This window comes from Protomyctophum parallelum (assembly GCF_964188405.1).
Source record: "Protomyctophum parallelum genome assembly, chromosome: 12".
Lineage (NCBI taxonomy): Eukaryota > Metazoa > Chordata > Actinopteri > Myctophiformes > Myctophidae > Protomyctophum > Protomyctophum parallelum.
Genome location: NC_139712.1, coordinates 31,275,475 through 31,393,140, shown reverse-complemented (window position 1 = coordinate 31,393,140; position 117,666 = coordinate 31,275,475). Strand labels below are relative to the sequence as shown.

Below are 117,666 nucleotides of genomic sequence, written 5' to 3'. Positions count from 1 at the left end.
TATAGGAGGGGCTAGCGCCCCTCAAAAATTATTTGTTAGTGTTCCAGATAACCCACGTTGTTTATTATTCGTATTGCTCTTTTTTGTAGGGTTATTAATGAGCTTAAAGATGTCTTATAATTGTTTCCCCAAACCTCTACTACTACACAATACTGCAAATAGGGCAGGACTAAGGAACAGTATAAAGTGTGGAGTGATTTCAGGTCCAATACCTTCTTAGCTTTACTGCAATACTTCTTGAAACCTTATTCTGTACATGTTTAATATGTGATTTCCAGTTTATTTCTTATAAAGTTGTAATCCAAGGCGTGTAAAGTGGAATAATATTGACAATTTGAGCAGCCTCTTTCTTTACTTTGCATGTACTACTAATACAGCCAGCCACCAGATGGTGTAAAAGCATTATAAAATATTCTTCAGGTGGCCAATTGTTAGCCAAGTAGAATTATGTGCTTTACTGTCCCTAATTAAGCAGCATTAACCGCAGAAATTAAATTTTTAATGAAAGTAGTTGTGGTAAGGTCACCTGATACTACACCAGGCCTGGGCTGGAATTTCACTTTTTTAGGGGCAAGGCCACATGGCAATTGTCACAATAGATAGATTAAATGACCAAATATTTGTACAAACTCCAGAGTCAAAAGTGCATATAGGCTCAGCCCTGCACCAATCAGAGTCAGTGGACTGGGTTGAAGATGCGAATGGGAGTTATAAGAATTCCCAAGAAAAAGGTTTTTTGGTGTCTAAAAAACTATAGGCAGGAAAAAGGCAGAATTTAAAATGGTGAAATCAGCTGGGGAAGTACATGTGGGCCATCAAGGCCACAGTTGCCTCCAGGCATATAATTGTTTGAAGATCAGAACTTAAGACCAAAATGATGGACAACAATGGCCATGGCCTCCATGAAATTCCTGGCCTGTCGTACAGTACACTTGAACATCTAATGAGCATTTTAAGATCTTTGTTTGATTGATTGAATACTTTTTTAGTTAGAAACAAAAACTGTATAGGCAGTGAATGCCTCATAGACATGCCGTAGACGCCTCCTCTGGCTCTGGGGCATGTATCGGCTGCCATTTTTGTTTCCAATATGGCGGAGGCACAGCACGCTGCCACTCAGCGGGCCTGTTTTGAAGGAATCCAGTGATCCACATGTTTAAGGGATGGTGTCATGGAATTCCACACATTGATGGCAGTGCAGTAGAAAGAGAATTCAATCCAGTTTAGCGATAAGGTAGCATGGAAGGTGTCCACTGTTAGTCAGTCTGTCTCTCCACGTTCAACCTCGCTTCATTCTCATTCGCTACGTGCTAACTCACACACGTGCCTTCATTCACACAGACAGTCTTTTTAAGCAGACCAACATCTCTGTTTATTCTACATGCAAATTGCAGTCAAACTCCCTCCACCTCAATTGTCTCTTCCCTGTGGCATCTAGTTTTCCATGTTATTAATTTCAGATTTCAAATTGTTATTATAGCCCCTTGAGATGCAGCATCTCATTTTCAAGGTGGACCTAAGAGGATTCTTTGGATTGTACTGTGATATGTGGCATTTTAACTATTGTGCATTGAAAGGTTCAATGTTAATTACCGTATGTTTGTGTAATAACTGTATTTTAGGCTCTGCTTCGGTGGGTTTGTCATCTTAGATTCTGTCATGCTCGCGCGGGTAATCCGTGGTATCACAGGAACAAAGTCACACCGCCAAACTGAATGCAATAGCATTGCAATAAATGGTAAATGGTTAATCCTGAGCTGAAGTGTCTAACTGAACCCATGTTTGTTCTATAGGTGGGTGCATGGCAGCAGATCGTTGTTGTCGCTCCCTCTAGTACCCTAAAGACTAATCATTGTGTATATTCCTGCACTATACCAGCATCGAGTGATCTTGGGTTGGTACATAGAATTTGATCTATTGAAGATTCTGACCTTCAAATGTACATCATTCTTGTTTTGATTGTATTGCTGTATTGTTGTATTGTTCTTTCTGCTTTGGCAATGTAAACGTATGTTTTCTCATGCCAATAAAGCCCTTTGAATTGAATTGGTTGTTGTGTGTGTTCCTCACTTTGGTGAGGTAGTTAGTCAGGGACGAGGGCATTGGCGGCAGAACCCCTTTTGACCCATTTTTTATTGCTTAACCCTGTCTTCTACCCTGAGCCATCCTAGACTAGCAAAATGTGTTGGAAATAGCTGGGTTAAGAAGAGCGAGAAGTAGTCAAATCAGTTTGTAAAAGTACTCTTAACACAGAATGTCCCATTTCACAAGTTTTCTCAAATGTATACAAATGTTTTTTAAATGACAGATCTACTCACAATGCGTCGCCATGCTATTTTCAAATGGCCAAATGTATACAGGGCTGAAGTGGTTGATATATGTTTTGATTCTTGAATAATCAAAATCTACAAAGTAACTTAAGCTTTCAAATAATTGTAGTGGAGTAGAAAGTATATGTTTGCATCTGAGAGTAGTGGAGTAGTAGTATAAAGTATTACAATTGGACATACTAAAGTAAAACAGCAAAAATTGGAGAGTTCAAATTCCAGGGTTAAACAGTTGATTTCAACTCCCAACGTGTCATTTTAACACTTTCAGATTTAAATTGGGTTCAGTGTTGGAGTCATTTGAAAGAGTTGATCACGTCAGTGTTACCAAACTCAGCCCAGAGTTAATTCCACCCCAAAAGTGTAATTTTAACACTATCTGGTGTAATGGTTAAGCTAGTGTTTGGAGTTGTTTTAAATAGTTGATTAAATCCAGAGTTGATTTCCACTCCCAAAGTGTAATTTCAACATTTTCTGATTTAAATGGTGTTCACACAAGTGTTAACCCAACTCATCAGAGATGTAATTAAGCTCCTCCTGCCCACACCAGCATTTCAGTTTGAATTGATTGATGAAGAGAACAGTTAGTTACACAGAACACTGAGAGCAACAGACATGCACGGTGGACAAGTCACATTTTCTTCAATGTGTGTTCTTCTAACATGATTTCATGGTAAGTGCAGACTTATTGAAATAATTATAAATGTGTGCTGCAGACTGCATTATTGTAGCTACAAGGAAACATCCAGGGAGATGTAGGAGACTGTAGGCCTATAGGCCTGTAGGTTTTACAAAATGTTTGTCTTGACTTAATGGTGAATATGTTACACAAACCATGGAGTATGGTCTGGCCCGACTTGCCGTTTGGTGCCAAAAATACAAGTTTATGCTGTAAACTGTAAAGGCTACAAACGCTGAACATTACATTATTCTTATTGTCTCCACCAGGCCGAAGGCATGGGGGAGAGTATGTTTTGCATTCCGTCCGTCCGTGTGTCCGTCCGTCCGTCCGTGTGTGTGTCCGTCCGTGTGTCCGTGAACAGCTAATCTCGGCCACCGTTAACCCGGTCCATGCCAAATTTTGCACACACACTCCCTGGATGCCAACGATGAACCTCTGCCCCAAACTTTCCAGAACGGCCTGTTATAGCGCCACCAGGAGGCCGCTTTGTGCAAAACAAGTTTTTGCACAGTACACCTACAGATTTTGTCCAAACATCACGCAAATTGGTACACAGTCTCTCTAGAGCCATTCAACGAAACCGGTCTTTCAGATTTCTCAGACTCCATCCTGATTGGTTAAGATTGGCTTCCAAAGTTCACAGGAGTGCTCAGTTTCAAACAAAATGCTGCAAATCATTAACACATCGCGTCATTTCCGTGAAATTGTGCACCCACATTCTCACTAGGCCGAGGACAAAATGCCACATGAACAATTACTGGCCGAAAAGTGTTTTTACCTCTAACTGCACGGATCTGTGGATAACTTTGTATGCCAACTCCCTAGAGGCCAAGGAAAAACCTTTGCCTGGAATTTTTCACATCTGCTCTTTATAGCGCCACCAGGAGGCCGACATATGTAAAACACATTTTCTATTATTACTCCTTCAGATTTTATCCAAATTTCACGCAAATCGGTACACATGATCTCCATAGTCATGTGATCAAGACAGGTTTGTTTGATTTATCATATTCCATCCTGATTTGACACGATTGGCTCCTACAGTTTTCAGGAGTAGCCCGCTTTGTACAAATCGCCACAACTCCTCAACGCAGCGCCCGATTGCGATGAAACTGTGCACGCATATTCACACTAGGTTGAGGAAGAAATCCTGGTGGAGACCTGTGCCCAGAAGGGCACTTTTTCTAGTTCACCCTGATATAATTCTAATTGTGTTTCCTTCTGTGTAGAAGAATCACTGAACATTAAAATTAGACCCTGACTGATCTTCTGGTGGTAGTGTAAGGTAGGATGTTGTTGCTACTTTAAGATAAGATACTGTTTGGTACTTTTCTAATGTAGTCTCCAACTTTATCATGATGATTTACCATCATGACGGTTTTGCAATTCACAAGGAAGAAAACAAAAGCAGTTTTTGGTAGCCTACTGTAACTGCAGAAAATCAAGCAGTCCTTCAACTTCATCCAATTTCACATTTCACATGCATTTGTCGATCTGTACCTGGACCAGCATTTCTAATCAGACCTGCAATAAAATAAATAGTAAATGAACACAACTACAAATGAAGCTTAGAACTATATGCAGTATAGTACCATGCCAAAGTTTGTCCTATTGCCATAGAGAATGCATTGGGCGTTTAAGTTAAATAACTCAGAAACTATAAAACATTTCAAAGTAAAAAAGTTCCTGCATGTGTCTCCACAGTAAGCTGAATAATAAAAAGTGTGAATGGAGTTTCTAGGTGAAAGTGATTTTTGACGTGCCAATGTCTGCCATTGAGCCCCATTGTAAATTTGAAAGCACTATATTTCTAAAACTATGAAACATTTCAAATATTCCTTTTCAGGCAAACATGTCCACCGTAAGATGAACCTAAGTAGGCTAGAATGGGGTTGGTAGGTGTAAGAATGTAGGCTTCTATGTTGTTAGCAAAACATCATCATGGGTGTTGCACAGTTTCTCATCCTCCGCAACACCCATTCTCATACACCGCTATACTTTTAAGTATGTTGCGGTAGAGAACGTCATCATTTTGGACCATGGGCTATATAGCCCATATCGTACGGCATACTATAGCACGCCGTTTTTCATCATTTTTGAGGATTTGAAAAAAATTAAAAAAAACGATGGGTTATAGCCCATCGTTTTTTGAATTTTTGAAAAAAGAAATTGTCCTCGTTTTTCATCATTTTGGATCATGGGCTATAGCCCATATCGTACGGCATACTATAGCACTCCGTTTTTCATCATTTTTGAGGATTTGAAAAAAATGAAAAAAACGATGGGTTATAGCCCATCGTTTTTTGAATTTTTGAAAAAAAAGATTGTCCTCGTTTTTCATCATTTTGGATCATGGGCTATAGCCCATATCGTACGGCATACTATAGCACGCCGTTTTTCATCATTTCTGAGGATTTGAAAAAAATGAAAAAAACCATGGGTTATAGCCCATTGTTTTTTGAATTTTAGATTTTTTTTTATCCTCGTTTTTCATCATTTTGGACCATGGGCTATATAGCCCATATCGTACGGCATAATATAGCACGCCGTTTTTCATCATTTTTGAGGATTTGAAAAAAATGAAAAAATGAAAGAAAAGAAAACGATGGGTTATATAGCCCATCGTTTTTTGAATTTTATTTATCCTCGTTTTTCATCATTTTGTATGTAGGACTAGTAGCATGCCAAAATTTGTGCTATTGCCATAGAGAATGCATTGGGTGTTTAAGTTAAATAACTCAGAAACTATAAAACATTTCAAAGTAAAAAAGTTCCAGCATGTGTCTCCATAGTAAGCTGAATAATAAAAAGTGTGAATGGAGTTTCTAGGTGAAAGTGATTTTTGACATGCCAATGTCTGCCATTGAGACCCATTGTAAATTTGAAAGCACTATATTTCTAAAACTATGAAACATTTCAAATATTCCTTTTCAGGCAAACATGTCCACCGTAAGATGAACCTAAGTAGGCTAGAATGGGGTTGCTAGGTGTAAGAATGTAGGCTTCTATGTTGTTAGCAAAACATCATCATGGGTGTTGCGGAGGATGAGAAACAGTTTCTCATCCTCCGCAACACCCATTCTCATACACCGCTATACTTTTAAGTATGTTGCGGTAGAGAACGTCATCATTTTGGACCATGGGCTATAGCCCATATCGTACGGCATACTATAGCACGCCGTTTTTCATCATTTTTGAGGATTTGAAAAAAAAGAAAAAAAAGAAAGAAAAACTAGAAAAAGTGCCCTTCTGGGCACAGGTCTCCACCAGGTTATCCACAGATCCATGCAGTTAGAGGTAAAAACACTTTTGGGCCAGTTATAGCGCCACCTTGAGGCTGAGTTGAAATTGTTCATGTGGCATTTCGTCCTCGGCCTAGTGGGAATGTGCGTGCACAATTTCACGGAAATCACGCGATGTGTTCATGATTTGCAGCATTTTGTTTGAAACTGAGCACTCCTGTGAACTTTGGAAGCCAATCTTAACCAATCAGGATGGAGTCTGAGAAATCTGAAAGACCCGTTTCGTTGAATGGCTCTAGAGAGACTGTGTACTAATTTGCGTGATGTTTGGACAAAATCTGTAGGTGTACTGTGAAAAAACTTGTTTTGCACAAAGCGGCCTCCTGGTGGCGCTATAACAGGCCGTTCTGGAAAGTTTGGGGCAGAGGTTCATGGTTGGCATCCAGGGAGTGTGTGTGCAAAATTTGGCATCGACCGGGTTAACGGTGGCTGAGATTAGCTGGTCACGGACGGACGGACGGACGGACACACGGACACACGGACACACGGACGGACGGACGGAGTGCAAAACATACTCTCCCCATGCCTTCGGCTGGTGGAGACAAAAAGACGATGGGTTATAGCCCATCGTTTTTGAAAAAAAAAATGTCCTCGTTTTTCATCATTTTTGAGGATTTGAAAAAAAATCTAATTTTAAAAAAACGATGGGCTATAACCCATGTTTTTTTTTTTTTTTTTTTTTTTTTTCAAATCCTCAAAAATGATGAAAAACGGCGTGCTATAGTATGCCGTACAGTATGGGCTATTAGACGAGCGTCTAAAAATGGGATAAAACGTCTAAAAATAGACGTCTAAAACACGTCTAAAAATAGACGTGTTTTAGACGTCTATTTTTTGACGTTTTTTATCCCATTTCTGACCATGGGCAATAGCCCATACTGTACGGCATACTATAGCAAGCCGTTTTTCATCATTTTTGAGGATTTGAAAAAAAAATCAAAATTTTAAAAAACGATGGGCTATAACCCATGTTTTGTTTTTTTGTTTTTTTTCAAATCCTCAAAAATGATGAAAAACGGCGTGCTATAGTATGCCGTACAGTATGGGCTATTAGACGAGCGTCTAAAAATGGGATAAAAACATCAAAAAATAGACGTCTAAAACACGTCTAAAAATAGACGTGTTTTAGACATCTATTTTTAGACGTTTTTTATCCCATTTTTGACCATGGGCTATAGCCCATACTGTACGGCATACTATAGCAAGCCGTTTTTCATCATTTTTGTGGATTTGAAAAAATCTAAAAATGATGGGCTATAACCCATCGTTTTTTTTTTTTTCCGTTTTGTTCAAATCCTCAAAAATGATGAAAAACGGCGTGCTATAGTATGCCGTACAGTATGGGCTATTAGACGAGCGTCTAAAAATGGGATAAAACGTCTAAAAATAGACGTCTAAAACACGTCTAAAAATAGACGTGTTTTAGACGTCTATTTTTAGACGTTTTTTATCCCATTTTTGACCATGGGCTATAGCCCATACTGTACGGCATACTATAGCAAGCCGTTTTTCATCATTTTTGAGGATTTGAAAAAATCTAAAAAATCTAAAAACGATGGGCTATAACCCATCGTTTTTTATTTTCCGTTTTGTTCAAATCCTCAAAAATTATGAAAAACGGCGTGCTATAGTATGCCGTACAGTATGGGCTATTAGACGAGCGTCTAAAAATGGGATAAAACGTCTAAAAATAGACGTCTCAAACACGTCTAAAAATAGACGTGTTTTAGACGTCTATTTTTAGACGTTTTTTATCCCATTTTTGACCATGGGCTATAGCCCATACTGTACGGCATACTATAGCAAGCCGTTTTTCATCATTTTTGAGGATTTGAAAAAAATCTAAAAAATTCAAAAAACGATGGGCTATAACCCATCGTTTTTTTTTTTTCATTTTTTTCAAATCCTCAAAAATGATGAAAAACGGCGTGCTATAGTATGCCGTACAGTATGGGCTATTAGACGAGCGTCTAAAAATGGGATAAAATGTCAAACATTAGACGTCTAAAAATAGACGTGTTTTAGACGTTTTTTTATCCCATTTTTGACCATGGGCAATAGCCCATACCGTACGGCATAATATAGCACGCCGTTTTTCATAATTTTTGAGGATTTGAAAAAAAATCTAAAATTTAAAAAACGATGGGCTATAACCCATCGTTTCAAAAATGATGAAAAACGGCATGCTATAGTATGCCGTACAGTATGGGCTATTAGACGAGCGTCTAAAAATGAGATAAAAACGTCAAAAAATACACGTCTAAAAATAGACGTGTTTTAGACGTCTATTTTTAGACATTTTTTATCCCATTTTTGACCCCATACTGTACGGCATACTATAGCAAGCCGTTTTTCATCATTTTTGAGTATTTGAAAAAAATTCAAAATTTCAAAAAACATGGGTTATAGCCCATCGTTTTTTGAAATTTTGAAAAAAAAAATTAACCTCGTTTTTCATCATTTTTGAACATGGGCTATAGCCCCTACCGTAGGGCATACTATAGCACGCCGGTGTTCATCATTTTTGAGGATTTGAAAAAAATTCAAATTTTCAAAAACATGGGTTATAGCCCATCGTTTTTTGAAAATTTGAAAAAAAACATTTACCTTGTTTTTCATCATTTTTGAACATGGGCTATAGCCCCTACCGTAGGGCATACTATAGCACGCCGTTTTTCATCATTTTTGAGGATTTGAAAAAAAATCAAAATTTCAAAAACATGGGTTATAGCCCATCGTTTTTTTAAATTTTGAAAAAAAAATTAACCTCGTTTTTCATCATTTTTGAACATGGGCTATAGCCCCTACCGTAGGGCATACTATAGCACGCCGTTTTTCATCATTTTTGAGGATTTGAAAAAAAATTAAAATTTCAAAAAACATGGGTTATAGCCCATCGTTTTTTGAAATTTTGAAAAAAAAAAATTACCTCGATTTTCATCATTTTTGAACATGGGCTATAGCGCCTACCGTAGGGCATACTATAGCACGCCGGTTTTCATCATTTTTGAGGATTTGAAAAAAATTCAAAATTTCAAAAAACATGGGTTATAGCCCATCGTTTTTTGAATTAAAAAAAAAAAAATTACCTCGTTTTTCATCATTTTTGAACATGGGCTATAGCCCCTACCGTAGGGCATACTATAGCACGCCGGTTTTCATCATTTTTGAGGATTTGAAAAAATTTCAAAATTTCAAAAAACATGGGTTATAGCCCATCGTTTTTTGAAATTTTGAAAAAAAAATTAACCTCGTTTTTCATCATTTTTGAACATGGGCTATAGCCCCTACCGTAGGGCATACTATAGCACGCCGTTTTTCATCATTTTTGAGGATTTGAAAAAAAATTAAAATTTCAAAAAACATGGGTTATAGCCCATCGTTTTTTGAAATTTTGAAAAAAAAAATTTACCTCGATTTTCATCATTTTTGAACATGGGCTATAGCGCCTACCGTAGGGCATACTATAGCACGCCGGTTTTCATCATTTTTGAGGATTTGAAAAAAATTCAAAATTTCAAAAAACATGGGTTATAGCCCATCGTTTTTTGAATTCAAAAAAAAAAAATTTACCTCGTTTTTCATCATTTTTGAACATGGGCTATAGCCCCTACCGTAGGGCATACTATAGCACGCCGGTTTTCATCATTTTTGAGGATTTGAAAAAATTTCAAAATTTCAAAAAACATGGGTTATAGCCCATCGTTTTTTGAAATTTTGATTTTTTTTTTAACCTCGTTTTTCATCATTTTTGAACATGGGCTATAGCCCCTACCGTAGGGCATACTATAGCACGCCGTTTTTCATCATTTTTGAGGATTTGAAAAACATTCAAAATTAAAAAAAAACATGGGTTATAGCCCATCGTTTTTTGAAATTTTGAAAAAAAAAATTAACCTCGATTTTCATCATTTTTGAACATGGGTGTTACATAATCGGGGATTATATATAGTTATGAGATGATAACCTGATGATTGTATTTATATATATATATATTATATGATAACGTGGTTATGCTTATATATATATATATATAATTATATATCATCAATAGGTTACATTGTACAGAGTGCTGATCAACACTTTCAGTCACAGGTCTGATCTGCTGTGGTGCGTGGAGGCGGAGACCCATCAGCCTGTCTGCCCACCCCCTCGTCACCAGGAGCCAATCCGTGCTCGGAGGACGGACCTGGGAAGACTACTTAGCAGCACCTGTGACACGCAATCATTGGCAGTGTCTCTCAGTTTCCCCATACTGAGAGCACGCTGTCCAGAGGAGCTAGGGAAAGCTCAACATCATGAAGCTGTGTGATTCCGTAGGCCAGGGGCAATATCTGTGTGGAGCCCCTGAGCTGACTAGGTTTCTGTGACATTGTGACATTGTGCTAAAGATTCAACTGATTGTAATTATATATCTATATGTAGAGATATAGATTATATAATATAATATATGGCGTATGGGAGCGTACTTGTTGTAACTCTTTGTTAGGCAGTAGTTAGTGTAGGCAGCTTAGATAGTTTTGAACTTGTGTAACCCCTCTTTTCCTTTTTATTGGTTAGAGTTAGGTCAGAGTGTTGTGTGACTTTAGCATAGGGCTAGATAGTTTTGATTGTTTTATTAGTTGCCCCATACAGCCTGTCTTTGTTTTGGAGTGAATTTGTAATCACTATTGTTTATATCTATACCTTTATCATTCCAACGTTGAATAAACAACAACTCTTATGCCAGCTGTGTTGCATCCTCTTCTTATACCCCTAGACATACAAAGGGGAATGTAACAATGGGCTATAGCCCCTACCGTAGGGCATACTATAGCACGCCGGTTTTCATCATTTTTGAGGATTTGAAAAAACATTCAAAATTTCAAAAAACATGGGTTATAGCCCATCGTTTTTTGAAATTTTGAATTTTTTTTAACCTCGTTTTTCATCATTTTTGAACATGGGCTATAGCCCCTACCGTAGGGCATACTATAGCACGCCGTTTTTCATCATTTTTGAGGATTTGAAAAAATTTCAAAATTTCAAAAAACATGGGTTATAGCCCATCGTTTTTTGAAAATTTGATTTTTTTTTTAACCTCGTTTTTCATCATTTTTGAACATGGGCTATAGCCCCTACCGTAGGGCATTCTATAGCACGCCGTTTTTCATCATTTTTGAGGATTTGAAAAAAAATAAAAATTTCAAAAAACATGGGTTATAGCCCATCGTTTTTTGAAATTTTGAAAAAAAAATTACCTCGATTTTCATCATTTTTGAACATGGGCTATAGCGCCTACCGTAGAGCATACTATAGCACGCCGGTTTTCATCATTTTTGAGGATTTGAAAAAAATTCAAAATTTCAAAAAACATGGGTTATAGCCCATCGTTTTTTGAATTAAAAAAAAAAAAAATTAACCTCGTTTTTCATCATTTTTGAACATGGGCTATAGCCCCATACCGTAGGGCATACTATAGCACGCCGTTTTTCATCATTTTTGAGGATTTGAAAAAAATTCAAAATTTCAAAAAACATGGGTTATAGCCCATCGTTTTTTGAAATTTTGATTTCTTTTTTTAACCTCGTTTTTCATCATTTTTGAACATGGGCTATAGCCCCTACCGTAGGGCATACTATAGCACGCCGTTTTTCATCATTTTTGAGGATTTGAAAAACATTCAAAATTTAAAAAAACATGGGTTATAGCCCATCGTTTTTTGAAATTTGATTTTTTTTTTTAACCTAGTTTTTCATCATTTTTGAACATGGGCTATAGCCCCTACCGTAGGGCATACTATAGCACGCCGTTTTTCATCATTTTTGAGGATTTGAAAAAAAAATCAAAATTTCAAAAAACATGGGTTATAGCCCATCGTTTTTTGAAATTTTGAAAAAAAAATTAACCTCGTTTTTCATCATTTTTGAACATGGGCTATAGCCCCTACCGTAGGGCATACTATAGCACGCCGTTTTTCATCATTTTTGAGGATTTGAAAAAAAAGTCAAAATTTCAAAAAACATGGGTTATAGCCCATCGTTTTTTAAAATTTTGAAAAAAAAATTAACCTCGTTTTTCATCATTTTTGAACATGGGCTATAGCCCCTACCGTAGGGCATACTATAGCACGCCGTTTTTCATCATTTTTGAGGATTTGAAAAAAAAGTCAAAATTTCAAAAAACATGGGTTATAGCCCATCGTTTTTTGAAATTTTGAAAAAAGAATTAACCTCGTTTTTCATCATTTTTGAACATGGGCTATAGCCCCTACCGTAGGGCATACTATAGCACGCCGTTTTTCATCATTTTTGAGGATTTGAAAAAAATTCAAAATTTCAAAAAACATGGGTTATAGCCCATCGTTTTTTGAAATTTTGATTTCTTTTTTTAACCTAGTTTTTCATCATTTTTGAACATGGGCTATAGCCCCTACCGTAGGGCATACTATAGCACGCCGGTTTTCATCATTTTTGAGGATTTGAAAAATAATTCAAAATTTCAAAAAACATGGGTTATAGCCCATCGTTTTTTGAAATTTTGAAAAAAAAAATAACCTCGTTTTTCATCATTTTTGAACATGGGCTATAGCCCCTACCGTAGGGCATACTATAGCACGCAGTTTTTCATCATTTTTGAGGATTTGAAAAAAAAGTCAAAATTTCAAAAAACATGGGTTATAGCCCATCGTTTTTTGAAATTTTGAAAAAAAAATTAACCTCGTTTTTCATCATTTTTGAACATGGGCTATAGCCCCTACCGTAGGGCATACTATAGCACGCCGTTTTTCATCATTTTTGAGGATTTGAAAAAATATATAAATTTAAAAAAACATGGGTTATAGCCCATCGTTTTTTGAAATTTTGAAAAAAAAATTAACCTCGATTTTCATCATTTTTGAACATGGGCTATAGCCCCTACCGTAGGGCATACTATAGCACGCCGGTTTTCATCATTTTTGAGGATTTGAAAAAAATTCAAAAATTCAAAAAACATGGGTTATAGCCCATCGTTTTTTGAAATTTTGACTTTTTTTTTTAACCTCGTTTTTCATCATTTTTGAACATGGGCTATAGCCCCTACCGTAGAGCATACTATAGCATTCCGTTTTTCATCATTTTTGAGGATTTGAAAAACATTCAAAATTTCAAAAAACATGGGTTATAGCCCATGGTTTTTTGAAATTTTGAAAAAAAAAATTTACCTCGATTTTCATCATTTTTGAACATGGGCTATAGCCCCTACCGTAGGGCATACTATAGCACGCCGGTTTTCATCATTTTTGAGGATTTGAAAAAACATTCAAAATTTCAAAAAACATGGGTTATAGCCCATCGTTTTTTGAAATTTTGAAAAAAAAATTAACCTCGTTTTTCATCATTTTTGAACATGGGCTATAGCCCCTACCGTAGGGCATACTATAGCACGCCGGTTTTCATCATTTTTGAGGATTTGAAAAAAATTCAAAATTTCAAAAAACATGGGTTATAGCCCATCGTTTTTTGAAATTTTGATTTTTTTTTTAACCTAGTTTTTCATCATTTTTGAACATGGGCTATAGCCCCTACCGTAGGGCATACTATAGCACGCCGTTTTTCATCATTTTTGAGGATTTGAAAAAAAAATCAAAATTTCAAAAAACATGGGTTATAGCCCATCGTTTTTTGAAATTTTGGAAAAAAAAATTAACCTCGTTTTTCATCATTTTTGAACATGGGCTATAGCCCCTACCGTAGGGCATACTATAGCACGCCGTTTTTCATCATTTTTGAGGATTTGAAAAAAAATAAAAAATTCAAAAAACATGGGTTATAGCCCATCGTTTTTTGAAATTTTGAAAAAAAAAATTAACCTCGATTTTCATCATTTTTGAACATGGGCTATAGCCCCTACCGTAGGGCATACTATAGCACGCCAGTTTTCATCATTTTTGAGGATTTGAAAAAAATTCAAAATTTCAAAAAACATGGGTTATAGCCCATCGTTTTTTGAAATTTTGAAAAAAAAGATTAACCTCATTTTTCATAATTTTTGAACATGGGCTATAGCCCCTACCGTAGGGCATACTATAGCACGCCGGTTTTCATCATTTTTGAGGATTTGAAAAATAATTCAAAATTTCAAAAAACATGGGTTATAGCCCATCGTTTTTTGAAATTTTGAAAAAAAAAATAACCTCGTTTTTCATCATTTTTGAACATGGGCTATAGCCCCTACCGTAGGGCATACTATAGCACGCAGTTTTTCATCATTTTTGAGGATTTGAAAAAAAAGTCAAAATTTCAAAAAACATGGGTTATAGCCCATCGTTTTTTGAAATTTTGAAAAAAAAATTAACCTCGTTTTTCATCATTTTTGAACATGGGCTATAGCCCCTACCGTAGGGCATACTATAGCACGCCGTTTTTCATCATTTTTGAGGATTTGAAAAAATATATAAATTTAAAAAAACATGGGTTATAGCCCATCGTTTTTTGAAATTTTGAAAAAAAAATTAACCTCGATTTTCATCATTTTTGAACATGGGCTATAGCCCCTACCGTAGGGCATACTATAGCACGCCGGTTTTCATCATTTTTGAGGATTTGAAAAAAATTCAAAAATTCAAAAAACATGGGTTATAGCCCATCGTTTTTTGAAATTTTGACTTTTTTTTTTAACCTCGTTTTTCATCATTTTTGAACATGGGCTATAGCCCCTACCGTAGAGCATACTATAGCATGCCGTTTTTCATCATTTTTGAGGATTTGAAAAACATTCAAAATTTCAAAAAACATGGGTTATAGCCCATGGTTTTTTGAAATTTTGAAAAAAAAAATTTACCTCGATTTTCATCATTTTTGAACATGGGCTATAGCCCCTACCGTAGGGCATACTATAGCACGCCGGTTTTCATCATTTTTGAGGATTTGAAAAAACATTCAAAATTTCAAAAAAACATGGGTTATAGCCCATCGTTTTTTGAAATTTTGAAAAAAAAATTAACCTCGTTTTTCATCATTTTTGAACATGGGCTATAGCCCCTACCGTAGGGCATACTATAGCACGCCGGTTTTCATCATTTTTGAGGATTTGAAAAAAAAATCAAAATTTCAAAAAACATGGGTTATAGCCCATCGTTTTTTGAAATTTTGATTTTTTTTTTAACCTAGTTTTTCATCATTTTTGAACATGGGCTATAGCCCCTACCGTAGGGCATACTATAGCACGCCGTTTTTCATCATTTTTGAGGATTTGAAAAAAAAATCAAAATTTCAAAAAACATGGGTTATAGCCCATCGTTTTTTGAAATTTTGGAAAAAAAAATTAACCTCGTTTTTCATCATTTTTGAACATGGGCTATAGCCCCTACCGTAGGGCATACTATAGCACGCCGTTTTTCATCATTTTTGAGGATTTGAAAAAAAATAAAAAATTCAAAAAACATGGGTTATAGCCCATTGTTTTTTGAAATTTTGAAAAAAAAAATTAACCTCGATTTTCATCATTTTTGAACATGGGCTATAGCCCCTACCGTAGGGCATACTATAGCACGCCAGTTTTCATCATTTTTGAGGATTTGAAAAAAATTCAAAATTTCAAAAAACATGGGTTATAGCCCATCGTTTTTTGAAATTTTGAAAAAAAAGATTAACCTCATTTTTCATAATTTTTGAACATGGGCTATAGCCCCTACCGTAGGGCATACTATAGCACGCCGGTTTTCATCATTTTTGAGGATTTGAAAAAAATTCAAAATTTCAAAAAACATGGGTTATAGCCCATCGTTTTTTGAATTAAAAAATAAATAAATTTTAACCTCGTTTTTCATCATTTTTGAACATGGGCTATAGCCCCTACCGTAGGGCATACTATAGCACGCCGGTTTTCATCATTTTTGAGGATTTGAAAAAAATTCAAAATTTCAAAAAACATGGGTTATAGCCCATCGTTTTTTGAAATTTTGATTTTTTTTTTTACCTCGTTTTTCATCATTTTTGAACATGGGCTATAGCCCCTACCGTAGGGCATTCTATAGCACGCCGTTTTTCATCATTTTTGAGGATTAAAAAAAAAAAAAAAAATCAAAAAACATGGGTTATAGCCCATCGTTTTTTGAAATTTTGAAAAAAAAAATTAACCTCGATTTTCATCATTTTTGAACATGGGCTATAGCGCCTACCGTAGAGCATACTATAGCACGCCGGTTTTCATCATTTTTGAGGATTTGAAAAAAATTCAAAATTTAAAAAAACATGGGTTATAGCCCATCGTTTTTTGAAATTTAGATTATTTTTTTAACCTCGTTTTTCATCATTTTTGAACATGGGCTATAGCCCCTACCGTAGGGCATACTATAGCACGCCGGTTTTCATCATTTTTGAGGATTTAAAAAAAAATCAAAATTTAAAAAAACATGGGTTATAGCCCATCGTTTTTTGAAATTTAGATATTTTTTTTAACCTCGTTTTTCATCATTTTTGAACATGGGCTATAGCCCCTACCGTAGGGCATACTATAGCACGCCGTTTTTCATAATTTTTGAGGATTTGAAAAACATTCAAAATTTCAAAAAACATGGGTTATAGCCCATCGTTTTTTGAAATTTTGAAAAAAAAAATTACCTCGTTTTTCATCATTTTTGAACATGGGCTATAGCCCCTACCGTAGGGCATACTACAGCACGCCGTTTTTCATCATTTTTGAGGATTTGAAAAAAAATCAAAATTTCAAAAAACATGGGTTATAGCCCATAGTTTTTTGAAATTTTGAAGAAAAAAAAACCTCTCGTTTTTCATCATTTTTGAACATGGGATATAGCCCCTACCGTATAGGGCATACTATAGCACGCCGTTTTTCATCATTTTTGAGGATTTGAAAAAAAATCAAAATTTCAAAAAACATGGGTTATAGCCCATCTTTTTTTGAAATTTTGAAAAAAAAAATGTACCTAGTTTTTCATCATTTTTGAACATGGGCTATAGCCCCTACCGTAGGGCATACTATAGCACGCCGGTTTTCATCATTTTTGAGGATTTGAAAAAAATTCAAAATTTCAAAAAACATGGGTTATAGCCCATCGTTTTTTGAAATTTTGACTTTTTTTTTTAACCTCGTTTTTCATCATTTTTGAACATGGGCTATAGCCCCTACCGTAGAGCATACTATAGCATGCCGTTTTTCATCATTTTTGAGGATTTGAAAAACATTCAAAATTTCAAAAAACATGGGTTATAGCCCATGGTTTTTTGAAATTTTGAAAAAAAAAATTAACCTCGATTTTCATCATTTTTGAACATGGGCTATAGCCCCTACCGTAGGGCATACTACAGCACGCCGTTTTTCATCATTTTTGAGGATTTGAAAAAAATTCAAAATTTCAAAAAACATGGGTTATAGCCCATCGTTTTTTGAAATTTTGAAAAAAAAGATTAACCTCATTTTTCATAATTTTTGAACATGGGCTATAGCCCCTACCGTAGGGCATACTATAGCACGCCGGTTTTCATCATTTTTGAGGATTTGAAAAATAATTCAAAATTTCAAAAAACATGGGTTATAGCCCATCGTTTTTTGAAATTTTGAAAAAAAAAATAACCTCGTTTTTCATCATTTTTGAACATGGGCTATAGCCCCTACCGTAGGGCATACTATAGCACGCAGTTTTTCATCATTTTTGAGGATTTGAAAAAAAAGTCAAAATTTCAAAAAACATGGGTTATAGCCCATCGTTTTTTGAAATTTTGAAAAAAAAATTTACCTCGTTTTTCATCATTTTTGAACATGGGCTATAGCCCCTACCGTAGGGCATACTATAGCACGCCGTTTTTCATCATTTTTGAGGATTTGAAAAAATATATAAATTTAAAAAAACATGGGTTATAGCCCATCGTTTTTTGAAATTTTGAAAAAAAAATTAACCTCGATTTTCATCATTTTTGAACATGGGCTATAGCCCCTACCGTAGGGCATACTATAGCACGCCGGTTTTCATCATTTTTGAGGATTTGAAAAAAATTCAAAAATTCAAAAAACATGGGTTATAGCCCATCGTTTTTTGAAATTTTGACTTTTTTTTTTAACCTCGTTTTTCATCATTTTTGAACATGGGCTATAGCCCCTACCGTAGAGCATACTATAGCATGCCGTTTTTCATCATTTTTGAGGATTTGAAAAACATTCAAAATTTCAAAAAACATGGGTTATAGCCCATGGTTTTTTGAAATTTTGAAAAAAAAAATTTACCTCGATTTTCATCATTTTTGAACATGGGCTATAGCCCCTACCGTAGGGCATACTATAGCACGCCGGTTTTCATCATTTTTGAGGATTTGAAAAAACATTCAAAATTTCAAAAAACATGGGTTATAGCCCATCGTTTTTTGAAATTTTGAAAAAAAAATTAACCTCGTTTTTCATCATTTTTGAACATGGGCTATAGCCCCTACCGTAGGGCATACTATAGCACGCCGGTTTTCATCATTTTTGAGGATTTGAAAAAAATTCAAAATTTCAAAAAAACATGGGTTATAGCCCATCGTTTTTTGAAATTTTGATTTTTTTTTTAACCTAGTTTTTCATCATTTTTGAACATGGGCTATAGCCCCTACCGTAGGGCATACTATAGCACGCCGTTTTTCATCATTTTTGAGGATTTGAAAAAAAAATCAAAATTTCAAAAAACATGGGTTATAGCCCATCGTTTTTTGAAATTTTGGAAAAAAAAATTAACCTCGTTTTTCATCATTTTTGAACATGGGCTATAGCCCCTACCGTAGGGCATACTATAGCACGCCGTTTTTCATCATTTTTGAGGATTTGAAAAAAAATAAAAAATTCAAAAAACATGGGTTATAGCCCATCGTTTTTTGAAATTTTGAAAAAAAAAATTAACCTCGATTTTCATCATTTTTGAACATGGGCTATAGCCCCTACCGTAGGGCATACTATAGCACGCCAGTTTTCATCATTTTTGAGGATTTGAAAAAAATTAAAAATTTCAAAAAACATGGGTTATAGCCCATCGTTTTTTGAAATTTTGAAAAAAAAGATTAACCTCATTTTTCATAATTTTTGAACATGGGCTATAGCCCCTACCGTAGGGCATACTATAGCACGCCGGTTTTCATCATTTTTGAGGATTTGAAAAAAATTCAAAATTTCAAAAAACATGGGTTATAGCCCATCGTTTTTTGAATTAAAAAATAAATAAATTTTAACCTCGTTTTTCATCATTTTTGAACATGGGCTATAGCCCCTACCGTAGGGCATACTATAGCACGCCGGTTTTCATCATTTTTGAGGATTTGAAAAAAATTCAAAATTTCAAAAAACATGGGTTATAGCCCATCGTTTTTTGAAATTTTGATTTTTTTTTTTACCTCGTTTTTCATCATTTTTGAACATGGGCTATAGCCCCTACCGTAGGGCATTCTATAGCACGCCGTTTTTCATCATTTTTGAGGATTTAAAAAAAAATAAAAAATTCAAAAAACATGGGTTATAGCCCATCGTTTTTTGAAATTTTGAAAAAAAAAAATTAACCTCGATTTTCATCATTTTTGAACATGGGCTATAGCGCCTACCGTAGAGCATACTATAGCACGCCGGTTTTCATCATTTTTGAGGATTTGAAAAAAATTCAAAATTTCAAAAAACATGGGTTATAGCCCATCGTTTTTTGAAATTTAGATTTTTTTTTTAACCTCGTTTTTCATCATTTTTGAACATGGGCTATAGCCCCTACCGTAGGGCATACTATAGCACGCCGGTTTTCATCATTTTTGAGGATTTAAAAAAAATTCAAAATTTAAAAAAACATGGGTTATAGCCCATCGTTTTTTGAAATTTAGATATTTTTTTTAACCTCGTTTTTCATCATTTTTGAACATGGGCTATAGCCCCTACCGTAGGGCATACTATAGCACGCCGTTTTTCATAATTTTTGAGGATTTGAAAAACATTCAAAATTTCAAAAAACATGGGTTATAGCCCATCGTTTTTTGAAATTTTGAAAAAAAAAATTACCTCGTTTTTCATCATTTTTGAACATGGGCTATAGCCCCTACCGTAGGGCATACTATAGCACGCCGGTTTTCATCATTTTTGAGGATTTGAAAAAAAAATCAAAATTTCAAAAAACATGGGTTATAGCCCATCGTTTTTTGAAATTTTGATTTTTTTTTTAACCTAGTTTTTCATCATTTTTGAACATGGGCTATAGCCCCTACCGTAGGGCATACTATAGCACGCCGTTTTTCATCATTTTTGAGGATTTGAAAAAAAAATCAAAATTTCAAAAAACATGGGTTATAGCCCATCGTTTTTTGAAATTTTGGAAAAAAAAATTAACCTCGTTTTTCATCATTTTTGAACATGGGCTATAGCCCCTACCGTAGGGCATACTATAGCACGCCGTTTTTCATCATTTTTGAGGATTTGAAAAAAAATAAAAAATTCAAAAAACATGGGTTATAGCCCATTGTTTTTTGAAATTTTGAAAAAAAAAATTAACCTCGATTTTCATCATTTTTGAACATGGGCTATAGCCCCTACCGTAGGGCATACTATAGCACGCCAGTTTTCATCATTTTTGAGGATTTGAAAAAAATTCAAAATTTCAAAAAACATGGGTTATAGCCCATCGTTTTTTGAAATTTTGAAAAAAAAGATTAACCTCATTTTTCATAATTTTTGAACATGGGCTATAGCCCCTACCGTAGGGCATACTATAGCACGCCGGTTTTCATCATTTTTGAGGATTTGAAAAAAATTCAAAATTTCAAAAAACATGGGTTATAGCCCATCGTTTTTTGAATTAAAAAATAAATAAATTTTAACCTCGTTTTTCATCATTTTTGAACATGGGCTATAGCCCCTACCGTAGGGCATACTATAGCACGCCGGTTTTCATCATTTTTGAGGATTTGAAAAAAATTCAAAATTTCAAAAAACATGGGTTATAGCCCATCGTTTTTTGAAATTTTGATTTTTTTTTTTACCTCGTTTTTCATCATTTTTGAACATGGGCTATAGCCCCTACCGTAGGGCATTCTATAGCACGCCGTTTTTCATCATTTTTGAGGATTAAAAAAAATAAAAAAAAATCAAAAAACATGGGTTATAGCCCATCGTTTTTTGAAATTTTGAAAAAAAAAATTAACCTCGATTTTCATCATTTTTGAACATGGGCTATAGCGCCTACCGTAGAGCATACTATAGCACGCCGGTTTTCATCATTTTTGAGGATTTGAAAAAAATTCAAAATTTAAAAAAACATGGGTTATAGCCCATCGTTTTTTGAAATTTAGATTATTTTTTTAACCTCGTTTTTCATCATTTTTGAACATGGGCTATAGCCCCTACCGTAGGGCATACTATAGCACGCCGGTTTTCATCATTTTTGAGGATTTAAAAAAAAATCAAAATTTAAAAAAACATGGGTTATAGCCCATCGTTTTTTGAAATTTAGATATTTTTTTTAACCTCGTTTTTCATCATTTTTGAACATGGGCTATAGCCCCTACCGTAGGGCATACTATAGCACGCCGTTTTTCATAATTTTTGAGGATTTGAAAAACATTCAAAATTTCAAAAAACATGGGTTATAGCCCATCGTTTTTTGAAATTTTGAAAAAAAAAATTACCTCGTTTTTCATCATTTTTGAACATGGGCTATAGCCCCTACCGTAGGGCATACTACAGCACGCCGTTTTTCATCATTTTTGAGGATTTGAAAAAAAATCAAAATTTCAAAAAACATGGGTTATAGCCCATAGTTTTTTGAAATTTTGAAGAAAAAAAAACCTCTCGTTTTTCATCATTTTTGAACATGGGATATAGCCCCTACCGTATAGGGCATACTATAGCACGCCGTTTTTCATCATTTTTGAGGATTTGAAAAAAAATCAAAATTTCAAAAAACATGGGTTATAGCCCATCTTTTTTTGAAATTTTGAAAAAAAAAATGTACCTAGTTTTTCATCATTTTTGAACATGGGCTATAGCCCCTACCGTAGGGCATACTATAGCACGCCGGTTTTCATCATTTTTGAGGATTTAAAAAAAAATCAAAATTTAAAAAAACATGGGTTATAGCCCATCGTTTTTTGAAATTTAGATATTTTTTTTAACCTCGTTTTTCATCATTTTTGAACATGGGCTATAGCCCCTACCGTAGGGCATACTATAGCACGCCGTTTTTCATAATTTTTGAGGATTTGAAAAACATTCAAAATTTCAAAAAACATGGGTTATAGCCCATCGTTTTTTGAAATTTTGAAAAAAAAAATTAACCTCGATTTTCATCATTTTTGAACATGGGCTATAGCCCCTACCGTAGGGCATACTACAGCACGCCGTTTTTCATCATTTTTGAGGATTTGAAAAAAAATCTAAATTTCAAAAAACATGGGTTATAGCCCATAGTTTTTTGAAATTTTGAAGAAAAAAAAACCCCTCGTTTTTCATCATTTTTGAACATGGGATATAGCCCCTACCGTATAGGGCATACTATAGCACGCCGTTTTTCATCATTTTTGAGGATTTGAAAAAAAATCAAAATTTCAAAAAACATGGGTTATAGCCCATCTTTTTTTGAAATTTTGAAAAAAAAAATGTACCTAGTTTTTCATCATTTTTGAACATGGGCTATAGCCCCTACCGTAGGGCATACTATAGCACGCCGTTTTTCATAATTTTTGAGGATTTGAAAAACATTCAAAATTTCAAAAAACATGGGTTATAGCCCATCGTTTTTTGAAATTTTGAAAAAAAAAATTACCTCGTTTTTCATCATTTTTGAACATGGGCTATAGCCCCTACCGTAGGGCATACTACAGCACGCCGTTTTTCATCATTTTTGAGGATTTGAAAAAAAATCAAAATTTCAAAAAACATGGGTTATAGCCCATAGTTTTTTGAAATTTTGAAGAAAAAAAAACCTCTCGTTTTTCATCATTTTTGAACATGGGATATAGCCCCTACCGTATAGGGCATACTATAGCACGCCGTTTTTCATCATTTTTGAGGATTTGAAAAAAAATCAAAATTTCAAAAAACATGGGTTATAGCCCATCTTTTTTTGAAATTTTGAAAAAAAAAATGTACCTAGTTTTTCATCATTTTTGAACATGGGCTATAGCCCCTACCGTAGGGCATACTATAGCACGCCAGTTTTCATCATTTTTGAGGATTTGAAAAAAATTCAAAATTTCAAAAAACATGGGTTATAGCCCATCGTTTTTTGAAATTTTGAAAAAAAAGATTAACCTCATTTTTCATAATTTTTGAACATGGGCTATAGCCCCTACCGTAGGGCATACTATAGCACGCCGGTTTTCATCATTTTTGAGGATTTGAAAAAAATTCAAAATTTCAAAAAACATGGGTTATAGCCCATCGTTTTTTGAATTAAAAAATAAATAAATTTTAACCTCGTTTTTCATCATTTTTGAACATGGGCTATAGCCCCTACCGTAGGGCATACTATAGCACGCCGGTTTTCATCATTTTTGAGGATTTGAAAAAAATTCAAAATTTCAAAAAACATGGGTTATAGCCCATCGTTTTTTGAAATTTTGATTTTTTTTTTACCTCGTTTTTCATCATTTTTGAACATGGGCTATAGCCCCTACCGTAGGGCATTCTATAGCACGCCGTTTTTCATCATTTTTGAGGATTAAAAAAAATAAAAAAAAATCAAAAAACATGGGTTATAGCCCATCGTTTTTTGAAATTTTGAAAAAAAAAATTAACCTCGATTTTCATCATTTTTGAACATGGGCTATAGCGCCTACCGTAGAGCATACTATAGCACGCCGGTTTTCATCATTTTTGAGGATTTGAAAAAAATTCAAAATTTAAAAAAACATGGGTTATAGCCCATCGTTTTTTGAAATTTAGATTATTTTTTTAACCTCGTTTTTCATCATTTTTGAACATGGGATATAGCCCCTACCGTATAGGGCATACTATAGCACGCCGTTTTTCATCATTTTTGAGGATTTGAAAAAAAATCAAAATTTCAAAAAACATGGGTTATAGCCCATCTTTTTTTGAAATTTAGATATTTTTTTTAACCTCGTTTTTCATCATTTTTGAACATGGGCTATAGCCCCTACCGTAGGGCATACTATAGCACGCCGTTTTTCATAATTTTTGAGGATTTGAAAAACATTCAAAATTTCAAAAAACATGGGTTATAGCCCATCGTTTTTTGAAATTTTGAAAAAAAAAATTACCTCGTTTTTCATCATTTTTGAACATGGGCTATAGCCCCTACCGTAGGGCATACTACAGCACGCCGTTTTTCATCATTTTTGAGGATTTGAAAAAAAATCAAAATTTCAAAAAACATGGGTTATAGCCCATAGTTTTTTGAAATTTTGAAGAAAAAAAAACCTCTCGTTTTTCATCATTTTTGAACATGGGATATAGCCCCTACCGTATAGGGCATACTATAGCACGCCGTTTTTCATCATTTTTGAGGATTTGAAAAAAAATCAAAATTTCAAAAAACATGGGTTATAGCCCATCTTTTTTTGAAATTTTGAAAAAAAAAATGTACCTAGTTTTTCATCATTTTTGAACATGGGCTATAGCCCCTACCGTAGGGCATACTATAGCACGCCGGTTTTCATCATTTTTGAGGATTTAAAAAAAAATCAAAATTTAAAAAAACATGGGTTATAGCCCATCGTTTTTTGAAATTTAGATATTTTTTTTAACCTCGTTTTTCATCATTTTTGAACATGGGCTATAGCCCCTACCGTAGGGCATACTATAGCACGCCGTTTTTCATAATTTTTGAGGATTTGAAAAACATTCAAAATTTCAAAAAACATGGGTTATAGCCCATCGTTTTTTGAAATTTTGAAAAAAAAAATTAACCTCGATTTTCATCATTTTTGAACATGGGCTATAGCCCCTACCGTAGGGCATACTACAGCACGCCGTTTTTCATCATTTTTGAGGATTTGAAAAAAAATCTAAATTTCAAAAAACATGGGTTATAGCCCATAGTTTTTTGAAATTTTGAAGAAAAAAAAACCCCTCGTTTTTCATCATTTTTGAACATGGGATATAGCCCCTACCGTATAGGGCATACTATAGCACGCCGTTTTTCATCATTTTTGAGGATTTGAAAAAAAATCAAAATTTCAAAAAACATGGGTTATAGCCCATCTTTTTTTGAAATTTTGAAAAAAAAAATGTACCTAGTTTTTCATCATTTTTGAACATGGGCTATAGCCCCTACCGTAGGGCATACTATAGCACGCCGTTTTTCATAATTTTTGAGGATTTGAAAAACATTCAAAATTTCAAAAAACATGGGTTATAGCCCATCGTTTTTTGAAATTTTGAAAAAAAAAATTACCTCGTTTTTCATCATTTTTGAACATGGGCTATAGCCCCTACCGTAGGGCATACTACAGCACGCCGTTTTTCATCATTTTTGAGGATTTGAAAAAAAATCAAAATTTCAAAAAACATGGGTTATAGCCCATAGTTTTTTGAAATTTTGAAGAAAAAAAAACCTCTCGTTTTTCATCATTTTTGAACATGGGATATAGCCCCTACCGTATAGGGCATACTATAGCACGCCGTTTTTCATCATTTTTGAGGATTTGAAAAAAAATCAAAATTTCAAAAAACATGGGTTATAGCCCATCTTTTTTTGAAATTTTGAAAAAAAAAATGTACCTAGTTTTTCATCATTTTTGAACATGGGCTATAGCCCCTACCGTAGGGCATACTATAGCACGCCGGTTTTCATCATTTTTGAGGATTTGAAAAAAATTCAAAATTTCAAAAAACATGGGTTATAGCCCATCGTTTTTTGAAATTTTGACTTTTTTTTTTAACCTCGTTTTTCATCATTTTTGAACATGGGCTATAGCCCCTACCGTAGAGCATACTATAGCATGCCGTTTTTCATCATTTTTGAGGATTTGAAAAACATTCAAAATTTCAAAAAACATGGGTTATAGCCCATGGTTTTTTGAAATTTTGAAAAAAAAAATTAACCTCGATTTTCATCATTTTTGAACATGGGCTATAGCCCCTACCGTAGGGCATACTACAGCACGCCGTTTTTCATCATTTTTGAGGATTTGAAAAAAAATCTAAATTTCAAAAAACATGGGTTATAGCCCATAGTTTTTTGAAATTTTGAAGAAAAAAAAACCCCTCGTTTTTCATCATTTTTGAACATGGGATATAGCCCCTACCGTATAGGGCATACTATAGCACGCCGTTTTTCATCATTTTTGAGGATTTGAAAAAAAATCAAAATTTCAAAAAACATGGGTTATAGCCCATCTTTTTTTGAAATTTTGAAAAAAAAAATGTACCTAGTTTTTCATCATTTTTGAACATGGGCTATAGCCCCTACCGTAGGGCATACTATAGCACGCCGGTTTTCATCATTTTTGAGGATTTGAAAAAAATTCAAAATTTCAAAAAACATGGGTTATAGCCCATCGTTTTTTGAAATTTTGACTTTTTTTTTTAACCTCGTTTTTCATCATTTTTGAACATGGGCTATAGCCCCTACCGTAGAGCATACTATAGCATGCCGTTTTTCATCATTTTTGAGGATTTGAAAAACATTCAAAATTTCAAAAAACATGGGTTATAGCCCATGGTTTTTTGAAATTTTGAAAAAAAAAATTAACCTCGATTTTCATCATTTTTGAACATGGGCTATAGCCCCTACCGTAGGGCATACTATAGCACGCCGGTTTTCATCATTTTTGAGGATTTGAAAAAACATTCAAAATTTCAAAAAACATGGGTTATAGCCCATCGTTTTTTGAAATTTTGAAAAAAAAATTAACCTCGTTTTTCATCATTTTTGAACATGGGCTATAGCCCCTACCGTAGGGCATACTATAGCACGCCGGTTTTCATCATTTTTGAGGATTTGAAAAAAATTCAAAATTTCAAAAAACATGGGTTATAGCCCATCGTTTTTTGAAATTTTGATTTTTTTTTTAACCTAGTTTTTCATCATTTTTGAACATGGGCTATAGCCCCTACCGTAGGGCATACTATAGCACGCCGTTTTTCATCATTTTTGAGGATTTGAAAAAAAAATCAAAATTTCAAAAAACATGGGTTATAGCCCATCGTTTTTTGAAATTTTGGAAAAAAAAATTAACCTCGTTTTTCATCATTTTTGAACATGGGCTATAGCCCCTACCGTAGGGCATACTATAGCACGCCGTTTTTCATCATTTTTGAGGATTTGAAAAAAATTAAAAAATTAAAAAAACATGGGTTATAGCCCATCGTTTTTTGAAATTTTGAAAAAAAAAATTAACCTCGATTTTCATCATTTTTGAACATGGGCTATAGCCCCTACCGTAGGGCATACTATAGCACGCCAGTTTTCATCATTTTTGAGGATTTGAAAAAAATTCAAAATTTCAAAAAACATGGGTTATAGCCCATCGTTTTTTGAAATTTTGAAAAAAAAGATTAACCTCATTTTTCATAATTTTTGAACATGGGCTATAGCCCCTACCGTAGGGCATACTATAGCACGCCGGTTTTCATCATTTTTGAGGATTTGAAAAATAATTCAAAATTTCAAAAAACATGGGTTATAGCCCATCGTTTTTTGAAATTTTGAAAAAAAAAATAACCTCGTTTTTCATCATTTTTGAACATGGGCTATAGCCCCTACCGTAGGGCATACTATAGCACGCAGTTTTTCATCATTTTTGAGGATTTGAAAAAAAAGTCAAAATTTCAAAAAACATGGGTTATAGCCCATCGTTTTTTGAAATTTTGAAAAAAAAATTTACCTCGTTTTTCATCATTTTTGAACATGGGCTATAGCCCCTACCGTAGGGCATACTATAGCACGCCGTTTTTCATCATTTTTGAGGATTTGAAAAAATATATAAATTTAAAAAAACATGGGTTATAGCCCATCGTTTTTTGAAATTTTGAAAAAAAAATTAACCTCGATTTTCATCATTTTTGAACATGGGCTATAGCCCCTACCGTAGGGCATACTATAGCACGCCGGTTTTCATCATTTTTGAGGATTTGAAAAAAATTCAAAAATTCAAAAAACATGGGTTATAGCCCATCGTTTTTTGAAATTTTGACTTTTTTTTTTAACCTCGTTTTTCATCATTTTTGAACATGGGCTATAGCCCCTACCGTAGAGCATACTATAGCATGCCGTTTTTCATCATTTTTGAGGATTTGAAAAACATTCAAAATTTCAAAAAACATGGGTTATAGCCCATGGTTTTTTGAAATTTTGAAAAAAAAAATTTACCTCGATTTTCATCATTTTTGAACATGGGCTATAGCCCCTACCGTAGGGCATACTATAGCACGCCGGTTTTCATCATTTTTGAGGATTTGAAAAAACATTCAAAATTTCAAAAAACATGGGTTATAGCCCATCGTTTTTTGAAATTTTGAAAAAAAAATTAACCTCGTTTTTCATCATTTTTGAACATGGGCTATAGCCCCTACCGTAGGGCATACTATAGCACGCCGGTTTTCATCATTTTTGAGGATTTGAAAAAAATTCAAAATTTCAAAAAACATGGGTTATAGCCCATCGTTTTTTGAAATTTTGATTTTTTTTTTAACCTAGTTTTTCATCATTTTTGAACATGGGCTATAGCCCCTACCGTAGGGCATACTATAGCACGCCGTTTTTCATCATTTTTGAGGATTTGAAAAAAAAATCAAAATTTCAAAAAACATGGGTTATAGCCCATCGTTTTTTGAAATTTTGGAAAAAAAAATTAACCTCGTTTTTCATCATTTTTGAACATGGGCTATAGCCCCTACCGTAGGGCATACTATAGCACGCCGTTTTTCATCATTTTTGAGGATTTGAAAAAAAATAAAAAATTCAAAAAACATGGGTTATAGCCCATCGTTTTTTGAAATTTTGAAAAAAAAAATTAACCTCGATTTTCATCATTTTTGAACATGGGCTATAGCCCCTACCGTAGGGCATACTATAGCACGCCAGTTTTCATCATTTTTGAGGATTTGAAAAAAATTAAAAATTTCAAAAAACATGGGTTATAGCCCATCGTTTTTTGAAATTTTGAAAAAAAAGATTAACCTCATTTTTCATAATTTTTGAACATGGGCTATAGCCCCTACCGTAGGGCATACTATAGCACGCCGGTTTTCATCATTTTTGAGGATTTGAAAAAAATTCAAAATTTCAAAAAACATGGGTTATAGCCCATCGTTTTTTGAATTAAAAAATAAATAAATTTTAACCTCGTTTTTCATCATTTTTGAACATGGGCTATAGCCCCTACCGTAGGGCATACTATAGCACGCCGGTTTTCATCATTTTTGAGGATTTGAAAAAAATTCAAAATTTCAAAAAACATGGGTTATAGCCCATCGTTTTTTGAAATTTTGATTTTTTTTTTTACCTCGTTTTTCATCATTTTTGAACATGGGCTATAGCCCCTACCGTAGGGCATTCTATAGCACGCCGTTTTTCATCATTTTTGAGGATTTAAAAAAAAATAAAAATTTCAAAAAACATGGGTTATAGCCCATCGTTTTTTGAAATTTTGAAAAAAAAAAATTAACCTCGATTTTCATCATTTTTGAACATGGGCTATAGCGCCTACCGTAGAGCATACTATAGCACGCCGGTTTTCATCATTTTTGAGGATTTGAAAAAAATTCAAAATTTCAAAAAACATGGGTTATAGCCCATCGTTTTTTGAAATTTAGATTTTTTTTTTAACCTCGTTTTTCATCATTTTTGAACATGGGCTATAGCCCCTACCGTAGGGCATACTATAGCACGCCGGTTTTCATCATTTTTGAGGATTTAAAAAAAATTCAAAATTTAAAAAAACATGGGTTATAGCCCATCGTTTTTTGAAATTTAGATATTTTTTTTAACCTCGTTTTTCATCATTTTTGAACATGGGCTATAGCCCCTACCGTAGGGCATACTATAGCACGCCGTTTTTCATAATTTTTGAGGATTTGAAAAACATTCAAAATTTCAAAAAACATGGGTTATAGCCCATCGTTTTTTGAAATTTTGAAAAAAAAAATTACCTCGTTTTTCATCATTTTTGAACATGGGCTATAGCCCCTACCGTAGGGCATACTACAGCACGCCGTTTTTCATCATTTTTGAGGATTTGAAAAAAAATCAAAATTTCAAAAAACATGGGTTATAGCCCATAGTTTTTTGAAATTTTGAAGAAAAAAAAAACCCTCGTTTTTCATCATTTTTGAACATGGGATATAGCCCCTACCGTATAGGGCATACTATAGCACGCCGTTTTTCATCATTTTTGAGGATTTGAAAAAAAATCAAAATTTCAAAAAACATGGGTTATAGCCCATCTTTTTTTGAAATTTTGAAAAAAAAAATGTACCTAGTTTTTCATCATTTTTGAACATGGGCTATAGCCCCTACCGTAGGGCATACTATAGCACGCCGGTTTTCATCATTTTTGAGGATTTGAAAAAAATTCAAAATTTCAAAAAACATGGGTTATAGCCCATCGTTTTTTGAATTAAAAAATAAATAAATTTTAACCTAGTTTTTCATCATTTTTGAACATGGGCTATAGCCCCTACCGTAGGGCATACTATAGCACGCCGGTTTTCATCATTTTTGAGGATTTGAAAAAAATTCAAAATTTCAAAAAACATGGGTTATAACCCATCGTTTTTTGAAATTTTGATTTTTTTTTTAACCTCGTTTTTCATCATTTTTGAACATGGGCTATAGCCCCTACCGTAGGGCATACTATAGCACGCCGTTTTTCATCATTTTTGAGGATTTGAAAAACATTCAAAATTTCAAAAAACATGGGTTATAGCCCATCGTTTTTTGAAATTTTGAAAAAAAAAAATAACCTCGATTTTCATCATTTTTGAACATGGGCTATAGCCCCTACCGTAGGGCATACTATAGCACGCCGGTTTTCATCATTTTTGAGGATTTGAAAAAACATTCAAAATTTCAAAAAACATGGGTTATAGCCCATAGTTTTTTGAAAATTTGAAAAAAAAATTAATCTTGTTTTTCATCATTTTTGAACATGGGCTATAGCCCCTACCGTAGGGCATACTATAGCACGCCGTTTTTCATCATTTTTGAGGATTTGAAAAAAATTCAAAATTAAAAAAAACATGGGTTATAGCCCATCGTTTTTTGAAATTTTGAAAAAAAAAATTACCTCGTTTTTCATCATTTTTGAACATGGGCTATAGCCCCTACCGTAGGGCATACTATAGCACGCCGGTTTTCATCATTTTTGAGGATTTGAAAAAAATTCAAAATTTCAAAAAACATGGGTTATAGCCCATCGTTTTTTGAAATTTTGAAAAAAAAAATTAACCTCGATTTTCATCATTTTTGAACATGGGCTATAGCCCCTACCGTAGGGCATACTATAGCACGCCGGTTTTCATCATTTTTGAGGATTTGAAAAAAAATCAAAATTAAAAAAAACATGGGTTATAGCCCATCGTTTTTTGAAATTTTGAAAAAAAATGTAACCTCGTTTTTCATCATTTTTGAACATGGGCTATAGCCCCTACCGTAGGGCATACTACAGCACGCCGTTTTTCATCATTTTTGAGGATTTGAAAAAAAATCTAAATTTCAAAAAACATGGGTTATAGCCCATAGTTTTTTGAAATTTTGAAAAAAAAAAAACCCTCGTTTTTCATCATTTTTGAACATGGGATATAGCCCCTACCGTATAGGGCATACTATAGCACGCCGTTTTTCATCATTTTTGAGGATTTGAAAAAAAATCAAAATTTCAAAAAACATGGGTTATAGCCCATCTTTTTTTGAAATTTTGAAAAAAAAAAATTACCTAGTTTTTCATCATTTTTGAACATGGGCTATAGCCCCTACCGTAGGGCATACTATAGCACGCCGGTTTTCATCATTTTTGAGGATTTGAAAAAAATTCAAAATTTCAAAAAACATGGGTTATAACCCATCGTTTTTTGAAATTTTGATTTTTTTTTTAACCTCGTTTTTCATCATTTTTGAACATGGGCTATAGCCCCTACCGTAGGGCATACTATAGCACGCCGTTTTTCATCATTTTTGAGGATTTGAAAAACATTCAAAATTTCAAAAAACATGGGTTATAGCCCATAGTTTTTTGAAAATTTGAAAACAAAATTAACCTTGTTTTTCATCATTTTTGAACATGGGCTATAGCCCCTACCGTAGGGCATACTATAGCACGCCGTTTTTCATCATTTTTGAGGATTTGAAAAAAATTCAAAATTAAAAAAAACATGGGTTATAGCCCATCGTTTTTTGAAATTTTGAAAAAAAAAAATTACCTCGTTTTTCATCATTTTTGAACATGGGCTATAGCCCCTACCGTAGGGCATACTATAGCACGCCGTTTTTCATCATTTTTGAGGATTTGAAAAAAAATCAAAATTTCAAAAAACATGGGTTATAGCCCATCTTTTTTTGAAATTTTGAAAAAAAAAAATTACCTAGTTTTTCATCATTTTTGAACATGGGCTATAGCCCCTACCGTAGGGCATACTATAGCACGCCGGTTTTCATCATTTTTGAGGATTTGAAAAAAATTCAAAATTTCAAAAAACATGGGTTATAACCCATCGTTTTTTGAAATTTTGATTTTTTTTTTAACCTCGTTTTTCATCATTTTTGAACATGGGCTATAGCCCCTACCGTAGGGCATACTATAGCACGCCGTTTTTCATCATTTTTGAGGATTTGAAAAACATTCAAAATTTCAAAAAACATGGGTTATAGCCCATAGTTTTTTGAAAATTTGAAAACAAAATTAACCTTGTTTTTCATCATTTTTGAACATGGGCTATAGCCCCTACCGTAGGGCATACTATAGCACGCCGTTTTTCATCATTTTTGAGGATTTGAAAAAAATTCAAAATTAAAAAAAACATGGGTTATAGCCCATCGTTTTTTGAAATTTTGAAAAAAAAAAATTACCTCGTTTTTCATCATTTTTGAACATGGGCTATAGCCCCTACCGTAGGGCATACTATAGCACGCCGTTTTTCATCATTTTTGAGGATTTGAAAAAAAATCAAAATTTCAAAAAACATGGGTTATAGCCCATCTTTTTTTGAAATTTTGAAAAAAAAAAATTACCTAGTTTTTCATCATTTTTGAACATGGGCTATAGCCCCTACCGTAGGGCATACTATAGCACGCCGGTTTTCATCATTTTTGAGGATTTGAAAAAAATTCAAAATTTCAAAAAACATGGGTTATAACCCATCGTTTTTTGAAATTTTGATTTTTTTTTTAACCTCGTTTTTCATCATTTTTGAACATGGGCTATAGCCCCTACCGTAGGGCATACTATAGCACGCCGTTTTTCATCATTTTTGAGGATTTGAAAAACATTCAAAATTTCAAAAAACATGGGTTATAGCCCATAGTTTTTTGAAAATTTGAAAAAAAAATTAACCTTGTTTTTCATCATTTTTGAACATGGGCTATAGCCCCTACCGTAGGGCATACTATAGCACGCCGTTTTTCATCATTTTTGAGGATTTGAAAAAAATTCAAAATTAAAAAAAACATGGGTTATAGCCCATGGTTTTTTGAAATTTTGAAAAAAAAAATTACCTCGTTTTTCATCATTTTTGAACATGGGCTATAGCCCCTACCGTAGGGCATACTATAGCACGCCGTTTTTCATCATTTTTGAGGATTTGAAAAAAAATCAAAATTTCAAAAAACATGGGTTATAGCCCATCGTTTTTTGAAATTTTGAAAAAAAAAATTAACCTCGATTTTCATCATTTTTGAACATGGGCTATAGCCCCTACCGTAGGGCATACTATAGCACGCCGGTTTTCATCATTTTTGAGGATTTGAAAAAAAATCAAAATTTAAAAAAACATGGGTTATAGCCCATCGTTTTTTGAAATTTTGATTTTTTTTTTAACCTCGTTTTTCATCATTTTTGAACATGGGCTATAGCCTCTACCGTAGGGCATACTATAGCACGCCGTTTTTCATCATTTTTGAGGATTTAAAAAAAAATCAAAATTTCAAAAAACATGGGTTATAGCCCATCGTTTTTTGAAATTTTGAAAAAGAAAATTAACAACGATTTTCATCATTTTTGAACATGGGCTATAGCCCCTACCATAGGGCATACTATAGCACGCCGGTTTTCATCATTTTTGAGGATTAGAAAAAAATTCAAAATTTCAAAAAACATGGGTTATAGCCCATCGTTTTTTGAAATTTTGAAAAAAGAAATTACCTCGTTTTTCATCATTTTTGAACATGGGCTATAGCCCCTACCGTAGGGCATACTATAGCACGCCGGTTTTCATCATTTTTGAGGATTTGAAAAATTTTCAAATTTTCAAAAAACATGGGTTATAGCCCATCGTTTTTTGAAATTTTGAAAAAAAAAATAACCTCATTTTTCATCATTTTTGAACATGGGCTATAGCCCCTACCGTAGGGCATACTATAGCACGCCGGTTTTCATCATTTTTGAGGATTTGAAAAAAATTCAAAATTTAAAAAAACATGGGTTATAGCCCATCGTTTTTTGAATTAAAAAATAAATAAATTTTAACCTAGTTTTTCATCATTTTTGAACATGGGCTATAGCCCCTACCGTAGGGCATACTATAGCACGCCGGTTTTCATCATTTTTGAGGATTTGAAAAAAATTCAAAATTTCAAAAAACATGGGTTATAACCCATCGTTTTTTGAAATTTTGATTTTTTTTTTAACCTCGTTTTTCATCATTTTTGAACATGGGCTATAGCCCCTACCGTAGGGCATACTATAGCACGCCGTTTTTCATCATTTTTGAGGATTTGAAAAACATTCAAAATTTCAAAAAACATGGGTTATAGCCCATCGTTTTTTGAAATTTTGAAAAAAAAAATAACCTCGATTTTCATCATTTTTGAACATGGGCTATAGCCCCTACCGTAGGGCATACTATAGCACGCCGTTTTTCATCATTTTTGAGGATTTGAAAAACATTCAAAATTTCAAAAAACATGGGTTATAGCCCTTCGTTTTTTGAAATTTTGAAAAAAAAAATTAACCTCGATTTTCATCATTTTTGAACATGGGCTATAGCCCCTACCGTAGGGCATACTATAGCACGCCGGTTTTCATCATTTTTGAGGATTTGAAAAAAAATCAAAATTTCAAAAAACATGGGTTATAGCCCATCGTTTTTTGAAATTTAAAAAAAAAAATTAACCTCGTTTTTCATCATTTTTGAACATGGGCTATAGCCCCTACCGTAGGGCATACTATAGCACGCCATTTTTCATCATTTTTGAGGATTTGAAAAAAATTCAAAAATTCAAAAAACATGGGTTATAGCCCATCGTTTTTTGAAATTTTGATTTTTTTTTTAACCTCGTTTTTTATCATTTTTGAACATGGGCTATAGCCCCTACCGTAGGGCATACTATAGCATGCCGTTTTTCATCATTTTTGAGGATTTGAAAGAAAAATTCAAAATTTCAAAAACATGGGTTATAGCCCATCGTTTTTTGAAATTTTGAAAAAAAAATTAACCTCGATTTTCATAATTTTTGAACATGGGCTATAGCCCCTACCGTAGGGCATACTATAGCACGCCGGTTTTCATCATTTTTGAGGATTTGAAAAAAATTCAAAATTTCAAAAAACATGGGTTATAGCCCATCGTTTTTTGAAATTTTGAAAAAAAAAATTACCTCGTTTTTCATCATTTTTGAACATGGGCTATAGCCCCTACCGTAGGGCATACTATAGCACGCCGGTTTTCATCATTTTTGAGGATTTGAAAAAATTTCAAAATTTCAAAAAACATGGGTTATAGCCCATCGTTTTTTGAAATTTTGAAAAAAAAAATTACCTCATTTTTCATCATTTTTGAACATGGGCTATAGCCCCTACCGTAGGGCATACTATAACACGCCGGTTTTCATCATTTTTGAGGATTTGAAAAAAATTCAAAATTTCAAAAAACATGGGTTATAGCCCATCGTTTTTTTAATTAAAAAAAAAAGATTAACCTCGTTTTTCATCATTTTTGAACATGGGCTATAGCCCCTACCGTAGGGCATACTATAGCACGCCGGTTTTCATCATTTTTGAGGATTTGAAAAAAATTCAAAAATTCAAAAAACATGGGTTATAGCCCATCGTTTTTTGAAATTTTGATTTTTTTTTTAACCTCGTTTTTCATCATTTTTGAACATGGGCTATAGCCCCTACCGTAGGGCATACTATAGCACGCCGTTTTTCATCATTTTTGAGGATTTGAAAAACATTCAAAAGTTCAAAAAACATGGGTTATAGCCCATCGTTTTTTGAAAATTTGAAAAAAAAAAATTAACCTCGATTTTCTACATTTTTGAACATGGGCTATAGCCCCTACCGTAGGGCATACTATAGCACGCCGGTTTTCATCATTTTTGAGGATTTGAAAAAACATTCAAAATTTCAAAAAACATGGGTTATAGCCCATCGTTTTTTTAAAATTTGAAAAAAATATTAACCTCGTTTTTCATCATTTTTGAACATGAGCTATAGCCCCTACCGTAGGGCATACTATAGCACGCCGTTTTTCATCATTTTTGAGGATTTGAAAAAAATTCAAATTTTCAAAAAACATGGGTTATAGCCCATCGTTTTTTGAAATTTTGAAAAAAAAAGAACCCTCGTTTTTCATCATTTTTGAACATGGGCTATAGCCCCTACCGTAGGGCATACTATAGGACGCTGTTTTTCATCATTTTTGAGGATTTGGAAAAAAAAATCAAAATTTCAAAAAACATGGGTTATAGCCCATCGATTTTTGAAATTTTGGAAAAAAAAAATTACCTCGATTTTCATCATTTTTGAACATGGGCTATAGCCCCTACCGTAGGGCATACTATAGCACGCCGGTTTTCATCATTTTTGAGGATTTGAAAAAACATTCAAAATTTCAAAAAACATGGGTTATAGCCCATCGTTTTTTGAAATTTTGAAAAAAAAATTAACCTCGTTTTTCATCATTTTTGAACATGGGCTATAGCCCCTACCGTAGGGCATACTATAGCACGCCGTTTTTCATCATTTTTGAGGATTTGAAAAAAAATCTAATTTTCAAAAAACATGGGTTATAGCCCATCGTTTTTTGAAATTTTGAAAAAAAAGAACCCTCGTTTTTCATAATTTTTGAACATGGGCTATAGCCCCTACCGTAGGGCATACTATAGGACGCCGTTTTTCATCATTTTTGAGGATTTGAAAAGAAAAAATCAAAATTTCAAAAAACATGGGTTATAGCCCATCGTTTTTTGAAATTTTGAAAAAAAAAATTAACCTCGATTTTCATCATTTTTGAACATGGGCTATAGCCCCTACCGTAGGGCATACTATAGCACGCCGGTTTTCATCATTTTTGAGGATTTGAAAAAAATTCAAAATTTCAAAAAACATGGGTTATAGCCCATCGTTTTTTGAAATTTTGAAAAAAAATTTACCTCATTTTTCATCATTTTTGAACATGGGCTATAGCCCCTACCGTAGGGCATACTATAGCACGCCGGTTTTCATCATTTTTGAGGATTTGAAAAAAATTCAAAATTTCAAAAAACATGGGTTATAGCCCATCGTTTTTTGAAATTTTGATTTTTTTTTTAACCTCGTTTTTCATCATTTTTGAACATGGGCTATAGCCCCTACCGTAGGGCATACTATAGCACGCCATTTTTCATCATTTTTGAGGATTTGAAAAAAATTCAAAATTTCAAAAAACATGGGTTATAGCCCATCGTTTAAAAAAAAAAAAAAAAAAATAGATTAACCTCGTTTTTCATCATTTTTGAACATGGGCTATAGCCCCTACCGTAGGGCATACTATAGCACGCCGTTTTTCATCATTTTTGAGGATTTGAAAAACATTCAAAATTTCAAAAAACATGGGTTATAGCCCATCGTTTTTTGAAATTTTGAAAAAAAAATTAACCTCGTTTTTCATCATTTTTGAACATGGGCTATAGCCCCTACCGTAGGGCATACTATAGCATGCCATTTTTCATCATATTTGAGGATTTTAAAAAAATTCAAAATTTAAAAAAACATGGGTTATAGCCCATCGTTTTTTGAAGTTTTGAAAAAAAAAATTACCTCGTTTTTCATCATTTTTGAACATGGGCTATAGCCCCTACCGTAGGGCATACTATAGCACGCCGGTTTTCATCATTTTTGAGGATTTGAAAAAAATTCAAAATTTCAAAAAACATGGGTTATAGCCCATCGTTTTTTGAAATTTTGAAAAAAAAATTAACCTCATTTTTCATCATTTTTGAACATGGGCTATAGCCCCTACCGTAGGGCATACTATAGCACGCCGGTTTTCATCATTTTTGAGGATTTGAAAAAATTCAAAAAATTCAAAAAACATGGGTTATAGCCCATCGTTTTTTGAAATTTTGAAAAAAAAAAATAACCTCGATTTTCATCATTTTTGAACATGGGCTATAGCCCCTACCGTAGGGCATACTATAGCACGCCGGTTTTCATCATTTTTGAGGATTTGAAAAAAATTCAAAATTTCAAAAAACATGGGTTATAGCCCATCGTTTTTTGAAATTTTGAAAAAAAAATTAACCTCATTTTTCATCATTTTTGAACATGGGCTATAGCCCCTACCGTAGGGCATACTATAGCACGCCGGTTTTCATCATTTTTGAGGATTTGAAAAAAATTCAAAATTTCAAAAAACATGGGTTATAGCCCATCGTTTTTTGAAATTTTGATTTTTTTTTTAACCTCGTTTTTCATCATTTTTGAACATGGGCTATAGCCCCTACCGTAGGGCATACTATAGCACGCCATTTTTCATCATTTTTGAGGATTTGAAAAAAATTCAAAATTTCAAAAAACATGGGTTATAGCCCATCGTTTTTTGAAAAAAAAAAAAAAAAAGATTAACCTCGTTTTTCATCATTTTTGAACATGGGCTATAGCCCCTACCGTAGGGCATACTATAGCACGCCGGTTTTCATCATTTTTGAGGATTTGAAAAAAATTCAAAATTTCAAAAAACATGGGTTATAGCCCATCGTTTTGTGAAATTTTGAAAAAAAAATTAACCTCATTTTTCATCATTTTTGAACATGGGCTATAGCCCCTACCGTAGGGCATACTATAGCACGCCGGTTTTCATCATTTTTGAGGATTTGAAAAACATTCAAAATTTCAAAAAACATGGGTTATAGCCCATCGTTTTTTGAAATTTTGAAAAAAATAATTACCTCGTTTTTCATCATTTTTGAACATGGGCTATAGCCCCTACCGTAGGGCATACTATAGCATGCCATTTTTCATCATATTTGAGGATTTTAAAAAAATTCAAAATTTAAAAAAACATGGGTTATAGCCCATCGTTTTTTGAAGTTTTGAAAAAAAAAATTACCTCGTTTTTCATCATTTTTGAACATGGGCTATAGCCCCTACCGTAGGGCATACTATAGCACGCCGGTTTTCATCATTTTTGAGGATTTGAAAAAATTTCAAAATTTCAAAAAACATGGGTTATAGCCCATCGTTTTTTGAAATTTTGAAAAAAAAATTAACCTCATTTTTCATCATTTTTGAACATGGGCTATAGCCCCTACCGTAGGGCATACTATAGCACGCCGGTTTTCATCATTTTTGAGGATTTGAAAAAATTCAAAAAATTCAAAAAACATGGGTTATAGCCCATCGTTTTTTGAAAATTTGAAAAAAAAATTAACCTCATTTTTCATCATTTTTGAACATGGGCTATAGCCCCTACCGTAGGGCATACTATAGCACGCCGTTTTTCATCATTTTTGAGGATTTGTAAAAAAATAAAAATTTCAAAAAACATGGGTTATAGCCCATCGTTTTTTGAAATTTTGAAAAAAAAAATTAACCTCGATTTTCATCATTTTTGAACATGGGCTATAGCCCCTACCGTAGGGCATACTATAGCACGCCGGTTTTCATCATTTTTGAGGATTTGAAAAAACATTCAAAATTTCAAAAAACATGGGTTATAGCCCATCGTTTTTTGAAATTTTGAAAATAAAATTAACCTCGTTTTTCATCATTTTTGAACATGGGCTATAGCCCCTACCGTAGGGCATACTATAGCACGCCGGTTTTCATCGTTTTTGAGGATTTGAAAAAAAATCAAAATTTCAAAAAACATGGGTTATAGCCAATCGTTTTTTGAAATTTAGATTTTTTTTTTTACCTCGTTTTTCATCATTTTTGAACATGGGCTATAGCCCCTACCGTAGGGCATACTATAGCACGCCATTTTTCATCATTTTTGAGGATTTGAAAAAAAATCAAAAATTCAAAAAACATGGGTTATAGCCCATCGTTTTTTGAAATTTTGAAAAAAAAAAACCTCGTTTTTCATCATTTTTGAACATGGGCTATAGCCCCTACCGTAGGGCATACTATAGCACGCCGTTTTTCATCATTTTTGAGGATTTTAAAAACATTAAAAATTTCAAAAAACATGGGTTATAGCCCTTCGTTTTTTTAAATTTTGAAAAAAAGAATTAACCTCGATTTTCATCATTTTTTAACATGGGCTATAGCCCCTACCGTAGGGCATACTATAGCATGCCATTTTTCATCATATTTGAGGATTTTAAAAAAATTCAAAATTTAAAAAAACATGGGTTATAGCCCATCGTTTTTTGAAGTTTTGAAAAAAAAAATTACCTCGTTTTTCATCATTTTTGAACATGGGCTATAGCCCCTACCGTAGGGCATACTATAGCACGCCGGTTTTCATCATTTTTGAGGATTTGAAAAAAATTCAAAATTTCAAAAAACATGGGTTATAGCCCATCGTTTTTTGAAATTTTGAAAAAAAAATTAACCTCATTTTTCATAATTTTTGAACATGGGCTATAGCCCCTACCGTAGGGCATACTATAGCACGCCGGTTTTCATCATTTTTGAGGATTTGAAAAAATTCAAAAAATTCAAAAAACATGGGTTATAGCCCATCGTTTTTTGAAATTTTGAAAAAAAAAAATAACCTCGATTTTCATCATTTTTGAACATGGGCTATAGCCCCTACCGTAGGGCATACTATAGCACGCCGGTTTTCATCATTTTTGAGGATTTGAAAAAAATTCAAAATTTCAAAAAACATGGGTTATAGCCCATCGTTTTTTGAAATTTTGAAAAAAAAATTAACCTCATTTTTCATCATTTTTGAACATGGGCTATAGCCCCTACCGTAGGGCATACTATAGCACGCCGGTTTTCATCATTTTTGAGGATTTGAAAAAAATTCAAAATTTCAAAAAACATGGGTTATAGCCCATCGTTTTTTGAAATTTTGATTTTTTTTTTAACCTCGTTTTTCATCATTTTTGAACATGGGCTATAGCCCCTACCGTAGGGCATACTATAGCACGCCATTTTTCATCATTTTTGAGGATTTGAAAAAAATTCAAAATTTCAAAAAACATGGGTTATAGCCCATCGTTTTTTGAAAAAAAAAAAAAAAAAGATTAACCTCGTTTTTCATCATTTTTGAACATGGGCTATAGCCCCTACCGTAGGGCATACTATAGCACGCCGGTTTTCATCATTTTTGAGGATTTGAAAAAAATTCAAAATTTCAAAAAACATGGGTTATAGCCCATCGTTTTTTGAAATTTTGAAAAAAAAATTAACCTCATTTTTCATCATTTTTGAACATGGGCTATAGCCCCTACCGTAGGGCATACTATAGCACGCCGGTTTTCATCATTTTTGAGGATTTGAAAAACATTCAAAATTTCAAAAAACATGGGTTATAGCCCATCGTTTTTTGAAATTTTGAAAAAAAAAATTACCTCGTTTTTCATCATTTTTGAACATGGGCTATAGCCCCTACCGTAGGGCATACTATAGCATGCCATTTTTCATCATATTTGAGGATTTTAAAAAAATTCAAAATTTAAAAAAACATGGGTTATAGCCCATCGTTTTTTGAAGTTTTGAAAAAAGAAATTACCTCGTTTTTCATCATTTTTGAACATGGGCTATAGCCCCTACCGTAGGGCATACTATAGCACGCCGGTTTTCATCATTTTTGAGGATTTGAAAAAATTTAAAAATTTCAAAAAACATGGGTTATAGCCCATCGTTTTTTGAAATTTTGAAAAAAAAATTAACCTCATTTTTCATCATTTTTGAACATGGGCTATAGCCCCTACCGTAGGGCATACTATAGCACGCCGGTTTTCATCATTTTTGAGGATTTGAAAAAATTCAAAAAAATCAAAAAACATGGGTTATAGCCCATCGTTTTTTGAAAATTTGAAAAAAAAATTAACCTCATTTTTCATCATTTTTGAACATGGGCTATAGCCCCTACCGTAGGGCATACTATAGCACGCCGTTTTTCATCATTTTTGAGGATTTGTAAAAAAATAAAAATTTCAAAAAACATGGGTTATAGCCCATCGTTTTTTGAAATTTTGAAAAAAAAAATTAACCTCGATTTTCATCATTTTTGAACATGGGCTATAGCCCCTACCGTAGGGCATACTATAGCACGCCGGTTTTCATCATTTTTGAGGATTTGAAAAAACATTCAAAATTTCAAAAAACATGGGTTATAGCCCATCGTTTTTTGAAATTTTGAAAATAAAATTAACCTTGTTTTTCATCATTTTTGAACATGGGCTATAGCCCCTACCGTAGGGCATACTATAGCACGCCGGTTTTCATCGTTTTTGAGGATTTGAAAAAAAATCAAAATTTCAAAAAACATGGGTTATAGCCAATCGTTTTTTGAAATTTAGATTTTTTTTTTTACCTCGTTTTTCATCATTTTTGAACATGGGCTATAGCCCCTACCGTAGGGCATACTATAGCACGCCATTTTTCATCATTTTTGAGGATTTGAAAAAAAATCAAAAATTCAAAAAACATGGGTTATAGCCCATCGTTTTTTGAAATTTTGAAAAAAAAAACCCTCGTTTTTCATCATTTTTGAACATGGGCTATAGCCCCTACCGTAGGGCATACTATAGCACGCCGTTTTTCATCATTTTTGAGGATTTTAAAAACATTAAAAATTTCAAAAAACATGGGTTATAGCCCTTCGTTTTTTGAAATTTTGAAAAAAAGAATTAACCTCGATTTTCATCATTTTTTAACATGGGCTATAGCCCCTACCGTAGGGCATACTATAGCACGCCGGTTTTCATCATTTTTGAGGATTTGAAAAAACATTCAAAATTTCAAAAAACATGCGTTATAGCCCATCGTTTTTTGAAATTTTGAAAAAGAAATTAACCTCGTTTTTCATCATTTTTGAACATGGGCTATAGCCCCTACCGTAGGGCATACTATAGCACGCCGGTTTTCATCGTTTTTGAGGATTTGAAAAAAAATCTAAATTTCAAAAAACATGGGTTATAGCCCATCGTTTTTTGAAATTTTGATTTTTTTTTAACCTCGTTTTTCATCATTTTTGAACATGGGCTATAGCCCCTACCGTAGGGCATACTATAGCACGCCGGTTTTCATCATTTTTGAGGATTTGAAAAAACATTCAAAATTTCAAAAAACATGGGTTATAGCCCATCGTTTTTTGAAATTTTGATTTTTTTTTTAACCTCGTTTTTCATCATTTATGAACATGGGCTATAGCCCCTACCGTAGGGTATACTATAGCACGCCGTTTTTCATCATTTTTGAGGATTTGAAAAACATTCAAAATTTCAAAAACATGGGTTATAGCCCTTCGTTTTTTGAAATTTTGAAAAAAAGAATTAACCTCGATTTTCATCATTTTTTAACATGGGCTATAGCCCCTACCGTAGGGCATACTATAGCACGCCGGTTTTCATCATTTTTGAGGATTTGAAAAAACATTCAAAATTTCAAAAAACATGGGTTATAGCCCATCGTTTTTTGAAATTTTGAAAAAAAAAATTACCTCGTTTTTCATCATTTTTGAACATGGGCTATAGCCCCTACCGTAGGGCATACTATAGCACGCCGGTTTTCATCGTTTTTGAGGATTTGGAAAAAAATCAAAATTTCAAAAAACATGGGTTATAGCCAATCGTTTTTTGAAATTTAGATTTCTTTTTTTACCTCGTTTTTCATCATTTTTGAACATGGGCTATAGCCCCTACCGTAGGGCATACTATAGCACGCCATTTTTCATCATTTTTGAGGATTTGAAAAAAATTCAAAAAACATGGGTTATAGCCCATCGTTTTTTGAAATTTTGAAAAAAAAAAAACCCTCGTTTTTCATCATTTTTGAACATGGGCTATAGCCCCTACCGTAGGACATACTATAGCACGCCGTTTTTCATCATTTTTGAGGATTTGAAAAACATTCAAAATTTCAAAAAACATGGGTTATAGCCCTTCGTTTTTTGAAATTTTGAAAAAAAAATTAACCTCGTTTTTCATCATTTTTGAACATGGGCTATAGCCCCTACCGTAGGGCATACTATAGCACGCCGGTTTTCATCGTTTTTGAGGATTTGAAAAAAAATCAAAATTTCAAAAAAACATGGGTTATAGCCCATCGTTTTTTGAAATTTAGATTTTTTTTTTACCTCGTTTTTCATCATTTTTGAACATGGGCTATAGCCCCTACCGTAGGGCATACTATAGCACGCCATTTTTCATCATTTTTGAGGATTTGAAAAAAATTCAAAATTTCAAAAAACATGGGTTATAGCCCATCGTTTTTTGAAATTTAAAAAAAAAAAAAAATCGTTTTTCATCATTTTTGAACATGGGCTATAGCCCCTACCGTAGGGCATACTATAGCACGCCGTTTTTCATCATTTTTGAGGATTTGAAAAAAAATCAAAAAACATGGGTTATAGCCCATCGTTTTTTGAAATTTTGATTTTTCTTTTAACCTCGTTTTTCATCATTTTTGAACATGGGCTATAGCCCCTACCGTAGGGCATACTATAGCATGCCGTTTTTCATCATTTTTGAGGATTTGAAAAAAAAAATCAAAATTTCAAAAACATGGGTTATAGCCCATCGTTTTTTGAAATTTTGAAAAAAAGAATTAACCTCGATTTTCATCATTTTTAACATGGGCTATAGCCCCTACCGTAGGGCATACTATAGCACGCCGGTTTTCATCATTTTTGAGGATTTGAAAAAAAATTCAAAATTTCAAAAAACATGGGTTATAGCCCATCGTTTTTTGAAATTTTGAAAAAAAAAAATTACCTCGTTTTTTATCATTTTTGAACATGGGCTATAGCCCCTACCGTAGGGCATACTATAGCACGCCGGTTTTCATCATTTTTGAGGATTTGAAAAAAATTCAAAATTTCAAAAAACATGGGTTATAGCCCATCGTTTTTTGAAATTTTGAAAAAAGAATTTACCTCATTTTTCATCATTTTTGAACATGGGCTATAGCCCCTACCGTAGGGCATACTATAACACGCCGGTTTTCATCATTTTTGAGGATTTGAAAAAAATTCAAAATTTCAAAAAACATGGGTTATAGCCCATCGTTTTTTTAATTAAAAATAATAATTTTAACCTCGTTTTTCATAATTTTTGAACATGGGCTATAGCCCCTACCGTAGGGCATACTATAGCACGCCGGTTTTCATCATTTTTGAGGATTTGAAAAAAATTAAAAAATTCAAAAAACATGGGTTATAGCCCATCGTTTTTTGAAATTTTGATTTTTTTTTAACCTTGTTTTTCATCATTTTTGAACATGGGCTATAGCCCCTACCGTAGGGCATACTATAGCACGCCGTTTTTCATCATTTTTGAGGATTTGAAAAACATTCAAAATTTCAAAAAACATGGGTTATAGCCCATCGTTTTTTGAAATTTTGGAAAAAAAAATTAATCTCGATTTTCATCATTTTTGAACATGGGCTATAGCCCCTACCGTAGGGCATACTATAGCACGCCGGTTTTCATCATTTTTGAGGATTTGAAAAAACATTCAAAATTTCAAAAAACATGGGTTATAGCCCATCGTTTTTTGAAAATTTGAAAAAAAAATTAACCTCGTTTTTCATCATTTTTGAACATGGGCTATAGCCCCTACCGTAGGGCATACTATAGCACGCAGTTTTTCATCATTTTTGAGGATTTGAAAAAAATTCAAATTTTCAAAAAACATGGGTTATAGCCCATCGTTTTTTGAAATTTTGAAAAAAAAAGAACCCTCGTTTTTCATCATTTTTGAACATGGGCTATAGCCCCTACCGTAGGGCATACTATAGGACGCCGTTTTTCATCATTTTTGAGGATTTGAAAAAAAAAATCAAAATTTCAAAAAACATGGGTTATAGCCCATCGTTTTTTGGAATTTTGAAAAAAAGAAATTACCTCGATTTTCATCATTTTTGAACATGGGCTATAGCCCCTACCGTAGGGCATACTATAGCACGCCGTTTTTCATCATTTTTGAGGATTTGAAAAACATTCAAAATTTCAAAAAACATGGGTTATATACCCATCGTTTTTTGAAATTTTGAAAAAAAAATTAACCTCGTTTTTCATCATTTTTGAACATGGGCTATAGCCCCTACCGTAGGGCATACTATAGCATGCCATTTTTCATCATATTTGAGGATTTAAAAAAAATTCAAAATAAAAAAAAACATGGGTTATAGCCCATCGTTTTTTGAAGTCTTGAAAAAAAAATTACCTCGTTTTTCATCATTTTTGAACATGGGCTATAGCCCCTACCGTAGGGCATACTATAGCACGCCGGTTTTCATCATTTTTGAGGATTTGAAAAAAATTCAAAATTTCAAAAAACATGGGTTATAGCCCATCGTTTTTTGAAATTTTGAAAAAAAAATTAACCTCATTTTTCATCATTTTTGAACATGGGCTATAGCCCCTACCGTAGGGCATACTATAGCACGCCGGTTTTCATCATTTTTGAGGATTTGAAAAAAATTCAAAATTTCAAAAAACATGGGTTATAGCCCATCGTTTTTTGAAATTTTGAAAAAAAAAATTACCTCATTTTTCATCATTTTTGAACATGGGCTATAGCCCCTACCGTAGGGCATACTATAGCACGCCGGTTTTCATCATTTTTGAGGATTTGAAAAAATTTCAAAATTTCAAAAAACATGGGTTATAGCCCATCGTTTTTTGAAATTTTGAAAAGAAAATTAACCTCATTTTTCATCATTTTTGAACATGGGCTATAGCCCCTACCGTAGGGCATACTATAGCACGCCGGTTTTCATCATTTTTGAGGATTTGAAAAAAAATCAAAATTTCAAAAAACATGGGTTATAGCCCATCGTTTTTTGAAATTTAGATTTTTTTTTTAACCTCGTTTTTCATCATTTTTGAACATGGGCTATAGCCTCTACCGTAGGGCATACTATAGCACGCCACTTTTTCATCATTTTTGAGGATTTGAAAAAAATCTAAATTTCAAAAACATGGGTTATAGCCCATCGTTTTTTGAAATTTTGAAAAAGAAAAAAAAACTCGTTTTTCATCATTTTTGAACATGGGCTATAGCCCCTACCGTAGGGCATACTATAGCACGCCGTTTTTCATCATTTTGGAGGATTTGAAAAAAAAATCAAAATTTCAAAAAACATGGGTTATAGCCCATCGTTTTTTGAAATTTAGATTTTTTTTTTAACCTCCTTTTTCATCATTTTTGAACATGGGCTATAGCCTCTACCGTAGGGCATACTATAGCACGCCATTTTTCATCATTTTTGAGGATTTGAAAAAAAATCAAAATTTCAAAAACATGGGTTATAGCCCATCGTTTTTTGAAATTTTGAAAAAAAAAAAAACCTCGTTTTTCATCATTTTTGAACATGGGCTATAGCCCCTACCGTAGGGCATACTATAGCACGCCATTTTTCATCATTTTTGAGGATTTGAAAAAAATTCAAAATTAAAAAAAACATGGGTTATAGCCCATCGTTTTTTGAAATTTTGAAAAAAAAAAAACCTCGTTTTTCATCATTTTTGAACATGGGCTATAGCCCCTACCGTAGGACATACTATAGCACGCCGTTTTTCATCATTTTTGAGGATTTGAAAAACATTCAAAATTTCAAAAAACATGGGTTATAGCCCTTCGTTTTTTGAAATTTTGAAAAAAAAATTAACCTCGTTTTTCATCATTTTTGAACATGGGCTATAGCCCCTACCGTAGGGCATACTATAGCACGCCGGTTTTCATCGTTTTTGAGGATTTGAAAAAAAATCAAAATTTCAAAAAAACATGGGTTATAGCCCATCGTTTTTTGAAATTTAGATTTTTTTTTTACCTCGTTTTTCATCATTTTTGAACATGGGCTATAGCCCCTACCGTAGGGCATACTATAGCACGCCATTTTTCATCATTTTTGAGGATTTGAAAAAAATTCAAAATTTCAAAAAACATGGGTTATAGCCCATCGTTTTTTGAAATTTAAAAAAAAAAAAAATCGTTTTTCATCATTTTTGAACATGGGCTATAGCCCCTACCGTAGGGCATACTATAGCACGCCGTTTTTCATCATTTTTGAGGATTTGAAAAAAAATCAAAAAACATGGGTTATAGCCCATCGTTTTTTGAAATTTTGATTTTTCTTTTAACCTCGTTTTTCATCATTTTTGAACATGGGCTATAGCCCCTACCGTAGGGCATACTATAGCATGCCGTTTTTCATCATTTTTGAGGATTTGAAAAAAAAAATCAAAATTTCAAAAACATGGGTTATAGCCCATCGTTTTTTGAAATTTTGAAAAAAAGAATTAACCTCGATTTTCATCATTTTTAACATGGGCTATAGCCCCTACCGTAGGGCATACTATAGCACGCCGGTTTTCATCATTTTTGAGGATTTGAAAAAAAATTCAAAATTTCAAAAAACATGGGTTATAGCCCATCGTTTTTTGAAATTTTGAAAAAAAAAAATTACCTCGTTTTTTATCATTTTTGAACATGGGCTATAGCCCCTACCGTAGGGCATACTATAGCACGCCGGTTTTCATCATTTTTGAGGATTTGAAAAAAATTCAAAATTTCAAAAAACATGGGTTATAGCCCATCGTTTTTTGAAATTTTGAAAAAAGAATTTACCTCATTTTTCATCATTTTTGAACATGGGCTATAGCCCCTACCGTAGGGCATACTATAACACGCCGGTTTTCATCATTTTTGAGGATTTGAAAAAAATTCAAAATTTCAAAAAACATGGGTTATAGCCCATCGTTTTTTTAATTAAAAATAATAATTTTAACCTCGTTTTTCATAATTTTTGAACATGGGCTATAGCCCCTACCGTAGGGCATACTATAGCACGCCGGTTTTCATCATTTTTGAGGATTTGAAAAAAATTAAAAAATTCAAAAAACATGGGTTATAGCCCATCGTTTTTTGAAATTTTGATTTTTTTTTAACCTTGTTTTTCATCATTTTTGAACATGGGCTATAGCCCCTACCGTAGGGCATACTATAGCACGCCGTTTTTCATCATTTTTGAGGATTTGAAAAACATTCAAAATTTCAAAAAACATGGGTTATAGCCCATCGTTTTTTGAAATTTTGGAAAAAAAAATTAATCTCGATTTTCATCATTTTTGAACATGGGCTATAGCCCCTACCGTAGGGCATACTATAGCACGCCGGTTTTCATCATTTTTGAGGATTTGAAAAAACATTCAAAATTTCAAAAAACATGGGTTATAGCCCATCGTTTTTTGAAAATTTGAAAAAAAAATTAACCTCGTTTTTCATCATTTTTGAACATGGGCTATAGCCCCTACCGTAGGGCATACTATAGCACGCAGTTTTTCATCATTTTTGAGGATTTGAAAAAAATTCAAATTTTCAAAAAACATGGGTTATAGCCCATCGTTTTTTGAAATTTTGAAAAAAAAAGAACCCTCGTTTTTCATCATTTTTGAACATGGGCTATAGCCCCTACCGTAGGGCATACTATAGGACGCCGTTTTTCATCATTTTTGAGGATTTGAAAAAAAAAATCAAAATTTCAAAAAACATGGGTTATAGCCCATCGTTTTTTGGAATTTTGAAAAAAAGAAATTACCTCGATTTTCATCATTTTTGAACATGGGCTATAGCCCCTACCGTAGGGCATACTATAGCACGCCGTTTTTCATCATTTTTGAGGATTTGAAAAACATTCAAAATTTCAAAAAACATGGGTTATATACCCATCGTTTTTTGAAATTTTGAAAAAAAAATTAACCTCGTTTTTCATCATTTTTGAACATGGGCTATAGCCCCTACCGTAGGGCATACTATAGCATGCCATTTTTCATCATATTTGAGGATTTTAAAAAAATTCAAAATTAAAAAAAACATGGGTTATAGCCCATCGTTTTTTGAAGTCTTGAAAAAAAAATTGCCTCGTTTTTCATCATTTTTGAACATGGGCTATAGCCCCTACCGTAGGGCATACTATAGCACGCCGGTTTTCATCATTTTTGAGGATTTGAAAAAAATTCAAAATTTCAAAAAACATGGGTTATAGCCCATCGTTTTTTGAAATTTTGAAAAAAAAATTAACCTCATTTTTCATCATTTTTGAACATGGGCTATAGCCCCTACCGTAGGGCATACTATAGCACGCCGGTTTTCATCATTTTTGAGGATTTGAAAAAAATTCAAAATTTCAAAAAACATGGGTTATAGCCCATCGTTTTTTGAAATTTTGAAAAAAAAATTTACCTCATTTTTCATCATTTTTGAACATGGGCTATAGCCCCTACCGTAGGGCATACTATAGCACGCCGGTTTTCATCATTTTTGAGGATTTGAAAAAATTTCAAAATTTCAAAAAACATGGGTTATAGCCCATCGTTTTTTGAAATTTTGAAAAGAAAATTAACCTCATTTTTCATCATTTTTGAACATGGGCTATAGCCCCTACCGTAGGGCATACTATAGCACGCCGGTTTTCATCATTTTTGAGGATTTGAAAAAAAATCAAAATTTCAAAAAACATGGGTTATAGCCCATCGTTTTTTGAAATTTAGATTTTTTTTTTAACCTCGTTTTTCATCATTTTTGAACATGGGCTATAGCCTCTACCGTAGGGCATACTATAGCACGCCACTTTTTCATCATTTTTGAGGATTTGAAAAAAAATCTAAATTTCAAAAACATGGGTTATAGCCCATCGTTTTTTGAAATTTTGAAAAAGAAAAAAAAACTCGTTTTTCATCATTTTTGAACATGGGCTATAGCCCCTACCGTAGGGCATACTATAGCACGCCGTTTTTCATCATTTTGGAGGATTTGAAAAAAAAATCAAAATTTCAAAAAACATGGGTTATAGCCCATCGTTTTTTGAAATTTAGATTTTTTTTTTAACCTCCTTTTTCATCATTTTTGAACATGGGCTATAGCCTCTACCGTAGGGCATACTATAGCACGCCATTTTTCATCATTTTTGAGGATTTGAAAAAAAATCAAAATTTCAAAAACATGGGTTATAGCCCATCGTTTTTTGAAATTTTGAAAAAAAAAAAAACCTCGTTTTTCATCATTTTTGAACATGGGCTATAGCCCCTACCGTAGGGCATACTATAGCACGCCGTTTTTCATCATTTTTGAGGATTTGAAAAAATTTCAAAATTAAAAAAAACATGGGTTATAGCCCATCGTTTTTTGAAATTTAGATTTTTTTTTTAACCTCGTTTTTTATCATTTTTGAACATGGGCTATAGCCCCTACCGTAGGGCATACTATAGCACGCCGTTTTTCATCATTTTTGAGGATTTGAATTTTCTTTTCAAAATTTCAAAAAACATGGGTTATAGCCCATCGTTTTTTGAAATTTTGAAAAAAAGATTAACCTCATTTTTCATCATTTTTGAACATGGGCTATAGCCCCTACCGTAGGGCATACTATAGCACGCCGGTTTTCATCATTTTTGAGGATTTGAAAAAAAATCAAAATTTCAAAAAACATGGGTTATAGCCCATCGTTTTTTGAAATTTAGATTTTTTTTTTAACCTCGTTTTTCATCATTTTTGAACATGGGCTATAGCCTCTACCGTAGGGCATACTATAGCACGCCATTTTTCATCATTTTTGAGGATTTGAAAAAAAATCAAAATTTCAAAAACATGGGTTATAGCCCATCGTTTTTTGAAATTTTGAAAAAAAAAAAAAACTTGTTTTTCATTATTTTTGAACATGGGCTATAGCCCCTACCGTAGGGCATACTATAGCACGCCGTTTTTCATCATTTTTGAGGATTTGAAAAAATTTCAAAATTAAAAAAAACATGGGTTATAGCCCATCGTTTTTTGAAATTTAGATTTTTTTTTTAACCTCGTTTTTTTATCATTTTTGAACATGGGCTATAGCCCCTACCGTAGGGCATACTATAGCACGCCGTTTTTCATCATTTTTGAGGATTTGAATTTTCTTTTCAAAATTTCAAAAAACATGGGTTATAGCCCATCGTTTTTTGAAATTTTGAAAAAAAAGAGTTAACCTCGATTTTCATCATTTTTGAACATGGGCTATAGCCCCTACCGTAGGGCATACTATAGCACGCCGGTTTTCATCATTTTTGAGGATTTGAAAAAAATTCAAAATTTCAAAAAACATGGGTTATAGCCCATCGTTTTTTGAAATTTTGAAAAAAAAAATTACCTCGTTTTTCATCATTTTTGAACATGGGCTATAGCCCCTACCGTAGGGCATACTATAGCACGCCGGTTTTCATCATTTTTGAGGATTTGAAAAAAATTAAAAATTTCAAAAAACATGGGTTATAGCCCATCGTTTTTTGAAATTTTGAAAAAAAAAATTAACCTCATTTTTCATAATTTTTGAACATGGGCTATAGCCCCTACCGTAGGGCATACTATAGCATGCCATTTTTCATCATATTTGAGGATTTTAAAAAAATTAAAAATTAAAAAAAACATGGGTTATAGCCCATCGTTTTTTGAAGTTTTGAAAAAAAAAATTACCTCGTTTTTCATCATTTTTGAACATGGGCTATAGCCCCTACCGTAGGGCATACTATAGCACGCCGGTTTTCAACATTTTTGAGGATTTGAAAAAAATTAAAAAAAAAAACCGATGGGTTATAGCCCATCGTTTTTTTAATTTTTTAGATTTTTTTCAAATCCTCAAAAATTATGAAAAACGGCTTGCTATGGTATGCCGTACAGTATGGTCTATTGCCCATGGTCAAAAATGGGATAAAAAACGTCTAAAAATAGACGTCTAAAACACGTCTATTTTTAGACGTGTTTTAGACGTGTATTTTTTGATGTTTTTATCCCATTTTTAGACGCTCGTCTAATAGCCCATACTGTACGGCATACTATAGCACGCCGTTTTTCATCATTTTTGAGGATTTGAAAAAAAAAAAAAAAAAAAAAAAAAAAACCATGGGTTATAGCCCATCGTTTTTTTTAATTTTGATTTTTTTTTCAAATCCTCAAAAATGATGAAAAACGGCTTGCTATAGTATGCCGTACAGTATGGGCTATAGCCCATGGTCAAAAATGGGATTAAAAACGTCTAAAAATATCTCATTTTTAGACACTCGTCTAATAGCCCATACTGTAGTGTACGGCATACTATAGCACGCCTTTTTTCATCATTTTTGAGGATTAAAAAAAAAAAAAAAAAAGAAAAGAAAACGATGGGTTATAGCCCATCGTTTTCAAATCCTCAAAAATGATGAAAAACGGCGTGCTATAGTATGCCGTACAGTATGGGCTATAGCCCATGGTCAAAAATGGGATAAAAAACGTCTAAAACACGTCTATTTTTAGACGTCTTTTAGACGTGTATTTTTTGACGTTTTTATCTCATTTTTAGACGCTCGTCTAATAGCCCATACTGTACGGCATACTATAGCAAGCCGTTTTTCATCATTTTTGAGGATTAAAAAAGAAGAAAAAAAAAAAAAAAAAAAAGATGGGTTATAGCCCATCGTTTTTTGAATTTTATTTATCCTCGTTTTTCATCATTTTGTATGTAGGACTAGTAGCATGCCAAAATTTGTGCTATTGCCATAGAGAATGCATTGTGTGTTTAAGTTAAATAACTCAGAAACTATAAAACATTTCAAAGTAAAAAAGTTCCAGCATGTGTCTCCACAGTAAGCTGAATAATAAAAAGTGTGAATGGAGTTTCTAGGTGAAAGTGATTTTTGACGTGCCAATGTCTGCCATTGAGCCCCATTGTAAATTTGAAAGCACTATATTTCTAAAACTATGAAACATTTCAAATATTCCTTTTCAGGCAAACATGTCCACCGTAAGATGAACATTAGTAGGCTAGAATGGGGTTGCTAGGTGTAAGAATGTAGGCTTCTATGTTGTTAGCAAAACATCATCATGGGTGTTGCGGAGGATGAGAAACAGTTTCTCATCCTCCTATGGGCCATTGTTTTTTTAATTTTAGATTTTTTTTTTATCCTCGTTTTTCATCATTTTGGACCATGGGCTATATAGCCCATATCGTACGGCATAATATAGCACGCCGTTTTTCATCATTTTTGAGGATTTGAAAAAAATGAAAAAAAGAACGATGGGTTTTATAGCCCATCGTTTTTTGAATTTTATTTATCCTCGTTTTTCATCATTTTGTATGTAGGACTAGTAGCATGCCAAAATTTGTGCTATTGCCATAGAGAATGCATTGGGTGTTTAAGTTAAATAACTCAGAAACTATAAAACATTTCAAAGTAAAAAAGTTCCAGCATGTGTCTCCACAGTAAGCTGAATAATAAAAAGTGTGAAAAAATGATGAAAAACGAAGATTTGAGAAAAATACTAAATCACTCCGAGACCATGGGCTATAGTCCATTGTCTCGAGTGATTTTCGTCTTTTTTTCAAATCCTTAAAAATGATGAAAAACGGCGTGCTATAGTATGCCGTTTGATATGGGCTATAGCCCATGGTCAAAAATGATGAAAAACGAAGATTTGAGAAAAATACTAAATCACTCCGGGACCATGGGCTATAGTCCATTGTCTCGAGTGATTTTCGTCTTTTTTTCAAATCCTCAAAAATTATGAAAAATGGGGTGCTATAGTATGTCGTCTGAGATGGGCTACAGCCCATGGTCAAAAAAGATGAAAAACGAGCATTTGAGAAAAAAGACGAAAATCACTCCGAGACACAAAACATAAAGATTTATGTAATACATTTGTGCACAGTATGACTATGTCTATACAAGTATATGCTACCTTAAAATAGATGGAGAAGCACTGGGGACAGTGGGGAGGCACTGGGAGGACACTGGGGAGGCACTGGGTGGGCACTTCGGAAGACATACAGTAGTAGTATGTCGTTTTGGAGTATTTCAAAAAAAATTGAAAACGACATATCATGACTCATTGGGACTCATTCCACAACCACAAAAGCAATAAAACAGGGGACAGAGTGTGGGGAGAACAAGGATCCTTCCGCTGGCTGCAGAGGGCGGCAGGGAGAGGTCCCTGTCGCTGCTCCACCACCCAGAGATGTTCCGGGATTAAAGGAGCGAAACATCTGTAAATGGTGGCTCCCGGCTGATGACCTGCAGCCGGCACCATGGCACCGTCGGAGGTGCCCAGCAAGTCTTCTCACTTGTGCTTACATCTATAGCAGGGGTATTCAACTAGATTAGGCCGGGGGCCACAAATGCGGGATGATTGTGTCATAATTGTGGGCCACACAGCGTGCGTGCGAAGCTCAACCATTTGTGGGTTCTCAAAATGCATTTTGTGTTCAAACACAAAGATTTATGCAATACATTTGTGCACAGTATGAGTATGTCTATACAAGTATATGCTACCTTTAAATAGATGGGGAGGCACTGGGGGACACTGGGGGGGACACTGTGCAGACACTGGGGATAAAAAAAAATGTGAAAAACACGAACAAAGGACATAGTTCATGGTTTCGGAAGACATACGTATGTTGTTTTTCATGATTTTGGAGGATTTCCTTTTTTTTTTTGAAAAACATGAAAAAGGGCCATATTATAGTACATGGTTTCGTAATACATACTAATACTATAGTATGTCGTTTTTTATGATTTTGGAGGATTAAAAAAGAAAAAAGAAAATCATGAAAAAACGACATATGACATAAACGTCATAATTATAGTTCATGGTTTCATGGTTCATACACAGAATCCTATTTCTCACCTGTAATCATTGGATCATCGTCAAACGCAAATCCACCGCAGAGTGAACAAATAAATTCTTCCAATAAATATACTTTGGTCACTTATTTTTATTCATGATTAGCAGTTAGCAAAAGCTGTGGAATATTGTGTCCACACCATAGCATTTTATGAAGAATGAGTTAAGACAGACAAACACAAAAAAATGAGTTGAAATGTAAAGAACTTCAGGCTAAACTCTGTATTTGCAGACGTCCATCATCTGAAGACGCTTCATTCTGTTGTTGTCGAGTGCGGGATAGAGTTAAAAATCAAATCATCACATTTTTTAAAAAGAAACTGTTAAAAAGAATATATATTATCAACAACAACAAAAAAAGAAAACTAAATGTAGATCTAATAGGTGTCAAGGTGGAAATACATGGCATTGCCTATGACCTAAACACATCTGGATATCTTAGAACGGCCGACCTAAGAGGTCTGTAGTCCACTCTCTCGGGAGTCCAAAGTCTTTTATCTCCCTCCATCCGTTTCTCTTTCTCTCTCAGTTTACTTTCTCCCCGGTCTCCTCTTGGAATGCTCACAATTTCCAGCACATACGTCCTGATATAAAAGTCTTCAGGTGTTTTGAGTTTTGAATGTTAGTGTGTGTCCTTGTGTGTGTAGTTTGTGTGCACAAGTTAATGTTTGTGTGTGTGTGTGTGTGTGTGTGTGTGTGTGTGTGTGTGTGTGTGTGTGTGTGTGTGTGTGTGTGTGCGCGTGCGTGCGCGCGCATGTGTGTGTGTCTTATGTCTGTAAGTGAGAGAGATCAGGAGGAGGCAAGCGCCTTGATCAGATACAGTTTGTCCCCCTGCTCACTGGTGAAGATGGGGGCCTTTTTGTAGTGTTCCACCAGCTCCTCCATAGAGTTGAACTTGCGCTGTCCGATGCAGTAGAGGCTTTCCTTCAGCTGCACTTTGAAATGCTTATTCTTGCCCTGCGCTTTCAGGGAGATGGAGAAGTCGTTTGGCTGCAACACAGTGAGGGAGGAGAGAGGAAAAAGTTGAACATTAGCCTTCAAGTTAATAATTAAAGCAATTGAGGCACACAAGGTAAACAGATGGTACAGTACATATGCACGGCATGAGTGTTGATTTTACTCTGATCTCAAATCAATCAATAAATAACCAGACATGACATTGCGTTGGCTACTGGTACTGACCGATGACTCGCTGTCACGGATGAGGAAGTCTCCCTCGGAGCCTCGCTGGTTGAGGGCCACCTCGGCCTGGTGGCGCGTCACCTTGCCGTAGTACCACTCCTTCCCCGCGAAGCGCCCGACTGTCGACGGCGAGATGTAGTCACAGTCGGGCGTGGGCGGCCCGGCGGGTGCCGCCAGGGGATTGTTGGCGGTGGAGGTGGAGTCCATCACCGTGACGTAGTTCTTGGGCACCAAGCCCAGCTGTCCGTCCGCCTTGCGGCACTTCCACCACTCGGGGTCGTTCTCGGGCTTCTCCACAACGTCCATCACCTCGCCCTTCTCAAAGTTCAGCTCCTCGTCGTTGCCCGAGTTGAACGGATAGAGCGCCTGCACCGTGTGCAGCACCCGCTGGCCGTTCGCTGCACTGTTCGCCACCGTGAACAGCTTCTCCGTTAGCGAGCCCGCTGGGTCGCCCATTCCGCCCACGCCACCCCCCGCCGTCCCGTCCATGTCCTCCGTGACGTAGTTGGAGGGGAACCAGCCGCACCGGCCGCTGTAGCTGCCGCGCCACCAGCCGTCACTGCACTTCTCCATCACCACCACCCGTGTGCCTTTCACCAGCGACAGCTCGTCCTCGCGCTCTGCAGTGTAGCTGAACTTGACCAGGGCGGGCAGGTTGAGGTCGTACAGCCGCTCGCCGTTGTCCGCGTACATGTCCGCGTCAGCATTGGAGGCCGTCTCCCTCATCCCCGCCTTTCTGCTCTTCACCTTTCCGATTCCTAGAGAGAAAAACCATAGAGGGACAGTGTGTTCGTCATGGTGCTTTTACAGCCAGAGAATGGAATGAAATGAACCACAGAAAAACATCTAAGTATGTACTGTAGGTTGGAGAGGCTTATTGTCAGTACCATCAGCCGAGAATGCGGGCGTCTATCCCCGTTTCAATGCACTAGACCAGTGGTTCTCAACTTTTTCAGGCTGTGACCCCACAAAATAATCATATTTGAACTGGGGACCCCCCCCCCCCATACTACTTCTGTAAGCCTGTGATGATGTGACAATAAGGCTGCTCAGCTCACCAGTGTTGGTCCATAGCTTAAACATGTTTTATTAGTAAAGGACAAACATAAAAATGCCTGACACTGTACGTTGGACACTGCATACTGTACATGGAAAGATAGCCTCACCTATACTGGCCAAAAGCTCAGTAATAACTAAGGCGTAAGGGCTGGTACAAATGTTTTTTTTCTGGCATCTGCAACATGTATCGATATCAAAGCTACAGTAAAGTAGTGAGTAAACAGGCCGATATCGGAGGAAAGTCAGAAGAAAATCGGTGCCAATACTACTCCTAAGCACATTGCACGAATTTCAGCCTTTATTGCTTGACTTGTGTCATCTGTACACTGTTGTGAAACAACAACTCTCATCATCACGCTATTATACCACACACACACACACACACACACACACACACACACACACACACACACACACACACACACACACACACACACACACACACACACACACACACACACACACACACACACACACACACACACACACACACACACACACACACACACACACACACACACACAAAAAGACCTTTGAATATAGCAGGCAGCAATAATAAGCATTAGAGGTTGTGTTGAAATACAGGGAGGGTTGAGTGGGCGAGTAGAGTCGACCTTATTATCACTCACCACATTACAGTACCTAGAGGCCTTTAACCCCCACGCCTTCCCAAAGCATTCCTGGGGATTAGGTCGAGCGTCTAAAGAAATGAAACGGCAATAGACCATATGCACACGTTGGCTATTTGGCTCTTACATCATGCTCAGGGGTGGAAAGGATATTGAAAGGATATTGAATGAGATTAAAACGTTTCCTGACATAGGCCTATGAACAAGTAAAAAAAAAACTGAAAGGATAAACTACTTCAGACTACTATATATTTATTTTTTAACATCATGCAGACATCTAGACACAGTGTGCAAAGCTAGGGTGCATGAGTTTGGCCAGCTAAAATGTCACAATGCAATGTGAAATAATGACTTTTCACAAATTCAGTGGGTTCAAGTTCATGGGACAAATCTTGCGCGCCGCCTTACCTCAGTCATTTCTAAACTTATTAGCCATATTTTACTATTTTTAAAAACATTTTAAAATAATTTAACTAGCCGATCTATCGACACGTTTTGAGCTTGTAGATTTGGCTATTTTAAAATGTTTTCCAAAATAGTAGAAAATGGCAAAGAAGTTTAGGGATAAGGGGAAAGATAGGGCCCTGAGTCTACGTGCTACAACATCCTGAGATATGAATAGCATCAATATTGCACTGTTCAACTGAAGACTCTCACAACGAAAATATCTTCCTCATTTATGCCACAATGTGGCAAATTTTCGTCTGGTACGGCCAGTATCATACATTTTTAGGGAAACAGGAATCAGAAACAAAGATGGAGAAATCATAACACAAACACTGATTCTAGCAAAAAGAAAATGAAAAGACAACAATGAAATTAAATAGTTTGACGACATAAATTCTGTTTAGGTAGGCTCAGTGAACTATTATGCCAAATAGTGCGAGTTGTTTTTGCAGAAAACAAAGGGAAACAAAGTGTGTTTACGATGTTACTAAAGTACTGGAACATTCACTCAACTGTATCGCGAAACAGCCAAGAACCCACTGACAGCTCGTACTGTAATTACATATCCCTCCTTCTTGTTTCTTGCTAACAATCTAGCTAGCTCCTCTGCACTCCAGTCCAGCTGTGAGTGAACTAGCTGCCTCACCTCTGACTTTGCAGGCAAAAAGGGGCCAGTCACATTTCTGTGGCACTAATCCCATTGTGTTAATCACCTCGGTTGCCCTGACATCTCTCCACCAGCCTGAGCGGCTCTGGCCCCGCACCGCAGCTCTCCCCTTTCCTACTGCCAACACTCTCTCCCTCCTTCCATTGCTCTGTCTCCTGTCTCACACGTTCTCCACCCGGTCCTTAATCTCTCTCCTGTTTCGTTCCCTCTTCTTTACCCTCCCAGCTCCGCGTTAACACGACTGAGTTGATTATGCAAAGGGCATATTTATCAACACTGCATCAACACAGCGGTTTAGCAAAGGACTAGTTTGTCTTTCTTTTTGCTCTTTGTCCAAATGTCAGACGATGAAAGAGGTGAAATATATAAACGTCGGCTGGATTTCTTGAGCAGGGCCAGCTTGCCAGTTGCCACACACACACACACACACAATACAGCTGCCCTGCACCATACAAAACGACACTTGTCGTGGACAGTGACCAAAGGTTTGTCTTATAGTTGCACAATTCTACACTATGTAGGATTGTGCCTAGTCACACCAGCCCTGCTCTGTGACCAACCTAGATAGAAGGGGGATTACTGAGGCCCACTGGCCTCTCCTCGAGCTACAGAGCCCTGAAGCCTAGCTTTAGCATGCTTGTGGTCATACTCATACTGGACAGGAATTTCCCTCTTGGCAGCCTGGCGGGTTAACCAGCATATGAAACGCATACAGTACATGCATACTGTAGATAGCACAGTGACAACACCAGGGCTGCCCACTTTCCAAGAGTAGACTCAGCAAAATCCAGAGGGTCCATTTTTACATTTTAAAAGTTGAATTAATAACTAGATGTAACGTCATACCATTTCTTCAATTCTGATACCCATAACTTGGCATATCGGTCGATAACGAGTACCGGCGTTCCGATAGAAATGTGTAATTGAAACAAATCTAGGACAATGGTTCTCAAAGTGGGGTCCAGGTCCCTTCAGGTGGTTCCAAATACATATAATAATGCTCCAATTACAGGTCTGTAACTCAGAGTGTACAAATGGAAACAAATGGACACATTTAACCAATCAGAGTTATGGGTGTCCTTGAAATAAAACGTTTGGAGAATCGCTGATCTAGGAATTGATCAAAATGTTATTAGTAATTGTTAAAGTGCAGCTACAAGTCAGTAAAATAATAATGCACATAGTACAGTTAAGGGCCTTGCAAACAGGGAGCGATAAAACGCACCTATAGTTCATTTTCAATGAGACTTGCGTTTTTGCTTGGAGGTCACAACGCTAGCGTATTTACGTGAGCGCGGTCCCGGGAATTTATTGCGCGCATGCTTGTTACGTGCACAGGCCCTCGACTAACCATACCTGGATTCTGTTTAGCCTTTTGTTTACATTGCGTTGTTGTGCCCCTCTTCAACAGACCTGGAGGAGACCTGTGTTGATCCAGGCAACAACGCCTGAAGCATTCAAAAAAAGTACTAAATGTGACTAAGTGATAAATGATGTGGTATTGGAATGGCACAGACTGAAGGCTTGAGCAACCACAGTCACAGGCCATCATGAACATACCATAGGCTACTTTTGGATAATGGACACTTTCAGAGTTACACACCTGTAAGGGTCCATTTGGAACTCCCTGAACGAACCCAGATAGTCCCTGGACCCCACTTTGAGAACCACTGGTAAAGATGATGGACGGTATAGGTACATCTCTAAAAGTAATACCTTACCTACATGCATCGATCACATTTCTGTCAGCACAAACCTGTGGGCGGTCACCAAATAACTATTTGACGTAGTAGCCAAGTAGGCCAACAGCAGCAGACCAGACATAGCTAAGACTAGAGGCAGACTTCGATAGCAGACACAAAGAGCAGATGAAAGCAGCGACTCTTTATTTCTGATTACGTTCGCAAGGCTGTTGCTTGCATAATCAAAAATCAGCTTGGTGAAATTACACAGGAAGGCAGGGTGTAGTCCACAGGGACAGTCCTGATAGAATGATGTGTGCATACAGTGTCCAGTGTGTGTCGTGTGTGTCTGTGTGTGTGTGTGTGTGTGTGTGTGTTTGTTTTCTGAGCAGCAAGAACATGACTAATGTAATGACGCCACACTAGATCATCTTCACCGCAGATAAATTCTCGCTGAAAGGTTGCCTGTGACTCAACAACACAGTCGAGGCAAATTTCATGGTAGAGCTGCAAGTTCAGAGTCAAAGTGCTTCCAGGTAGACCCTATCATTAGTTGCATAACTACAGCCTCCAGACATAGAGTTAGGACTGCTGTCTATGGCTACGTCTAGTTATGTTATGCCATCATCCCTGCTTAACAGAGGCCAACGTCAAATCAGACAAAGGAACAAAAAAAACAAAAACATGTATTGGGTGGGAAATCGATTCATAAAATGAAACGCGATGGGAGAAGGAAACCTACAAAAGTTATTATTTTAAGAATCTCTCTTTGATAAAAGCTGAATTAGCTGATGTCTGCCAACACAACTTGCCTTAATTTCAGCCACCCTTCAAGGTTAGAAATTCCAAAATGAGACTGATCGAACACAAAAAACAAACAAACAAACTAACTAAAAAGGACCCAGCATGATTGCCCAAGTAATTATTTTGGTCAAATTAACCTTTCTCCCCATGTCCTCAGCCTGTCAGAACGCTTATTACATTACACAACGTTCTTTTAAAGTTATTTTAAAGTCAACTTTATGACTTTATGATTATTTTTGAATGTAACAAGCATTCTGATAGGCAACATTCTTTTTTTTGGTAGGAATACTAGGCAATTATGCTATGGAATGCAAGTGGGGAAGGAAATAAATGAGAGTTAGAAGGTGCAGGTGCAAGCTCCCGGATACATGCAGCACAGTTGGAAATGAAATGACCTAGTTAGCTCCAAACAAAAGTTCACAGGTGAGCTCTGCATGAAAACAACCTCTTTTAGCTTAAATTGGGTACATCTAAACTTGGGCTTCCTGGTCAGGTGACATCAGGGTGCTGCTATTATCGCACGTGCCATCGTTGGAATTGACTCGATGCTTCCTGACGCAGTCAAACGAACGCTTTGCATTAAGCAAGCATGGAACTCCAAACTGCTACATTGGCTCGGCTGATAAAACATACAGTAAGCCAATGTTAACAGAGGCGAATGGAGGATTTGCATTCCTTATCGAAGTCGGCCATCTTGCTCTTACTTAATATTTGAGGGGTGAGAACCTCTACCCCGTTGGGATAGGGTTACACACTCCCATGTTATGAAGAAACAGCAAACGGTTCTCTGGGGTCCCCAGCCAGCCAACAGATGTTTTGGATCAAGTGACAACTTTAATCAATCGTAGATAGATTATGTGTTGATGAGTTATGTTAAATGAATATACTCATTGACATAAAACTGCATGGTGAAACAGGTGACCTCTGACTTTTAGCACACAAATGAACATAAACAAGACGGACGCATACGTTCCGGATCTTCTCCTGAATTAAAATATGTAAAATAAAGACATAGTTAAGTTAACCCTCTGAACCGGGTTATGTAATGTATACATTGGCATAATCGATCCACTTTGCTGTCATTATTTGTGTGCTAAAAGTGTGACTTTGAGACCTGACAATCTGACAATGAAATATAAGTCAATTGGGAGATTAAGCAAGATACTGCAAATACCCCAAAGTAGCTTGTCCTATTATCCTGAAACCAACAAACCAAGCTCACTTTCAAAGCTTAAACTTCTGGTGTACCTTAGGGACGGGTTGTTACCTTAGGGCTTAGGGTACTGGTTCTCAAACATTTTTGCCTCAAGTCACCCCTATAAATAAATGTATCATCCAAAGCACCTCTGAATGACATTGTTCATTTTTAGAACCTCAGGTCATATTATGCTAAGTAAATATGTGAATCTTTCCTTTAAGATACAGTACGTCACGAGGAAAACTTGAGAGAATATTTGTTTCCTTTAGGACAGATTGAAAAGACATGTTTTTCAGTTTAACAACTTGAAACACAGCATCCCTATTCTGGAGGGTCGCCAAAAATAGCCAATCCACAAGCTCACAACGTGTCACAACGTGACGCGTTGTGATCTTAGATAGATCTGCTATTTACGGTGAATAGACTTGGTGTACTGTAGGCTGAAACAGAAAGCACCAAGTAAAGTGTGACTTAGGTCTGTTATTGCGACTGTAGGTCGCATTTACCACGAAAACCTGCATATCATTGTGTTAGTTAAGTCTCCATATATGGTCACGCCTCGTGACATCACCCTCCATATATGGTGACGCCTCATGACATCATGCCTCCATATTATGGTCACACCTCATGACATCATGCCTCCATATATGGTCACGCCTCGTGACATGCCACCATAGATCACGACACTGACCTCATCCAACGTTGGATAATCATACATGGAGAAGACTGGATCATCACCTAGATCTGCATACAGTATATGGAGCCAGCCAGCAACTCTACATTTGACCTCAACCCCTTAGATCTCTATATATGTAGCGGATCTGTTCTGAAATTCCATATGTTGTTACTTCCCCACCCGTCCATCCTGATATGACCTCATCAAACCCTGTACACTCAAGACACGCTCCATACTGTATATGGCCAGTACAGGGCGCCTTACTGGTACTATTAGAAGGACAAAGTTGTTAAGCCAAAGTGACATTGATAAATTCCAAATATTACCTCTGGACTTAACCCATTTAGGCCTGACGTAGAAATAAAAAAAACGTTCGCTCTGAAAGAATATATATTAAAAGATTTGTGCCGCTTTTTTATGATTTTTCAAAAATAGCAGATCTACAAGCTCATAGCATGCGCTATGAGCTTGTAGATCTGCTATTTTTCAATAGCTAAAGCATAACATAATGCTTAGTTAGGTGCCATGGCACCTTAGGGTGAAGAAACATGGCCTTAGGGCAAGCACAAAAGAAGTATGACAAAGGAAAATACTGAAAGCTCAACAGTCACAGCATTTGTCAAACTGCTAAATCTATGGAATTCACTCCATACAAATGACTAAATAAATAAATAAATGTACAGTGCGTACGGACAGGAAGTGGTCTACTACATGACTGGATGATGCAAAGGAGACGTTCGCACCAAGTTGGCAGTGTGTAAAATACAAATATGACGATAGCAGAAACACAGGTTGAGGATAGATCCTCAACCTGTGGAACAGGTTGAGGATACATTAACCACTTCAACCCTATACATAACATACATCATAATAACATACATTAATCACTTCAGCCCTATACATTTTGGGTATTTGAAAATAGCGGAACTACACGCTCATAATGCGTCACATTGTGAGCTTGTAGATCTGCCATTCTCATTGAAAAGTTGTGAAATGGGACATTAATTATGCATAAGGAGTACTTTCTACTTTTGGTACATTTTGATGCCAATACTTTGTCAGAGCTAACTGTAACTCTCCCCGCTAACTCTACCTACGTAGCAGAGGAAGGACAATTCTGTCTTTCTCTGTAGCCACACATCCCTCCACCTACGGCCTAAACACCACCTACAACATTGTGTGTGTGTGTGTGTGTGTGTGTGTGTGTGTGTGTGTGTGTGTGTGTGTGTGTGTGTGTGTGTGTGTGTGTGACGTGTGCATTCACGCACGCCATGCGCTAGCCTAAGCCACAAGCTACTTGGAAGAAGCCTTTCAAAATGGAGAAGGAAAATGAACTCATTGTGCACTGGAAATTCTTCCCTCTCTCCCCTCTCTCTCTCCACGTCAAACTCTCTTTCCTGCGCGTTTCCTGAGAAGAGGATGCTGAGATCAACGGAAGCACTATTGCATCACATGCCAGTAAATCAGAAAGAAGAATAAAGAAAACAGACTGACAAAAAAAAAAAAAAAAATTGACTGGATACTTGTTTATGCGACCAACAAGTTCACTCTTTCTTTTAAAAGAGGAGGTAAGCCAGCGGGGAGCAGACAAAAGTGCCGGGGGAGTTTATTCGGACTACACAGCGAGAGACAGGAACTGGGGTTCTCGTTTTCAACGCTGGCCTCCCTGTCCTGGCTGGCCGTCCATTGTCTGCCAGGGCCCTCTCTCGACCCCTCCGCTTCCCTCCTTTGGAGGGCTCTTCCTCTGTGGGCGACAACACCCCGTCCCCGCGTCAGCCTGTCTGACAGTGCCTGAACATCCCCTCGTCCAATAGACCAACTACAAAATAGGAACGCTTAGTATTTTCGAGGGGAAAGATACACATTTTTTCCTGGTTTTGACTTGGAACCTAATAATGAACCCCTTAAGACCTGGGGCCGATTCTACAAAAATGTCTTCTAAACCCTAACAGTTTTCTAAAGGTGTTTGCTATATATCGCCGCTGTCAGACAGAAACCCCCATATGTTTTTTGAAAGTTAATACCCTACTTCAGAGGTTTTCAACAGGTGGTCCGTGGACCACTGGTGGTCCGTGAAGGTATTGTATGTGGTCCCTCACCCTGACCATGCAAAGTTGCGAAACAGAGTGCACTAAATGACCTGGTGATGTATGATGACACGTCAATGTTACACGAAAAAAGTACAAAAACATGCACATCCAACCCAAACTTGGGCAGGTGCCGAGCGGTGAGTAGTATACACTCGGAGACGCTCGCACACGGTGGGCTCCGATGCTGTGACAAGTGCCTTTATTTGCACAAATAGGTGACTGTAACTGACACGTCAATGTTGTCATTTACTGGAAAGTTGGATGTCAAGAACTTCCACAGACCACAGTTGACTTGTACGGGAAAGTGTACGCCCCGCACACTGTACGCCTGTACGGGATTGACTGGTTGAGTCACTTTATTAGGAAATGTGCCCATACAGTATAACCAATATAATAATAATACATACTGTAATGGCTGTTAAGGGGAACACAACAGTGGTCCCCAGGTTGATTCTCAGTCAGGGTGGTGGTCCCTGGTTCATAATCAGTTGAAAATCCCTGCCCTACTTGATCATAATGCAGTCACACAAAAGCATCAAAAGTAGCAAATCCACAAGCTCGAAATGTGGCATGAAGCAATGTGTTTTAGGCTCGTCAACCTGTTACTTTTGAACTTGAATGCTAAAAAGTAATAATTTTGGACATATGAGATTTCTACCCGACAGACGATATAGCTCAAATCTAAAATGACAAAGATGCTTTCCCGGTTTTAAATCTAGCTTTCCTCTTAACAGTTGACGGACAATGTATAATATCCTGAAAATAGTCACTTGGTCATATTCTAGTCGTGTTGTATTACCTGAGCCATTTCAATTATTACTGAGCAACAGTCAACCATTTGTGTGTGAAATAGCAACATGGATTATCTTGTTTGTTTATTCCATCAACAAATAGCTCACTGCCTTTTTTGATGAATGTTCGCCTATTATGACATGCAATGAATAGGGAGGGACTCTATAGAGTCCATGGGGTTAATGTATGCATCTCTGAAAGTGCCTTCAGGCCTCTGAAAATTCAGTGTCACATGTTCCACACACATACTACAACCAGATGGCAGTCAATATGGCAACACGCATTCACTTGAGCACAGAGCATACGCACAGAACGCCACTATAACCGCCTGGAGAAGACACAGGATGTGAACAGAATGTGTGTGTGCACGGTGTTCCACAGAGGTGGAGGTCGCTAAACTATTTTGTCGACTAAAACTATGGCGAAAAATCTTCATCAACTACCTTTTGTGCACTGACGAAAACTAAATGAAGACAAAAATAAAATCTAAGCTATGATGAATAAAAGAAAGACAAAATATGTTAGAAAAAAGAAAATATTGACAATTTCATCAACAGATAAAAAACTAGAATACAATGTTAGGGAGGGACTAGTGGAGAAGAAATCCAGTAGAACTATAAGACAAGATGGGATGTCTTATGTTTGGTTGCGCTCGGGTGTTGCGCTCTGAAAATAGCAAGCAACCAAGTGCGTGCTATGTGTAAAGCCATTACGACGCCATCAAGGCCCGCCAAAATACACTAAAACTTTTCAGAGGAACTAAATCAAAGTGTGCTGACAAAATTAAGACTGGTGGAGGTTTCCCCTCTTCTAAAACCCTGCAGGTTCAATCAAGGTCTGTTGTGCCAACTGACTGATAGCCACGCAGAAGGGAAATGCACAGGTCTCTTTCAACTTCAGCTGTCTGAAACATCAAAAGCACTCAAGCATCAGTCTCTGTGATGAAGGAGAGGCAGAGAGGAGAGAGGCAGAGCACTGCAGATGTTTTTACTGCTCTGGAATCTTGCTTTGTTGATGTGCAGTGCTTCATATGCTGTGCTTAGCAGAAGAACCCTCAAAACAAAGGGATTGTCTTATTAATTGGCTGATTGCGCAGTGCACTGTGCATGATGGCTATCATCATGCAAACCGATCCATAATACATAACTCCAAGCCTGGCTATTCATAATCAGAGGAAAAGGAACATCTTTCAAATTGAACTTATTGTACCGTCCGGTAGCTTATTTTAGGGTCGAAATCACATACACTGAAGTATATCTGACGAGCAAATTACCTTTTTTTTGTTTTTACAAACCTACTGAAATCATAAACTATTCTCCCTGGGTCACGGGTCTAGGGAGTGAAGAACGGCAGTCCATCAGACAAATGTCCTCATTCTGCGAGCACATTTACGACGTTGGCTACTCTTCAATGACGCCTGCCATATGCATCGCTTCCTCTTATGCAATGCTTAACCCATTTTGGGGGGGGAACCCCTTTAGGTGTTAGGCTTAGCATTATGTTATGCTTTAGCTATTGAAAAATAGCAGATCTACAAGCTCATAGCGCGCCACCGAGTGGCGCGCTACGAGCTTGTAGGTTTGCTATTTTTGAAATCTAATCTGATCTCAGGTCAAAATGGGTTAATGGCAGAAGACACAGGAAAACAAAAGATGGGCGGATGGCTTTATGAAAAACATAATAGAAATTTTTGATGATAACTATTTGGTCAGATTGTCATGCCAATTGTCAACGACTGCATTCTCCTTTCCGAACCTTTGTAGAAACTGAGAGGAGAGGCGTGACAACAGACCAAGTGGCAGAAAGACCAAAAACAGACAGACGATGATCAACAATGATTCAACTTCCTTTCAGCATCTCTACTTCCTCTCTGCTGCTCCACACTCCTCCCCAGCACCGGGAGAAATGTGGCTCGAATTAGTGCTTCCGCTCGCTGGGGCGGCCAAAACACAGGAAGAGGCAGGGAGGAGGGCGGGAGGGGGGATAGACTATAGCTAGCTCTGAAGTTTAGACAAGCAGCAGTGTTTGTTAGCTCATCCCTATGGTTTTTACTAGCCTTTAAATTCATCCGCTAACACTCTCTCAAAGACCAGTACAACAGCAATCAGTCTGGTGTATGGACACACACACACACACACACACACACACACACACGGTGTGTGAGGGCAGAGAGGCAGAGACACACAGACGGATGGACAGAAGAGACCACTCAACGGTTACAAGGTACGATTACAACACAGACGCACGGCGGGGCCCTTTGAAAAAGTGTGTCAGCGTGGCTGTAAAGTATCCACGGCCCTTCGAGCTGCCTGTGTAATGACATTCCTCTGATAACTGAGTGAGGTGCGGGAGATGGGAGCCCTGGCCCCCCTCAATCAGCATAGACCCCCCCCCCCCGCACCTCCACCCCACTCCTCGTCCTTCACAGCACAATGACTACAGTGTTCTACATGAACACCCCGCGTCCTCGTCTTCTACTGTAGCTCATTACTGGGAGAGGGAAGGGAGGCAAGCCAGAGGGAGCCTCCCAGTCAGAGTTGAACTAGCCTGGCCCCCCGAGTGTTAGCATAACAGAAAACAGGCTTTGGCTATGTCTTGAGATATCTCTCTAAAACAGGGTGGGTGCGGTGGTGGGGGCTCTCCTCTCTCCGAGCATGATAATGTAATCCAGTGAAAAGCAAAACCCACTCACTAAACAAGACAAAAAGGGAGGGGGAATGGGGGTAGGATTACCATATGTGTGTCTAGATTTTAAAAGGCAGCGAGAGAGAGAGAGAGAGAGAGAGAGAGAGAGAGAGAGAGAGAGAGAGAGAGAGAGAGAGAGAGAATGAGAGTGCTGGAGCAATTACAGGCTTCAACTCAGCAGAAGGTTTTTCAAAAGCATATCCGCCCCGTCTCTGCACCCGCTCAGACAGGCAGACAGGGGCTCAGCACCCCTCGCGCCATCGGCAGCACTAAACACTAGCACCATAAAAACAAAGAAAATCACGTTTTACACCAACTAAATATGACACCGGACCCTCAATTGCAACGCTGCCAACCCAGAAAGTGTCAGAAAGTCATGACGAAGAGGCAGGGGAAGAAAGAAAATGAAAAGCGACAGGCCTTCCTGCAAATCAGAGAGAGAGAGAGAGAGAGAGAGAGAGAGAGAGAGAGAGAGAGAGAGAGAGAGAGAGAACATAAAAGGAAAAGACAGCTCAAACTTGAGAAAACAAAGGAACTTCACAGACGCCCACAAACAGGCTATTCACAAAAGGCTTTCAGATTGAAGATAGGAGGAACTAAGAAAAGTTTTAAAAACTCACGAAAGAAATGTTTGAATAGGTTAGCCATGTCCATTTTGGGCTCGCTCCCTCTCCCTCGCTCTCTCCTTCCCGGCCCCGGCTCTCTCTTCCCACTGCAGCTGTAGCTCTATTCCATGTGAACACACAGAGAGAGCAGGGCGGATAGTGGAGCAGGACAGCCCACTCCACCAGCCGCCATGTGACCAGACGGGGCCAATGGGAGCATGCAAGGGGAAGAGAGAGGCCTCCAGTCCCAACTCTGGAAGGCTGGAGCACTTTGGAGCCTCATGGAGAGGAGAGGGTACGGGGTAGGGTGTGTGTGTGTGTGTGTGTGTGTGTGTGTGTGTGTGTGTGTGTGTGTGGGGTGGGGGCAGGCCGAGAAGACAGAGGAGAAATAGAAAAAGAAAGATATACTAGACTAGAGCACTGGGGAGGTAAACAAGTGGCAAGGAAGGAGCATTTCATCACTATTCAGAGCTGAAATGAGCCAAAATGAGGGGTGCAGTACTTAGTTTAGACAGTTTTTGGTTTAGACTAGTCATTGGTTAGACCAGTCATTCGTCCTACAATTACAACCTATCTCAAACCCTCACCCTAAACCTAACCTCCCACGGGGCAGCACACCTAAACCTAACCTTAACCCATGTCTAACCAATGACTAGTCTAAACTAAGTATGCACCCCAAAATGAGAAGTGAAAGAGAGTGCCGTCCCCGACATTAAACATACTATACATCTGTAGCTAGCAGATGGCTGAGTCAACGGTTATTGCGTGTCACATGATTGCCAGTTGCCTATAGAGACGCACTCATAGCATAACAAACCCAGGAAACATGAATCCACACACACACACACACACACACACACACACACACACACACACACACACACACACACACACACACACACACACACACACACACACACACACACACACACACACACACACTTCTTAGAAGGATGACACTATTCCACACCCAGCTACAGTATGAGCTAATGATATAAACCAATACAAGGCTCCATCCTGCGATGTAAAATAATATGAATACATCAATCTACTTCTCACCGTGTTCTTATCCCACGGTATGCAAAACTACCGGTATGCAAAAAAGTAAAGTATTTACCATTAGGTACTCCATAGTTTGGTGTATTAGAAATTGTCACCGGCTGGGTTTCATTAGAACAATTGATTGTTTGTCACTTCACATGTTGTACTGGATCATATTTTTATGGAGTGTGTGTGAGCACGCGAGCACTGAGGATCGCTGTAGAGCAGCTGACTATCCAAAGTATGAGTGTGTGCGTGTGTGCGTGCGTGCGTGTCCACAAGTGTCATCTGTACAGCTGCTCACCTGGGCATGTGTGCTCTACAAAGACAGACAGTGACATGTCAAGTGTTGGTTGGAGGGACTCACACAGCTGTTGGCCGTAACTCAACACACACACTTCACAGATAAGACAGATTAATATGTACACATTAACACCAAATCCTTGACCACAGCCAGGGCAGGAAAATAACGTTTTGGCCACCAGCCGTGCCGTACTGACTGGAACCTTACACCCCAGTTAGGGCTCTGAGGTCTGACTCTGCTGACAAGTTGCTCCTGGAGGTTCCAAAAACTAGGCGTAAAAAAACATGGGTGCCTTTGCTGCCGCTGCCCCCAGGCTCTGAACAGCCTACCCCCATTAGAAGTCTGCTTCGGCAATGTAAACGTATGTTTTCTCATGCCAATAAAGCCATTTGAAAATTTTCTTCTAGCTTTCAATGTTGTTTGAGTTTTGAGCTTTTAATGTTTGAGTTGTTTGGACTTTTATCTCGTTTCATGTTTTTATTTGTACATGTTTATGACTATGTTGTTGCACAGGCCTGTTCTGTTGATGCACTGCAGCACTTTGGTACATTTTGATTGTTGTAAATGGCATACTACATAAATAAAGCTCAATTTGATTTGACTGAAACATCCCAGTGTTCATCTTCCATTTTATTTTAACCAACAACATTTTAGATAGATCCCGCAGGAAGGTTAGCAACTAGCAACTTAGTAATAGTGGCTTCCAAAGTAGACAGAATATACCAACATTTGACTAGTGGCCAAGTCCTGACTCCTCCTAGAATTTTGAAACTACAGTAGGCCTGACATATATCTAGAGTAAGGGAAGAACTGTAGACTATGGTTGTTTTTGTGTCAGTGAGGTAACCGATGAATCAAATGGCAGGATACACAATAAGTCCTGAATGGCTGATATTCCATACACTGCATGTTTTCCATAACACAGACATAAAACACTCCTTGCATTTTCATGGACCTGTGCGGTCAGGTCTAGTCACCTAGTTTCAAATCCACTTGAAAGTACATGCTGTATTTAGTCAAATATCTCCACTTTTCAACAAGCCATACGCTGCAGCACTAAAGACATTTAGTCACCATAAGTCACCATACCAACTTTGATGAGGCAGTGTTATACTTAAAAACATTTAAAAAGTTGATATTTTGCCCGACAGCAGAGAAATGTTATGCCTTGACATGAAGGTGGCCCGTCACGTACACATTGTTCATCTGAATGTCGCGGAAAGGTGCAGATAATTTACTACAGTATATACACGTTTTCTGCCACAACCTCCTACCATAAATGGATATTAAACTACATGAAAAGATCTGACCCCGGGTTGCTGCAATAAATTATTGGAGGAGTACACACAGAGTGCTACAAATTAGAATGCAGCAGAGACAGATACCTCCACGAAAATGTTCTAAGGCTGTATAATGGAATACATGCAGTCAGAGAAGATGAATGTGTCACTGTCAAAAATAACAATCCTGGTACCCGGCCGGTACACAACAAAATTGAGCTACAATTGGTTGCATGTGATCTCATCATAGCACCCCTGGGTATTTTGTTTGCATTGCAGTGCAGCCTCAAGAGATTCCTTCCCGTTACAGGTTTCTGTGTTGAATCATCAGAGCATTGTGACACCAAGACCTGGCCTCACCTCACCCGTCGCGCCTCACCGCAAAAATGCAAACACGCACGTGTGTGCACTGCACACACACACAGCCAAGAGGAAATCCCTATTTACTTGTGGTAGATATAGAACTCTGACATTTCTGTATAAGTTCTGATATAAATAAAGTAACAGCCACTTTCAGAAATGCAAACATGGACAGAAAAGTAACGAGGTGAGGCCAGCCGGGGTTTCACCTCATTGGTACTATATATGAGTCCTATGCAGGGAAACGTCACCTCAAGATCAAAGCCAGGCAAGGGAGGAAATGGCTAGATCATCTCTCTTCCTCGCTCTGACAAGTATATTGAAAGGCTCGGTAAGCAGCTGGCATTGTCTGAAGCACTGTAGTGTACCTTGAATACAGAGGCTTATATTGGCCCATTACCTCACTGTTCAAATAGCATCTGGGCTAAAGCTATGGCGGCAGATGTCTGCCGACATACAGCAACAGCTCATTTGAATCTTTGACTCTTTGATGAGAAAACAACTAGCAGAAAGCAGAATGTTTGGGGACTGCTCTGTATGACAAAAGTTATGTGGTGGAATCTCTCGAGGAGCAAGGCACTTGGCAAGGATGAAAGACCAGCCAGCATGTTCACTATATTATTCAGCATGATGTACATATTACATATCTGTACTAGGTCTAATCTAGCGCGAGAGCAGACGCCGGAAGGCTCCTTCACTTAATTCCAGGCAGTTTACAGTATATACCATATTTTCTTTCCCCATCAGGCAGAGAAGAGTGAAATCTACTCACATTGCGTTTCAATATGAGTTCACAAGGTGTTTCAATATGAGTATTCTGTATCATCAGAATTCATCAGAATATTTATGCAATACCCGTTGTACCCGTGTCAGAGTAAGTGTCCAGTGGCTGGTCATTGTGATCCTGCCAGATATCATATTTTTCAACATGTTGCATTCTTCTTAATACAGCAGTTCAAGTAGACAGTGATGACGACGCAATGTAGCTACTACTCTGTAGTCCATTCACCAATAATAACCATATCAGTATTTACTCAAATACATACAGTACACAGTGTGCAATATGAATCTTGCATATCACTCACCACATAGTATGGAAATTCCCTAACACTTACAAACACTGCACAGACTTGATGAAATGCATAAGGGATTAAAGGGAAACAGAAAGAACAGAATGGGGAGAGAGTAAAAGAATAATAATCAGGCAATCTGGCCGTACTTGAGACTGGATGCAATCAGCCAATGGTCCAAAGAGTTTGCAAAGCAAATTATCATGAAATGTCTGTCATCAAAATGAATTAAGCGAAGACAACCTTGGTTCAAACGTGCATCCAACAGTTGGCTCTGAGAGCATAGATCTAGCAGCCATGAAGGCTTTTGGCAAAAAGCATTGCCTATAAATATTACTATTGACAGGACCACACCATGCGCCATTCTTGTTCTGGCTCATAATTAGAGGGGATTACTCAGGTGTGATCATTCATGCAAAAGCCTGCCGACTGACAAGACAAGACTAAAATGTGGTCATAAAGATGAATACAGTTCTCTCTTACACAAATAATCAAGACGTAGTTTTGATTAAGCCCTAAATCCACATATACTGTACACCTGAAATCACAGAATTTGAATAGCGACTCACCTCAATGCTTCACCACAAAATAAACTAACCTTGCATTGGTCGCACTACTGAACACTAAACAGCTTCACACTATAAGGATGCAGCATGAAAAAGCAGCTGTTTGAGGCTTCGACCAAAGCTAACGGACAGTTACTGAAGATAACAAGACTGGGGTATATATCTTCCCGTGGTGCATCGCATTGCAGTGTTGTGGTCATGAGACAATGAGCTGGCCCAGATAAAGGAAACTCTTCGACGCTGAGGTCGGACGCCATCACACTGTGTACAGCAGCGTTTTTGAAAAGCACAGAAGGTTGGCCCGCTGTCAACTCCATGTTATGAATGACTTTGAACAAATCTCCATGCTGGTTCGCATGGAACTCCACGTGTTGATCTCCAACAATACAATAAAATAAACAGGCCTATAAACTTCAACATTTCCCTTCGAATGAAATGTACTCCCAAAAGCTGAATTTTCACGTGTATCTCTCAGGTACACGTATCAAATCTCTACCAACTAGTGTGAAAGGCACACCCACACTTTTCCAATAAGGACATTTTCCTGCACCTATGGGTGCTTGCATTGACATGGATTAGGACACTTTTGCGTATGTGGACTTAAGTGCAATTACACATAAACACATGCACATCACATCATGCAACACAGCATAATTTGCACATACATATTGAAATGACCGCAATGACAATAAGCCACCGCCTTTTTTTGCATCTATCCTTTTAGATAATGGTGTTACAATAATGTATGTATTTTACATGTCTTTTATAAACCCCCTGAAAAAAGAAAATGAAGAAAAAAAAAACATTCTGATATTTACCGAGTGTATCTTTGAGGTTCTTGACTATCGAGGCTTTCCTGGCACTGTTTTTCCTCTCCACGTAGTTGGAAGGCACGAAGCCCGTCTTGTTGGTGGCATTCCGAACTCTCCACCACGACTTGGAGTCGTCGAGGAGCCAGAGGCGCTCATTCTTCTTGATGTCCAGCTCCTGGTCCTGCTGGGCCATGTAGTCAAACTTGGCGATGACAATCACCTCTTCCGTCATCTTGGACTAAATGCACTGGGGGAAAGAGGGAGGGCGAGAGAGAGAGAGAGAGAGAGAGAGAGAGAGAGGAATGGAAAGGATGCAAAACAGATGTCAACAAATAAGCAGAGGTGGACAAAGTATTCACTTTTTTACTTTAAGTAAAAGTATCAATACTGCAATGTAGAAATAGTCTGTTACAAGTAACAGTCCAGAATTAAAAATGTACTTGAGTAAGAGTACAAAGGTATCAATTTCAAAATGTACTTAAAGTACCAAAAGTAGAAAGTACTCATTATGCAGAATGTCCAATTTCAAATTAAATTAAAAAAGTATTAAAAAAATACATTTTGAAAAAAGCAGATCTACTGTACAAGCTCACAATGAGTCTTCAAGTGGCCCGAAATGAATAAAGGGGTAATGTATGTTTTGTAATAATAATCAAAATCTACAATGTAACTACTAACTACAGTTTTCAAATAATTGTAGCGCATTATAATATTTGCCTCTGAGATGTAGTGGAGTAGATTCTCCAGAGTGTAAAATACCTCAGAAAGTACAGTACTTGAGTAAGTGTACTTAGTTACTCCACCTCTGCAAATACATCTGTCGTCTGAAGTTGGGAATAAAGCTTAGCTTGGAATAAATACGACATTCACTTCTGTCTTCTAGCGCTGCGCTTCCACAACCGATCGAACTCTCTCCTCAGATGTGACATTTCTAGTCCAGAGGAAACTAATCTGAGGTCCAACGTTCCTGACCAACTTGGACACACTACACAGAGAGCCGAGAGGTTCAAGGATATTAGCTTCAACAGCCGAGCCAACCTAGGATGATCAGGCCATCATCACCATGCCCACAACTAGAGTGTTTATGGGATAGTGAGTACCTGGCCAAGCGCCAAGCCTCAAAGTTCACCCTATCACATACGTATACGAGAAGAGTGGGCACTAAGGAAGAGTGGGCACCTCAATGAAACATTAGCCATTTCGTCCAAAAGGTTTAAAAAAAAAAATATATATATATATATATATATGTATGTATTTGCAAAATGTCTTAAGTAATGTAAAGTACAGTATATACATGATTTGAACATGCACAGACATCATTATCAGACTTACATTGTCATTACCCTTCAACTTCTTGTACTGGTTTTTAAGCAATTTGTACTAGCAACTGTAGAAATATTAAGTAGAAGTAGAAGTGTGAAATGTTAAATCATGTTCTAATCATGTATTTTTTTGTAACCTTTTGGACCAAATAGCCAATTTTACATTGAGGTGCCCACTCTTCTTGTTAACTCACAGACTGATGTGAACAATCTTGGCCTTCTGAACTAGCATCTGGATAAGTATGCCCCAAAGCAGGGCTAATACAGTATGGGCTCCATCTTGCACCCTTATCCCTAAACTTATTTGCCATTTTTGACTATTTTGAAAATAATTTTAAAATAAGTTAAACTAGCCGATCTACTGTACATCTACACGTTGTGAGCTTGTAGATCAGCTATTTGAACTGTTTTAAAAGTTTTTTTAAATAGTAATACATGGCAAATAAGTTTAGGGATAAGGATTAAGGGGTCTTGTATAGTGTATAGTATAGTGTACTTGTATAGTGTATAGTATAGTATGCATTTACTATTTTCTCAAAACATCCATGTTTTACACACATATTAATATTTTTATATATACTACAAATAATGACTGTACCTGTACTGCATCCAAGCAGACAACTTCAAAGATGCAGATACTTCTCAGTTGACCTGAAAAATTAAGGAAGAAATGACCCATTAAAAAGGGAAACTGAGAGAGCGAGAGAGAGTGAGAGCGAGAGCGAGAGCGGTGTGTGCATGTTTTCTGGGGGAATATATATTCAAAAATAGCAGATCAACAAGGTCATATAAGTTGAGCATAGCCAACGTATAATAGTTTTAGCTCCAATCTAAAATGGCACAGATGTTTTCCCACTCTTAATGAGTTAACCCAGTTTTTGTTTGACTAGAGCTTCTAAACACATCATAGTTTATTTATTCAGACATAAACAATTAAACGTCTCCAAATGAATTGTATTCTTAATTCAAAATAACCAAGGGACCATTGTTTTCCGTCTCCCAAAGCTGATAACCGCCATAAACCATTATAAACTACTGAATTCTCTCGCACACACACACACACACACACACACACACACACACACACACACACACACACACACACACACACACACACACACACACACACACACACACACACACACACACACACACACACACACACACACACACACACACACACACACACACACACACACACACACACACACACACAAACACACACACGAAGGATGGCTGATTTCCGCTCTGTTATACCGTCCAACGATTGTCTATTGTGTTACTCATCAAACATGAACCATGAAGCCAGGAAGATGGCAAAGACAAAGTTTACTGTAAGAGGGAGGTAAGGGAAGAGGCACTTTGTGTCCACAATGCCCCCAACGCAATTCATGCGAGCGCTCATTGAATGCAAATGAACTTCAATATCGTCTACGCAATCTACAACGGGCCTGCAGCAGCAGTGTCATGCAGTACGTACAGTGACTGTGTGTGTGTGTGTACTGTGTAGCCGGCCTTGCAAATCATACATTTGTAAACAACTTCATGTGAAAACGGATCACGAGCCTTTTGGAGGTGCCCTGGGCCAATGCAAACAAGGCTACGGGAGTTTATCACCAGGATCCCATGCAGCTGAAGAACGCTCATCTTCAACAATGAGCACATTCACACACAGAGGGTCTTGTGATTCATCTAGCTATCTGAGCATGGCTGCAAAAAGGGGCTATGTTTAGGTTCATGAAGTTAGTTGGCTTAATATTGCAAAGAGGGGTCGAACGGACACTGTAGAGTTGGCTGCAGTAAATAGGGCTGTCATGATCATGACATTTCACTTGATTAATTGTAATGCAAATAATTATTAATTATTTAATCATGTTTTTGGCATTGAACAATGGCCTTTGTAAACAAACATTGCAAAAGCCAGATATGATAAATAACTTGAATATACAAAGAAATGACTGACATGTTTAATAACTTTATACTTAAAGCTATTAAAAAATAAAGCTGACATAGTAGCACTAGCAGCTTGTAGATCTGTTATTTTTGGAAAATGTTTGAAAATGTATGGAAATGTTTCAACATGGAAACGGTTGAGACAATTATTCAGGATAACTACTATTAACTCTGGCCTATGAGGTTTATAAAGATAGTTGGCTTAATATTGTAAAGAAGGGTCGAACACTGTATAGGTGGTTAGTCTGACTACATAGCGACTCAAACGTCTGGGTGCTGATTGTAGCCCCCCCCACCAACGAATGCTTTTGGGGTAGACGCTGATCTCATGGAATTGAGCTCTCACTTTTTTTCTGAAGCAGTGGTATCGGTGGCTCAGCTGCAGCTGGTGTTGAGATTGGCCTCGAACCTGATCTTAGGCAAACACAGGCAGCAAAACGGAGCCGGGCTTTGTTTTAGCATGATTAGCCAAAAGGAACAGGGCAAACTTAAGAATGGGCTGGAGCTGAACAGAGCCTCATTCTATCTTCTGTCCTGGAGAAAAGTTCAATAACCTTGAGACATTTTATACTCATGGAAAAGGTAAATGGGGATAATGGTGCCACCTCCCATTAGCCTTGGGTCAAGAATACCTGGCAGGGGTTATATTAGTGTCTGAAGGCTAGAAGAAGTACCAGGACAGGGTCAGGTTCCCAAAAACACTACCGTGCAGAGCCTGAAAGATGCCAGAGTTTTGGGTACGATGCCATTTCCGATTTTGGAGTCCTATAGACAACCATTTTTTGACAGATATTTTGCTAAAAAGTTCAAAATCTTGGGCGCTCGGGTGGCGCAGTGATAAAGACCCTGCCCACCACCACAGAGGTTGTGGGTTCGAATCCACTGTGGTGCATCCGGCTTTGTCGGGCATCTATGCAAAACAATTGGCCTGTGTTCGGGGGAGGGAAGCGGGCGGGGAGAGGTGATATTGGTTATTGCACATACTCCTACAGGCTGGAGCTGGAGGAGTAGGACGAAGGCCCTTCGTGAGGGCTCCTCACTGGCAGGTGAGTCAGTAGGATACAACACAGACGTGCGAACCGTCTGGGCCGCGCCACAGAGGCTTGAGGAGAGTCTGGAATCTTCTCCTTCACCATTTTATCGTGGCCACTTTCCATTCTGCTGATGCCTCGTTGTTGAACTGGCCATCTCTACCCTGAATATTTGCAGCTTCTCCAATAGGAATGTCCACTACACATTATCCACTACGTGAGTTCAGGGGTGCAGCAGTTGATAGAACAATTATAAAAAATAATTTGCAGGCGTAGCCCCCCCTCCCCAGTTATCACCCATTCACAGACAGCAGACTGCCCCTACACTGCGCACACTGTGCGCGCACACACACACACACACACACACACACACACACACACACACACACACACACACACACACACACACACACACACACACACACACACACACACACACACACACACACACACACACACACTGCAGATGTTAAAGGGATGGGGGGGGGGGGGATCAAAAAAGTTAAGCAACAGATGCTCTTGGCTAATCGTGCAGCTGCAAACGCAGTAAGGGCAGTGCAATACTACCGATGCATTAGCATTAAGGTCATACCGTGGGTCAAACTGCTCAGCCGGTGTCACATTCATCCCAGAGATCTCCGTTTACCCGACCGCCTGGCAGTCTGGACAGCGATCCCGATGCTACCCACCTCACAATGCATGCACGCACACAGGACAGGACCACCGTTAAGCTGCCTCCAGAGTTTATCGTAATGGACGATAATCTCATTTCATGAGCCAGCAAAACACTCATTCTATTGCATTTTGTTCATGTTGTGCAGAATAAGAGGAAATGTGCAAAAACTTTTCATTAAATTAAACGACTGCGAAATATGTAGCCTGTAAACACGCCAACCAGAAGTCAGCCAGAGATTAAAATAGGGTGCATTTTGCAGCCCAAAACACAGTTTATAGTTAAGGGACACAATAAAACAACGACCTCTGCAATCCACGGGATGCACTGCTGTACTACTGTACTGTTTTTTATTCTAGTTAATTTTGCTAGCTTTAGTTATAATAATCATTTCTTCTTCTGTTTTCTACATGAATATAACTACATTATAACCATTATAAAATGAAATGGGAGTTAAATGCTGCAATTTGTAAAAAATGGCAAAATATGACTCCTAACGATGAACGTTGAAGTGGGACTCATAAAATGTCCCTGGGACTCATCTAAAAGACCATCCCTGCATCCCGGGACTCATTACATTGAAAACCTATTTACATCACTGGTCGGCGGCTACGAAAATCTGTTGTTCAATAGGCGGTGTCGGTGTGTACACCCACTGTCACTGTCGTGTCGGATCATTAGTTGTATATACTTGTATAGAAGCGTCGACCATCAGACCGCAGTGATAACAGCCGAGGGGGCAGGGGAGGAGGAAGAGAAGGTCAAGGCTCCAGTCCGAATTACTATTTGCCCTCTCGTCTGCTTCTGATGCAGGAACAGCAAGCTTATATAAGCCCGTTGTGGCACATTTTTAAATAGAAGATACCATATTCAACTCAACTCAGTCTCAATTCCTATACCGATCACCACCACCTTACTTACTAGCGCAACAAATGCTCCGTCTAGTTTTTGTTTGGGTTGATGCTGATCCAACATCTTCCGGTTCTCTTAAAGACTCCAGGCTACTTCCACCTCCTGGCATGGAGTTATTTCTCTCTGATGCATCGCCACAACAAAACGCCATCAGTCGACCGTTTGTACGTTCTGAAGAAATGAAGACATGAACTTACAGCTTTCAGTCTATACACATGTACAGACCCCGACCCACAAACAAAAACGAAATCAAGAAAACACCATAGACATCCATTGAGAAATGCCTAAAATGGCTTATTAAAGGAGAATTCCATACTAAAAGGCTTTCTTTGTAGTTGTTACGTCCCCACCAAAGAGGTCCAGGTGTTATTTTGTGCAAAAGCTCCTTATTGGCTATTTCCCCTACCATAAGCCCTAAATGAATTGCATTGAATTGAATGGGAATTGAATGGGGCTATGGGGTGTTGTGCTAATTCGCTTATTTCCATCGCTCAAAATTATAATTTCTTTGTATATATCCTCTCTTCATAATGTAAATAATATCCCAAGCGGCACACTTTACTACTTCTTTCGATGGAAATAAGCGAACTAGCATAACACCCCATAGCCCCATTCAATTCCCATTCAATGCAATGCAATTCATTGAGGGCTTATGGTAGGGAAAATAGCCAATAAGGAGTTTTTGCACAAAAAAAACACCTGGACCTCTTTGGTGGGGACGTAACAACTACAAAGAAAGGTAAGAAAGATAAGAAAGCATTCTAGCATGGAATTCTCCTTTAAGTTATTACGCATCACTGGGACATGCGTGAGACACCACCTATTCAACAACAGATTTTCGGCCACAGACGCTTTCCATCACCTATCTGGTTGGTAAAGTATCTGATCTAGAAGCGTTAATATTCCGGGCAAGAGGCATGTTGAAGTCAGAAACGAAGACCCATCTGGGTCCGGAGAGCTCCCTAGATTACGAGCAGCGAGCCTTTCTTTCTGAGCAAGGAAGTGAACGGCAGTGCACATGCACGAACAGCAAGGAGTACATTGCAGAAGGAGAGGCCAACCCAAAAAAAAGATGATATCAATGAAAAAGCGCTAGGACATGTGTACACGACGTCCTCGCAATCCATCGGTTGGATTAGCTAGAACGGCTCCACACGTCGTACGGTCTGAATGTAGGGGCCTTTGCTTTGACTGTGTACAGTATGTCAAATTCTTCCTTATCCTTATGCCAATGCAGAGGTTTTAAGTTTTAACCCATTAAGACCTGAGGCCGAGTCTACAAATGTCTTCTAAATCCTAACAATTTCCTGTTTGTTGATAATATACATCGTCTCTGTCAGGTGGAATAGCAGAAAAAAGGGAATGTCCCCACAGCGCACACATGTTCTCTTTATTTTAAGTTTTTTAACCCAACAACAACGTTTCGTCCGTCCGGGCTAACTCAAGGCCAGATGGGCAAAACATTGTTGTTTTGTTAAAATAAAGAGAAGATGGGGAGCAAACCCAGTGTGTGCGGACATTCCCTTTTTTCTTAATTTGATCATTTTTGGGTCCAGTATTTTTGGGTCCTAAAAACTGTAGGGATGTGCATATTTTATTGTCAGGTGAAACCTGACTAATGAAAGCTCATGAAATGTAGACGACAAGATCAACAGATTTTAATCGACACCTAGTCATACTGGCGGCCTAGCTTGATTGGCTGCCACACACGCTGCCTAAGCCAATGGGAGTGTAGTATGATTGCCTGCCTGCCTCCTAAGCTATGCCTATGCCACACACACTGCGAAAGGGCTTTGCACACCGCATCGAGCAAGCTGCCCAACCGCAGACTCGAAGCGACAACAGCTGCTAATGTTATGAGCTGGACAGCAGGAAAGCCACAACAAAACACAGTCATTGAACCACGCACAGAACGTCGGAAACAAACGCAAACAACGGCCGCGAGGTTGCGACAGAGAAACATACACTAAAATTACTAAAATCATAGTACTAAAATCATAATGATAATAATAATATGGGGGGAAAACAAAGACAAAGAAGAGTGGGACAACAGAGACAGCGCCTGTTTCACCTAACACATTATTACTATGTAATCATTCCTTGTTTAGAAAGCTCATATTATGTCCAATAGTGTTACTTTTCAGGATTCAAAAATAGCAAAAGTAGCAGATGGACAAGCTAATGCTTTTGTGTGACGCTGTGAAGTAGGGCGTTCACTTACGAAAATAAAGATAAACAAGTTAGAATACAGAGATAAGTGGTTTCTGCCCGACAGAAACTTCGGGTTACTTCAGTAACCTCAGTTGTATAAGTGACTCGAAGAAGAGAGTCATATGGGGTGCCGCCACCTGGTGGCGCAAAAGCACAGAAACTCTGCATGTACTCACGAACAATTCCATTGGATCGTGAAAGTGTCGCTCACGGTGACATCCCCAACCCCACCCACTCGGTATAAAACTGGGGGTTGGTCCCGTGAGCGTCATTCCTATCAATCTACCTTTCTGCCGCTGACAAAGCAGAAGTGTCCTCTTCTGAGGCAAAAGGCGGTGGGTGGAACGCCATGAGCTCTACCGGGTCACGACCAGCAGGAAAGGTCTTTGGCTTGAAAGACAAGTTCGGCCTAACCGTGACCTTAGTGTTGTTACCACTAAACCTCATGCAGCTCTCATTGACTGAGAGTGCGTGGATGTCACTAGCACGCTTCGCGGTTGTCAGTGCGACCAGCAGCGTGGTCTTCAGCGAGAGAAACTTCAAATCCACTGCCTCCAGTGGTTCGAATGGCTCCTTCGTTAGCGCGTCCAATACCACCGTCAGATCCCAGGCTGGGACCAGGGATCTGGCAACCGGTCTAAGGTGTAGGACATCCTTCATGAACTGACGGATCAGCGGGTGCTCACTCACCGGTCCGTTGTTCACACCTAAGTGGGAGGCGGATATCGCCGCCAGGTTGACCTTAACCGAGGACAAGCCTAGACCTCTGTCCAGGAATTCCTGCAGGTAGGTCAGGATGAGCCCCACCGAGGCCTGGAAAGGAAGGACCCCACCAGGCCTGGTCGAGCACCAACGTTCAAACAGCTGCCAAGCCGTGTTGTACTGGCATCTGGTGGAGACTGCTCTAGCACTCAGAATAGTCTCTATGACATTCTGTGGCAGATCTGCTACTGCGAGCGGCGCCCCCCTCACAGGCCAAACCCAAGGTCCAAGTCCTGGGGACGCGGGTGGAAAATCTCGCCGCTGGCCTGTGTTAGCAGGTCGACCCTCAGAGGGAGTTGCCAAGGGTCGCGATAGAGGAGGGAAGCGATGTCCTGTCTCCAGGACCCCCAGGCCGGAGCCACCAGCAGTAGCTCCGAGCCCAAAACTCTCACCCTGGCTAGAACTTGTGGGATCAGTTCCAGCGGTGGGAAGGCGTAGAGTAGGCCCTGAGGCCACCGATGCGCGAAGGCATCCAGACCCAGAGGCGGCCTGCCTGTGAGTGAGAAGAACAGAGGGGACTTCGTGTTCTCCCCCATGGCAAATAGGTCTGCCACCGGAACTCCAAATCCGTGCCACATTTGGCCCACCACCCATGGATGGAGGGACCATTCGCTGTAGCGGAGTGGGCCTCTCGATAGGAGGTCCGCAGCTGAGTTCTGGAGTCCTGGGACGTGACAGGCCGTGAGGGAGAGGAACCGGCCGTCGCACCAGACCAGCAGTCTGTGAGCCAGTGAGCACAGACGCAGGGATTTGATCCCCCCTTGTTTGTTGATGTAGGCCATCGTCGTGGTGTTGTCCGTACGGACCAACACGTGATGTCCCCCGAGGAACGGCTCGAACTCCTTCAAGGCGAGGAAAACCGCCAGAAGTTCTAGATAGTTGATGTGAGCGGATCCCTTCAGGGAACCGTTCCACACCCCTCTGGCCGTCCTGCCCTCGTGAGTGGCTCCCCAGCCCGAAAGACTGGCGTCCGTGGTGACCACCTTTCTGGACAGGGGCAACCCCAGCGGTACCCCTTCCGTCAGGTTGCGTCTGTCGGACCACCATTTCAAGGCCAATACACAGCCCGGGGAGACCCTCACCCGGCGTCGTGTGAACTTGGGAGGCAGGTGTAAAGACTTCAACCATCGTTGGAAAGGTCTCATGTACAGCCTGCCCAAGCGTGCCAGAGATATGGCTGAGGCCATGAGGCCTGCCATGCGCAGGCACACCCCGAGTTGAAGTGTGTGGCCTGTCCTGAACTGCGCGGTACATTTCAGTAGGTCGTCCACCCGGTCGGAGCTCAGTTTCGCGGTGTATGCGACTGAGTCCAACGTGATGCCTATGAAGTCCGTGGACTGCGTCGGCGTCAACATGCTCTTGGTATGGTTCACGTTGAAACCTAGGGAGGTCACGTGGAACAATAACCTGGCTGTGTTCTGTGCCGCTTCCTGCTCCGAGGCCACGCTCAGAAGCCAGTCGTCGATGTAGCTCGCAACTCGGAGACCCTGTTGTCGTAACGGGGCGAGAGCAGTTTCCGTACATCGAACAAAAACCCTGGGACTCAGGGACATCCCAAAGGGGAGAACCGTATACTCTCCCCTGAAACCCGAACCTCAGGAACTTCCTGTGGGGTGGGTAGATAGGGATGTGAAAATAGGCGTCTTTTAGATCTATGGACGTGAACCAATCGCCTGGGCGTATGGATCGTGCCAGAGACCTGGCCGTCAGCATTTTGAACTTGAAAGTTTTGAGGTGTCTGTTGAGTGCTCGAAGGTCCAGGATAGGAAGTAGTGGAAGTAGTGGGAGTAGAAACCGCTGCGGCTCTGGCTGAGGGGCACCTCTCTGACGGCCTTCTTCTCCACTAGAGTCATTATCTCCTGTTGGAGTATATGGCCAGCCTGACCCCGCGCTTCGGTGAAGATGACCTCGCCGAACATGGGGGGTCTCATAGCGAACTGGAGTCTGTAACCCTTCGCTAAGGTGCGTAGAACCCATGGTGACGCGCCGTGGCGTTCCCACTGTGCAATGCGCCTGGTTAAGGGGTGGTCCACCCCCAGACCAGAGAAATTTTCGGCATGACCCGTCTCCCCAGTGTCGTTTGAGCACGCCACCGGCTTCATGCCCCACCGCTCTGCAGTGGGCAGCCCGTGGGTTGCCCCTGACAGAGGGTTCATGGTCCCCCGACATTGGTATTTTTGTTTTTTTTTGGTTTTGGGCAGTGCCTTTATTACAGAACATACAAAAACATGTGCATTTAGTGCAAACTTGTGTGGCTTGGTCACAGGCCCGTCCGTGGCGGGAACCCGTGCCATGAGCCTCGACCTCTTGTGGGGCGGCCCGGGAGTGCAGTCCGGGACTACTACGCCCAGTGCAAGCCCTGAGGTGGGGGGGATGGGGGAAGGCGTCAGGGCGCGTCTCCCCCGGGAGGCAGGAAGCGTCACTTCTTCTGCTAAGCCTTGCCGGCCTTGGGGTGGGGGCCCTTCTTAGCGCCGGTTGCGGCTGCTGGAGGGCGGTGGCGTTGGTCAGCGGCGCGTGGGGGACGTCTGTCCCTCGCGTCCGCGGATGGAGCTCTTGGAGGAGCTCGTTGTCCGTCGTCCCTATCCTGGCGTGGGCGTTGAGGCTGGCCATTGCCTGGGCGCTGGTTCTGACGTTGGCCCTGGCGCATAGGCTGGCGTTGAACCTGGCGCGGAACGAAGTCCTTGGACTGGGCGCGTGGAGGGCGGGCAGGGGCAAAGGTGACGAGTGCCTCGTGGCCTGGTCGTTGCTCCTCGACCGCTAGGGCCATTCTTTCCAAGGCTCCTTTAAAAAGGCCCCCTGGAAGGATGGGACCTTCCAGGAGATCTTTGCGTATGGTGGCGTCCAGGGCTGGGTTGGTGTCAACCCACCTGGATCGTTCAGCCACGAGGATGGAGGTGGCGATGCGTCCTGCCAGCGCCGTGGTCGCCCAGACGAACTTAATCATCTCCTCGTGTATGCGCTTCATCTCCGCCACCTCATCGCGGGAGGGGACAGCCCCCATACCCGCGAAGATGGCTGTGAGAGATCCTTGGAGCAGTGAGGCGGTGTTGAGATGTTTGCCCTGTGCAGCTGCAAGGGCATACATCTTCTTGGCGGCCAGGCTGGCGTCCCTTTCCTCCTTCGATGGAAGGAGAGGCTCTCTGGCCAGTGGTCTTATGCGGGGGGCAGTGGGGTCGAGAAGAGATGCGCCCACGGTGGGGCCCACGGTAGCCATAGCGCCGAGGCCGACCGACGGCATGAGGTCGGTGTCGAAGGTGGCCTTTGAGTGGGTGGGCGGGACGGTAGGCTTCATCCATGGAGCCGTGAAGGTCGCCTTAAACCCCTGCGCCAGCGGCAAGACAACCTTGCGCGCTGGTGCTGGTGCTCCAGGCCAGTTGTCCTCCGGGTTTGGAGGAGGTGCGGTCTCAGGCCATGGCCTGTTGCACCGAATGGAGGCCTGCCTGAGCAGTTCGACCCCTCCGCTGGGGGGCGGAGGGGAGGATCGGCGTCTTCTCCGTCAGGGGGAGGAAGCTCCGCCTCCCTGGCGAGTTGTGGCATGTCAGGGTCATCTCCGGCGGCCATGTTGTTGTCCACGTCCTCGTATCCGACCTGGTCCAGGACCCTGAACTCATCTGGAGCCTCCTGGTAGGAGGGCAAGTCATCGTCGAGGGGCTGCTCGCGGTCCATGACGTCGGCCCAGTTCCGTTCCGGACTGGGTCGATAGGAACCGGCGTCCTCACTGTAGTCATTAGGGCTGTAGGTCAGGTCATCTCGGGAGAAGGAGAGGAGGCTGCCCTCATTGTAGCTTCGTTCTGCTCTAAAAGAGGAGAAGGAGAAAGAGGCGGCTGGCTGGCGGCGTTGGGCCGCTGCTGGTGGCGCCCCCTGGGCTCCGAGCCCAAAACTCTGGTGGTACCCCGGTCCACCCCTGGGAGCCTTCCTGGTTGGGGAGGCGGGCTCAGGCTCCCCGTCGCGTTGCTGGGACGTCGCTGTCGGGAAGCGAGGTCTAGCGCCTGAAGCAGAGTGATTAAAATCACTGCGCCCAGCTGGTGGGGGAAGGAGGGGCCATGGTTCGAATGAGATCGAAAAATTATCAAGGAGAGCTCTATCTTCATAGGCCTTGACTCTGGCCAGTCTTCGACCCTTCTCTCTGTCTGTCAGCCTGGAACATGCTGGGCACCAACCTGGCTTCTCAAAAGCATCTCTGATGTGTGGAAGACCAAGACAAAACATGCACAGTGCATGTGTGTCTGTCGGGGAGAGGAGGTAGAGACAGCCACGTCTGAAGCAACACTTTGGTTCCATGGGGGAGGGGTCGAAGTCACTGTTGTCACCGCCGGTGGCCATGGTGTGCGATAGTTGATTTAATAAAAAAGAAACTCTCAGAACTAGGGTTACGAAAGAGGACTTACGCAACTTACGCAACTTACGCTCGGAGAATGCTAGTTGACGGCGCCGTTCGGCTGGACGTCAAGCTAGCGTTGTAAGATACGATGGTGAAGCTAAATCAACGCCTAACGGCTGAAGATAGCTCGGAAGTTAGCGAGGCTGTAGCTAGTTAGCGCGACGCCGGAAGGCTGAAGGCTAAAAGCGGGACGTAGCGTGTAGCTGCGGGCCGTAACCTACATAACTTACGTAACTTACACAACTTACGCTCGGAGAATGCTAGTTAACGGCGCCGTTCGACTGGACGTCAAGCTAGCGTTGTAAGCAGGGGGGCAGTCAGACAGATATTTCGTGAAGCCACTAAGGAAATGAAAGTTCATATAATGGCCTGTTGTGGCGCTGTCACTGGACCCAAAAAAACCCATAGCCCCATAGAGGTCCATGTATTTGGGCCCAACTTCACCTAGACTGTATTACCTTAATAAACATGGTCATGAATACTTTCTGCTTCCAGTCACTAATTTAAAGTCTCATTTCTAATGTCATAATATTCTTTTTGGAAAATTATGGTCCCATTTATAAAATAAATTACCATAAAGTCGTGCATGTTCTGAGGGGCGTGGCTACCGTTACAGTCTATGATCGGGATCCCCCACCCACTCGAGTCAAAATAAAAACCAGCGGAGAAGAAGGGGGGGAAGTCCCACCTCGTTGTCTGGGCCAGCCAATGGCCAGCTGGGCCAGAAAGGATCTAGAAAGATGGCGACTTACAGTGCAAGGAATTATTGGCTTCATTTTACGTCCATGTTAGACCCGGGGAACGCTTTGTCCATATCTTTTACAGTCTATGGTTGTAAGATACGATGGTGACGCTAAATCAACGCCTAACGGCTGAAGATAGCTCGGAAGTTAGCGAGGCTGTAGCTAGTTAGCGCGACGCCGGAAGGCTTAAGGCTAAAAGCGGGACGTAGCGTGTAGCTGCAGGCCTTGGGTCTAGCTAATAGCTGGTTAGCACCTCGCCGGTAGGCCCAGGGCTAACGGCTGGACGTAGCTAGCGTATAGCTACGCAGGTAGCGTAGACGAAGCGTGTAGCTACGGGCCGTGGGTCTAGCTAGTAGCTGGTTAGCACCTCGCCGGTAGGCCGAGGGCTAACGGCGGGACGTAGCTAGCGTAGACGAAGGGGAAAACGTGCCTAACGGCTACGCTTTAAGCAGCGGGCTCGCTAGTGAGGGAAGCCGAAGGCTAGTAGCACTAAGGCAGATAACTGTAGACCGAGGTCACCGAGCGAAGCAGTAAGCTAGCTGAGTGCTAAAGCGCGAAGCTAGTAAAGAGATGGACTAAACAACAAGCCGCGTGACTGCCCACTTGTGTTTTATTGTCCGTGTAGAGGACTTACTGCTGGAGAACATTTCTGCAACGTTCGTGAGTGAAGAAAAACACCTCGCAGGGGGCTGCGAATTTCCAGGTACAAGTATGAGAGAACTCGTCCGTTCTAGGGAAAACAGTTTCAACAGCCGGTGGTGAATTCTTTGTCAGAGCGATGTGGCATCTGCGGCAGAAAGGTAGAGGAATGACGCTCACGGGACCAACCCCCGGTTTTATACCGAGTGGGTGGGGTTGGGGATGTCACCGTGAGCGACACTTTCACGATCCAATGGAATTGTTCGTGAGTACATGCAGAGTTTCTGTGTTTTTGCGCCACCAGGTGGTGGCACCCAATATGACTCTCTTCGAGAGAGGAACTTAAGACAACTATATATACTGTAGCTAAAATCTAAAATGACACAGATTATTTCCTGGTGTTAATGGGTTAAACTTTAACCCATTAACACCAGGAAATAATCTGTAACCGTTAAAGTCTAAAGACAGGCAAAACAGCCCTAAACTGTGTTATAATATTACAGCATGAGTATGATACTATGAGTATTACAGAGTACGGTATGTGTTGTTTATACATTTTGCCATATACTTTTTGCCATATCAGACAAACCTTAATTAATTTCCAAGACGACCTCCTCATAAGCGCAGGCAGTAGTTATGCTGTGGGTCCAGGAACAGCTCATGAAGTGTCATTATCAGTAATCCACTCATGCCGTCAAGAGGGCATTCAGATACAGGGAGGGCAGTAACCCAGCCGTGGCACAGACACTGTCACCATATCAACGGAGAAGGTGGTGAATGTCTCTGATCTACATATCGGTTACAAGATAACAAAACAAACCCACTTCTCCTCGATAGTAAAAGGCTTACCCGTGTTGCAATCCTATATGGCAGCAAGTGCAAACGGCAGTGCTAAAAACAATTGCAGTTTCCTCCCTGCCTGCAAGTTTGTGATCTATCATCATTATCGTTAGAGTGGCGACAATAGCGATATAAGTTAGTTCACCAAATCCATTTTTAAGTCTACACCTGTTCTCACATACTGTAGTTTGTAGCCAAGCCAACTAAGCCAAGTCACGTCAATTATCTCAACAGCACAATATCTCAACAGAAGTGACACAAACATTGTTGAGAGTTCAGTTCAGGTGAAAAAGCACATCCGGTGGCCGCCGTGGCCGGTGAGGCAATGTGTTTCAGAATCAGCACCACGGATTGTGCAACTAGTCATGATGCGACATGTTGTGAGCTTGTGGATCTGATATTTTTCAAATGAAAGATTTGGAAAAAAGTGAAACATTTTGAATATTTTTGGAAACAAATCAATCCATATTAATTTGGGGGTCCTTTACATGAAGAAGTTTGAGAACCACTGATTTAAACAACATTAAACAGCAAGCCACCCCCCCAAAACACCACCCCCCCCCCCAGGAAACTACCAATATTTAAGCGTCTTACAGAAAAAACAAGGCCAAAGTCACTTGTAATAAGCAGACAAGGCAACACTCATCAGCACACTGTACTAGTCTCAAGAGTGAAACAAAATATTTGTTTTAGTGTCTACGTACATCATTGTCATTGCCCAAACATCTTGAGAAAAATATTGCATCATTCATGACACCCCATCTGTTTTAATAATACTGTCACGGGGCAGCCCGTGCCCTATACACACACACACACACACACACTGATTAAGGACATTGCACGCATGCACACACCACACAGACTGTGGGTAGTGGGGCAGACAGGTCCTATCATATAATGTCAATACTGTTGATGTATGCATTTACAGGATGTACAAATGAAATGATACACACAGGGAAAACAGGCAGTTTATTAACCTGTGTGTTTATTGTAACTCAGTATTTGTATGGCCTCTCCAGTGCTGCCACTTTAAGAAGGGGGGAAGGTGCCAAGTACTGTTGAGGAGTAGGGGTGTTCCACAATGTCAAGTATCAAAGTATGTCTATTATCTGGGGAAAGGAATGTAACCCCATATGATGTATAGTCTAAAATAGAACATCTAGGTATGGGGTTACTTATTCAGGTTCAGCTGATATCTGTGAGCTTGTAGATCAGCTGGGTATATTTAATTGCTTCTCTGTTGGTGGTAGGATCCTCTCCTATAAAGGGGAGACTGCAGGCAGAGCTAGTCAGTTAGGCTCTGGCAGGCATCATGCTGACACCCCCGTGAGAGAGCTGCTAGGGCCCATGTCATGGGCATAGCCTAGTGCAGTTTGTTATTTTTCCTTCATTGAGCGTTAAGTATTTTTGAGTTCGTTGTTTTGTATTTTGGCCAGTATTATTTTTGTTGTTTGATTTTTCTGTTGAGAATATCTGCACTGGAGCTGGAGTTTGGAGCAATAAAAACCATCAAAAAGCATCGCTGACTGTTTTTGGAGCCTTGGCCCTCGGGCAACTTTACAAATACGTTCTTAATATTTAAAAGCACTTCTGAGCTCCATGAAAGGTGCTGCTATTGCAAACAAAGTTAACCGTCATTATAAGAAGTGGAGCGAGATGCATTCCAGTGCACTGGCACAGGCCAAAAGGGGCCTGAGAGTCACTAGCAGAGGTCCTCGTCTGTAATCTCTGTAGTGGCAGGTGATTGCGGAACAACACAGTGCCAGCGCTGCTCGGCAGGAGCATCGAGGCAGCAGCAGCAGCAGCATGATCTCACACGGGAGGCAGACAGAGTAACCTAATCCCTGTGACAGGCTGCTAAAATCACAGGGCTCTGGTGCCTTCTGGAATGTGCTCTGTGTGCTCACTGCTCGCTCAGCCCCTCTGGCACTGCTGTACTTCCTCTTAACTTTACCTACACACACACACAGTCACACACACACACAGTCACACACACACACACACACACACACACACACACACACACACACACACACACACACACACACACACACACACACACACACACGCCATAGACCAGAGAAATCTGGACCACGAGTGGACACTAGTACAGCCGAGCGGCAGTATAGGACCAGAGAAGAGAGAGATGGCTCGGGGGTTCAAAGTCTGCGTAACGCCAGGGGTTCATGTGGTTAAAAACGCCAGGCTGAAAAAGCCCAGGAGAACAAAATGTCAACCCAACTGAACTGTCCTAAATCCTCTCAAAACAAAAACTGTGGCAGAGCCGCACAGGGGTCATGGGAGACTAGACCGTCCAGCTGTGGGACAGGAAGTGGGGGGAACGGGAGGGAGCGGAGGGTGGGAAAGTGATGCAATCTGACACAAGAGTGCAGCGCAGGCCTGACCCGTGAGGTCACAAAGTCATCATGATATCTCATCTTTGTCCTATGCATGTAATACGCCGTGTGTGCCTCATTGTATATTCATGGATTGAAGCAAAATAAAATCTTGCACGACTGAAAATATTTGTTGTTTGTGTTGAATAATTTTGAATTTCATGCATGTGTGATTTGTGAAACGTGGGCGTGAAAGGAGCCCCATACACTGGCGCTGATTCTAAAAACAATATAAAATATGTGATATGATCATTTTACTAATACTGCTCCTGCGGTTCTACATACTGCAACCAGGTGAAGGAACCACAGATTGAGGCTTTAACCTTTGCTTTTATATGAAATATACGAGACTAATGTATTAAGATTTTATGCAAGATACTTCTGAATCTGGGGGGGGGGGGCACGGTGGCACAGTCGGTAGTGCTGTCTGTCGCGGCGTGTCGCCTCACAGCTAGAAGGTCCTGTGTTCGATTCCCGCAGGGGACGCTGTGGGCGTGTTCTCTCCTCCGCATCATCAGTGCCCATACCCGAGGCGGGGTTGGTGAAAGGGCCTTTCTGTGTGGAGTTTGCATGTTCTCCCTGTGTCCCCTAGGGTAGGTACCCTCACAAAAAAGATGCTTCTGAATCTGAACATAATTTGCTAATCTGTCCTCTTGAAATGCTAGAATCTTAAAATAATAACTGAAAATAGCCGATCTACAAGCTTGTAGAGCGGCTATTTTCGATGCGCAACATGATTCCATCGAAGACATGGAATTCAAATTACTGAAATCAATTGTGGCGACTGAGAACTGTAATCCATGTATATTATCGCCCACAATTAAATTTAAAACAATGAAACTGTCATTGTTGATTTATCAGAAATGCGCGTTACAGATCAATATTTGATTAAAAACAGACTGGGTGCTCTAGTTTTGGGCACTGTGACAGCGCCTAGGCTAGATAGAAGATCCCAGCACAAGTGTGTGAAAACAGTTGGTGGAGCCACCCCCAGGGGATCACCCTTCGCAGTTTGGAAGGGCCTTAAATAGAGCAACATCTGGCCCCATACCCTTTGAGAATAGCCAGAGATTTGAGTCTCACATTTAACTCCCACAGCAATAGATGGAAGGAATTCAATACAACCCAGCACCCCAACTTTATAGCTCACTTTTTTTTATATATATATTAATTCTCTAAGTATAGCAGACAGTGTGCAAACTGCAAAATACATTAAATGCAGGTTAGAGTAGAGACCCATAGTTTTGCTCCATAATTTTACTAACACTTTGCCTACTTAGACTGAGCCAATCTCTCCATTTCATTTCACTTAGTCTGTGACACCACATCAGTACCTAATACCCCCTAATAAGCAAAGCACCCCCCCCGTCAGTGGAGATGACTGCACTGCACATCCACGTACACACCCTACTATGGCCTGGGTGGGCTGCTGCCCCATCAATCCCACATCCAAGTCATCTGACTGGGATCAAGGTGTAATATAAATAAACTGGGACACAATCTCACCAGGCATCAGACACCGCTGGGGACTTCCCCAATCACTAATGTGATTTTACAAAGCAATGTGGGTTTGCGATATCAAGTGTTGCAGTGCTATAAATCTGCCTGTGGTCGGAGACCAAGTGGCATCTCAATGACACTACTGTTCTTCACAAATACAGAACTCTGTTGGAAGAGAGCTGATCCACTCGAATTTGAGGATGAAATATACTGAAGCTGTATATACCCTCCTCCCTGGCAATATCACCCTCCTCCCAGAGACGGAAAAAAGGCCTCCATTGTTGCAGTCAAAATAGCAGATCATTTGTAAACCACAACGAGATAATGATCGCAGACAGCTTGTATATGAAGATGAAATGGATACACTGGTTTCACGTTGGTCTTCATAGGAGCTGACAGGTACGGGCCCTAGGCTGCTGTCACAAATAAGGCCAAACAAGCCACTTGGGACAGAACTCGGGGTGAGACACGTGTTGGAACCTGTGGGATGCGAGTGTCTTGCAAGGGGAGACACATTCCAGAATGCATGGTCGATGCCACAACATAAATCTGGGGACCTAAATAACTACAAAATAATGAAATAATGATAGGTGGGGGTCGAAGAAGGCAGCGGTAGAAGGATGAAACATGTCATACAGAGCCTGAAACTGAGATTCACGTTGTGCATTTTAACACGCACACTGTGATTTTCATCTTTTGGTTGTTTTAATATGTTATGCATAGAATTGGCAAGAATGGGTAGGTGAAGCTTAAGTGTAGCTAAAAGCCACATCTGGTATAATACTAGATGCTAAGCTAACAACTAACTAACATGTTTTCAAAATTGGTCCCCAGGACCTTTTTGTGCAATCCTTTTAGTCTAAATGTTTTACTGTGCCTCTGTGTTGTTTACATTTTGTTAAGTATTCAATCAATCAATCAAACTGCCAAGTTCTAAACCCCCCACAGATCATAAAGAATTCCAGGTCAGGACCTTAGAGCACCCCTTCATACATTTTTCATATCTGCTGCTAGTTGCAAAAGGGACTGAGGTACTCTGCCTTTATTGTTATTAATTATTCATGTTTAGGATGCACCTTGTGTATACATTTGACATTGTTTTGTTTCCTTTTTATGATTATTTTGTAACAGCAATTCAAGGGAGCTTGTAGTCTACAGAATTTCACCCATTCTTTTACACCTGAGAGACCTGCAAACTAAACTTGTGATAATCATCATCACCACCTGTATTTATACTCGGGAGTACAGATGTGGGCTAGTCCCAATTTTCAAAGTAGCCAAGGGAATGAATACTGAACTTGAGGAACTTAAGCATGGAGTTGACTTGTTGTCTGCCCAAATAATCTTGCCACCCGTCTGTGTGAGGATGGGGACCTCTGGAACAAACTTACCCCTGCAAGACACGTTATTTTTTGAGTGACATGATTTAACATTAATGTGACGAGACGAGAGGTATACAACATGGTCATGATGCAGCAGCTGCAGATATCATGTCTGTCTGTTTCTATTTGGCCGTTTGACAGAGAAGCTTGCAGCTTATACCAAAAATGATAGGATGATATGAAAATGACACGTCATGTTGTGGCATAAATAATAAAAACAATCATGATAATGAAAATGAGCTTGTAGAGCTGCTATTTTGGTGAATCCATTTGTGCAGTGAAATATGAGTGTACCAAATGCGCTCTTTACAGATCTGTTTCATGAAGTACAGAGTTTAAGTGGTACTGAATTTGCAGCTCAACAAAAGCTAATTCATCCGACTAGTGTATGGCAATTATAGCAACAAAAATGCTGGTGTGCAACTTGTGTGAAGTGAGAGGCACTATTATCATCATCACATTCCGGCCAATCACAAAAACGGGAGTAAGCAGTGATAAGTGAAGTTGCAGCCATACCTTAAAACCATTTAGACCTGAGAAAAGATTTTACAAATGTCTTCTAGATCATGAGGGTTTTCTGAAAAACCTGTTCTCAAACATTTTCATGTCAAGGACCCCAAGAATTATCTGAAATTGGCCGCCGACCCGCATCTGAAAATATGTAGTTTCAGAAGCAAAGATTTGAGTTAAAAATGTTTGCTCTGAAAGTATATAAATTCAAAGATTTGCGCCACATTTTCACGATTTAAAATAAATAGCAGACCTACAAGCTCATAGCGCGGCACCGAGTGCCGCTCTATGAGCTTGTATATCTGCTATTTTTCAATAGCTAAAGTATAACATAATGCTTAAAACACCAAAAGGGGTTCCCGCCCAAAATGGGTTAAATAGTGTTATATATAATCCTGGTCTGGCACCAAATTAAAATAATGTTATATCTAATCCTAGCACCAATGCTGTGAAAATGTCCTGTAGCTCCTCGTAAGGTTGGACATACTGCCCTCCGCAGTCATCACTGTAATTAAGCCAACACTCTCCAGCATGTTCAATCTTGGCTATATGACACCCACCCACATCCCCTCCTTCTGCCCCCTGGCACTCAGATCAGCAATCAGTGATTTGTAGTGCCACAAATCACAAAAAAAATAGAAAATCTTGCCCAAGCATATTTCACCAAATAAATAAATAAATGACGATGACGATGATGATAATAACAATAATATTGTACGGTTTACTTTACTTTCACTTTGGGACGATTCAAATTGTATTTAGGGACGGTTCTCGGACAGAGGGGGGAAAAGGTTAGTCTACAGCCCTGGTATGGTCACTCATGTAACAATCAGATTTTCCAGAGTGCTACATAATTGTGAAATCCAGACTGATTGTTACCTTCGGCGGAGTCTGGATTCCATTACAGGCTACCAAAGTTCCATGTTGCCTTAACAAAGATCCAACAAAGTTCATAGTGGAAGTCCACAGGGTATCCGCATGATATGCAGACTATCACTATGCATTGATGCATATTAGTGGAATTAGCCGCACTAGCTAGTGGGGAGGGTGAAATTAAACCATAAATGGGCCAGAGTCAGACCACAGGTCATCAGTTCAACAACAACTGCTCTTTGATGTAATTTAGTCCAAGAAACTTGTCTTCCATAACTAGGCCCAGGATTATACCTTCATACTACTGTTGTAGTAGAACCAAGCAGGATTATGAGCACGGAAATAGAACAATAAGGCCAAGCCTATATTATTGCGAACGCAGTGAGCACTAACTATGAGACCCTGCAGATCATGTCTGTGTGTGTGTCTGTGTGTCTGTCCCGCTGTGACACCACCCGCCCGCCACCAGAGGGCGCAGCTGTAGCACACACACCCACACACACACAGGGCGCAGCTGTAGCACACACACACACACACACACACACACACACACACACACACACACACACAACCACACACACACACGAGCTGCGTTCGCTTCCCGCGTTTGCGCGTCTTACTTGTATTATAATATAGGCTTGGCCTTATTGTGCTTTTTCCGTGCTCATGTAATGTATAATAATAACGTGCTCATGTAATAATAACGTAAAATAATACTGATATATAATTGTGATAACATATAATAATACTGATATATAATTGTGATAACATATATTATATGTTATCACAAATATATATCAGTATTATTTTACGTTATTATTACATTTGGAGTTTTGGACATACTTTAACCCATTCTGACCTGAGATCAAATTAAAAAAATGTCTGTTTGAAAATGACAGTTTTGGAGGAAATTATGGAATTATGTAGGGTATAAATACCACTCAAGTTAGTATTACCAAGGTATATTTACCACTCAAGCTATTATTAAAGTATTTACCTTATATATAGGGAATAAACAGGTAATCATAAAGGGGAAATGATATGTATTCATATAGGATACTAATACATATTTACCAGGCCTCACTCAAGTTAAAATCATTGAACTAACTATATACTCAGGGCTCGACGCTTAGCATTTTTCCAAGTAGCACGTGTGCGCCTAAGTTGAAAAATCTAGTAGCACACAAATTATTTTAGGAGAACGATGAAAAATGATGTATTCTTAAGGGGCGCTAGCCCCTCCTATATACAGCCTTTGTCCCCACACATCTCAAAATGAGCCATTGACAATCAACAGAGAAATTACGTCAAAATTCTGCTAAATATGACATAAATTAAACGCCATTGACATTTAAGGGAAAATGTATGTCATATGTAAACGAGCAAATCAGCTAACCAATCACAGGCAACAGGCATTTTGATTGGCCAGTATGAGATGATATCTGATGATGTATGATGACAAGAGCGCCCCTCACTTAACATGGGTGTGATTTTTCTTTAATGAAGTGATATGAGGTAGGGGTGGAAAATAATGTCAAAATATTATACCACTATCTTTTCAGCAATTATCACAAAATAGTGATATTCATCGTGATAATGATATCATTGTTATGTTTGTTTTCATATAATCTATATAATCAATTTGTTTTATGCTAATACTTTGTAGATAGATCGATAGTAGCTCTGTTCCATACCTCTAATACGTGCAACACATTAGAGCTTTGGACCAGAGCTAGATAGAATATGTTGCTCATGGATGGATAGACAGGCTATCAGTTTTTATCCTGCTGTTCTGTCATGTTAGTGTGACATTCAGACAGTGGCTGATCGATGGTGAATTAGTATTGTAACATTCTCCTTGACTTTGACTGACTGACTGATATTAATACGGTAATCCAGCCAGTTCGGTCATTCGCATTATCATTTATGCTGGGCACACGCTTTTGTAAGCAAACGCTAAGCAAGGCTTGTTTTGATAAACATCAATCCGTCCACTCCATGTGTGTGTGTGTGTGTGTGTGTGTGCGCGTGCGTGCATGGCTGTACGCTGTTTCACCCGCGTTTGGTTAAAAGTAAGTTACGTTTGAACTTTGAACATTACAAACAAACGTTTGCAAATAACGTTTCGGGGTCCAAGCAATTCCCTCTGAATGTGCTATCATACTAATGCTATCCTGCCGAGTTCGCTCCGTCTTCGCTGCTGACAGTCAGCAAGCAGTGACAGGGAAGAGCACGGAGCAGCAACACAGTGAGGGGAGGGGCGGTGGGAGCAAAGGGGACAGATCTTCAAATGAACACCGCATTGAGCCTCGACACGTTGTTAGCTTGTAGCTCTGCTCTTTTTGGCGAACGACACCGCCGTTCAGAAATATAAATTTAGGTATAGAACCGCGACTATAGAATGTGCACTTGCTGTAGACAGAGACTTGTCTTTATCACGATTGAATGGTCAAATCCTGTAGTCGCACCTGTGCTACAAATCTAATTTTACAAGTCGCACGGTGATATTTTTTGTCGCAAATGCGAGTACCTAGTCGCACTGTCGAGCCCTGTATATACTATATACTATAGATAGTATTTAAAGTACACAGACACATCTTTCTCCCAGTCTTCCACACGTGTGCACGCCTGTGCATGCACGCACACTCTCTCTCTCAGGTCCCCAAAGCAGGTCAGCCCGGCCTCTCGACCGGACTGTGCAAACAATGAGATGGCAAGATGGTTGGGGAAAACGTACACACACACATAAGGGAGCGTGGTACACAGGGTCCAGGACACACAGAGGTGAAAGGCCAGAGGTTAAAATCTTCTCTAGTTTTCTGAAAAAGCTATGTTTCTGTACCACCGAGTGGCGCGCTACGAGCTTGTAGGTCTGCTATTTTTTAAATAACTAAAGCATAACGTAACGCTAACACCAAAACGGGTTCCCGCCTAAAATGGGTTAAAGGTTAAGAGTGAGACAGGATCAAATCCTATTCATACTCCAGTTTTGGGTGATAAGGTTATCTTATCACCTGGTTGGTTAGCAAAAACAGAGAGATGTGTTTGGGTGAGCAGTGAATGGCTTATCACCACGGTGTGCCGTGACGTCATGTTGTAGTTTTCGGTGGTCACCTTATCACCTATTAACTGGAGTACTATCTTAACTAAGAATCCTGGTTCTACAAAGAACCAGTTCAGAATTTCTCAAAAGCCTACTGCAATCAAAACTAGTCTCAACGTGACGTAATGACTCTCAAGAGTGGGGCTGGGCAAATAAATCGAATATGATTATCACAATATTTTTGAGAAATTCCTCAATATGGATATTGTATTATTGCAATCTACTTTATTAAGTTTCTTTTAAATTCACAAAAATGCACAAACATGGCTAAAGTAGCAGATCTACAGTACACGCATACTGTACATTGTGTACAATGTATCCCATCCTGAGATAGAATGTAGAATGGCTATTTGTACTATTTTTGAAAGATTTTGGCAGTTTCTGAAAGTATAAAATAAGGCTTCCTGGCTTACTATTAAAATGCCATATCACGACGGTACAAAAATTCCAGACGACATTGATGTAATATCAATATATTGCCCAGCACTACTCGAGAGAGACTATCATTCAAATCAAATCACTGGTGCACAAACAAACATGTTGATTGTCTAATTGTCTAAACGTTTTTGCAGAAAGGTTAAGCGGAATGGAATTGCCTCACGTGCACATTTGCTATTTAATTTGGTCAGGTCAAGTGCTAAAAGGATGGCTGAACATGCAAAGTGGTCCATGCACTGCACGTGGTCCAAGTGTATGTTTTACTAAAGCAAAATTTAAGGAATAAGCTAAATGCAATTTAAGTTATACGTTTTAAAAGGGGGAAACAGCAACTAAAGCACCTCTACGTTGTGCATCACTGATCAGGTATGACAGTGCCACAGGTCAAAAAGAACAGCTCTACAGTAGATTAGAAGTTAAGAACATACAAGCTGGCCCAGGCCGTAGCGTAACGGTCTGGGCACCGGACTGGTAATCCAGTCGCAGTGTGCCGCGGGTTCGACTCCCGGACCCGCCACGGCCTTTACTGCATGTCATCCCCCCATCTCTCTCCCGTTTCCTGTCAGCCTACTGTCTGTCCCTTCAAAAATCAATAAAAGGCGTAAGCCGCAAAAAATATCTTAAAAAAAAAAAAAAAAAAAAAAAAAAAGAACATACAAGCTAACAACGTGTCGCATCTCAGCATTGTCTACCGATGACATCGTCAAATCTGCAACCTCTGTACTTAACTCCACTCCATACAGATATTACCCAATAACCCGAGTGTGAAAACAAAATACTTCCGATATTTAGCAGAACTGATTAAACCGAAAATGTGTCACTAGCCTTCTGTCTGAAGAATATTTGTCACAGTACATTTTGCAAAAGATATTTGTGATCATCTCAAATAATTGCGATTAGGCTATTATGTAATAATTGTGACAGGCCTATTTGCACAATGCACACACGTGAAATTTGTCCTCTGCATTTAACCCATCCAAAAACTATTAGGGGCGGTGGGTGCTATTAATACAGCGCCCCGAGAGCAGTTAGGGGTTAAGTGTCTTGCTTAGGGAACACTTTGACACACCAGGGCCAGGGGGCGAACCTGGGGCCTTCCGATTCCCAGACGAGCCTCTCTAACCATTCAGTTGGAGCAAGCAATGAGTTCTGTAATGATAAGCCAAAATATGTTTCATTCATGTACTGTAAGTTCATGCATCTTCTTTCCAACAAATAATATAGATATAGACTCAAACATAATCAGTATCAAAAATTGATTAATGATGCTATTCCCTAGTTAATACTGCTGGCAGGATTTAGAAATGCAAAGAATGGAAGAATTTTGGTCCCAAAATAATAACTTTAGGCCTACCCCAGTAAATCGTACAAACCTAATTCCTGCCATACACGAATGGTACATTTAAAAATGTGTGCACATATGATTGATATCGTCCAGCATTAAACTTATAATTCTAACAACAAACGACCAACAAACTATCTCAATCACACTGCAGGCCACTTGACTAATTATAGGACATATTGGTCAATGTTGACACCCCAAACATCATCAAGTGCACAGTATCTAATGATATGGCCTAGCCTAAACATGAATCAGCAGAATGAGTGCTAATGACAGACTATTCTGGAATGATTTCAGGTGCACACTGGCAGTCAATTCAAGAGGATTTTGTCTGTGTGACATTTTTGCTAATGCCGTTAGCTGAAATGGTAAAAATGTACGTCGTCAATGGCTTGGGCTACTTCTCCGAGCCTTAGCCAAGTTATGTTTGTGACACCTGACCTTGGTTAGGGTCCCAGTAAATCTCTGTTATTGACTGCTCAAACATGGCTTCATGCTTGCATAAGATCATAGTAAAAAACCATGTAAGCACTAAGCAGGAAAGAAATATCATAAAAGAAGAAATGAAAGTGAGCTTTTGCAATAGAGAAAGGAGATATGAACTGCAGGGAAATACCTTTTCTCCTATTTCTCAATATCAATGAAAACCTAAAGCCACAATACAAGCCTAAAGCCAAGTCAAGCCTAGGCTAGACTGCAGTTTTTTTTTGTTTTTTTTGCAGCATTAATTCTATAGCTATCATGAAAACTGCACAGCTGGTATTTTCTTTTAGATTGTAGGGCCAGATTTGGTTGCTGGAGGCCACTGGTAAACCACAGCCTGGCGTTCAGGATAAGTTCTTACCGAAAGAGCTAACCCTAATATGTTAGAATTGTTATATCAAAATATGTCATACGATTAAAGCAAGCTACTACTAGGTTATTTGAGCACAGTACAGTAGCTCTCTCTCTGAGCAGATTCGGAGAATAGACAGAGGAAGTAAATAAGGCCACGTCACTGCAATGTCAACATATGCACCCAGCTGGGTGGTGAGGAGACTAAACTGGAGCAGGACGCCTGTTCTGAAAGGCACTTCTGTACTGAAGAGCGCAGGACATGGCAAAAGTAAAGGGGGAAGACAAAAGGGAAAATGTTCCTTCTCCAAAAGAGTGAAGAGAATGGTGATTCTCACAAGTCTTATAAACGTGCCTACATGGAGTGCAGTAATTTAGTGTTAGCCTTTAGAATTACCACTTATGATGACTCGCTCAGCCCTCTTCATTCTGGCAAACTATGACTATTACCCTCTTCCTTCTAGCAAGCGATGACTATTTTCCTCCCTGCTGCGCACGGTGCGGACAAATACCCTCCTTCCCTTTAACCTTAATGAGAGACTGTGAAGAGGCCTGTCAGTGTGACAATAATTACAGAAACATTATTCACCAGCTGCAACTGCCCCCTACTTTCCAAAGTGTACACTGTCTACCACTACACCCTGCTGACTCAATTAACATTAACAACCCAACAAATCTGCAAATAATTAATGATCATCTTTCAGTGGTGAAATACTTCTGAAATATGAATCTGTCAGTTGAATGGTTTCATTTTGTAATATTATGCCAAAGGTGTAGGTGTAAGTACCAAGAAGAGCCAAAAAATAGACTGCTTTTCTAATTGCATAATACGCTAATAACAACACATGCCATTTAGTCTGGCTTTGGTTCTGTAAAGTCAACCACTGGCTGGCCCGATACGTACGTACATGTAATTAATCCTCTTCATGCTGGATTCGATGACTGGCCCGCTAAGGCACACCAAATAAAACCAATGACAGGAGTGCATGTCTACACTAGATCAGGGTTTCTCAAAGTGGGTACTCTCTTTTCGAAAAACAGACGATCTACGGTCACAACACGTCACAAGCTTGTAGATCTGCTATTCTTGGCGAAGTTACCCCCAGAATAGGGATGCTGGGGTTCAAGTCATTAAACGTCAAGTAAGTATACAGTAATTTTCAATCTGTCCTAATGGAAACGGATATTCTCGTGACTTGTATCTTTATGACATACATTTAATGTTCTAAAAATTCAGGGGTGCAGTCGTGGATGAAAATGTTATTTAATTATAGGGGTGCCCTGAGCCAATAAAGGTTTAGAATGAGAACCACTGCACTAGATCCACCAAATATAACTGAGAGACAGATTAGCATAGTATTTCTCCACTTATTCCCATATTGACTGCATCATGATGCTGGTTTAACAGGGAAAATGTGAGTTCCTATAGAATCCTAGTGAGTAGGTCCATTCCGATGCATCATCAGCCACAACACACTGTCAGTAACCAATTGCAGCAGCAGGTGATGATCACAATAACCTGTTGTGTGATCACATACAATACAATAGGCTCAGCCACAGAAAGCTGTTCAGAATTAATTCACTATATTTTTCACGACACTGCGGAACACATAACATTAGGTCAGCATGCATTAATCTGATATTATAATAATCTGGCGCAGACACAAAACCCTTAACACCTCCCCAAATCACAAATCCAATAATCAATGTTCAAATCCAAGGGGATGGATGGAGAGGGGTGGCCGCTGTGATTGATTCCTCTCTTATTATACAGCTGCAAGGCGTTTTCCCAGTTTTATCATCTAACCCAGTTACGTTACGTTACCAGAGAGGATTCCAACAACTGTATGGAATCGAATGGATGATGGACCCAACATTTCAACAGTCGTGCATTAAACAGCAGCACTGATCTTGCCTTCTTGATCAGTTAGTAAACTAAAATAACATATTTTGACAGCAGGCTAACTCAATGTTAACAATGTGGAAAATGCATAAAGGTGTATAAACAACGCTATAGTCCTTCCATCCGATACAGAATCCATTGTCACTGCAGTGACAATGACACAGTCACTGTGTTATTGTGTTGGTGACTAACCACACAATCTCGACTGTCTTAACTGTATGGCTATTGGTTAACACATCTAACCAGCTGGTTAGAATGATGAATGCTGGCCATGTTGGCAAGGCTATATGTCTGGTTATGCATTGCAGCTATGTGTGTTAGCAGTTAGCCTATGTTAGCACAGGCAGATCCATCCATAGTCCATACCCTGCTGCTCCCACTGTCTCTCTCTTTCTTACCTGATTACTGTTGTCTGGTCGCAGGCGCCACCTTTTCTTACTTCTGTGTTGAGGTTGGTCTACCATATGTCGTTGCGCAAAATGAAACGTGTGTAAACAGAGAAAGGATGAAGAAGTGAGTCGCTGTGTGTGTAACTTGTGGTGGCTGGCTGGCCTAGCTGGATCATACAGTCACAGTATGCCCTGTTGGAAGGAATAGCAGCAATCCAAAATCAAAGCATGACATGGCCTGGGTCGGCAGACTCGGGAGTGGAGCCTCGGCTAGTGAGAGAACCGACACCATCCCATTGTCCGGATGGACGATGGCGCTGTGATTGGCTAGTTGGTTGCTAGGTAACAGTCCGTGGCATTGACACGAGGGGACAACGTTCTTTATGTGTATTGTGTTAATTTGTGTATCATAAAGCAAAGCAGTTATTGATATGAGGTTTGCTGTTTGTTTAAACAAGATGGACTTTTTATTTCTCTCTATGTGGGATATTTAGAATGTAACTATTACTAGTCCAGCTATTCTATGAAAACTCCCACGCTAATTATAGTTTAATTATGAAAACTCTACTCTACTTCCCCGCCCAAACAACTTATATGTAAATTAATGATGAAACCCCTGACGACTGGCTAGCCAATCGCACGAATTCGCGTACCTCCGCTCAATGGGATCTATAGACGCTACCCGTGGCTAGCTGCCACCCAGGTCTCTTTCGATTGGACGCAGAAGAATACTGAATACGTGTATTTTTCCATTGGATGGTGACTCTGTCCGTCTGTACATCACTTGCTCCTTGAGTCCTTGTGGTTTGTATTCTACTATTAGTACATGCTCCTTGTGTGTGTGTGTGTGTGTGTGTGTGTGTGTGTGTGTGTGTGTGTGTGTGTGTGTGTGTGTGTGTGTGTGTGTGTGTGTGTGTGTGTGTGTGTGTGTGTGTGTGTGTGTGTGTGGTGTATTTTATTGTATATCCTGGTTGAGTGTTTGGTAACATGTGCTGTATTATCTTTTATGCAGATTTATACTAAAATGTAATAAAATAGAAAACATAGGTCGATAGGTGTCAGTCCATCACAATACAGACCTGTGTGTGTGTGTGTGTGTGTGTGTGTGTGTGTGTGTGTGTGTGTGTGTGTGTGTGTGTGTGTGTGTGTGTGTGTGTGTGTGTGTGTGTGTGTGTGTGTGCGTGCGTGCGTGCGTGTGTGTGTGTGTGTGTGTGTGTGTGTGTGTGTGTGTGTGTGTGTGTGTGTGTGTGTGCGTGCGTGCGTGCATGCGTGCGTGTGTGTGTGGGGGGGGTGCATTTGATTGATTGATTGATTGATTGAAGTATTTATTAACAGTTTGCAGAATTACAGTAGGCCTACATTTCAAGCACAACTACACGCATGACGTGCATGCGTGTGTGCCACTTACTGTACCTTTGCTTTCAGCACTTTCATTTGCGTGTACATAATGTCTTTACTCTTTATTAAAGGTTTGAGTGGAGCAATGGATCAGCCTTTACAGCCTAGTACAATTTTCACAATTTAGAAATTCTATCCTATATTAAAATTGGCTAGTGGGGCCCGGACGGCTGGCATAGCGGTCCAGGGCAGGCACCTGGGCTCAGTGTGGCCTGGCGGCGTCTTATGGGTTCGAGTCCCGAGCCCAAAGGCCTTTGCGGCATGTCAACTCCCCATCTATCTGCCCATTTCCTGTCAACCTACTGTCCTATCAATAAGGCATGAAAGCCCCAAAATAAATCTTTAACTAAAAATGGCTACTGGTTAAGGCCCGCGGACCACGGCAACATGACTAACTCAGACATAACCATGAACAAGCCCGACACGCCGACATAATATGTGGGCGTGTCGGGCTTGTTCATGGTTATATTATATATTATAGGCATGTCACTACTCACTATGACTCAGACAAAATTAAAAACAAACCCAATAAGCCTAAATACTGTATATGCATAAATATGCAGATCCGGTTGTCCAGAGCCGCAGATCAACAATTACAATTTAGGCATTTAGCAGACGCTCTTAATCCAGAGCGATTTAGGGCCGATTCATACTCCTAATTTAGAGCCGAATAAAAGTCGGTTCGGCGCTGTAGAGCCTACAATGTGACGTCATTTGAGGTTCGGGGGGGCGGGTACCGTCCTAAAGTCGGCTCTTCGGTGCTACTGAAATCGGCCTTTACAGTAAGCAAGAACAAAAACATGGTAATGCATGATCAAATACATAAGAATAGTCATCAAGACTCATACGTAAACTAAGAACCTAACAGTGGAATATCTATAATGAAACAATGCATATACAATATAGAGTGTCCATTGTCTACATATAATACTATCTACGTTACATAAATTGAGTCTTTGCATACTGTCCACACTTTTCCTGGGCTGTGTGTGCTCCAGTTCCTGTCGATTTGATCCAATGAAAGCCAATGAAACTGGTCAGATGACCAATGATATCCAATCAACAGGAACTTGAGCACACACAGCCCAGGAAAAGTGTGGATAGGGCAAGTGCTACGGCAGGTGCTACGGGCTAAGATGGAGTCTGAAGAGGTGGGGGTTTCAGACTACGGCGGAAGATTGGGAGTGAGTCTGCAGTTCTGATTGCAATGGGAAGTGCATTCCATAGTTTTGGAGCCAGAACGGAGAAGAGTTTGGGACGTGTGAAGCGTTGTCCCGGCGTTTTTAGTGAGTGTACTTCCACCTTCCCTGCGTTGGCTGATCTGAGCATGCGAGAGGGTTCGTAGGGTCCGATCAGACCTTGCAAGATATGGGGGTGCCAATGTGCCATACCTTCCGAAGTTACGAAGGCATTGTCTATGGAAATAGTTAGCTCCTGCATGGGGCAGGACTCAGCTGGGAAGAAGAGAAGCTCAGTCTTGTCTGGGCTCAGCTTGAGGTGGTGAGGTGAGGTGGTGAGAAGACCGCTATATGCCCATATGCCCAGATATGGTTATGTCTGTGCATATGGGACCGACCGACTTCAAACCTGGAAATTTGGATATGCAGTTGTCCGGAATCCGACAGATATGTGGTTATGGATATCCAGTTGTCCAGAACCACCGATCCAACCTACAGTATATGCCCATATATGGGCAGGCATACAGGGTATGGGCATATACTAATGACATCAGGATGGGAATAAAAGGTGCACAGGTAGACAGAGAGATCTTCATATGGGCACAAAAGGGTACAACAGGGTACAGACAGACGGGTACAATGGTACCTTGACAAAGCCCTCAAAACTAAGACTCAGACATACTGGGCCTCTTGAGAAACTTGAGAAAGCCCGGAGGGGTGAAACGATGTCGGACGGGGAGCAGAACTATATCGTTTGCGGACATTCCACTTCTTTCATTTCTTTTGGGTCCAGCACCGTATTCTGAAACTGGGATGTGCATATAGTTTTCCTTCTTTACATACTGGGCCTCACTCACTAACCTGGTCATAAATAACGTGTTTATCCTAATCGTAACTTTTGTGTGTGATAAGTCAATTATGTCGTGCGATTCATGAAAGGGGGTGCAGAGCTGTGATTTGTGTGGATCACAGGTGTATCACATAATTATTTGTTTGAAAGTCACAAGCCAAAAAACACAGTGCATTGTTTCACGCCCCATTTAATAACTCCATAAATGGCAACCGTAAATAATGCACATGGAAAAAAACAGAAACCGAAAACATATCTGCAAAATATGTGTGGAGGGAATAGTGAGAACAAGTTGTTGATGTCAATGGAACCCTGTCCTCGTCCCTCCCAGTGAACTGTGGAGTTCCCCAAGAGGAAGCATATAGGGCCGTTACTGTTCCTTCTATACATTAACAATATGAAAGCAGCCTGTAACTGCAATTTGTTCTGGTTCAATGATGACTCAGCACTCCTGGTCTCTGACTAGGACAAAATGCAAGTTGAGAAAAGCCTCAGTTCTGAACTGAGCAAAATCCACACAGGCTTTCCGATAACAAACTGTCAATACAGAATCCATAATTTTTGGGTCCAGTAATGCAAGTAGTAATGCAAATGACAACATACGGACAGGTGAAACAATTACATCAAAAGTGATGAAGAAAGTCAAAAAAAGATTTGAGGATTTTCTCATTTGTCAACAAAAGTTCTCTCAAGACTAGCCCTTCAATGCCATTTTGATTATGCCTGCACCTCATGGTTCTCCAACATCTCAATGTCACTAAAACTAAGCTTCAGACCTCCCAAAACAAACTGATACGCCTTAAGCCCATGAACCACCTAATACCAACACACTTTGCTAGTTTGAGATGACTCAGTAAGTCAGTATAGAAGAAAGTGTTATGAAAATATCAATGGGATTGGTATTTAAGATAGTCAAAGAGACAGTGCCCTCAATACTCTCATACACCCACAACATTAGAGTGACCATGACCATGGTACCACCCAAATCTATAATAAACATGGGACAATTTTCAGTCTACTACTCTGTCACCTCACAGATAGTTCTAAGACCCCGGGTTCAATTCACGCCAGGGAGGCGGGGACGCTGTAGGCGCTGGGGTTGTGTTCTGTATAAACTTCCATAGATCTCTCCATACCCTAGGTGGGGTTGATGAAAGGCCCTTTCTGTGTGGAGTGTGGATGTTCTCCCCCATCCCCTAGGGTAGGTATACCCTCACAAAAAGCATACAGTAATCGTGGTACATACTGCCTCCCCCTGGTCAGCCTGATGGAGTGGAAAGGAACAACGTGTTCCTTCCAGGCGCTATGTCCTACCGGGAAACTCTCCCCTGTTAGGTGAAGAAGCAACCTGCTCACTCCTCATGCATTGAAGGAAGCTCAGTTTAGGGTTCTCCCCAGGCTGGCAGAGGGAGAGTAGCGCCCAGGATTACAGCTTAGGCACCAAGTGAAAAATGAGTTACAAAATTGTGGGATAAAAATGGAAAGGAAAAATAATAATAGTCCCCACTCGGGGTGCAACGTAGGTGTGAGAGCCGAGTAGCTGCCCGAACTCATTAATTAGTTTTTTCACAGTTTTGTTTATTCACGATTCCAGGGCATACATTAAATAATGACATACTTACATTTGATGTGAAACATCCAAGCTATCATAATGAAAATCACACTTGTGTGAAGTGAGGGGCGCCTCTATGTTTTCTGTTTGTTTAAAGTACTCTTAAAAGAAACCATTATAAAGTCCATAGACTTGGCTGTTTACTCTATGTTTGTTTCAAGTGCCCTAAACAAACATTATAAAGGTCCATACACTTGGCTGCCATATGACGTAATGTTGGAGGGGCTAGTGCTAATAAACATGTACAGTATGTGGTGAAGGGAGGATTTGCATGGTAATGATAATGGCTGTACAGAACACTGCAGGATGCAATCTGTTTCCTGCCAAACAGATGGGCCTACTGTACATGTAGCCAATCCATATTGCACCCATTTCCCCAATCTCTAATAAAGAACAGTCACATTAACAGAACTATTACGCCTATAATAATGCCAACTCAACTTGATATACTGAAGGGTAAACATAAAACTGAACTGTTGCCTACATTTTCAAGCTAATAAAAGCCACAAAGCCAGTGCATTGTACCTGAAAATATAGTATGAAATCAATAAGCCACCTATTAGCCAACATGCAATCTTTTCCATAGTAGCTTTAAATGTATTCAGGTTATATTAGTCTTTCACCTGGTGTAAGACAAATGAATAAAACTAAAAACAAAGGAGGAAAAAAGATATTTGCAACACAACAAATGCTGTATTACAGCATTATTGAACTGACTTTTTAATACATAAAAGGATTAAGGGCGTGATGATATGTTAATTTATCCAATAGGCATGGATGATGTCAACAGAGCACTACTGAACTCAACGAAGTAGCCTACTTTAATAACATAACCTCACTGCTGGAAACACTACTGGCCAAATTTGAACTAAACAACCCAACGTGCTGTTTTGGACCGCCACCTTGTGGACCTTCAATGAAACCACACTATGCTGCTCTCCTTTCAACCATCCTGAGAACCGTCACTTTAATCCTTATTCATTCCATCACTGCTGTGTGTGTTGCCTTAGGCAGAGTGCAGACTGATTGGCTCAGCTGGGTTCTCTCTCCACTGAGAAACAAAGCCTTCTCGGCTAGCCTCTGAATATCTCTCCAGCAGAAAAGGGGAAGGCAGTGAGATTAAGTTATGTTATTAAAGGGAACTAGAATTCAATTCTGTGCACACGTCTCAGGCCATTATGCGATAGCCATCTGAAAGCAAACAGGAGCCGAGTACAGAGCTTTAATTGCTACACATCAACCAGATGCTAGAAGTAGAGTTTACACAAGCTACAATAATATGATGATACACTGTAGGCCTATTTTAAGTGTATAACAAAAACCCAATAAATTTAAATCCACGTCTTCAGTGATTTATTCACATCCCCAGCATGGTAATAGCATTTTGCAAACATCCCACAACCTCTGTGTGGAAGAAATAATCCAGTATAATCTAATAATAGTGCTATGTCTGATAATGCATACAAATAAAGTACCTTTTAAATCTACATCACACTTCAAAGTATAATAATAAACCCACAGCTACAAAAGTTGACAAAAGCAGGCATTCCCTCCACTATTCAAGCTGCTGCCTTGCCTCTATAATTCCAGATCCCATTCATGAGCACATTATCCATTGGGTGCATACACAGTACACACTATGGATAGTAGGCCACTGATTTCGCTGATCGAATTGCAGACAATAAGCTACAGAATTTATTTAGTTACTCTGTATAAAATAAAAAATATTTTATTTTTTTATTCCATGTCGTGGGCTGACAGCTTCATAGTGAATCTGGTGTGGTTGTGAGGTACAGTATATATAGTGAGACAATGCAAGAAAACGCCACACCTTGTCAATGTTGCAACAATAATGTTATTAAAACTCTCTTGTTATACTCCATCACACAAGACCAGATGCAATATTGTTTCATATTCAACAACAAAACACATCACAATGAGGAGTTAAAGCTGCAATCCAGAACCTATTTGAATTAATCAAATGTCATTTGAATCAATCTGTATTTGTGACCTAATGATGGACAACTAGTACTTGACCATGTAGGGATGTCTTATTGGCAGAGTGGTAAGATTAAGACTAGGTTTAACCCTAGTAGGACATAGTGGGCCATATTTTGCGTGTCTTAAGTACCAGGTCTTATTACTTAACTTAAGACCTGGAGGCGTGTTTAATGCCATTTGGCTATTCTGAGTGGCCAAAGAGCATTGACCACGCCTCCAGGTCTTAAGTTGAGTAATAAGACCTGGTACTTAAGACAAGCAAAATATGGCCCAATAAGTCATAAATTCCAGCTTTAAATGATTGTTTTCCGCTGAAAAGTTGCTACGAGAGACCATTCGACTATTAAAGAAACACTACTAAAGCTATAAAATCACTACTGCACATTTCTCCTTTATTTCATACACACACACTCACACAAATATTAAGACATTATTATTAGACACTTGGCACTCTTCCAACAACACACACAACAATACCAAATCAAAAGATCCAGACATTCTTGAGATTGCACATGAACCGATCAACACTGTAAACATAGACAGAAGAAACAGCCACAGAGTGTCTGTCATTTGATGGGCGAGTCCAGGATCTCCTGATAATCCTGCCGAATGGCCCTGCTCACCCTGTACAGCTTCAGCCCGGTCAGGGTGAACACGCTGATCATGATGACCAGCGCGCCCATGATGTCGTAGACGGTCGGGATCATCCTCAGGACGATGAGCTGAAGGATCATGGCCACCACGATCTCTAGGTGCTGCACGGTGCTGACTAAGGCTGGGTGGAACTTGTTCAGAGCGTAGTAGACCCCCAGGAACGCCACCGTGGAGCAGATACAGATCCCAATCAGGTAGCCCCAGGTCTCCCCGTCCAGGGGAATGATTGGCTCCTGCATGACGAACATGGTGGAGGCCCCCCACACCGTGCCAGTCCACCCGAAGGTGAAGAGCGCCGTCCACATGCTGACCTTCTCCTTGATGGCTCGGTAGATGATCATGGAGAGGGCGGCCATCAGGCCGGCCATCACCGTCATGCTGTAGCCGAACGCCTCCTTCCAGAAGGTCAGCCGGGATTTGTCCTCGTCCGCGATGTTGGGGACCACGACGAGGCACAGGCCGAACACACTGCCCACCACCGCCACCACGTCGATGTAGGCCAGCCGCTCGTCCAGCAGCAGGAAAGCCAGCACGCCGCTGAAGACCGTGGTGCATGCACGCCACATGATGGTGCCGTTGCTGGGCGGCACGATGGCAAAGGAGGTGTAGGCGCAGGTGATCGAGATTACATTGCAGACCCCGTAGAAGAACAGTCGCAGCCGGTAGCCTTTCGGGCCGAAGGGGGCCTCCTGGTAATAGAAGACCACCAGTATGGACAGCACTTGAATCACGGAGCGGATGAACAGCAGCTCCAGGGAGGGCACTTTAGAGCGGTCCGCTGCCAGCCGGGTGATCAACGCCACGCACCCGTGAGCCGCGGCCGCCCCGAACAAGGCCATCCACGTCACCCTAGAGGATAAAAGGTTTGCCTCGCCGAAGCTGGCCAGCTGGCTCTCAACCCCCTTGTCCCTCTGCGGCTGGCCCGACTGCTTAGGCTGGGTTTCCATGGTACCAAAGAATGTCCTGCCACCTTTACTGTCCGACACCAGTCTCTTCTCCACGTTCGCCTCTGCATAAGCACCAAAGTCCTCAAAAGAAGGAGCGTCATCATACCCCTCGTCACCCGGCTGGGGGAAGTGATTGGCATATTTGACTGTAACCGTGTTGGGATGGATCTTAACCCGCTTTTTGGATCCAGGCAGCTGGGATGGAGATGCATCCATGTTTGTGATTGAGGGATTGTTTGTTGTTCTGCAGTAGGCCTAAATCTGTAAAATAAAACTTGTTGTTAGCCATTACTGTGAGATATGGTATACAATTCAAAGACCATTGCTGGTGTTTCTATTTTGCTTACGTAGTCAAAATAGAGCAGGGGGGTGGGGGGGGATTCAGTCAGGGATATGAAATAAAAGGACTCATCATTCAACCTCCCAACCACACACACACACACGTGCACACACAAATGCATGCACGCACTCATGCATGCACACATGCACACACACATGCATGCACGTACACTCGCAGTCGCACACACACACACACACACACACACACACGCACACACACACACACACACACACACACACACACACACGCACACACACACACACACACACACACACACACACACACACACAGTCACACACACTCTTACCCCGTCTCCCCTTATGCAAAATGTATGCTACAATCATCATACGACAGACTGTTGGGCCCCCGAAAGAAATCAGATCAACAAGCTTAGCTCACAATGTGACGCAGACGCTAGCTTTATGAGCTTGTAGATCGGCTATTTTTGGTCAGACGACACTGTCATGCAATCAAGTATAAATGAGGGGCTATACTCGTGTGTTGTGCTACTTCTATATATATCCAGCAGCAACCGGCACTGAGCATTGTGAGACTGATGCAGGCTGATGGGATGAAATTACATAACAGGACACCACAGAAGTGGAGGTATAGAGAGGAGCATGCTCCACGTATACTATAAGACTGTCTATTTCACCATGACATTAGACAGTTCTGTATGGATTGCATGTTGAGGAGGGAAATGGCACTTTAAGTGCGTCATTTGGGATCCTTCAATCGTAAATAACAGTTAGGGCAAATAGCCTATACTGTAGGCTATATGTGTGAATTGTGACGGAATGAAAATCCATTTATAGGCCTACTAATGATATCTATATTATTAATTATTTTAAGCTGTCTAATTATATGTCTGATAGCATCTTGTTGAAACAAATGAATCAATAGTTACTCCAAATTAGTCAATAATGCACCCTGCCAAAAACCCATACGTGGATATCTAAAATAGCCACTAGAGGGCAGGAACATGTTCCTATTTGCCCTCCCCCCTCAATCCGAGCTCCAGCCTCCATGCTTTCTCTTGAAACTCGTCGCTCGTTCATCCGATTTCACATATTTCTGTATTATTACATAATTTAACAATAGGCTGGGGACATATTTGAAATTATAAGTTCTTCAATCTCAATTTAAGATGAAAAATATCCTAAAAATAATTCTGGTGTATAGGCCTATACAACTATAGATTATAAATTCAGATATGAAGCCACATTGTTTCTTTTTCGCATCAGATGCTGGTCTGACAGAAAACTAACGTTCATTATATTGAGTGATATAATGGTATATCCCTTAAAGTTGGCATATAGCTATAACCTATAATAGAGGAATTGTGTAAATTAATAATTCAAATTAATTTCAGCATAATGCCTCGGCTAGTATCAATGCGTTTGAACTGAAGTCAACATTGCTGGGAATTATTAAATAGCCCAGCCTTTTTCCCCTTTCAAAGTCAGAATTAGGCTATAATGGATCAAGGAATTAGGAAACCCAATCTTTATATTGTATGAGGGAAATGAGGCTTTTTTCTTGTAAAAGATCATGCAAGAATAAGTATGAAAATATCAAATATATCTTACCGCAATGCTTTTAATTAGATGCTATCGCAATGGTTGGTGTCATAGATCAAAATATTCTTTGATTTCTTGACCGTTACATTTGGAAAACTGCGATTGCCATTTCCCCATCTTCTCCTTCGAATGGAGCGCGTCTTCGACTGGAGATGCAAAGGTGTGTGTGCGTGCACGGAAATGTTCTAGTCCACGCCTTTGAAAGATGATGATTCTGCGGAGTCGTGCGGACTGGCTGGCTGCGAAGAAGAGAAATGGGAAGACGAACTGAACTTAAGTCACAGACAGCGATCACTCCTCCTCCTTCAAACGATTTTGTTCCAATAGTTTTTTCGTCATCTGACAGACTGTCAACTGGGGAAAGCATTGCATTGGTTCAGGATCATCATCATCGTCATTCATCGCATAAATTGTCACTCGAGTCGTCACAGTGTAAGCGTGATAAATCAAGCCCACTTCGACATAAAACGGTATTTAATAGTAGCCTATTTGACTCTTTGCTCTGAATGCAACACCAGTGTTTAGTACGTTTTTTTGTTATTTCCATTTTTATCTCTCAGGAATTCAAATTCAACCAACCAACCAACCAACCAAC

The 117,666-nt window shown here is 39.2% G+C and overlaps 2 protein-coding genes across 3 annotated transcripts; both read right to left on the bottom strand.

Moving 5' to 3' along the window:
• Positions 1 to 56,498: 56,498 nt before the first annotated feature.
• On the bottom strand, positions 56,499 to 106,757 carry LOC310867801 (SH2/SH3 adapter protein Nck1-like). 2 transcript variants are annotated; one of them, XM_083777936.1, is made up of 5 exons: positions 106,521 to 106,757; positions 78,295 to 78,347; positions 76,381 to 76,621; positions 57,608 to 58,365; positions 56,499 to 57,415 (listed from the first exon to the last, which is right to left on the bottom strand). In XM_083777936.1, the coding sequence occupies exons 3-5, from the start codon at positions 76,604 to 76,606 to the stop codon at positions 57,215 to 57,217; spliced, it is 1,185 nt and encodes a 394-aa protein (XP_083634062.1). In that variant the 5' UTR covers positions 76,607 to 76,621; positions 78,295 to 78,347; positions 106,521 to 106,757; the 3' UTR covers positions 56,499 to 57,214. The 2 variants fall into 2 exon arrangements, with proteins under 2 accessions (XP_083634062.1, XP_083634063.1); XM_083777937.1 differs by lacking the exons at positions 76,381 to 76,621; positions 78,295 to 78,347; positions 106,521 to 106,757 and adding an exon at positions 70,957 to 71,077.
• A 7,103-nt stretch (positions 106,758 to 113,860) lies between these two features.
• slc35g2b (solute carrier family 35 member G2b) lies at positions 113,861 to 117,217 on the bottom strand. Its single transcript, XM_083778747.1, has 2 exons — positions 117,081 to 117,217; positions 113,861 to 115,412 (listed from the first exon to the last, which is right to left on the bottom strand). The coding sequence occupies exon 2, from the start codon at positions 115,365 to 115,367 to the stop codon at positions 114,117 to 114,119; it is 1,251 nt and encodes a 416-aa protein (XP_083634873.1). The 5' UTR covers positions 115,368 to 115,412; positions 117,081 to 117,217; the 3' UTR covers positions 113,861 to 114,116.
• Between the last annotated feature and the right edge of the window lie 449 nt (positions 117,218 to 117,666).

What these genes read in the sequence shown, in the direction of transcription:
- LOC310867801 (XM_083777936.1), bottom strand. Translation starts at nt 76,606, where the DNA reads ATGACGGAAGAGGTGATTGTCATCGCCAAGTTTGACTACATGGCCCAG. An exon ending in GAACCTCAAAGATACACTCG is followed by an intron (nt 58,366 to 76,380) that starts GTAAATATCAGA and finishes TTTTCTCTCTAG; the next exon opens with GAATCGGAAAGGTGAAGAGC. An exon ending in TCCGTGACAGCGAGTCATCG is followed by an intron (nt 57,416 to 57,607) that starts GTCAGTACCAGT and finishes ACTGTGTTGCAG; the next exon opens with CCAAACGACTTCTCCATCTC.
- slc35g2b (XM_083778747.1), bottom strand. Translation starts at nt 115,367, where the DNA reads ATGGATGCATCTCCATCCCAGCTGCCTGGATCCAAAAAGCGGGTTAAG.